This window comes from Anguilla anguilla, chromosome 16 (genome assembly GCF_013347855.1).
Source record: "Anguilla anguilla isolate fAngAng1 chromosome 16, fAngAng1.pri, whole genome shotgun sequence".
NCBI classification, from domain to species: Eukaryota; Metazoa; Chordata; class Actinopteri; order Anguilliformes; family Anguillidae; genus Anguilla; species Anguilla anguilla.
This window is the reverse complement of record NC_049216.1, coordinates 33,913,494-34,054,391: the sequence shown is the minus strand read 5'-3', so window position 1 is coordinate 34,054,391 and position 140,898 is coordinate 33,913,494. Positions and strand designations below refer to the sequence as shown.

Below are 140,898 nucleotides of genomic sequence, written 5' to 3'. Positions count from 1 at the left end.
TGCGGTAGGAGGATTCTGTTCGCGCGCGGCTACAGGTTAAAGCTCAGCCGTGTGATTTACGAGCAGAGTAATGGGATTTCTCTCCCGCAGTCTGTGCGGCCAGCTTACCCCCCCCCCCCCCCCGGTTACCTGTGCCTCACGCCAGGGATTTACCTGAGCAGCCCCCTCTGCTAACCGGTCGTCTTGGGAACAAAAAGCTCGGGGCAAGGCAGAGTCTGGTTTCATACACACAGTCAACACACACACATACACACATGCACACACACACAGACACACATGCACACACACACACACACACACACACACACACAGACACACATACACACTTGCACACACACACCTATAAACCTAAAAGAGCTGAGAATTCAACCTCCTTGCTGTAATCCAAAAAAAAAAGCAAAAAAATAAAAACTGTAAAAAAAAGTGTCACAATCCTGCCTACTCACCTCAGTAGGTTCTGCAAGCCCTCCTTGCTGGAGTTTCTTCTCAGGATGGCACTGGACATGTTTTTCCTTCTTCTGTTACTCGGCTTCCCCGTTTATCAGGAAAAAAAAGAGAGAGAGAGAGAAACAAAAGTACGTGCGTGTCACAAGTCGAGAGATTCACTCCCAAAAAATAATAAAGATGCCTTTCTCCCCCACGATCCCAGAGAGTGGTGTGATGTTACCAGGAGGGATCCGAGTCTTTGTATGATCCTCTCTCTCTCTCTCTCTCTCTCTCTCTCCCGCCCTCCCTCTGTCCCTCTCTCTCTCTCTCTCCTGCCCCCCCCCCCCCCCCCCCCCCCGCATGTGGTTCTCATTGAGCTCAGACTCCTGTGCTGCATGCGTCCCCTCCCACTCCTGCTCCAGCACAAAGCTGCCCTGGTCATGTGACTTTCCCAGGGGAAGCGTAAGAGGATACCGCTCCACTACCACCCTGACCACTCCCCCTTCCCCTTCACTCACCCCCCTAACTCCTCCCCCTCCCCTCTCACTCACACCTTAACTCCTCCCCCTCCCCTCTCACTCACACCTTAACCACTCCCCCTCCCCTCTCACTCACACCTTAACCACTCCCCCTTCCCTTTCACTCACTCACAAGCGCATAGACACGCACACACTCATGTACGCTCAAACTGATACATACACTCACCCCCCCCACACATACACTCACCTCCCACCCCCCACCACCCACACACACACACTCAGTCCCACCCCCCTCCACCCCACACACACCCAGTCCCACCCTCACCCCACACACACACTCACCCCCTGCCCCCCCCCCCACTCCCCCCTCCCCCCACACCCCACACACACACACTCTCTCTCTCTCACATCACAAAGGCAGGGATTAGCAGAAACAATAGGTAGCAGTGTCTGTTTTGCCACGAGCACAATGTGGCAGGGGAGGGGTTGGGGTGCGAGTTCCACAGCGACGGCTCGTTCTCTCTCTCGCTCTGCACGTAAATCTGCAGACTAAACCCGATGTGTCATATCACCCTCTCTCTTCCTCCAAGGGCGGGCCCGCTTCCAAACAGCTTCCTGCTCCGGAGCTGGCACACCTCCCGACTGGAGCAGTCCCAATTAATTACTACAGCGGATATAGGTTAAGTCATAAGGAATTTATCGCTGAATGTTTCTCGTTCTCCTCGCAGCTTTTTTTTAAACTTTTTTAAAAAAAAACTTTTTATCCCTCAGAAATCCCCCTGAGAAAATTCAGCTGATCAAACCTGCTTACTTGGAAAATTAGATTTTTTTTTTTTTGATTGAGGTTACAATTTCCTGCATAGTTGAAAAAACTCTTGGGATGGTTTATAATTGGCAAAATACTGAGTAAAAAGAACAACACACCTACATAATCAGACGACATCACCATTCATAAAAAATACATTTAATTTAACTGCCAGTCGCTAATTACTATGTGCAAGTTCATGGAAATTGATTGGGTCTAAACCAGACCAATGAAAACATTCCATCAAATTTTGTTTAGTCCCTTAAAAAAGTCCTTTTAATATTAATTAATGCATTAAAATGTAATGCATTTACAATGCATTTACATAATATTTAAATTACATTACAGTAACAATGCATTTACATTGCATCCATTTATACTGGATTTATACTGAAGCAATGCAGGTTACGTACCTTGCTCAAGGGTACAACGGCAGTGTCCTACCTGGGAACCTGCAACCTTTAGGTTACAAGTCCAGGTCCGGCGTGTGCAGTTTGATTGATGTTAACCTGACTGTGTGTGGGCCAGTTTTGATCTGTATTTAGTTGCAGGGGTGGAGTAGTGGAAGTTTTATTGGGCGTCATGTTTTCAGCCTATAGGGTGCTTCTCCTGTCCTCTGGAAATCACAGAGAAAACCCCCCCCCACCCCCCGGCCCCCGGCCCGCCCGTTTCGCCTCAACCACTCCCCCCTCCTCTGCCAAAACCCCTGAAGGACCCACAACTCACCACAACAGCGTTGCCATGGCGAAACGACAAACCATCCACTCTCGGAGATGAGGCCAGTTCTTCCGTAATTACATGTGGGACTGTGGCGCTGAACAAAGGGAGCACTCAGATCTCCCACGCGCTCCCGCGACCAGCGGCCCCGCCCCTCTGGGCTTGGCCAGGTCCGTCCCCCCCACCCCCAAAACCCCCCCCACTCCAAAAAAAAAACAAAAAAAGAGCAGCGAACATGCATAGCAACCCCAGACAAATGAGTTTTAAGGTCACCCCCATAATAACGCAGCTTTACCGGGGGAACGCAAAGCCCGGGGCACTCTGCTGGAGCAGGGGAGGAGGAGGTAAGAGCATCGGCAGCGGCAGGCTGGCTGGGGCGGCCATTTCACACGCCAGCACTGAGAGTCTTACAGCAGCGTTTCCCAACTGGTGTGGGAAAAAATGTTAATGTTCAAATTAATTTAAAAAACTTAAATGAACAAATCCCATTCACAAAAGCCAAAACAAATGTCGTTAAAATTCATATCGCTCGATTAAAACCCCAAAAGAGCATTTAGGCCTACGTGTTGGCGCGTCACATCAATGTCAGTGCGTCGCTCCCGGTTTTTTTCTGTCGGCGTTCTGTGTTCCGTTACAGAATTCTGTAAATTTGGAAAGTGTGCCGCGGAAAGAAGAAGGTTGGGAAACGCTGCCTTACAGGACTCATGGTGTCCAGGACCCAGCCTGGAAAAGACAAGGAGAGGCCAGACCCTACGTTACATGGCCAAGAGTGTGTGGACACCTGACGTCAAACATCTCACCAAAAATTATGGGCATTAATATGGAGCTGGTGCCCTGTGAAAGATTGTCCAGGACTGTCCAGGGTGTAGTCCTGCCTCTCGCCCAATGCATGCTGGGATAAGCTTAAGCACCCCCCGCGACCCTGCCCAGGATGAGCGGATATAGATAATGGATAGATAAATGGAATATGGAGTTTGGCCACCCTTTGCTGGTACAACAACCTCCACTCTTCCGGGAAAGCTTTTACTTGATGTTGGAGCATAGCTGCAGGGATTTGCTTCCATTCAGCCAGAAGAGCATTAGTGAGGTCGAGCACTGATTGGGCGATTAGGCCTGGCGTGCAGTTGGCTTTCCAGTTGATCCCAAAAATGCTGAATGGGGTTGAGTTCAGGGCTCTGTGCAGGCCAGTCAAGTTCTTCTCACACCAATTTCAACAAAACCATTTATATATGGACCTCGCTGTGTGCCCTGGGGACATTGTCATGCTGAAACAGGACACAGGCCTTCCCCAAACTGTTGCCACAAAAGTTGGAAGCACAAGAATCGTCCAAAATCTAATTGCATTAAGATTTCCCTTCACAGGCAACTAAGGGGCCAAGCCCAAACCATGAAAAGCAGCCCCAGACTAACGGGTGTCCAGATACTTCAGGCCATGCAGTGAACGTTACGTCCTGTACCACAGAAAGGCCACTGGGTCGCTCGGTTGCCTGTACCACACAGGAATTCCTCCCACACGCACATTTTTGGCCGAACGAGAGCAGAGGGAAAAGGGGGGATTTCTCTTGCAGCTGGCACACCCCCAACCCTTTGCAATGGGACCGGCGTCTACGGCGTCTTTAACGCAATGAATCATGTCATTTTTTCCACGCGTCAAAACTTTGAAAAATGATTTGTCCGTGTATGTTTTGGAACGCGGCGGAGAAATTGGCGATTATGCCGTTACACAATGACCTCTGTTTACCCACCGACAGTTAGTTAATTTGCATTTCAGCTAGTGTGACTGCCTGTCCCCCCACCCCCCAGCCCCCCCCCCCCACAAACTACTGTACAACAGTGGTAGATTTTACCACAGACAACTGCAGTGTAGTATAATGGGTAAGGAACTGGTCTTGCAACCTAAAGGTCACAGGTTGGATTCCTGGGACACTGCCGTTGTACCCTTGAGCAACGTACTTAACCTGCGTTGCTTCCGTGTATATCCAGCTGTATAAACGGATGCAATGTAAATGCTATGTAAAATGTTGTGTAAGGACTGTAGCTCTGTATAAGAGCGTCAGCTGAATGCCTGTAAATGTAATAATTCAGCTTGGGGATCCTTAGCACTATGGGAAAGCACCTATGCAGGTGCTCTGAGATTCCGCGCTGGCATCCCTACCCATAATCCTGTTCACAAGTCTCTATCACCTTATCTCCTGAAAGCTCTTCCTGCGCCTCGTTGCTTTGTGCTCGCCCCGGGAGAGAGAAGTCACCAGCTAAATGGCGGGCGAGGGAGGGAGCGGGCGAGGGAGCGAGGGAGCAGGCGAGGGACGGGCGAGTGAGCGAGGAAGCGAGCGAGGGAGGGAGGGAGCGGGTGAGGGAGGGAGCGGGCGAGCGAGCGAGGGAGCAGGCGAGGGAGGGAGGGAGTGGGTGAGGGAGGGAGCGGGCGAGCGAGCGAGGGAGCAGGCGAGGGAGGGAGGGAGTGGGTGAGTGAGCGAGCGAGGGAGCAGGCGGGCGAGCGAGCGAGGGAGCAGGCGGGCGAGCGAGAGAGGGAGTGGGCGGGCGAGCGAGGGAGGGAGCAGGCGAGGGACGGGCGGGCGAGCGAGCGAGGGAGGGAGCAGGCGAGGGACGGGCGGGCGAGCGAGCGAGGGAGGGAGCGAGGCACTGGGAGCCTCTCTGTCAGGCTGTGTGTGATATACGGTGCCTTTGAGCAGTTCTTCTGATATTTAATCCTGAGTGTGGCTGTCTGCCCGATCCCAGCAATTATCAGGAGGAGGAAGAGGAGAAGAGCTGACACAGCTTTTGTGTGTGATTTAGTCTGTGGGAAAAGTAATTTATTACACCCCCCCCACCATCACCCCCTCCCCTCATCAGCAAAATAAAGGTGTATTGTTTGGGAGGGGGAAGGTAAGAGGGAGGTTTAAATTACCCATTTAAAGAGGTGTGTGGTTTTAATATATATGCAGTGACTATGTAAAATTTACACACCCTTTCAAAACGTTGACCTTTTTTTGCATTACATCCTTAAATAAAAATGCATTGACTTAATGTATCCACTAAATATAAAAAAGATACTAGAACTGACTGCAAAATCTGATAACGCTTTACATTTACCATATGCCATAAAACATGCTGCCGGATCCTCACTGTGTGGAGTTTGCATGTTCTCCCTGTATTCCGTATTTCTGTGGGTTCCTTCCTGGTACTCCGGTTTCTTTTCACACAAAAATACATTAAAGGCAGCAAAAGACAATATTGTTTTCACTAAGATACTGGGCTCATAGCTCAGAGTTGGTCCCCGGGCGCTGCACTGTGGCTACTCCTGAGTAACTAGGATGGGTCAAATGCAGAGGACAAATTACCCCATCGGGATAAATACAATGCTTCGTATCTCATCTTAACCCTGAAGGTAAATTATGTTAATCTTCTAGTGATACATCACGGAGGCCCTCATCACTGCACGGAATACGGTCCAGAGTTATCCACCAATCACCTCTGGCTTTGTTCCATTCGTTGTTGCTGTCACAAACTGTGATTGGTGGAGAGCTCCCATCTCGCTATGGTTTAAAAAAAAAAAACGGACGATGCCAAACTCCCATCCCTGGTAATAGTCGTCCCAGCAAAATGCCATAGCTGGATGCCCCGCCCACTTCCAGTCTGCGTCAACCAATCAGCAGTCTGAACCGCTCGATGTATGCGGGACGCAGAATTGGTCTGCAGCTGCAGCTTTGGGCCAGCAGTGGTGATGCGCTAATGCTAACGATCTTGCAGCCATAAAACTCTTCTTCAGTAGCAATTAGACACCTGGATTACCCAGGGCAGAGGAGTCACTCCACGTTTACAACGTGGGGGGGGGGGGGTGTCGGTGGGGGGGCCGCTCCCTCAATCTGAATAATTACACAATGAGGTAATTACATTACCTAATTACACAGCTAATTACATAGCAGCTGGATACCAACAGGAAGACTCACAATGGCATTCATGGCACTAATTAGGTACGTAAGAGAGTGAAGAATGCATTCAGATACTGCTATACGTAGTGGGTTTATATAATGTATCATCCTTTATCCATTTTTGTTTGCATACAATCTATATTCAGTCCTTGCATATAGAAGTTTCCTTGTTGGTGCAGCTGGTCTGGCATGAGAGTTAGAAATACAGGTTAAAAAAATGAAACATTCTTTGGAGGGATACTGCTGCCATGCCTTTGATGTGTGATAATTAACCATATTATATTTTTCTATAAATCACCAGCAGTATAAGCGGGTGAAATTAACTATGTGCATTTCTCCAGAATTTAAAAAAAAAATGTATTTCTCCTTTATTTTACCCAGTTAGTCCCATTGAGACATCCATCTCTTTTTCAAGGAAGCCACAATCAATAGAAGCAAGAATAATGGTGCCATGTATTTACAATACTACTGACAAACTGTTAGAAAATATAACGAAGTTTGACATTAAATCACTTTTCCGTGTTCGAAATGCATCGCTGGTCCCTGGTGAAAAACACAGCTTGTCTCGAGCACCTTACAAGACAGAAAAAGTAGCAGGAAACATTAAGGCACCATCATTCAATTAACATAATCCTATAAATCAAACGCCACAAATATGAATCACATGCAGGAATTTCCATAACGCTCCCTGCTCGTGGCATGGAATAAATTAATTTGAGAACTGTGCGCACGCATAGACGTTATTCACGGACCCGTGGCTCCGCATTCTCTGAACATGTGTTTTGAATACACAGTACATGCAGTTAGCAAGTACAGGTTTTTCTCATTTCAGATTTGAAATGGACTCACACAAAGCACACATCGTCCAGGACAGCCCGATACCTGCAGCACAGTCTCCCCATTCAAAGCGCCGGGGCGACGTTCCAGAGCTGCATTCCCCGAAAACAGTGCTGCACAAGCAGACGGCCGTTTCCAGATTCCTTAATAACTTAATTAGCCCGGTAATTCACTTGGTCTCATCAATAGCAATAAAATCATGAATGACAGTGCTTGTGTCTGCCATATTTTACTGTGGCCTCGTTGTACGACAGCTGCCAAATTTCTCTACCCACAATCCACAAATACATTTTCAAACTTATACTGAAGACATTCAAATTTTTTTTAAATGATGTAAAGTTTTTAGTTTTAACTTTACATCAAAACAACTGCTGTGCAGCACTGTGGAGCTGTACTGTAGTGTAGGGATGTGCTGTACAGCTGTGCAGTAGAGCTGTGTGTAGAGCTGTGCTGTGGAGCTGTGCTGTAGAGCTGTGCTGTGGAGCTGTGCTGTAGAGCTGTGCTGTGGAGCTGTGTGTAGAGCTGTGCTGTGGAGCTGTGTGTAGAGCTGTGCTGTGCTGTATAGCTGTGCTGTGCTGTGCTGTCCCTCAGAAACACACTCTGTCCTCCCCAGCCTACCGCTCACTGGGCACAGCAATACAGCACAGAGTCCACAGGCCAACCGCAGCTGCAAACAAACAGCAGGAATCATACTGGTTTTAAAGTGTTTAGTGAATTTAGTGAAAAAAAAACTAATTGGGATTTCTAAATGAGGGAAACAGTGAACAAAAAAAAAAACACTTCAAATCCATATTTGTACCAGGACAGAGGGGGGGGGGGGGGGGGTCACTGTAAGGGGGGGAGGTTACTGTAAGGGGCAGTGTTTTACCCCCCCTGGTGTCTTTACCACAAGCCCTACATAAGGGCTACCTGAAGATCACTGCAGGTGAGACAGTGAACAGGTGATCAGCTCAGTCAGGGGTCTGAAACACACCTGAAGTCCACCTGAAACTGGAGACGGCATGAAGAGCCATCTCCAGCAGACCATGGACTCTGACCTCACGGCCACAGCCTTAAGGATTACTACATGTGTTTTCTTATTGCCCCCGTGGGACTGAATTTAAAAGAAGAATATATGTTTACGGAAAGTTCAAAACATTCGTTTTTTTAAAAAGGCCACAGTCTATTAATTATCCCCCAGACACCCCCGAGACACGCCCCGTCTGTGCTGAGGCGAGGCCTGTGTCGCCAGGTCCGAGGATTTAGGGTTTGACCTTCGACCCCAGAGTTTTAGGAGTCACGCTACATCGCTTTTAAAATCTCCGCACGGCCTGTAAATTCTCCCCCGGCCCCCCTACGGGGCGGCGTCCCTCCCCCCAGACGAGCGGCGTTTACTCGAGCGGGTCGGCTCTCCGGCCGCGGGGAACGAGCCGCGAGGTCCCGCCCGCAGGTGCGAGTCCGACCGACGGCGTCCTGCGTCTCCGCGCCCCGAGCGCGTCGTTCTGTAGCGCGACTGGTGCGCTTTCAGGTGTGTTTATCTGGTCCGTTTCACAGCGCTATCGCTTTCTGTAAGTGGACGATCGTTCGTGAGAAGCACGACGCTGTAACCAGCTCTGAGGCCTAGCGGTGGCTGGATGTTCGAAAATTAGGAATTTTCACGGTTCCAAAAAAGCATAAACAAATTTGACGGGGGATTTTTATAGATCTCCTCTCGAGAGAAAGAAGGAATTTTAAAAAAAGAAATGACTGTCTTCACATGAAAGTCTAAACATTATAATCAGTAGCTGACATGAAAATGAAGAAACGGGCGTGTAGAGACGTTCTGGTTTTGACAGTACATCACAGGATCAAAACTGCACATCGCCAGAGCCAAGCGTAAGTGCACACGCGCTCTAAATGGCTCAAATATATAACACACATTTATGAATCGCATAAATGCGTATTTAGGTTAAAACAGAGGCAGAGTCCTTGAGAAGCTGTGCGCTTCGTCCAGATGCAGCTGGAGCAGCTGGAGCAGCAGAGAGAGGTGGGGGGGGAGGGGGGGGGTGGCTGAGCTCGTACACGCAGTGATAAATTAAACAGCCCTGAATCACAGGGTTGCTTTCATGTTATATTACATACTTTTTCTCTGCCTCACGCACATGCACACACAAAAATGCACACGCACGCACGCGTACTCTGCCTCAGCCTGTGTGTTCAGTACACCCCAACACTACTATCTGCAGTACTACAGACTCTACCAGTCTGTGCGTTCAGTACAGCCCAACATAACTATCCGCAGTACCATAGGCTGTGCGTTCAGTACACCCCAACACCACTATCTGCAGTACCAGAGACTCATTACCAGCCTGTGTGTTCAGTATACCCCAACACCACTATCTGCAGCACCACAGACTCTACCACAGGCTGAGCGTTCAGTACATCCCAACACCACTATCTGCAGTACCACAGACTCATTACCAGCCTGTGTGTTCAGTATACCCCAACACCACTATCTGCAGCACCACAGACTCTACCACAGGCTGAGCGTTCAGTACACCCCAACACCACTATCTGCAGTACCATAGCCTGAGTGTTCAGTACACCCCAACACCACTATCTGCAGTTCCACAGCCTGTGTGTTCAATACACCCCAACACCACTATCTGCAGCACCACGGCCTGAGTGTTCAGTACACCCCAACACCACTATCTGCAGTACCACAGGCTGGGTGTTCAGTACACCCCAACACCACTATCTGCAGTACCAGAGACTCTACCACAGGCTGAGCGTTCAGTACACCCCAACACCACTATCTGCAGTACCACAGCCTGAGTGTTCAGTACACCCCAACACCACTATCTGCAGTATAGTACCACAGACTCTACCTCAGCCTGTGTGTTCAGTACACCCCAACACCACTATCTGAAGCACCACAGACTCTACCACAGGCTGAGCGTTCAGTACACCCCAACACCACTATCAGCAGCACCACGGCCTGAGTGTTCAGTACACCCAAACACCACTATCTGCAGCACCACGGCCTGAGTGTTCAGTACACCTGCAGAGCCGTGTATCACTGAGTCAGGGACACGTTTATGACAGAGCGACGCAGAGCCATCACGACGCTCTGTTCCGTACCGTTTCACAGCTGTGCACCTCCTTAGCCCCTTCAGCCTGCCGAAGTCTTTCTAAAGAAAGCGCAATAACTAAACTTAAGAGGTTATACATATATATCATCATGCATGTGGCTGTAACTACACACTCAGCCTCTGAATGATTTATCCGCGCAAAACTATGGTGTTCATTTTTATTACCTTCAGTATTTTGAAGAGATTTTATAGCAGAACGAAAGCAGATTCGGATATTCTTGGTCCACAGACTTCTATTCATTTTGAAATATGAAACTTTCATATTGACTATCAACGCTGCAGAATGATATCTTGAGGTAAGAAAATTAAAGAGCAGCAGTCATTTTGATGGTAAACTCATTTTACATCACAAGAAAGAACTTCAACATGGCTGAACTTCAAATGGTTTGTAAGCTTCCTGTGAGGGGGGTGAGGGGGGACAAAGCCTATAGGTGTTCCCTTTTTATCTGGAGAGAGTGTTTGGTTGAACTTGCCATGGAATGCACAGCTATCCATCTTTCACATGTCCAAAATAAACCCCCCGCCCCCACCCCCCGACCCTCAAATTTCCTGTGTCTGTGTGCACATCTCTGGAATAGTGATAAAACTGTATATTCAGTGTAAATCTGCCTTGGACATGTACACACACGCACACACGCACACTCACACACACGCACACTCACACGCGCACACGCACACACACACACACACACACACACACAGTTAAAGCCATCTGGTCAGTCTGCCTCCCTTAACCCACAGCACTAGGAACTCAACTGCAAGTTCGTAAGTGGGGGGCTTAGAATGAAAGTGGATTTTTTTTTTTTCCTGAAAGTCCCACTTAATCTGCAAACTGAACCTTATTTAATCACCGCACAAATGGAGCTCTTGTTGTTTTTTTGCTAAATGAATTCAATTATGCCATTACCCCCCAGTGACCAGGGTCCCGGCAGAGTGTTAAATCTGAGCTTAATGGGAGAAGGGTCCTTTCTGTCCAGCAGACGTCTAGCCAACAAGCCACACACGGTTTCACCCTGGGGGGGGGGGTTCCCCCCACCCCCCCGGTTTTTTCAGCTGGTTATGGTTCCCAGACGATCATTTGTTTGTCTCCGGCACCGTAGCACAGATCAGTCAGGACTCTTTCTGCCCCAGATTGGCAGGCCTCGTGATGCGTATTTGATGAGCGCTATAATACCTACGATGTCACACCTGGAATCTGAAACTGCCTCAATGATGTCACAACGACGAGTCCCAATACATCATTATCATCATAAATAGTCTCTGTGATCTTCATCGTTGTCATCATCCAGCTCTCTTCAAAGAGTACAGATGTGCAGACACCATTTGTGTGTCGGGAGAACTGTCAATGTCAGCTGGCTAATCGTCATCATCATCATCATCATCATCCTCATCTGCTTGTGCAGTGATTTAAATGAGTCAGACAGCCTGGAGTGTTTGTGTGTGTGTGTGTGTGTGTGTGGTGGATGCATCAGGGAAGAACGGTGTGTAATATAACAAGGCTATAGCTCATCCAGAGTAAATGACACCATTTGTTTAGGTCCTCCCCCTCGACCCCTTCCTCAATCTGTCTAGGCCTGCCCCCCCCCCTCCCTAATCTGCACCCTTCCCCCAGGACTTTATGGGGGCTCCTCTCCCCAAGTATCAGTCGGGAGGGAGAAACAGAGCCTCCTAAAAGCGGCCTGTTTTGCTAGGTGTATAAATAAATTTACGGTGTGTTTACAGACAGCGATGTCTGCCGTACCGCTCCCACATACGCAGGAGAAACCACTTCCCACACAGGAATGTGGTTGTTTTTGTTCTTGGTGTAGGGGCCATAGAGTGAACCACAGACTGATGGTCATTGGTGGAGAGCGCATCACAGACTGATGGTCATTGGTGCAGAGCGCACCACAGACCGATGGTCATTGGTGGAGAGCGCACCACAGACCGATGGTCATTGGTGGAGAGCGCACCACAGACTGATGGTCATTGGTGGAGAGCGCACCACAGACTGATGGTCATTGGTGGAGAGCGCACCACAGACTGATGGTCATTGGTGGAGAGCGCACCACAGGCTGATGGTCATTGGTGGAGAGAGCACCACAGACTGATGGTCATTGGTGGAGAGGCCATATTAGAGAGAACCACAAGTGGCAGCCAGAGGCATGGTAGGTACATGAAAACTCAAAACGACAGCGAGAGAAAGTAAAGGTATAATGAAAGCATACGAGGGACCCACCACGCACGCACTTTGAAGGCAGGACTTCGTTTTATGAGCTTGCCGCGGTGTTGGGTTTTACGGCTCCTCTCCCAATGTGTACAGCACGTAGGCGACAGTAAACGCACACATAGAAGGTCAATTGTAATCTGCTGATTTAACAACATGCTGCAAAGCTCATGTATGACTCCTTCTCCCTGCACACACACACACACACACACGCACACACACGCGCACACACACGCGCACACACACACACACACACACACACACACACACACACACACACACACACACACACACACACACACGCTCACACACACACACATACACACACACACACACACACACACACACAGGCATGCGCGCGCGCACACACACACACACACACACACACCGCAGCTATGGAGCAGGAATTCCAGGAGCACAGAGCCGTTAGCCCCTGTGTGCGCATAGTGAATACCGTGGTGTGGCTTTACAGCGGTCCCTGAAAGAGGAGCTCCCGTCTCTCACAGGAGATAATGTGTGAACACTGACAGGACGATCACCGCTCTGAATGCGCAGGCGCAAACGAGATAAAAATATATTAATCATCATCGTCATAATGTTTAGCACACCTGCTACAACATTACAGCATTCAGGAGCACCACCAGGCACTTCGGACCCCATGGAAAGATCTCACGTTGGAGTCCCACCACCACAGGCCACCCCATCCCTGCACAAATACAGGACAGGATTTTTTGAAGGCCCAACACTCAGGGCCCTGGAATCACAATGTACTAACTCCCCTCTCCCTCTCCCACTCCCACTCTCACTCTCTCAATTACAGTATCCCCAAATTCATTATTAATTCACTGCCACTTCTGGAGTCTTATTTTGCTTCTGTTCATGTCATGAGAAAAGTGTTATTTTATTTCTCTTTTGTACAAAGAAAAAGGGATCTACCGTACGCCTTCGGGCAGGAAGCCGTGTGTGTGATAAGAACCTGCTGCGGTACACACAAATGTATCTTTCATGGCCAAAAACAAGGGAACACGAGAGGAAGTGTCAGAAAGCATCTGTCCCACCTCCAGCACAGCAGCTGATTTCGGAATATCCGGGAATACGGCGGGCCCGAGTAAATTCCTAAATTCCAGACTCCCAGAATTCCAAACAGGCGAGATTAATTTACAGTAGGATCTGGAAACTTTGATGGCGGCAAATAACTTCCTCGGTGGAAATAAACACAGCACGTTTGCAAATGTAACATTGCCAAACACAGGATCCACAGACGGAATGTTCCCCCCCCCCCCCAAACACCCTCCCCCTTTGTGTCTCCGTGTCTGTTATCAAAATGACCTTGGAGTGAATGTTCACATTACAGCAGACATGCAGCTCTGCAGAGAGGGGGTTAGTCATCTATCTCTCTCAGTACAGAGACACTACACTCCCAACCACATGAGTCACACACAACTGTAGATAGCACAAAACAGATTGGGGAAATATTACCAGGGAATGTGTATGTGTGCGTGTACAGTATGTGTATGTGTGTGTGTCTTTGTGTGTGTGTGTATGTGTGTATATTTCTGCATTTGTGTGTGTATATTTAAGCATTTGAGTGTTTATCTGCTTGTGCGAGATTGCGTGTCGCTGTTTATTTGTGTGTGTGTGTGTGTGTGTGTACAGTATGTGTATGTGTGTATATTTCCGCATTTGTGTGTGTATATTTACGCATTTGAGTGTTTATCTGCTTGAGCGAGACTGCATGTGGCTGTTTATTTGTGTGTGTGTGTGTGTGTACAGTATGTGTATGTGTGTATATTTTTGCATTTGTGTGTGTATATTTACGCGTTTGAGTGTTTATCTGCTTGAGCGAGATTGCGTGTGGCTGTTTATTTGTGTGTGTGTGTGTTTTAAACCAGAGATGGAGAATAAAGAATCACACTTTGTTCAGTGTGGTTGAGCTCCTCGCACAGAGCAGTATCATACAGGAGCAGTTAAAACGGTAGAAGCTATCCCAGAAAGCAACAGACACTGAGGCTGCTCTCAGATCCTTTAAAGTACTTTCCTCGCTTCCTTAACCTTTATTTCCTTTTTTTAATTCCTCCTGAAACAGGAAGGTAAAGAGGAGAGAAGAGCAGGAAACACCCAGCCCCAGAGATAAATTACTTACCTGCTCACATCTCACATACGCCACGGTACTCAGGTTTGTGCCTGAAGAGCCATAGGGAGGCTAGTTTCCCCATCTCTCCTCCATTTCAGCAATGCGATGGCATTTCATTAATCTGAAAGCTGAAACTAATACATTCACCACAAACCGAAGAGCACAAAGGACCATGCAACTTCGATACGCAAAATGACATATAAATATGTAAAATTATCCCTATGTGGTTTCAACAAACATGGTTTAGAACAGGGGTGTGCAATCTTACCTCCTTAGAGAGCTGCAGGGTCTTCTGGAATTTTGGTTTCACCTTAAAATCAGAAACCAGTTCACACCCAATAATCCAGGTGTGGTGGATTAACAAAGTAATCTTAAATCATATTTTACAACCAGCACAGGAAATGCCACTGCAATACGTAGAGTATACTTCAAAAGTTGCAGTATATTTCAGTTATTACTTCCATATTTCCCGGTTCTAGGTTCTTGTAAGCTCACTGACAGACTGCAGAACCTTGTTAATGTGCCTGTTCCCAAACCTCAGCTCAGGTACCCATAGCCAGACTTAGGTTCCATGTGGTCCCATCTCAAGCACACCTGATTCGGCTAATCAAGGGCTTCTTTAGATGTAGCAGGTGTGCTTCAGGTGGAACACTCCAAATACCTGGAATCTGGCTGGGGGCACCTGAGTAGAGGATGTGGAACCACAGCACATTAAGGATGATGAAATCCAATGACAGCACACAGGAATACTTCATTCTGGTTCTTTAGGCCAGCAAGTACTGCTGGTGTTCATCCTTCCCCTCTAATCAGGACTGATTAAAATCTGGGACAGCAGGTATGTTAAATCTCTGGCCAATCAGTGGCATTAATTGGTCAATTAGCTATCAGGCAGAAAAGAAAAGCAGCAGCACTACGGGCCTCCAGGGTTTTGAGTATCTGCTCTTGGGGCATATTTTCAGCACTACTGTAGATTGAGGTGCCCCCCGGAGCACAAAGCTGCTACAGTCTGCCACACAAGGGGTCCTCTGTGGCGGACGCGGGTACAGTACGCGTTCCTGACTGTCCCGCGCGTTTCGTGGAGGGGTGCGAGCCCGCAACCGCGAGCACATGCCGAAACTGTTAGGAGAACGAGAACTCTAATCTGTCATCGCCCCCGACGCCGGGACCCCATTTATCTCAGGATCTCCCCACCACCCCCCCCCCCCCCCCCCCCCCCCCCCCCCACACCCCCGTCCCGTCTCAGATGCGCCCGTTCCCCGCCGCGGTCTGGCATCCAAACCCGAAAATCGCAGAAAATCAGTTAACCCCCGAGTAGGAAAGCCAGATCGGGTTTCTTCTGTCCCGACACAACCCCCACACCCCCACACCCCCACACCCCCACCCCCACACCCCCAATACCCCACACCCAGACATCTGAAACAAATCTTCCCTTCGCTGAATCCTTGCTCTCAGACAACCTCTGGCCCTGCTGCGCCCCCCGTCCCCTGCCCCGTCCCCCCACCCATCCACGTCACCCCCCCAACCTGGCCATGGTCGTTCGGCAGCAGCTGTTAGATTTGGTTTGTTCCGGTACATGCTATGAGCGCAGGCTATGAGCATGATCAGGGGGCTGCATTGCTGTACACTTATCACTGACTAATCCCTGCTGTTCCAAAGGCTGCAATGAAGACTGAATTGGAACTCTTCATGACTAATCCCTGCTGTTCCAAAGATTGCAATGAAGACTGAACTGGAACTCTTCATGAGGCCAGTTCCCAGCCCCAAAGAAGGGTTTCTTATTATTATAAAAATATTCTTGCCAAGTTGAGCGGGTGAAAAATTAATGTTCAAGCAAACAGCCCCCTTTATAGAACAAGGCACACTTGTTCGGTTGTCCTTATTTGTTTAATATATAATTAAATGTATAAACTCTTCCTCTTCTTCTTCTCAGAATCTCTCCATTTTGAGACACAGTCCAGATTTGTCTGTGATTTCCATCCCCTGAGCCCTGACTGTAGTGTGTCTCCGACACAGTCTGTGTTTTATTTGGCTCTAGGGTCAGACAGTCAGTGACAGGGTTTGAGCGGGGTGTGTGTGTGTGTGAGTGTGTGTGTGTGTGTGTGTGAGTGTGTGTGTGTGTGTGTTCCAGCACAGTCTTGGTTAAATGGGTTCTTTTCACAGTCTCACAGCCCTTTCTGACGTGTGCGCGTGTGTGTGTGTGTGTGTGTGTGTGCTGGCAGACATTACACATGTTTAAACCCAAAACCAGTGCCTGTAACAACATTTACCCAAAGTGACAGTGATTCTATTTCTAATTCCATATCTTGAAAAATCTGGTTTTTGGAAGGTATGCCGGCAAGTCTACTTTATGTTTTGTCTACGTTTTGTCCGTCTACGATCAGACCTATACGCATTAACTCTTTCAGTGAGCAGCCTGCACCTTTGCTTTCCCCACATTATTGTAAATGAACACCATAATAAAAGCTTTTAAATGCAAGCATAGTGTTGAACAAGGTTACAAGGTAATAGCAAACCAAGTGAACCAAATCCGCAGGCCAGCATTCAGCCAATGGGGAAGGCCGCGCCAAAGCCAACAGGTTTCACATTAGTGTCTTGGTGCTAGCGTAGCATAGGCTGCCTCTTTTGTCCGAGCTGTCAGCGCCATCTAAACGCAAAGCCCTCGCAGGTTAGCAGCGCCTCATTCAAAGCCGCCATCTGGGGCCAGACAAGGGAGTCACGACAGCGGGACAGAGGAGGTGGAGAATGCAGCGCAGCGCAGAAAAGCAAACAGCGCAGGTATCCAAAAACAGCGAAACCACCTCGCCCCTGCCCCTTCGAATACAAGGCATCCCGTCATTAAAAAGGAGTGAAGCAGCGCGGCAGGAAGGGATGGCGGTGTTACAGGAAGTGTCGTACAAACGGGCGCGGAGAACAAAACACGAGGGAAACGTCGCTCTCTGTCGCCGCACACGAGACCTCCTGTGACCCCCTGCCCCCCCCCCCCCCCACCCCACCCCACCCCCGCGGGCGTGTCTGTTTCCAGGCGGCGAAGGTCACCCAGGAGAGGGGGCGGGACCGTCGGTCCAATTCCCACCACATCAGAAACCCCAGGAGACCGAAGAGGAATGGGGTCTGGCCTCCTGCTCAGCCACACATACACACACACACACACCCAGGCATGCACACACACACACACACACACACACACACACACAGGAATGCACACACATGCACAAATATTCCCTCTCGCACATGTGTTTTAGGGGTCACGCCCCTTAGCATAAACCCAGACAATGCATTTACAGCCTTCAAATATTTGCTTTGTGACATCAGCTGTTTTTTTTTCCTCTCCATTTTTAACTTTTTTTTTTTGGAATGGGGTGGGTAGAGGGGGAGAGGCAGCCACCTGTGACCCATGTTCCAAGGCCAGGACCAAAGCGAAGGAACAATTACGGGCATATTCGGGGATAACTCGCGCCTTGCGGGACCAGCTAAAGCTAAACGGCAAACATGGCGTCCCGGAGCTGCAAGGGTTTAGGGCTGGTGTTGAAAAGAAGACTGGAACTGCCCCGCCAGTGTACACTGTGTTGAAAAAATGGGGGAATAATCTTACTACACGCCAGTGTTTCTATTTCTGTACTTCTTATCCTGAATTGAGCATCATGGTTAATGTGGTTAATAGTGAGTTTTCCTGAGGGCAGTAATAATAATAAATATAATAACGATGATAATCTATTTATGTGGGGCTTTTCATTCAACATGCTTTCCACAATAAAACAATAATATTTAAAAAAAAAGATTAGGTGTAGGTGTACAGACTTTATTCCATTTTCACGTGCATTGTATCCATTTCACCTTTCCTAATACATTAACTTCTGTACTGATACACTGGACTGTTCTATTAGGACTACCGCACCACAGTCCAATTTTTTTCCCCCAAATTATTTATTTTTTTATTTTGCTCTAGATGGACAATGAACTGTTTGTACTCGACTTTAATGATCAAAATCAACTCGAAACGGAAATGAACTCGATCACGTAGCAGAACGGCTCAGCTCACGTGCCAAGGTGCTGCACGGTCACTGCACCTGAACAGCGTTGCAGCGAGACGCGCTTTCCGTGCACAACTTACGGTATCAATCAGGTCCGAACACATGGAACGTTTTACTCCGCACCACGGCAATACAGGAAAGGTGCTTTTTATGAGATTCTGATGCCGGAGCCAAATTCAGCAGCGCAACGCGCTCGCGTCTAACAATAAACCCGCTCAGGTTTGTCACGCACACCGGTCCTGGCGCAGTGGTTCGGCCTGTAAAAGCAGCAGATGTCTTTTACTGCTTGTAACGGTGGCCAGGACGACAGGAAACCGTTAAAAAAAAATTTCAAAATAAAAAATAAAATTTACGATGCAACCTGGTTTAACGGATGTGTTCAGGTACTTATTAAAACAAAGTGAATAATATGGTTACAAACTCAAAATGGTACAATCTTCAGACAAAGAGCAACTGGATTGCAGTTGATTAGACGCCATCGCTCTCATTGGTTTGCTTTGCAATCGTGAATTTAACCATGATTTTAAAAGAAACTGGTCAGCGAGATGGTGCATAATTTGGTATCATCAGAACGGTGGGCTGACGGAATGGAAGATAAAATAATGGCAGTCGCGTGACGAATTTAGTTATTACCATTTAAAATTACACTACCATCTGTGTGTGCGATATAAAAGCCAAAATTCAGAAATACCTCTTCCAGTTACTTTGAAACGCAGGAAAGCTCTGTTGCAATATTCTGGTTTTACAGCCATACCAGAATGAATTCCAAGGCTGCTGGGGACCCTCGTGTACGGTGACTTAAACCCGTTATAAAAATAGTTATTTGTCTGGAGTTTTTAAAAATATTTTTTATTTCAATTTTTTATGTCATTTTTTTAATGGTCCATACAGGTTGTGAGCGCGTTGACGGACATTGTAAACACTTACAGAAGTTCCTGACGACCTGCCAGCTTCGTATAGGGATAGTCGGGGGTTTGTGGTCTAAACCATGAAAATGCGCAACTCCGAAGTTGCATCTCCTGCATAGGACTGAGAGAAACCCTGCACAAGGCTGCCCCCTACTGATTCAGATGAGACATGACGAATTAAAACTTTCTTTAACACGGCGCCAGCGTCCAGTTTGATTATTATGTGTTCAGAAGGAAAAACTGGATTCCTTATTGTTTTTAAATATGTCTGCAGTTTTCCACACTTTACAGCTTTCACAAGAACCAAACATGACTTTTTTATGACTCTTTTTTATCACTGGGGTCAAAAAAGATATGGTTTCAAAGGCTGCTGTTATGGAATGAATTTAAAATCATATGCTTCCACATTCCACTTTTTCACATCAGTTAAAAAGAAACACTTGTACATGGGTCTCGTGTAATTCCGAGGTTAACTTCATACTTAAAGGAAACTGGCAATTCCAAATCAGAGATAATGTCTACTGTAAGACCGAGGAACGCATGACACAAGCGCATGTGTTTTCTCTTGGTATTCTATAGATCAGCGAGGGAGTGGTTCTGTCCCAGTCACACAGTTATGCTTCACTGAGCACCTTTAGGAGATAGCGTTTCGTCACCAACGGCCAGGAGGTAACGGAGTTTTGGAGCAAAGGCAAATATGGAGTAAGAAACAGAAGCAGACCTGGGTCACAGGCAAAGATTAAAATAGATGAAATAATGATCAGCGAACAGTGGCGATAGTATTACGTTGCCTGAAGACGTCAGCACCTTGAATATGCGTGCGTAAGACATGGGCCTATTTATCAAGACACAGTAAAGACGGAGAGGGGTTGGGGGGGGGGGGGGCTGCGACCCCTCCCAAAATAGGCGGAGGCAGCTGCTCGCTCCTAAAGTTCCATTCAGGTCACACATTTCCACTTCAGAAATGTGACAAATACTCCCTCCCCCCCCCTTCGCATAAGCACAGGTGTTCATATGTAGCAGGCCAGCGGTCCTGGACTACGGGCGTCTGGGGTACCCTCAGCGCGTGCCTGCTTTCATTCCGACTTTAATCGCAATTCCTGAAGCGTAAAGAGCCGTGACAGAGCGGAAGTGAAGTATAACGGTTAGGGAATTAGGGTTGTAACGGAAAGGTTGCAGATTTGATTCCCAACTAGGACGCCACCGTTATACCCTTAAGGACAAAGGTGCTTAACACGCATTGCTTCAGTATATAACCAGCTGTATAAATGGATACTACTTTTTTATTTTTAATACCTACTGTTGTGTAAGCTGCTATGGATAAGCATGTCTGCTAAATTCTAGCAATGCAAAAACTATTGGGTGTTTTAAATTATAAATTAAATTATACACTTTAAATTTAAATTCAATTCAATTATACACATGTCTAATGAGGGATCACATCTCAGACAACTAATCCTTTCTATAATATAATTTTCTATAATATTTTGTGCCAGGTCATTCTTTCTGAAGAAGTAACATTTTATATAAACTGCTAGATTGAAAGTCAATAAAGTGGTGGACATCTGGAGTGTGTACTATAGGGCCAGGGCTGCAATTTTCACCAGAATGGTTTCCTACGCCTGTACGTACCACCCTCAAAGCTTAAATTAATAACAAAACAATACCTAAAGTAATAAAATATCACCATCGCATTAAATGAAAAACCTAATGCACTGACGTTGGCAGTGAAATCAGCGCATCCCCGTGGTGGTAGTCACAGAGAAAGCCGTTCCACACAGAGGGAGAGAGTCAGTGCTACACTGTGCTTTTCCGTGGGAACTGACACTCCCTAAGGCTGGAGACAGGCTCAGTCTAAGTGTGAATTTCCACACAGAGGGAGAGAGTCAGTGCTACGCTGTGCTTTTCCGTGGGAACTGACACTCCCTAAGGCTGGAGACAGGCTCAGTCTAAGTGTGAATTTCCACACAGAGGGAGAGAGTCAGTGCTACACTGTGCTTTTCCGTGGGAACTGACACTCCCTAAGGCCGGAGACAGGCTCAGTCTAAGTGTGAATTTCCACACAGAGGGAGAGAGTCAGTGCTACACCGTGCTTTTCCGTGGGAACTGACACTCCCTAAGGCTGGAGACAGGCTCAGTCTAAGTGTGAATTTCTCCGGTCGACCTTCTCAGGACCCGGTATGTCCCCCGCCCCAGACAGGGGATAAAGCGTCCCAAAGCTTAGCAGGAAGAGGCTTTTAAAAAGCGCTTCTGGGCTGTTAAAACCACGACAGTGACCTCACAGGCTGTGGAAGGGCCCAGGGGTGGGATACGGTGTAACTCTGAGGAATGTTCTCTGCTTTATGTCCACAGGATTAAAAAACAAAATAAAAAAATTAATTAATTAATTAATTAAAAAACAGGCTCTACTTGAAGCATTATTTCTGTGAAGCTGTGGTTGTGTTTGAAACTGTGTTTTGAGAAGATGTGGTTCTGTTTGAAACAGTGTTTCTGAGAAGCTTGGGCTCTGTTTGAAACAGTGTTTCTGAGAAGCTCGGTCTCTGTTTGAAACTGTTTATGTGAAGCTGGGGTTCTATTTAAACAGTGTTTCTGTGACGCTGGGGTTCTGTTTGAAACAGTGTTTCTGTGACGCTGGGGTTCTGTTTGAAACAGTGTTTCTGTGAAGCTGTGGTTCTATTTAAACAGTGTTTCTGTGAAGCTGGGGTTCTGTTTGAAACAGTATTTCTGTGAAGCTGTGGTTCTATTTAAACAGTGTTTCGGTGAAGCTGTGGTTCTATTTAAACAGTGTTTCTGTGAAGCTGTGGTTCTATTTAAACAGTGTTTTTGTGAAGCTGAGGCACCTGGCAGACTTTAAAAGCAAGGCCAGAGGGTGGTCTACTTGCTGACCTGGTTACCAGGGTTACCAGGGGTGAAAGGGGGTCAGGGGGGTGATGCCTGTTCCTCTCTTGTTATATTTGGCTTTACGTTGGTGGCGCAGAGAGAATCCGTCAGAGGTTTGCTCTCTAAGCAGCCCTGTGTGACTCATACGCTCTAATTTAAACATGTGCAGACAAGCTCGAGACCACAAGAAATTCTGAACCAAAAACAGTATGTGACTCAACACTGGAATTCTACTTCATTTTCCTCACATGGCATAAAAACATTTTTTTTTCATCTTTTTTTTTGTTGTTGTTTTGTTTTCTATTTTAGTTCTTCTAATAGAGTAATTTTTTAATTTGAAATAAGCCTGGAATGGCATTAAGTCACGCCATTCCTAACATAATAACGTAATGTGTGTTTCAGCACACAAGCAGTGAATCATGGCACAAGGGTCAACAGTACCAGATGTAACAAACAGCCTTCTAAATGCACATTTATTTACGCTTGTCGAATGGACTCCTGCGCATTGTGAGAATGGATGTGGGCAAAGTTGTTGCTGTCAACACTAAACTCTAAAGGTTGGGTGAAAGGTGAAAGGTCCACCCCCCCCCCCCTCCTCCCCTCCCCTCAGAGCCCCCACTGAAGGGGAGGGGAGGGGAGAGAGAGGGGAAAAGGCTCTAATTTGTTTTAAGTGTTTGTGCATAATTAGTATGATTAGACTCGCTGTAAAAGTGCTGGAATGCTGGAGACAGGCTTCAGGGCTGGCAAGCTTCAGTGCAGACAGAAACCCTACATGACATAACGCCTGACCCCAGAGAGCGAGGGGGGGGCAGGGGCGAGCGAGGGGGGGCCGGCAGGGGTGAGCGAGGTGGGGGGGGGGGGCAAGGGATGGAGCAAGCTTGCAGAAATACACATGGAGGAGCTGCAGATATACTTAGAAACTCATCTCCTTGCAGGCCTACATTTGAGACTTTGGGAGTAACTTAAGACCTGCGCTCAAGGGCAGGGGGGCAGTCGATTGGGGCCTATGGGGTGGGGGTGGGGGTGGGGATGGGTGGGGCAGGGGGGGCACTGGAATGGAGGCGCTCACGGACATATAAGGACCGCTGAAGGGTGTTTGCAGACATCGGCTTAGTCGGGGGGGAACAGCTCTCCAAACTCCGACAAATCAAAACCTCCTAATTAACGAACCAGTGAGAAGCTATCTGCTTTACCTGGACTTAAACAAATAAACAAACATCGATAAAGAGAACCACTTCTGTGTCCTGTGTCCTGTGTGTGTGTGTGTGTGTGTGAGTGTGTGTGTGTGAGTGTGTGTGTGTGTTTGTGTGTGCGTGCGTGTGAGCACGGCTTGCAGTATGTTTTTCTTTTGGCAAGGTTTTTTGCTACACTAGGGTTTCACCGTTTCCTTGGAAAACATCCTGGTTATGACCCCCCATCACCCCTGCCCCCTCCCAGCACCTCAGAGTATCAACTGACCCCCCCTCCCACCTTCTCCAGTACCACTGTGGCACCTGAGACCCCACCTGCTCCTTCTTTACCTACAGGCCTGCTGTCCTCCTGCCCTTTGCTACTTTTTCAGAGATTTTATATAGGATTATAACTTTCTTTAATCTATCTATAAACCATAATTTTTCCCTTTTATAGTAAATTGTATTTTGTACAGTTATGTGACAGTCACTTTATAAGAATCTCACATTTTCAACATAATTGAATTTCAGATCTCAGGTAATCTCAGGTACATGGAATATGGAAATTGCAGGGCAGTACCCCTTTTCTTCTGATAGTGTGGCTCAGTAGTGTGTGTTAACGTAAGTAGCTAATGCATCAGTAAAACCCGAAGTATGTCGATGATACTAGAGCCCCACATAATTGGTCACAGTGTCATCTGTGTAGGAAGGCATTCAGACAGCTGAGCGTCTCGTTGCGAGACAGTGACCCCCTCTGGTGAGTCGGGAAGCTGCGGCCTGCCAGCAGAGGCTGCACAGCGTGAACTGGTGAAACAGTATCCTTTAAGTACGCAAGATTGTTTTTGAATTATCTGGGTTGCTGGCGTTTGCATCCCAAGAAGCTTTTATCACCCACTGTATCGTATCACCTAGCACACGTCATTACGAGTGACAGGAGTGCATTAGGGGTCATAACAAATGTCCTAATGTGTGCCGCGAAAATTTCAAAATGGCCGTTACAAAATGATCACAGCATGTATTATAACAGTGTCATGGCATCTGACTTCTGTAATGCTCTGCTATAACTGCTCATAACATGCATTATGCCATCCTTATGACGACGCAATGAAGGCCTTATGATATATAGTTCAAGTAAAGTTTTTCCAAATACACACACGATGCACTGAGAGAACTCGAATGCAGTTTGTTCTCTAGCAACCCTCACTTTGTACATAGGAGGAGAAAGGTGGGTCTGACTCTAATAAATGCATCCTCAAAGCCAGCCCTCCTGATTGGCTGGTGCTGCAGGTACACAGAACGAGACAGAAAGAGAAAGAGAGAAGCTGAATATGAGGAAAACAGACCTGGGTGGTTCAGGGGAAGTCACCTGGGTTGCGTAGTGACGTCACATGGGCCATGCCTTCTGTCATTTTACCGTTCCCCTTCTTAAAACCCAAGACATGCAGCATGCAGGGCACCTTGAGAAACTGTCAGGCATCAACAATATGGAGGCATGTCACAAAGTGCTGAATTCACATCACGTAGAACAGAATGCTTATTTTGTGTTCCAATGATTTATTTACACAGGCTAAGTTGGATGAGACGCATTTATTGTCTGCATTTCGTTGTTTAGTGTTAAGAAAAAGAAAAAAAAAGCGTGTTGTGTTTTGTGACTGGAATAGAGGTGTAACTGCAGAGGAGGGGGACCCCTATAATCACACAATGGCCACAGACGTCCAGCTCTGCCTGCTCCACTCAGATACCCCACCTGAATGCATGAGGCTATCTGGAAACTGCGCACCATGTGTAACTAAGTCAGAGCCAGAATGGAGGGCGCTGCGAGGCTAGGCTAACAGAGGGCTGTTCGATAAGCGAACAGCAATCTAATCGCTTTACCCCCCATTTTAAGCCTCGGACTCAAACATCTTCTTCCTGCCGCCCATGCCGGCCTTGTCCTCGATGCTCTTGCGCCAGTCGCCGACTGCTTCCTTCTCCTGCGAAGACGGAGAGGTGGGGAGAGAGAGACAGAACAGGTGAGGACAGCAAACCTTAGATCCTAACGCAAAGTGTCAAAGCTTGAAACGGACTTACTTCAGTGTGAAAGATAAGTTAATTACAGTAAGTTACTAACTGAATGAGATGTTTTGACCATGTAATTCCTTACTTCTCTTTTACTGTTTAACATTATAGATTGATGTTAAGTCTTTGCTTTTCATGTGGTTGCACAAGCAGTGATGTACACATAGTTCTGTGTAGAACAGACAATAAAGATGCATCTATCTTTTTATTATCCAAGAGTAAGAAAAGTGCATGACGCAGAAACTGAAAAAAGGCGGACTGATATCATCTCATGATCTTCCCTGTCATCTCTCTGTTTGGAAATGACTTTTTTTTAAAAGGTTTTTTATTAGTAATTCAGTCAGCACTGTGGGTCCAGTGCTTCAATACCTCCCTTGGTTCCTGAAGGGTTCCTCGAGTCAGGGGCTAAATCTGGACAGAGGGAGAACGCTTCCTTGCATGGAGTCGGTCCTGCGGCAGTTATATTCTGCCTGTTGATGGCTTCCCACGCGCGTCAGTCACCATAGAGTAGTGACACAAGCAGGGTTAATGCTATGTGTTGCTCACACCCCATAGAGCAGCCAGGCATTTGCACCTGCTGGTCTCAGAACCCTGGCTGCAGTGATGTCATAAGTGGCACGTGCTTCCGTTGCTTCCTCCTGGATGGAGCTATTTGTGCAGTACTGCACACTCTCCAGCAGAGGGCACCCACCTCCTCCTTGACCTCCTTCTTCACTTGCTTCAGGTTGGCTCTCAGGTCCATGTTGACCTTGTGCTTGGAGCCCAGCAGGGCCTGGAGCATGGCGTCGGCAGACATGCGCACCTTCTTCAGGACCGGCTTCTGGAACTTTCCTTTCAGGTCAACCACTTTGATCTTAAGTTCATCTATCTGAGCAAGGGACAGAGAAAGAGCGAGGAAGAGGGATAGACAGATCGAGCATGAGAGAGACAGAGAGAGAGAGAAAGAGATTGAAAGCAAGCACAGGTGAGAGGCAGAGAGAGAGATAAACACAACTGGGCATGAATAAGCAACCCAGAAACATAATTGATGGGGGATAAAGACAACAGGAAGAGTGAGGAACAGGAAGTGTAGGTAAAAAAAGAGATTTGTTACCTCTTTGTTAGTTTTGGTCACTTTGCTCTCAGCGTCATATCTCTCCTCATCTACCTTGTCGATGGACTGATGAAGCTTTTTGCACAGTTCCTGAGGAAGGGGGAATACGGTTACAAGGAAATCTTAATTTCTTGCAGTACAAAAAAAATTATTTTTACGTCCACAAAAAAAAAATATCCCCAGAAAGCAACCTATGAGTCCTATGAGCAGCCCACTGTCAGCGAACAGCACTGTCAGTTTGCAAATCAGTACAATACGACCACAATGTGCTAGCAGATTGGTACACCAGTAGTGTGCTAGCAGATTGGTATGACAGCAGTGTGCTAGCCGCTAGCAGACAGCTGTGTGCTAGCAGATAGCAGTGTGCTAGCAGATTGGTACACCAGTAGTGTGCTAGCAGATTGGTATGACAGCAGTGTGCTAGCCGCTAGCAGACAGCTGTGTGCTAGCAGATAGCAGTGTGCTAGCAGATTGGTACAACAGTAGTGTGCTAGCAGATGGGTAGGACAGCTGTGGGCTAGGAGATCATTCAGCTGAGTCAGTCAAGGGCCAGCTGCCAATATTATGATAAAATAGGTGGTGGACGGTCCTGTAGGACTTGTAGATGGACATGTAGCCCACTGTATTTGGCGATTTTGCAAAAAACATTTGCAGATGGGCTGCTGGGCAATGTTTAATTAAGCCTAAGTCAGTAGATGCAAATCTCAAACCACTGTATAATATAGCATTTCTGCGATATTGCACTGGATATAGATAAAGTGCAATATCACAGAAATTATCAGGACCTTTATCAGCTCTGGGAAAGTGATCGATAGAACACATGGGGACTTACCTGTGCCTTGAGTAGCAGGCTGTGCAGGGGATGCACCTTGAGGAGGTAGGGGGTAGGGATTGCTTGAGGATGTTTTTTTTTTTTTTTTTTTTGGGGGGGGGGGGGGGGGGGGGGGGGTCTTACCTGTAGCTCCTGCATGCCGTCAGGCATGGACAGGGGGGCGCAATTCTCCTCCATGTACTTCTGCTTCTCCGCCTCTATCTCTGCCGCTTCTGCCACCAGCATGCTGGCAGCTATCTGAAGCATCAGGCTCTGCAGGCACAACCAGGCAGGGAGTCAGAGTGTGTGTGTGTGTGTGTGTGTGTATGTGCGTGTGTGTGTTTGAGAAAGAGAGTGTGTGTGTGTGTGAGAGAGAGAGAGAGTGTGTATGCGCTTGTGTGTGTGTATGTGCGTGTGAGTGTTTGGGAAAGAGAGTGTGTGTGAGAGGGAGAGAGAGAGTGAGTGTTTGCGCATGTGTGTGTGTGTGTTTGTGTTTGAGAAAGAGAGAGAGAGATTGTTTGTGCGTGTGTGAAAGAGGGAGAGAGAGCCTGTGTATGTTTGTGTGAGTATGAGTGTGTGTGAAAGAGACCGTGTGTGTGTACACATTTGTTACATTACATTACAGGCATTTAGCAGGTGCTCTTATCCAGAACGACTTGCATCCATCTATACAGCTGGATATATACTGTAGCAATCCAGGGTAAGGACCTTGCTCAGGGGTACAACGGCAGTGTCCTAACTGGGAATCGAACCTGTGACATTTAGGTCGCAAGACCTGTTCCTTACCCATTATACTACACTGCCGCACGTGTGTGAGGAAGAGAGCATATATCTGTGTGCGTTCATGCGTGTGGGAGAAAGTGAGAGGGTGTTTATGTGTGAGTGTTTGTGAGATAGACAGAGATAGCCTGTGTGTGCGTGTGAGTGAGTGAGTGTGTGAGAGAGAGAGAACGTGTCTTTTGTGTGTGTGTGTGTGAGAGCATGTGTGTGAGCGTGTGAGCAAGTACAGATTCATCTCAGATTCCTATCTTTCATCGACTCCAGAGTTTCAGTCCAGAATGTTCTCTGGCTATGAATGAGTCTGGGAGAAGGGACAGGTGGCAACCAATATCCTTTACCTTCAGATGGTGCCTGCGGCTCGATGTCATCTTCTTCCTGTTAGATGACAGATGACAGGGATTTATTTACAAAGGAAATTAATCTCATGAATTCACACAACAGAAACAAGGGAAAGGGCTGAAAATTGATTAATGGCACTAATTTCCTTTAAAAAACAGCTTAACAAATACCTTTTACAAAGAATTCTTTTTTTAAAAAAGAAAAGGTTTTTATACATTCAAGAGAATACAGAGTGCTTATCGGCAGTATCTCGGAAAGCCGGGAACGTGAGAAAATAAACGTGTGAATAGAATACTCACTCAGACATCTTGGCCACTTGTTTCTCACCCTGTGAAGTGAAACCAGAGTGAGTGAGTGAGTGAAGTTTAAATTTGTGTATACAGTTCAGCTAATCCCATGAACTGGGGCAGTATAAAGATTTGTTCACTTTTTGAATAAGGGCTAAAATATTGAAATGTGCAATGAAATAAAATATTTTTAAATTTATCCTTCATGTTTCACAAGTAGTCTCATTGAGCTCATATATCTCTTTTGCTAGAGATGCCTGCAAAAGAAATAACACATGTATAACAACTTTAAATAGACAGATATGATTCAAGCGCATGTTAACATTCAGCAGTCAAACATCACACAAGCATATAACTGAAGCAAGTAAGTACATACAATATTAAGAAAGCCCATTTACAATACTTCAAATTTTTCTACAGGGACAAGGGATTCTAATTTCAAAGTTTTTTGCTATTTATTCCAGCTGTGGAACTGAAACCCTGTTTTTCCCTGCTCAGTGTGTTTACATGTGCTATATCTGAAGTCCTAAGTCCTGACTTACTGGATTTAAAAGTAATTAAACACGAGAGATAATGGAGAAGTTTCTTAAGTAGAGGCTCATAGATAAACAAAATGGAAGGCAGCTCCCTTCTCTTCAGTAAAAAGCACCATCATACTTATTCATACAAAACACAACATTGAGTACGAACTGCATCCCTTGTGATAAAATGCAATGCACAATGATGCCCTGCATCAAGTGGCTTTAAAGTGGGAGGGTGCAGTGTGCAGATTACAAAATGACTCCATAATCAAGTACAGATAAGACAAGTTGATTGTACAATGGTTTTCCTGAAACATGCTTTATTTCTGTGCAAGAATCAGATTTTAGCTTTTAGGTTTCGAGACAGATGTTCCACGTGAGTCTTAAAGGACAATCTACAATCCGACCAAATCCCTAAATATTTATTTTTAAGATTTAAGATTCTAAATTTGGGCACCCTGAAGTGTATGAATGCAGAAGTTAGAAGTATTCCCCAATAGAATTATTGAAAAATGAAAAGAATTTTGTCTTATCCAAGTTAAGAACAAGCTTGTGATTAATGAGAGCCAGCTGAAAAGGATCAAAGGCAGACTCAGTTATTAGCAGCCTGATTACGCTAGGAGCCTGTGCCACATAAGAGCGTATCATCTGCGTGTGAGTGTGACATCACAATGTGGTGTTAAGAATGCCATGTTATTTACAGAAAGTGTGAACAGATGTGGACCAGGAATTGACCCTTGAGGGACGCCTTTAATATTTTCAAGAGTTTGAGTTCTCCCCAAGAGGTACGCGTAAAACCAATTTGCGAAAGTTCAATGAGTCTTGAGCAGAGTAACTTTTTCCATAAAATACTATGGTCAACGGCATCAAATGCTTTTTATGAGGTCAATAAAGAGTGCCGCACAATGGTATTTATTATCCAAAGAGCTCACAATATAATTTATCTGCTGTTGTTATTGTGCTGAGAGCTGGCCTAAAACCTGACTGTTGTGGTTGTAAAATGTATTAAATCTCTAAATAGGCCCATGCCTGAGTGTTAGCTAATGACTGACTTTGCCCAAACAGGAAATGGTTTTGACCTCTAGAATCACCACCTTTATATATGGGAACAACCTGAGCAGCATTCCATAAGTTTGGGATTCTACCTGGAGAAAAAAAAGTTTGATTGAAAATGTAAGCAAATGGCGTAGAATTTATGTGAGTACCGAGACACAAAAGGCAAGGATCAAGATAGACTTCTCCCTCTGGCTTTCTTGTATTTATGCTAGCCAGTGCGTTGTAAACTTCACTAAAACTCACGGGTCTAAAGGAAAATGTTCTGGGACATAAGGAAGCAGGGGGAAATCGTGAGGATACAGGATCTGGCAGAGTCTTTTGGTGTTTGGGGAGAAGCAGAGCTTCTCTAAATTTAGGCCCGTTGGATGTGGGGGGCAGCTGTCTTACGGCGAGCCTGACTCCTGGAGCTCATAAACACCCAAACACCTGACAGGTGGTTGATGCCCTGCCTGCCAGAGACACATATTTCAGCAATAAGTAATTATTGAAAGATTCCATTGTAGTATTTATTTATTGGTTTATTTGTAAGTGAACCAGCACAGGAAACATTGACAATTGCAGATATGCTGTCCGATATACTGTGCATGCTTTTATAGCCAAAAATTATTTTCAGCACCAGTGCCTTGGTTGATAAAGATGGTCCACGCAGTCAATAAAATTAACACATTGTCATACATGAAATTGTAAAACAGCTGTGATGTTTCTGCTCATTAGTTTCAATGTACGGCATGGCAACATAAAACGCTCTCTAGTCCAAACGGTTACCTAATGAGATTATACATGTACAGGGTCATGGCCTCGGGGGGGGGGGGCTCATTTCGGGTTTGAACCCCCCTGCCCTCTTGACCTTCCCCCGGAAATGCCTGTCATACGTGTAGCATGTGCAGTAGTTGATCGCAAACAGCCCTAAAACCTAAGACCACCCACTCCACTCACCCCCCATCCCTCACCCAGAATAAAAGCAAACAGAAGATTATACGAAAACCAGTCAACAATCATTCTGCCTGAAATTTGTTGGTTCAGAATATGGACCCTCTGCCACCCTGTGTGCGCACTCCTAAAATGAATTCATATCCTTATATTTGTATATAAGCATAACATCATCAGAAGAAGGGACACGACTGAATAGTGAAATTCTGAAGTATTGACTTACAGCCAAACAATTTGTTTGGTTGTAACTCAATACAAAAACAAGACTGTTTTTAGCCCGGCAACATCTACACCACTGTTTCTCCATTGTTATCGCTGTAAAACAAATGTACCTTTTCAATATGTAATAATATTTAACTAAATTCATGTTTCAAGTTCATCCCATATCACACACACAACAGCACCCACACACACACACTCACACACAAAATGGCAATTCCATATCATAAGGTACAAATGAAAGTTGTATCCAAATGGAACCGTTCACCATGCAGACATGGACCCTGGAGACACCATCACACCATCTCTCTCTCTCGTACACTTTCTACAGCTCCAAGGTCCAAGGGAGAGCCCCACCTCTCTACCCCGCCAGGCCTGGCCAGTCCGCGGTCTTAACCCGCAGCTTTTCGGCCAGAGTTGGCCGCTTTTTGGCCACAAGGTCACAATGATGCGACCCCTAGCTACAGTAGCTTCGGTTTGAATGTCCTCACGCGGCAGTTAACTGGTCGGCGAAACGGTTGTTCGGCGACGAGGCATTTCGACACGCATCACCCCTGGAAACCGGCTGCGGGACGTCCTGTCCAGAGGGGCGACCCAAACCCCTGGATGGCGGCGACGCTGCTGGTTTTAAATGTGGTGCACGGGCACGAATCGGCAGAAGGGGTCTCACCTCTTAGCCGAAAAGAAGAGCAGGACTTTTGAGGAAGGAAGGATGGATGGATGGATGGATGGATGGATAGATAGATAGATGGATGGGCCCGTCTGGCACACAAACAGACACAAGCCCCTTCTGAAAGTGTACTGTATATATACGACATTCTGAGAATCCCTCCCTGTCTTCTCATTATGGAAACAATTTCCCCCTTTGACCAATGAACTGACCAGCTCCTTAAATATCCACTCCCCCCCCAACACCTCCAGCTGTCTCCTCGATCTCCCTTTGCTTCAGGAAGTGCTCAGAAATCTGGCCTCTAAACGTTCATTCATAAAAAGCATCAAAGTCAAGCTACTATTGTCATGTATTTCTCCTTCTACTTATTTTTTTATATAATGGAAGCAGTGCTCATACAATACTCCCACTTGTTCAAGGGATTAGAATACGCTAAAATCACAGGAATTAAAAAATGTTAAATATATTAGTCTTCAACTCTTTAGATGTGCCAGCTGAAAGACTCCTTGTGGCGTTTGAAACAGATGGTATAGATTAAGAAATGATATCCTGTGTGTGATTTATCTTAGATAAAAGTACAACCTGCCACGCCAGCATTCCCTTGGATATAATGGCCTTTTAGCACCACCTTGTGGTTTGCAAATAGAAAGACCAGAGATCAGTGTCCATCTGCATGGTCACCTGTAAAATCTTTTACTTCAAATTAAAGCATGCATAAATGAACCAAATTATTATTTTTTTTTTAAATTGATTTTTCAGCCAAGTCTCACCCCTTCTAATGCTGCAGGACCGACTTCAGCTCTTTCTGCCCCCTCGTCTCCATGGCGATGCAAGAACGATCACCGTGTCCATGTGGAGATTGTCAGGAAGTGCACTGCTAACCTGCGGACTACGGCAGGCATTTCCATTCCTTCTTCACAGGGTCCTGTTTCTGTTTACAAATATTTGTTTGCTGGCCTAATGGTCTGATTTACTAAGACATTTAGCATATTATGCAAAATCTTTTGACTTCAGGGAACTTAATGTGCTATAGTCACAAGTACTTAATAATATTAAATGGACATGCTCAGTAAAACTGAGTTAGGTTAACAAGAGTTAAGTTTAGTCAGCTTAATCAGTTGAAGTCACGTATAAGTTAACACTGCGTGAAAGCACGGCCCATAATTTTAAGTAAATCCGACAATTTATTTTCTGAGTGTAAACAGTCTTATTTATTTCTCTAACACAGCAGCATTTGCACTTTGCCCATTGAGAACAGCAGAACACCAAGGGGGTCCATTTTCACCTCGAAATCAACAAGAAGTGATAGAGCTATGAACCCTGATGTGGTAGTTACAAAATGTCCAATAAAATTAAACTAACCCCAAGGTATTGTACTGTGTGCCTATACATTGATCACATACATATTTTAAATATTTCAACACAAGATATTTTAACCAATGAAATTTGAAAACATCCTGCTGATCACTGAGAATGTTCAATAAAAATATTACAAACCAGAATGTACAATCACATTAAATACTTTTTTTGTTGTTGTTGTTTATAATCTGAAATAACCTTTTGACACCTGAAAAATTAATTAAAGTTTTTAAATAATTATTTGACCCTGGTGTGGACAGCGCTATTGAAAAGGCTATCATTTAGAATAGAGCTGACTGACTGAGAGCAGCAAGTTGCGATTGCAAAGATTTGAGATTTTGAGATTCCTTTTTAAATTATTCATTTAGTAACAGTGAAGCCTTGAAAACATCGGCCTTGATTTGTATTTCTGAGTAACATTTACCTGGTAACATTTTTCAGTACAGAAGACTTTTTCCACAAAAAAAAACAAATGTCTGTACTTTGACTTCAAAATTCAATAATTTAAAAAAGATAATCATGTGCACATAAGAGTATGAATGAAGAGAGAGTCCAAATACAGTGTCATTCGGCCAGCATGGCAATTTCAAGATGGCAGCTATGAATCCAGCATCAGAAGGAATCTAAGCCTCTCCTCCCTCAAACATCTTCTTCCTGCCGCCCATGCCGGCCTTTTCCTCAATGTTCTTACGCCAGTCACCAACTGCTTCCTTATCCTGTATGAAAAACAGGCAGGGTACAGACACAGGTGAAGTACAGACACAGGTGAGATACAGACATAGGTGAAGTACAGACACAGGTGAGATACAGACACAGGTGAGATACAGACACAGGTGAGATACAGACATAGGTGAGGTACAGGCACAGGTGAGGTACAGGCACAGGTGAGGTACAGACACAGGTGAGATACAGACATAGGTGAAGTACAGGGACAGGGGAGGCACAGGTATGAGGGCCACAGGCACAAGTGAGGTACAGGACAAAGTAAGGCACAGACACAGGTGAGGTGAAAGCACAGAAGAGATACAGGTGCTGGCATAGGTGAGGTACAGACACAGGTGAGGCACAGGCACTGGTGAGGTACAGGCACAGGTTAAATACATGCACAGGTAAGCCAAAGGCACAGGTAAGGCACAGGTGAGGTTGCAGGTTTCACACAGAAGAGTGATGAGCCTGGAACAGCTAGCAGATCACATGCTTCCTCACTAACACTGAAGTTCTAGTTCTAGTACAGCAGAGCACTGCATTAGGTCTTCAGTAAACTTCTGAGCAGGCGGGAAAAAAGCAACTACAGTCTTAATAGATCATGGCTGTAGGCAGGAATGTAGTTCATGCAAAGCATGGCCATAATGGAATGCAATCAGGTTAATCAGTCACAATAACAGAAACTGAAGGATTTTTCTGCACATCTCAACATCATGTTGTTTGAACTATAACTCACTGTTTCAGAAGTTTGCATTCACTACTGTCATAAAATAAGTACTACAAAGGATTCACTTTCAGCAATTAAATAAATATAGAGGTCCAGGCTTGAATCTAGCTTGTGGGGTGTAGTGACGTCACTGTCAAACTTTTTATTTAGAGAAGTCATGTATTGCAATACTACACTATTACCAGAAGGGGTATTTCCTACATGTTAGCTAATAGCAATGCAATGTACACGAAGGACAATGGTTGGTATTTTTTTTAAAATTGATTTTTCAGCCAGGTCTCACCCCTTCTAATGCTGCAGGACCGACTTCAGCTCTTTCTGCCCCCTCGTCGCCATGGCGATGCAAGAAGGACAGGTCACCGTGTCCATGTGGAGATTGTCAGGAAATGCACTGCTAACCTGCGGACTATGGCAGGCATTTCCATTTCTTCTTCACAGGGTGGTAAGTATTAGTGATCAGTAGATAGAGAGGGGTCAGTAGGGGGCGCTACCAGCAACATTATCTCAGTGAGGTATAAACTACACTCAAAACAATGAAAAAGTGCCACTGTCCATATTAAATTTTTACTAAATTTTTTTGGTTGTCTGCTTTAGTTCTATCTTCTGTAATTACATTTACATTTACTGGAATTGTTCGTCATTACAAGCTTAATTTAATTAAAAGCAAAGCTGACCAACTATGTGCATCTCAACAATGCACTCAATCGCACATGCGTTACGTATGCAAAAGTTCATTTTTTTTCGATTTACTTTCAAATTTATTCAAGCTTCCTGGTTTTACTTGATTTTCTGTAATACAATTTACTGTAATTGTTCAAGTCATTACTAACTTGAAAGCAAACCTGACCAATTAAGTGCATTCAGTGATATGCACAGCTGCACGTGCGTGATGTTGGGCAGCCATTTTAAGACACAGGATGGGGCTCTTCAACTTGTGAAGCCCTCACGTCCTGTTTCTGTTTACAAATATTTGTTTGCTGGCCTAATGGCCCGATTTACTAAGACATTTAGCATATTATGCAAAATCTTTTGGCTTCAGGGACCTTAATGTGCTATAGTCACAAGTACTCAATAATATTAAATGGATATGCTCGATAAAACTGAGTTAGGTTAACAAGAGTTAAGTTTAGTCAGCTTAATCAGTTGAAGTCTCGTATAAGTTAACACTGCGTGCAACCACGGCCCATAATTTTAAGTAAATCCGACAATTTATTTTCTGAGTGTAAACAGTCTTATTTATTTCTCTAACACAGCAGCATTTGTACTTTGCCCATTGAGAACAGCAGAACACCAAGGGGGTCCATTTTCACCTCAAAATCAACAAGAAGTGATAGAGCTAGGAACCCTGATGTGGTAGTTACAAAATGCCCAATAAAATGAAACTAAACCCAAGGTATTGCACTGTGTGCCTATACATTGATTACATACATATTTTAAATATTTCAACACAAGATATTTTAACCGATGAAATTTGAAAACATCCTGCTGATCACTGAGAATGTTCAATAAAAATATTACAAACCAGAATGTACAATCACATGAAATACTTTTTTTTTTTTATATATATAATCTGAAATAACCTTTTGATGCCTGAAAGATTTATTAAAGTTTTTAAATAATTATTTGACCCTGGTGTGGACAGCGCTATTGAAAAGGCTACCATTTAGAATAGAGCTGACTGACTGAGGGCAGCAAGCTGGGATTGCAAAGAGTTGAGATTTTGAGATTCCTTTTTAAATTATTTATTTAGTAACAGTGAAGCCTTGAAAACATCAGCCTTGATTTCTATTTCTGAGTAACATTTACCTGGTAACATTTTTCAGTACAGAAAAATAAAACAAATCTCTGTACTTTGACTTCAAAATTCAATAATTTAAAAAAGATAATCATGTGCACATAAGAGTATGAATGAAGAGAGAGTCCAAATACAGTGTCATTCGGCTGGCATGAGCATTTCAAGACTATGAATCCAGCATCAGAATGAATCTAACCCTCTCCTCCCTCAAACATCTTCTTCCTGCCGCCCATGCCAGCCTTGTCCTCAATGTTCTTACGCCAATCACCAACTGCTTCCTTATCCTGTATGAAAAGCAGGGAGGGTACAGGGACAGGTGAAGTACAGACACAGGTGAGATACAGACATAGGTGAAGTACAGGGACAGGGGAGGCACAGGTATGAGGGCCACAGGCACAAGTGAGGTACAGGCAAAGGTAAGGCACAGACACAGGTGAAGTGAAAGCACAGATGAGATACAGGTGAGGTACAGGCACAGGTGAGCCAGAGGCACAGGTGAAGCCCAGAAGAGGTAAAGGCATAGGTGAGGTACAGACACAGGTGAGGCACAGGCACTGGTGAGGTACAGGCACAGGTTAAATACATGCACAGGTAAGCCAAAGGCACAGGTAAGGCACAAGTGAGGCACAGGTACAGGCACAGGTGAGGTTGCAGGTTTCACACAGAAGAGTGATGAGCCTGGAACAGCTAGCAGATCACATGCTTTCACACTAACACTCAAGTTCTTGTTCTAGTACAGCAGAGCACTGCATTAGGACTTCAGTAAACTTCTGAGCAGGCGGAAAAAAGCAACTACAGTCTTAATAGATCATGGCTGTAGGCAGGAATGTAGTTCATGCAAAGCATGGCCATAATGGAATGTAATCAGGTTAATCAGTCACAATAACAGAAACTGAAGGATTTTTCTGCACATCTCAACCTCATGTTGTTTGAACTATAACTCCCTGTTTCAGAAGTTTGCATTCACTACTGTCATAAAATAAGTACTACAAAGGATTCAGTTTCAGCAATTAAATAAATATAGAGGTCCAGGCTTGAATCTAGCTTGTAGGGTGTAGTGACGTCACTGTCAAACATTTTATTTAGAGAAGTTATGTATTGCAGTACTATAGTATTACCAGAAGGGGGCACCAATTTCCTACATGTTAGCTAATAGCAATGCAATGTACATGAAGGACAATGGTTGGACAGACGGCCCAGTGGGGAGAGCCAATAAGGAAGTGCTGCTCAATCGCCAGCAGAGGGCACCCACCTCCTCTTTCACTTCCTTCTTCACTTGCTTCAGGTTGGCTCTCAGGTCCATGTTGACCTTGTGCTTGGAGCCCAGCAGGGCCTTGAGCATGGCGTCGGCAGACATGCGCACCCTCCTCAGGGCCGGCTTCTTGAACTTGCCCTTCAGGTCTTGCACTTTGATCTTCAGGTCTTCAATCTGGGGGGGGGGGGGGGGAAAGGGAGAACAGACCTGGGCATCAATGACATGGGCGAGAGGGAAAAGGGAAAGTTCTGTTACGCATGACGAAGGGGCGACATAGCTCAGGAGGTAAGACCGATTGTCTGGCAGTCGGAGGGTTGCCGGTTCAAACCCCGCCCTGGGCATGTCGAAGTGTCCTTGAGCAAGACACCTAACCCCTAACCCCTAACCCCTAACTGCTCTGGCAAATGAGGCATCAATTGTAAAGCGCTTTGGATAAAAGCGCTATATAAATGCAGTCCATTTACCATTTACCATTTACGAAGAGCTACATTGTGTTAATGTCATTTTAACGTCACATTATGAAACTTGAAATAATGGGGAATAAGAAAGCAAACAGGTGGGTGAAGGGTAAACATACCTCCTTGTCGGTCTTGGTCACCTTGTTTTCTAAGTCGTATCTCTCCTCTTCAAGGTTATCGATTTTCCCGTGCAGTTTCTTGCACAGTTCCTGGGGTGACGTTTGCATAAACCAAGACAAGAAATAGGTCAGGGAGCACATTAAGTGCTTTAGCAACTTTTACACGATAATGCATTCACTTTCACACAATAACACATCCACTTTTGCATGATAATGCATTCACTTTTACACGATAACACATACATTTTTACACAATAAAACATTCCCTCTGATCTTCTGTATTATAGAAAGGACAATGATAGTGAAATCTGGACTAGAGGAAATGTGTGTGCATGTGTGTATGTGTGTGCGCGTACATGCATGTAGGTGTGTGTATATGTTTGTGTGTGTGCGTGTGTGTGCGACTGTATGATTGTGTGTGTGTGTGTGCATGTTTGTGTCTGTATGTGTGCGGTTGTGTGCATGTGAAGGGTGTGTGTGTGTGTGTGCGCGTGCATGCATGCATGCAAGGGTGTGTATATATTTCTGTGTGTGTGTGTGTGTGTGTGTGTGTGTGTGCATGCGAGTCTGCAGGGATGACACATTAATGTCTGGCTCAGTCCACAAATGTCTTGTAACGATAACATCTTAGAATGTATCAGGTAGGGGTTAATACTCCAGGGTTATGTATGTAAATCATATGCTTTTGAATTGCACATTAAGCAGAGAGATTGGAACACACTTCAGCTTCCTGCCTTCTGTTACAAACATCTAGTCCTTCTCTTTTTCCGTACAGAGAATTCTCCCCAATAGATTTTTTACTCAATTTGAGTTTTTAAAAAAATAAAAAATTTTACCTGCAAATCCTGCATAGATGAAGGCATGGACAGAGGGACGCAGTGCTCCTCCATGTACCTCTTTCTGTCCTCTACCTGTTGAGCCGCCTCCGCTTGCAGCAAACCTTTAGCAATGGAGAGCATCAAGCTCTGCAGCAAAGAACCCAGCACACACATTAGCGTCATCAGCGTCAGCCACGCTAGCCCAGGGCACGAGTGATTGAAGCAGGTGTACAGGTAAGTCTGAAACCAAACTGCAATGCTGCACACTCGCTAAAAGGCATTCGCCTTCAATATGAATTAAGTGCATTATAACGAAAGCCTTCATCTTTGAGTCGCTTTCACGTTTTTCATGTTGTTTAGTCTGCGTCTCACGTGTTACATAACATTACATTACATTACAGGCATTTAGCAGACGCTCTTATCCAGAGCGACTTACACAACTTTTACATAGCATTTTTACATTGTATCCATTTATACAGCTGGATATATACTGAAGCAATTCTGCTTAAGTACCTTGCTCAAGGGTACAACGGCAGTGTCCTACTCGGGAATCGAACCTGCAACCTTTCAGTTACAAGCCCAGTTCCTTGCCCACTGTGCTACACTCCGTCCATGTGTGTGTCGTTAAAAAGGGAAAAGACGCAGTTCTTTACCTTCAGGTTATGCTTTCGACTCGAGGACATTTTCTTCCTGTTGGTTTAAAGGGGGGGGGGGGGTGGGAGGGGGGTGAATAGACAGAAGATTAGAGAGACATTCACCGTTGACAGAAAACTCACGGTTATATTGAGACAGAAAACTGCACATAAAGTTATGCTGGAAGTACTTACTCCGACATCTTGGCGGTTCCTGGCTATCACAACCTGTGGGAAAGTTTCATTTTTAAAAACGGAGCCCATGTACAATGCACTCATTACAATAAAAGGTCATTATGGTAAAATACAGCAAAATAGGTCTGTTTTAGCAGTTCAACGGAAGAGTTGATGTTTTTCTACAGTAACAGCAACAGCAGTTCTAGTAGTATTAGTAACAGAGTTATACAGTAGCAATGGTACTATTACAGGAGATATGTAGTAGTAATGGTAGTAGTAATAGTACAGTTGTGTATTAGTAATGGTAGTAGTAATAGTAGAGATATGTAGTAGTAATGGTAGTAGTAATAGTAGAGTTGTGTAGTAGTAATGGTAGTTGTAATAGTAGAGTTGTGTAGTAGTAATGGTAGTAGTGTTAATGGCCTTATTGTAGTAGTAATGGTAGAGATTTTTAAAAACTGATTTAATCAACATGACAGAATAACATTTGCAGTAAAGACACAAAACATTATTATTTACAAACCGAACACAGGACACAAGTATCAGGATTGCTGAGAAAATGTCAGTGAACAGAGACTGTCTTAAACACATAAATGCGTACCGCATGTAGGGGTAATTAGTATAAACTGGGGAACTAGCTAGAACATTCTAGGTTCAAGCCTCAGTTTTTGCATCCATGACCACCGTATGATAGTTAACCCGAATTGTTTCATAAGAACTACATACAGAATAGTGCTAATATACCACAAAATGGCAGAAATACTCTTAAAAAGACAGTTGCTACAGGCGTCTCCCTTTAAAATAAGTGGCATGAATAACCAGTTATAACTCTGAAAGGAGACTACGTTTGTTCCTTCTGAATATTGCCATATCAGGTTTCCAATGGAGTGTCTTTTTGTTTTTTGTTTTTTTGTTTGTGTTAATTAAAAACTTTGTTTTACACAAATACATACACAATACATACAGTATAACACATAGTCAAAAATAAGTCAAACAAGTATTATGGCAAAAAACAGTCAAAAACAGTACAGATACACAAAAATATTCACAATCAAATACATACAATGCAGTAAAAAACAATATAGTATATAGCAATATAGCAAGTATTCTGGCAAAACACACGCACACATGCATGTACTTCCTGAATCAATTAGCACTGCATTAAATGTATGAACTTTTACCAAATGAATTGTCTGGTCTTGTTTTTGTTTACCATTTTAATATGAAGTCAATGTATCATTGGCATCCTGCATAAACCTTGTACCTCCATTTTTGACTTTTTTTATTTTATTTTTTTTTAAACACAAAGTTCTCAACTGACTCTGATAACATCATAAAATCACATAAATCAGCCATGAACCCATCAGCTTTCATACAGAAAAAATGCTTTCAATCAAATAGGCACCACACTCATAAATCATAAATATGTTTATCTCATTAGAAATACTATACTCAACATACATTAACTGGACTTGAGAGAGGAATACTCTTTTTTTTTTCCTTTTTAAATCTTTGCTGTCCAGCTCGGGGGCTGAGTATGTATCAGATTCCCAGCCCAATCTGGAATGTGCAACTGTCTGAAATCGCAGCCGCGTTCCTGCCGTAGCGCCTTAACCGAATGCACCACTCAGCAGCCGCGGAACACTCTCCATTCATGAGGTCAGCAAAATGCCTCCGCAGACACTTCTAATAAAATGTGTTTATACTTTCTATTTGCATAGTTTGGGGTGGCAATGACGTCCATTCCAATCTTGTGGGTGACTGCACATCATTCCTCTGTTATGTTCCCATTAAAAAGTGTGTATATATATATATATATATATATATATATACATATACATACATATATACACTTTTTAAAAACTGTTATATGACAAAACTAATTCTGACTAACAATTAGCTCTCTACAGGTCCTCATTTTGTAATTTAATTTATTCCATCTAGAATGGTTGAAACAGCTTGCACAGGGCATCCCATAAGCCTTTGCTTTGGTTTGCGAGTTCAGAAGTTGCAAGATAAGCATCGAAACGCAGCATTGACAGCCTAGAGCAGGGGTGTCCAACCCTGGTCCTGGGGAGCCGCAGGGTCTGCTGGTTTTTGTTTTCACCTTAAATACAACGATCACTTAGACAAAAGAAACCAGGTGAGGTGAGTTAACTGTGTAATCAACTGCTTTAATTGATCAATTAAGTGCCGAGTAAAAACAAAAGCAGACCCTGCAGCTCTCCAGGACCTGGGTTGGCCACCCTGGCCTAGAGGATGAGAGATTGGAGCTTTTGGTGGCTTTTTTTTTTTTTTTTTTTTTTTTTTTTGGAAGAGAGAAATTTAGATTCAGGCCCGAATCCCTTTCTCGATCTTCCAAAAAAATAAAATAAATAAAAATAAAAAATCTAACTGAATCAAGTCATCCCACTAATTTTGGGACTTCACCCAAACATTTTAAAATCGTGCAAATTCACAGTATTACATTCACAGCATTACCAGCGTCAACTGAAGCCCCTGGAGACAGCCTCCAAGCACCATCAGCCCAACAGCCAGATGGTAGACGCAGAGATGAACAGAGAGAGAGAGAGAGAGAGAGAGATAGAGAGGGGAGTGCTTTTTTTTGGTGCGGAAGAGAGAGCGAGGATAAAAAAGGGAGAGAGAGAGCCAAAAGAAAGGGAAGCGACGAGGCAAAGCAAAAATCTCACCTGTGAGAAAAAAGAAAGGAGAATCTCACCTGTGAGAAAAAAAGAAAGGAGAATCTCACCTGTGAGAAAAAAAGAAAGGAGAATCTCACCTGTGAGAAAAAAGGAGAGTCGGATGAACCGAACGGACAGCAGGAGGAAGATCCCAACGGACGGGAGGACTGCTCCGGCCCTGGCGGCTGAAAATATATATCGCTGGCATGCCCTGGCAGGGATGGATATCACTCTCATTATGGTAGCAACTGAAAAGATGAGAACTATTGCCAGGCTCCTGAAATATCTGCTCAACCAGCTCCCCAGCTCACGCCATTATAAATAGCACCTTAACGATGATGATGATCTTTTAAACGTGTTCTAATGGCTTTGTTTTAAAAATAAATTTTAAAAAAACCCACGATGGGCGTTTTGGGGTTATAGTTGAGTTACTGAGTTATGAGATTATTAATGCTGGGTCATGGGCTGGGGAAACTGCACTCCTAGAGTACTCTGTCCTGCAGATAACCTGCAGAGTTAAAGATAAATAACTGGAGACACACACCCCCCCCCACACACAAACACACACACACACGCCCGTGCACACGCCTGCACCTGCAGACACAGTCACAGTCACAGGCACAGACAGACACAGTCACAGACACAGACACAGACACAGACACAGACACAGACACAGACACAGACACAGTCACAGACAGGCACAGTCACAGTCACAGACACAGACAGACACAGTCACAGTCACAGACACAGACACAGACACAGACACAGACACAGACACAGACAGCATTGCATTAGCTGTGTGAATTGTTACCTTTCTTCCCCACAAATGAATAGTCTGACCTTGAAGTGTTTTGTGTTTATGTGAATATGAACTCGATACATCATTGGCCTCATGCATAAACCTTGTATCTCCTTGTTTTCTTTTTTTTTTCTTTTCACACACGGAAAGGTCTCATTTCATAACTCAACAACTAACAAAGTTGGTTCAAAACCCCAAATTATACGCCCATTCTGTGGTTTTTAAATGAAGTATAAAGGCCGATTGTTTCTGTATGCTGAGCGTGTCTGTCTGTTGTTAGCATAAACATAACTTTAGTTCCAGTGAAGGCAGTGAGGATCATAATCTAGCTAATCAGTTTGGGCCAGCTGTTTGCTTTATAAGTAATTTGTAAATAGCAAAAAATGGAAATAAGGATTGTGCAGTTACAGTTAAAATGGTCCTTTAACATTTCGGTTAATAAAGAAACTCCATTTTAGCCTTGTGGTGAACAGGAAAATGAACCGTTCTCATTTGTGTTAGTGTTAATCAGTTTAACCTTCAGGGTCCAAGTTGAACTATGCGGTTGTTCCCTGCACTTGGACTGGTACTTCTCTCTAGGATTTTCGTCACACTTGTTCCTGGTTATGGTTATACACTGTGTTGTACGTCGCTCTGGATAAGAGCGTCTGCCAAATGCCTGTAATGTAATGTAATGTAATGTAATGAACCGTGGTACTGTTTATTTTAGTCAGCATCTGCATCATAATTATTGAGAATGTGTTTCTGCATTTGGAAGACTGTTATTAATAAAAACCTGTTACTCTGAAGAAAGATATCCAGAAAACATGAGATTCACTGGGGTGACTGTGATTTACGAGGATATACACACCACATTACGATTAATCTGAAATGCCCCCAGAACTATGTGATAAATACATTTGACAGTAATTTATGTACAACATAAAACATTATTGCCACTTTCAATATCTGAAAGTATCAATAAATAAATTTTTGGCCATATATTGTAAAGTATTGCAGTACACTACAGTTTAACTTAATCATGTAACCAGACCAATATACAAGATGAATATATTAAATTTCCAAAATGACCAATTTTTTGTATTATTTTATGGGTGCTATCTTTGTATTTACAGTTTTTCTTTTCCACAACAGACAATTGTATTTTATAAACTCAAAAGAATCCAAACAGCACAGTAAAATGGCCAGTGTTAATTCAACTCTAACAGTGTACACATGGTCCAGGTCTGGGCCAGAGCAAGATCATGTGTACTCTGTAAGAGTTGATTTATCACTGCACATTTTGTGGGACCATTGTATAGAACAGTATAGTTCTATAAAAAATATAAGTATAGAAGTCTATTAATGATTAATGGGATAAGGCAGAACAGTTGGTCCATTATAAGCTATAAACATTAAATGATAATATAATAATAATTCATAATGTTATACTGTGATAAGCTTTTAGCTCAAACTTCCAAGGCAAACAACAAATAAACTTTATATAAATTAACAATTAGATAACTACGTTGAGTTATGGGTTTGATTCTCAAGCGCACTCCTGCTGTACAGTTAAGTAAGAAACTCCAACAGAATTCTGTCAGCAAAATGTCAGTGACAGGATTGCATGTGAAAGCCTGTAAACTGTTAGACTCGCTCTGGATGAGTAATGTAATGTAATCCGTGTTGACAGAGTCCGTTTTTTGATGACTCGGCAAATTGCGCATCGGGGAGAGAGGCTATCGGACGCGTTAAGCAGGGAAGGAACCACCATTTCGAGATCCTTCCATTGTGGACACACAACAATGTAATAAAATAAAATAAAGCAATAACAATAAACGGCTTCAATGGGTGCACTTATGTAAAGTATCTTCTTTGGAAGGGTTGTCTTATTCACAGCTAAAGTGCAATGAAAGGGCTCTGGAGCTAATCCTGAATTATAATGTATTAATTTCAATAAATTAAAAATAAATAATACAAAGGATTTTTTAAAAACTAACACGTTTCACCCTGACGAAGGGCGCTCATGGTAGAAACTCGTCGTTTTTTTTTTTTACATTAATTCCTGTTCTAATGGGCAATTAATTTCCGTACATTAAACGTTTATTACCTTTATATTGGATTGAGGTAACGCCGCATGTAAGCCTAATCTTGACTAAATTTATTGGATTAACTGACATACAATTTCAATACATCTAAACAAATACATAAAAATACAGGCCATATTTCTTAGAATATAGGTACGTGTCTGGGCAAATTGTTTGCTTCTGTAAAACAAAATGATTGACCAAAATTAATCTCTCCCGGAGTATGGGGATATTTTCCACCTTTTCCAGCTTTTTAAATTGTGTATTTTTGGCTACTGGTTTCCGAGAAATTTTTATTGCAATGTTTTTTAGATTGCTCCTTGCTGGTGCACAGAATCCCCTAAGTGTTCTCGGCAGAAGACCGGCAGCTAAAAATATAGTGAACATAAATCCAACTCCTGACATATAATCCCACCTTGCAAAGTAATTAAAACCGGACGCTTTTTCAACGGCACATTTCCAGCGCTCGAGAAATATGCAACCGGCTCATAGCAGAAGCGAAGAAGGTTCGAGTCTTTCCTTGTGCACGCGAGGAATCCGGACGGGATTGCGCTCAGTGGGTTGCATGTTACGGATTGGTTGGTAACTGGCAAATGGCGCGATTTAACCGGTTGGATGGCAGCTGGAACCATGTGAAATTGATGTTGGCTGTATTACCCCTGGCGGGCCATTTGCGTTAAAAATGCAAACACTCTTAGCGAGGAATTAATTTAAAAAAATAATAAATTAGAAAGGTGATATGGAATGTATGAAGATGCGGAATCACTGAAGGTATGTGATGAAGTGATTGACTTCCATCGACTTGCATCTATTGACGTGTCATCTCGTTATTATATGCACACTGTTTGTGATACTTGCAGAACCTTGAGAAAATTATTTCATTTTTAATTTTTAAAGGTTAGTACTTTGTTAGTACCAATGTGCAGTATAATACCTTGGTTTATACAACACATTGGATGAAAAGTTGCGCAATTATTTTCTGAAAAAATGCCCCTGTGTCGTTAGTAATTTTTTGTGTGGTAATTACAATACCCGGATGATTTGACTGGCTGAAACTTTACCACCTACCTGTAATTTCTACAAATAGGCTATTCAGCGCTGGCAGTGCTCCGTACATCGCTTCTCGGTTTTGGTCGCCAGACTGAAGCATCGAATTCTGAAAGACAAGAGCAAGTGTACATGCATGTCATTCCATCCAAATGAAACGACCAAACGGCGCTTACTGGGTAACACAGTTACATAATAAATGTAGGTATTTCCTTTCAGCCATTTCAGAAATTATATTATCACAGCTGTTTTCTTGTGCTTTCCTTGCCTTTTTATTTGAAAATAAATGCAATTTAGTTTTAACTTATGAAAGATACTCAAATTTTTATCCTGAAGATGATTATTTATTTAGTTAATTAACAATAGGATGTATCAAACATTGACTATCCATGCACCTTGAATTTAAACAACTGCAAACAGAAGCGTCTAATCTAAACGAGTCCGAAAGGAATCTTACCCAGACTTGAAGGCGTTTCCATTTGTAAGCACAATATTGCATTACATTATTCACTTAGCAGCCTCTCTTATGCATTGGGATTTACAAAAAGGAAGACTGTCAGTTAAAATATACGACAAGGAAAATGTACCACTTACCCGCAAAGTTATCAAACGTTCAAGTGAGAACCTCAATGCACTGCTGAATCACACCACTGTTTTTAAAAATTGCAAAAAAAGTTTAACAACACTTATTGCGTAGTTGATTTTGAAATCGGTTTATTCTTTCCTGGAATTTACCAAGCAAGAATGGCATTAACACCACCGTGTGCTTTTCTGTTGTTCCATCCAGTACATTCAGAAAACGTTTTGAATCCCAGCATAACGCGTTCATAAATATGATAAGGGAAGAATTCGCCACAAAAAAAAAATTAAAATATAATATTTTACTTCAAATTAAGACATGTATTAATAAAATAATCCATTTAAAATGTAAAAAATAATTTTGGAAACTCAATATCAAAAATTTTCAGCCAAGTCTCAAGCATTTTAATGCCGCAGGACGGACTTCGGCTCTTTTGCCCCCTCGTCTCCACGGTAATGTAGGAAGGAAAGGTCATCATGCCCACGTGGAGATTTTCAGGAAATGAACTACTACCTGCGAACTACGACAGGTATTTCCGTTTATCCTTCACAAAGTGGTGTTTCTGTATAAACTACACAAACAATAAACACATGCACTTTTGAAAAAAATATTTTTTTAAAACACATGCACTCAATAATATTGGATTCCACCACTGCCCATAATTTTATAAAGTTAACACACACTCTTTTTTTCTTTTCGAGGGTCCACTTATTTGACTCTGGTGTGGACAGCACTATTGAAAAACCTACCATCCAGAACAGAACTGACTGGCCAAGAGTACCAAGCTGGAATTACAAATTACAAAATATGAGATTTTGAGATTCCTTTAAGTTATTTATTTATTAACAGTGAAGCCTTGCAAAAGTCAGCCTTGAATTGTATTTCGGAGTAACATTTTCCTGGTAAATTTTTTCAGTACAGAGGACTTCATCCCCAAAAACTAATCTGTGTCAACAATGCAGCAATTAAAAAAAAGATAATCATGTACACATAAGAGTATGAATGAAGAGAGAGTCCAAATACAGTATTATTCGGCTAACATGAGCATTTCAAGATGGCAGCTATGAACCCAGCATCAGAATGAATCTAAGCCTCTCCCTCAAACATCTTCTTCCTGCCGCCCATGCCAGCCTTGTCCTCAATGTTCTTACGCCAGTCACCAACTGCTTCCTTATCCTGTATGAAAATCAGGCAGGGTACAGACACAGGTGAAGTACAGACACAGGTGAGATACAGGCACAGGTGAGGTACAGGCAAAGGTAAGGCACAGACACAAGTGAGGTGAAAGCACAGATGAGATACAGGTGAGGTACAGGCAAAGGCACAGACAAAGGTGACGTACAGGCACAGGTGAGACGCAGGCTCAGGTGAGGTACAGACACGGGTGAGATACAGTCACTAGCAAAGGCGAGATGTAGGTAAAGCACAGTCACAGGTGAGGTGTAGGCACAGGTCAGGTACTGGTACAGGCACAGGTGAGGATGCAGGTTTCACACACAAGAGTGATGAGCCTGGAACAGCTAGCAGATCACATGCTTTCACACTAACACTCAGGTTCTAGTTCTAGTACAGCAGAGCACTGCATTAGGTCTTCAGTAAACTTCTGAGCAGGCGGAAAAAAGCAACTACAGTCTTATTTGGTCATGTCTGTAGGCAGGAATGTAGTTCATGCAAAGCATGGCCATAATGGAATGCAATCAGGTTACTCAGTCACAATAACAGAAACTGAAGGATTTTTCTGCACATCTCAACATCATGTTGTTTGAAATATAACTCACTGTTTCATAAGTTTTCATTCACTACTGCCATCAAATAAGTATTACAGAGGCTTCAGTTTCAGCAATTAAATAAATATAGGAGTCCAGGCTTGAATCTAGCTTGTGTGGTGTAGTGACGTCATTGTCAAACTTCTTATTTAGAGAAGTCATGTATTGCAGTACTACACTATTTTCAGAAGGGGGCACCAATTTCCTACGTTAGCTAATGCAGCAACGCAATGTTCATGAAGGACAATGGTTCTAGAACAGAACCTTAACAGAAAAGCCGCAAAGTAGTCCCAAACAGTTTCTTTTTAAAAAAACAAATTTTAGGCACAGAAGTATATTGGCCAACTTTAACTCCCTGTTTCAGAAATGTGCATTTAGTGTTACTGAAAAAACAAAATATTCTACAAAAGCTTCAGTTTCAGCAATTAAATAAAGGACTCTAGGCTTCATCATTGCTGCACAGTTCTGAGAAGTTATCTGTTGCAGTATTGCATTATTTCCAGAAGGGGGCACCAATTCCTACATGTTAGCTAATAGCAATGCATTGCACACAAAGGACAATGGATGGATGGGTAGATGGCCTAGTATGGAGAAGCAATAAAAAAGTGCTGTTCAATCACCAGCAGAGGGCACCCACCTCCTCTTTCACTTCCTTCTTCACTTGCTTCAGGTTGGCTCTCAGGTCCATGTTGACCTTGTGCTTGGAACCCAGCAGGGCCTGGAGCATGGCGTCGGCAGACATGCGCACCTTCCTCAGGGCCGGCTTCTGGAACTTGCCCTTCAGATCAATCACTTTAAACTTCATGTCCTCAATCTGGTCAGAGGGGGCGAGAGAGAAAAAGAGTGAGTGTATGTGTGTGTGTGCACGTGTATGTGTGTATGTGAGAGAGTGAGAGAGAGTATGTGTGTGTGTGTGTGTGTGTGTGTGTGTGCGCATGTGTAAGGGCGAGAGAGAGAGAAAGAGAGAGAGGTTGCAGGTTTGATTCCCTGGTGGGGCACTGCCACTGAACTCATCAGCAAGGTACATAACCTGAATTCCCGCTGTACAACTGGATTGAAAATGAAATAGCCGTGTAAGTCACTCTTGCTAAGAGCGAAGGCTCAAAAGCTAAAGGCTAAATGCCTCAAATGTAAATGTTAGTCATCACTGAGTCAGCAAGTTATGCGGACACAGAGGGGGTGCGATGGCACAGGTAAAGGAGGATACAGGTGGGAGGGGCTCTCTGGGGGAGGGGCTCTACAGGAGGAGGGGCTCTCTGGGGGGAGGGGCTTAACTGGGAGGAGGGGCTTACAGGTGGGAGGGGCTTAATTGGGAGGAGGGGCTGTACAGCGGGAGGGCAGCACAACCTCTTTAGCGCATTTGTCCACTTTGCTTTGCATGTCGTATCTTTCATCGTCCACCCTCTCGATACTCTGATTGAACTTCCTACACAAGTCCTGCGAAGGGAGAATTATGAGACCAGTGATAAATCAGTCAGTAAAGCCACACAGGGCATTTACATTCATGGTGTTCAGCAAGTTTTTTTTTTTCTTCTTCTTTAAACATATGTAGCCCCACCCCACCCCCCCACCCCCCACCCCCCACCTCACCACCTCCCAACAACACAGCACCAACCACAAACCTCCATACCCCTTTTACAGTACAGACCAACCCCCTCCCGAACATCAACCCAAAACCAACCCCACCCCCCAAAAAGTCACCTGTAAACACGCCCCCCCCCCCGCCCCCCACCCCACCCCTCCCCCAACAGCACACCAGTAACACGGAGGATTTGATTGGCTGACAACGTGCCTGAAGTTCCTGCATTGATTCAGGTAAGGTCAGTGGGGGGCAGTGTTCCTCCATGTACTTCAGCCTGGCCTCCTGGATCTCCAGTTCCTCGGCCTGGAGCAAGCCCTTAGCGATGGACAGCATCAAGCTCTGGGACACACGGACGAACGGACAGACAGACAGGAAAAAGGGGGCTCATCACTCAGGGTCTAACCACCGAAACACTCATATTTCACACAGCCTTTCAATGAAAACAAAAATGCAGGATTTGCAAGGATTTTGTTTTCCGTTGCAGAGTTTCTGAGCAGGTTCTGTTTTTATGAGCAGGTTCTGTTTTTATGAGCAGGTTCAGTATTTATGAGCAGGACTGAGAAATACGGCTCCTTTAGCCGAGCAGTCATTCGATGTTTAAACCCATTATTTTACATTTCTGCTTCACTCTTCAGAGTCCGATGATCCTCAAAAGTGGAATAAATGTACACACCGATAAACTTATCAAATTATGCAGCATTTTGAGCAGACAGATGTTGCAAGACGTGACGTTTAATGCTAGTGAGTTAGGAAGGTATGACAGAAGGAAGAATTTTTTGGCAGGGGTGGGGGAACGGGGAGGGAGGGGGGGGGGTGTATATTAGCTTTCAAGAACAATAGCAAGTTTGGGCACTTTCCAGTATGGATATAATTTCAGGCCAAGCCAACATCCTCAGCAGAATCCATGATAATGAAGCCAAATGTAGACTTTTATATGAGGAGAAATATTCTGGGGTTTTTTTTGTTTTTATGTCATCAAGCACACACATTATCAGAGAGTAAAGGTATGTGTTTCTGGGTAAATGAGAGGGACGGGGAAGAGATCTTTACCTTCAGCTGATGCCTCCGACTCGTGGACATCTTTTTCCTGCGGGGTTGTGAAGGAAAGGAAATCTGGTAAAAAAGCTTACTTAGGCCTTTACGTCTGAGAAATGAAGGTGTAACCTCACAAATGAGTGATTAGAATGTTCATAATTGAACATTCTAATTCTGATATAAAAATCACCACTGGTAATTGAAAGCAAGGGAGTTGCAAGCATTCTAATGCCGATGTAACAATCACTCCTGGTAACCGAAAGCAACAGAGTTCCAAAACGCTGACTTAAAACGAAACAATTAAAAATTCCAATGGACCTATTCTTCAAAGGGTTAACGGCAACGAACGGTTCGTGAATTCTATTGTTGCATCACATGTAGACGTTACCCCAGAGCTGCCATCTTTGAACGGGTGTCTCACAGCAACATCATAGCAAACGATAGCACAAGTGCAGATATCACAATGGCTAATAAAAACAGACCCTTCTCCATGAAAGCACAGCAAACAAGTTCCAGGGCTCCATATCCTCCTGAATTTGTATCATGATCTCAGTCGCCAGCTTCAACACTGAAAACAATGCAGACTGAGGACTTACTCCGACATCTTGGCTCTCTTTTCCTGTCACACCCTGCAAAAAGAAACATTGGTCACATAAATATAACCGGAGCATGCACTGTAATGCGCGCTTCTATTGATTTCACTAATAAAGGTGATCGTTCGGTAAGCCCTGAATAACAATTAAACAATCAATCAATCAACCAGCCAACTAATCTATCTTTTATACGGCAGCATTTGTACAGGGAGCTCAAAAATGTTTGGGACAAAGACATTTTTTTTTTTGTTCTTCATCTGGCTCTGTACGCCACAATCTTTTGTAAGATTTGTAATCAAACAATTCACATGTGTTTAAGCTGCAGATTCTCAGCTTTTATATATTTTGGTTTCACAATGTAGAAATTACAAGATGTTTTATACATAGTGCCCCCAATATATTTGTATTATACTTCATAAAGGGGACAGGTGTTTAACAAGCTACAACTGTAACATTTAAGTAGTGATTTAAAGACCAAAATGGTCTCCACTTCCCCATAAGATGTGGGGAAGGCCATTCTAAAGTGTTGAGTGTCAGGTTGTTAATATACTGACCGAAGAATTATAGTGCGTTTAGGATATTTAAAGAGCCATATTCAGAGGCTCTGCATACATTTTTGGAGATCAACATCTTTTCTAAATTCGGACAGGATGCAGGGAGGGCAGCTGTCGTCCTGGATCAACTGTGCGATAGACTCGACTCTGTCTGAGTCACTCAGCACCGAGCGCGAGAAAACGGCCATGCTCTCTGTAGAAGCATCCTCCACATATCTGAGTCTCGGGCTTCATAGAGCAGAAGTGTAGTATAGCAGGGGCGGCGGTGTAGTATAATGGGAACGGAGCTGGTCTTGTACCCTAAAGGTCACAGGTTTGATTCCCGGTTAGGACATTGCTGTTGTACCCTTTGAGCAACGTACTTAACCTGAATTGCTTCAGTACACATCCAGCTGTGTAAATGGATGCAATGTAAATGCTATGTTAAAAAAAAAAGTTGTTTAAGTCGCTCTGGATAAGAGTGTCTGCTAAATGACATGGAGAAACTTCACCTCTACTGATTCACATCTGAGCACTGAGAACTGAGCACCAAACACTGAACACTAAGCACTGAGCACTAAGCACTAAGCACTGAGCACTGAGCACTAAGCACTAAGCACTGAGCACTGAGCACTGAGCACTAAGCACTGAGCACCGAGCGCTGAGCACCGAGCACCAAGCGCTGAGCACTGAGCACCAAGCGCTGAGCACAAAGCACTGAGCACAAGGCACAGAATACCAAGCACTGAGCACTATGCACTAAGCACTGAGCACCAAGCACTGAGCACAAAGCACTGAGCACAAGGCACAGAATACCAAGCACTGAGCACTAAGCACTAAGCACTGAGCACCAAACACTGAGCACTGAGCACCAAACACTGAGCACTGAGCACTGAGCACAAAGCACTGAGCACTGAGCACAAGGCACAGAATACCAAGCACTGAGCACTATGCAATGAGCACTAAGCACTGAGCACCAAACACTGAGCACTGAGCACTGAGCACAAAGCACTGAGCACTGAGCACAAGGCACAGAATACCAAGCACTGAGCACTATGCAATGAGCACTAAGCACTGAGCACCAAGCACTGAGCACTGAGCACTATGCACTGAGCACCAAGCACTAAGCACTGAGCACCAAGCACTGAGCACCAAGCACCAAGCACTGAGCACAAAGCACAGAATTCCAAGCGCTGAGCACCAAACACCAATCACTGAGCACTGAGCACCAAGCGCTGAGCGCAGAGCCATTATTTCAGCATCTGCGCAGTTAATATAATCCCCAGCGGCTGATCGATTCAGCCTCTACACTCAGCCTCTCCAGAGCTTTTTATGCTGACGGTCAGATGTCAACCATTGCAATTCCACTGGGTGCATTAAAAAACATATTCGGTTATTTGGTGTTACAAATTACAGCAGCTACTCGTTTTCAAAAATGGAACGGGAGCATGAATCACGTAGCACACAACGGTAACTGCATCTGCAAACTATATTTAGATATCTGATATAATTGATAGGAAAATTTTTTTTTTTTTTCTCATAAATGCTTTGTTCCATGAAATTTTTTTCCTTGGAAGTTTTCTTTGCCTTGAACAACACCTGCACATGACACCATGGAAACTAATCTTTGTGGAACCTTCCAACATAAAAAAAAAAAACTGCCATTAAACCCTGGCACCACTGGTTTTCACTCTGAATCAGTTTCACATTTAAAAAAAAAAAACAAAACATTTAAATAAACAACAAAATTACACGCAGTGAACTCTCTCACAAATTCCCACTTCATAGACGACATGAAAAAACACAAATGTGAACATGTGAACAGGTATTCTGATCTTGAAATAATAACCGCAGGTAAAACAGAGACCTCACCTGCCTCAGGTACACAGGGCAGGGTAAACACAGTCTAGGAAAACTGCACAGCATTATGGGATAACAGCATCTGTTGACCCTTAGAGATCGCGAGGGACAGCTTTGCATAGGATGAGCTAACAGTAAAAGTTATCTCGAAGAATGACACATGAGCAGTTCGTATGTCAAGCGATCTGCTGTAACCCTGTCCATACCAGCAATATTTCTCTATAACAGGCTGTACAGCTAGTGGTATCTCTCTAAAACAGGCTGCTATCTTACAGCTCTGCACTGAAGTTCATGTTTATGCGATCCCTACTGGACACGCAAATTAAAGTCGACAGCAGCTGAAGATTCTCTAAACTATGGAACTATTTGTTTCCTGTTTACCCACAAAATTCTAGTGCTTTTCATTGTTTTAGATTTTTCAATATTTCTAAAGTGCATTGTTTATCTATTTTGCCATTTAGACGGAAGCTCCTGCTGTGGAAAAACATAATCCACGGTGAATTTCCGGTCGTTGCTTCAAAAAGCGATGCGTTGCCTTGCTCACGTTGCACGGAGAGAATACGCACGAACAGAGTCTCTGCGATTCCCTCCCTGACAGGTTTCCTGTCTTCCCATTATAGTTCAGCACTCGGTCACGCATATATCTTCTTCTGCCTGCTAGAAATTTCCACAGCTGTCGTGCGAAGCACAAGACAGACACCTCTCTGTTTTTCAGCCTTGGATACAGTACAAGGCTTATCGTACCAGCGAGCAGCTCCCGCCATTTCAAGGTAACTGCGTGGTTCTAATTCCTTGTCCCCTGGCTGACCTCCACACTCCCTCCCGACAAATTCACTGAAAACGGTTTTATGTGACAGGCGTACGACTTCAAAATGTGTTGCACAGCAAATGAAAGTTAAGGAATAACATTATTATCTCGCATAGGAAAATCAAGTATCAAGGTCTTCAATTTCGACATCCGTGAGGAAATGGGGCTATACAGAGATCTCGGAATACTATGAATAAGATACTTTATCCTGAAGTAGTTTGAAATCCATCAAGTCCCTGCTTGAAATGGCCCATATAGCTCTGTAATGGACGCCTGCTCTTCCACATTCGACAGGCGAGTTCCTGTGCGTGCGTCATCACATTCGACAACCTGGCCGGACTGGAAAATTTCGCCCAATGGAAAATAGTACGTACAGGAGCCATTGCAGAATGCAAATACATTCAAAGGATGATGCCGCAAAAATGCCGGCGTGAAAAGGTATCAAATATGGCATTTATTTTTAATATAAAAAAACGTTAGGGATTACAGCTGTAAAGATTTTATCAAAATAATGTCACGCAGGTAGAGCCTTTGACAGATAAATTTCCATTCGCTGCAGAGGAAATCATAGCAACAGGCCTACTCTACTGACAATGGCATCACATTCACAAAACGTTACACGACTGTTATTGAACACAGCAACTTCTCCTCTCCTGTCACCAACAGGGCAGGTGCTCCCAGACATTGGTAATATTTTTTTAGCCAGTCTAATGCCCTGTGTAGCATTTATTTATTATGCATTTATTTTGTAATTGTGGCGACAAAATCACGGCAACAAAAACAGATGCAGGCTCAGCAGACCACAACGCCCAGGTGTGTGTGTGTGTGTGTGAGAACGAGACGGACGGACGGACGAACGGACGGACGGACAGACGAGATTCTCACCTGGGAGAGTCAAAGTAACGAGGGGGGCTTCACAAACTGCCGCTACCCCGAGACAGAAAGAGGGTTTTAACGGTATTCTGTGATGGGTCAGCAAAAGTCAGCCATCCTCCTTATGGGGCGAGACCCCATCTCAGACCAATGGGGAAAGGGTCTCGCTGAAACTCGAACCCCGTCTCAGCTCCCGAAATATATATAAATAACTCCCCTCCTTCAAGACCGTTATTCATTTTTCACCATTTATTTAACCGTTGGCCTGAACTCAGCTGATTTACAGCAGGAACTTGACTCCCCCTTACATAAGCCCCTCCCCCCCCAGCCTCAACATGAGAACACACCCATGCACTTCAACCCCTCCCCCCCCAAACCCAACCCCCACCCCCCACCCCCTCGCCTCAACATGAGAACACACCCATGCACTTCAACCCCCCCCCAACACCCAACCCCCACCCCCCACCCCCTCGCCTCAACATGAGAACACACCCATGCACTTCCACCCCTCCCCCCCCACACCCAACCCCCACCCCCCACCCCCTCGCCTCAACATGAGAACACACCCATGCACTTCAACCCCCCCCCCCCCCCACCTCAACATGAGAACACAGCCATGCACTTCAACCCCCCCCCCCCCCCCCCCAACCCCCACCCCCCCCACCCCCCCCCCCCCCCCTTAACTGTAGGAGATGTCTGTGATTAATGTGCTTCACACTTGTTTTTTCACAGCTTACCGTCCAGGCGTAAAAAACAAGAGTCCTTTTCAATCCTGCAGTGGATGTTTCTGTTGAAAAAAAAAAAAAAGAGTACAATAATCATAAACAAATTTTTTTAAATGGGACAACTGTTGCAACTATTTTCAAATACAGCTCATATTTACAGATTCTTTTCTTTTTTTAATTGATCAATTTACATGATCATTTATAACACGGTAATCCTTCAATGGACAATTTCTCACAGCCGATGTCTTTGTATGGTATAAATTGCATGATGTACCTATAAAAAAAAATTGTCATTTATGAGTCCTTAAACTACAGGATTAAAACTTGCTCAAACAACAGATGTGTTCAGTGCGATGTATAAGGATGTAATTGAAGATCACCTGACTTGGCCTTTCACACATGGGTGATGGACAGGGCAGGCAGGACGGACTCTGGAATCCAAACATTATCATTCCACAGCAGAACTGACCTGAGGAGGAGTGCTCCATTCCTGACCTTTGACCTCAGGGGGGCATGAGCACTTTCTGTTTGTCACATCCAACTATTCTTGCTATGAAAATAGTTATGACCGTTATAGTTGTTAAAATCATTTTGCTGTTAAACCTAAATGCACAGAACAGACTGCTTTCTGTTTTGTATGCACCAAAATTATGGAATTCCTAACAACAGTACACAAGACTCCTTGAGTACTTTAACATCTCATCTTAAGACTGTTTTTGTCTTAGTACCTTATTTTGTTTATTTTTATTCCATCTAATTTGCCTCACATTTTATCTTCAATATACTTTTTTTTATCCCCCTTTTATTTTACATACACACCCTTAGATTGCTCAGTTTATTTTACTATAATGAGCTGTGAAGTATTTTGTGATGATGTTTCCCATGTACAAAAGGTAAATCAAAGAAATAAACGTGCTCACTCAAGTGTATTAACTGATGATTGGGTACTAAATCCCACAAACAATAAATTATAGTTTTATTGCATTAATGCATGAAGGCTCATCATGCTAAAATAAATGAATATTTTGACGTAGCACACTGACAAAGGCTTAGGCCAAAAGGTTTGTGCATGCTGTGCCTTCATACATTAATGCAATAAAACTATAGTTTATAATATTCTAGAATGCTGTCTGTCTGTTTCTCTCTTTCATCTATGTATAAAATGTACCATACAGAACTTATTATTGCAGTTATAAAAGTAATAAATAATATTGCTATTTACCCTAACCCAATCCATGTCCATGCTGCATAATCCATTAATAAAAGCTTTATAAGATCCAATCCATGTGCATACTGCATAATCTCTTAATAAAGGCATTATATATCACAATTCAGGAGCATTCTGCATAATCTATTGATAAAAGCATTATGAAGTCCAATTCATATATTAACTGCATGATCTCTTAATAAAAGCTTCATAAACCCCATGATTTTCAACATGCAGGAACACTGGGTCTGAATTAAATAATAGGTACATACAGCACATATAGTTACAGGTTTGAGAGAAACCACACCATTTGGTTTTAAGACATTTCCGTTAGATGGTTTATTTACACAAGTCAATTTTGGCACTGTAAGTTTCACTGACTTGATAAGCGGTGATGTAGTTTATACAGTCTATGTACAGAGCACATGAACGCTGCAGCAACACATTTCAGGCTTATCTGAGGAAACCTGCAGACGCACAACATTTTTACACTCGCGTAAAACCAGCCAGAAAGAAAACGCTTATGCGCAAACAAAAAAAGGAGATCGTATTTTAAATTAAGACAACGAGTGAGAGTCCCATTTTCAAAGCACCGTTTGACTGTTAAGAAGAGATTTGAGTAAAGTGGTCTACGGCGCAGTAATAAAAAATTAGTTTTAAGACTCCGTCTCAAACATTTTCTTCCGGCCGCCCATCCCAGCCTTGTCCTCCAGTTTCTTACGCCAGTCGCCAACGTCGCGTAGCTCCTTGTCCTAAAAGGAGAGCGTCGTTGTAAGCAGCAGACAAGACAAGAAAGTCAAACTCGTATTTCTTCAGTTTACAACAAAAAGGTCAACAATGGGATGTCCACAGAGGATATGAAAATGATTGGTCGGAATAAAATAAATATTTTCTTGGCTTGAAAAAAAAAAAGACAGATTATGTGAAAGAAGTAAGAAGATGCAGTAAACCTAGGCAGGTGAGTCTTAAAATCTCACGTGTTCTGTTGGTCAATTATATTTCCCACAACATGCTATGATGTCACTGCCACAGTGACATCATGGCATGCCGTGCCATTTTGTATCGCAGTGCTGCACAGTCACCAGCAGAGGGCACCCACCTCCTCCTTGACCTCCTTCTTCACTTGCTTCAGGTTGGCTCTCAGGTCCATGGTGACCTTGTGCTTGGAGCCCAGCAGGGCCTGGAGCATGGCGTCCGCAGACATGCGCACCTTCTTCAGGGGGGGCCTTTTAAACTTGCCCTTCAGGTCAATGATTTTAAAGTTCAGCTCTGACACCTTCGGAGAAAGAGGAACAGGACAACAGGGTGTCACTGGGGGGGGGGGGGGGGGAGAAGGGGTGGGGTAGGAGACAGCAAACCCTCAGTTCATGTGTACTTTGCGTCCTCTCCGGTTCTCAGCTACAGGTTGGTAACAGAACCTTCTAGCAGCGCTGTAAAGTCAACCAACTACAAGTCCAAGTTGAGTCTCAAGTTTCCAGATCCCAAGTCCAAGTTCAGTCCCAAGTCTCAAGCACTGAAGGCCAAGACCGTGAACAATCCAAGTCACCAAACCCAACCAGTACAAGTCCCATTCCAAGTTCTCTCTACGCTTCTCATATTAATGTCCCGAAGCTACCAACAGGAAAAAGCACCACATTTTACAGCTATTACAAAATTGACAAAAATCCCTCTTTTATTTATTGAGGCAGTTTGAACAGCCAGCCCTATGGATCTATGGACTATGGATCGGTCTCTGTCAGTTTGTTCATTCACTGGTCACACTCTAGTATTCTGTGTCTACAAGAGCTACAAGGAGTATTATTAGACCGCCACCCAATACTAAACTATAGTACAGAATGTTTGCCGTCTCAGTTTTGCACCAGGTCAATGCCCTTATTCTTTAGAAGAATCATCAAACTTGAAAGTTCTGGCTTTGATGACAGACAGATGGAACTCTGTATGCCTTCAAGAACACATGGCTGAGGATCCAGTATCTGGGGTCAGAGGTCAGTGTTGCCCACCCAGGTCAAAAAGGATCTTGGGTAATGTAGGCAACCATGACCCCCCCCCCAATCCAGGAAGAAGACTATCCTGCCAGAGAGAACTGGAAGGAATGCAAGCAGCTGACAGATGGGAAATACTCCACCTCCCTGACGACCAAGTTGACCTTGCACTCAAGGTCGTATCGCTCTTCATCCACCACATCGACTTTCTCGTGGAGCTCCCTGCAGAGTTCCTGAAAAGAGACATTCATAACTGGAAAAACCCCTTATAAACACTATACTACAGTTCATAATTATGCATTTTGAGCATGGCATCCTTTTACAGGGCAACTGACACATTTTATGATTATGATGTCTTATACTGAATAATCTGTTGATGAAAGTCCCTTCCAAAAAAAATACAAATAAAATAACACGTATGTACATACTGGAATGTTCTTTCCCAGTACTATACACTATGCATATAATAAAAGCAGACAAACTCTCTAGATTTAGAAAACAAAGTATACCTGCAGAAACTAAATCACCCCACTTCAGCCAAATGTCAGCCAAATATCAAGACACTGCAGCACTTGACAATATATGTGCAAGTATACACATTTTTGACACTTTTAGTTAAAAATAAATATAAAGGAGAGAGAAATGAGAAACACCTTCATTGGTCCATCTGTTACCTTTAATTATTCTACAGTCACAGGAAATGATTTGATTGGTTAATGTTACCTTTAATTCTTCTATAGTCCCAGGAAATGATTTGATTGGTTCATTGGTTACCTGTAATTCCTCCAAAGATGTGGGGAGGACCAGGGGAGGGCAATTTTCTTCCATGTATTTGGCTCTCATCTCAGCCTTCTCGACCACCTCTGCCGCCAGCAGGTCCATGGCTACCTGCAGCATCGCGCTCTGTGGGCCCGTGTATAAACGGTTAATGTTAAAAGACACCGGTTATCCTTTTCCAGAGAGCCTTTCAAACTCTTAGCAGTGAAGGCTTTAAAAGATATTTCATTCTAAAATTTGTGTTCATTCAAAATCTGCAAAAATTGAATTTTAGTATATATATTTTTTTATATGCATTAACCCCTATTAGTATGACTAGGTGTTCCTCGTAGATGCTGAAAACATCACAATTCATGCAATTATGTTTTCTCCACATTAAACTTAAACTTAATCCTCCCATATAATACCAGGACACCACCACTTAGCTTCATTCCACAGCTAACATCCAAAATGGCTTCCTACTGCCAACATCCAAAATGGACTCCTTCTACAGCTAACATCTGAAATGGATTACTCAATTCAGTTTGACTAAATATCCATTTGTGTTGGTGTGTACCACTTTTACACAGTAGGGTTTTTCACACTGAAAGTCATTTCAAGATTCAGATGCACGCTGAATTTTTAGAATGATTTCAGTTGGTTTTTAGAATGCACCACGCAAGTCTTTGGGTCTTATTGATTGTCTTACAAACTTGATTCGTATTTTACATCTGAAATGATCATACTGTTAATGGGGGTATGTTTCAATTGTATTATGCTTTTTTTAATGGGTCATACTGTTTTAATTGAGGGAAGGGATTATTGATGTGACTGTATTATGTAAGTGTGTATGTACAGTATGTGCATATGTAAGCAGGTGTACGTGAGTCTGGATGTATACGGGTATATGTGTATATGTACGTATATTTAAATGTGTGTTTTCACGTGGACCCCAGGGAGAGTAGTTGTTGCCGTGGTAACTAATAACGGGGATCCAAATGAACAATAAACTGCTGCGGGTTCTCTGGCCGTAAGCTACAGCAGACGGAGGACAGGCGGCAGGTGCGTTTACCTTCATGCTGTGTTTGCGGCTCGAAGACATCCTTTTGCTACAGAGAAAGGGACAAATCAGCATTTATATTATTATTATTATTATTATTATTATTATTATTATTATTATTATTTATAAAAATGAAAGAGGCATGTAGGTGCATATTAGCCAGAACTGGGTCAAATGCGTATTTGTTTGGCAATCAAATATTTTTCTGTGCTCTGTTGATCTTGCCTGGTGTAATTGAGCCTGCCAATATGACCCGAAGGCGGGGTTTGCTCTTTTTTGAGAGTATTTCATTGGTTCCAATAAACCAGACAAGATCAGTAAAGCATAGGAAAGTATTTGAATCCAAAACAAATACGTATTTGACCCAGGTCTGATATTAGCAATACAAAATATGAGCAGTGAACTGACCTACTGAGTCTGCAGGGGTGCATAAATAAAACTATGGCTAAAAGGAGCCTCTAAAGCTGCACTTTGTTTAAGTACCCAGATAAACTTCTCTCAGTCATCCCTTCCAGCTAAAGAATCTGCACATACAATGCACTGAATTTCTTTTTTTCCCCCCCAATGGCTATGAAACAACTGTAATTATGCATTCGATCACAGCTAACAATAAAGCATTCAGGTCAGGCTGAAACCAGACCCCGAGTGTTGGAGTAGTCTATCCACTGAATATGGTAATCCACATCTTGGAATGAGTGACAACCATTTGCAATTTTTACGCCGTAAAAATAAAAACAGAGCAAATACTTACTCAGCCATCTTTCCCGTTTATTTCACACACTGTAATGAAAAAAAGAGAGAGAATTCAGTGGATTTTAACGATGCAGTAATCAGGGATAATTTAACTTCATTTTAAAAACACAAAATGATTCCACATCCCTATCCACAATAACACCACGTACACTCCTGCCCAGTCCACTACCACCATCGACAACACCACAGTTACATGGCGAACATGTCACTGAGGAGTTGGTATACCTGCAGGTGACATGGTGGAGACAAACTAGTAGCCCTACTCATAATGTATGAATACGTTAAAGAACTAAGCACAATCAGACTGTGAAGAAATGAAAACAATTTTAATTTACAGCGTGGAGAACTTGTAGACTCAAATTGAAAGAGCCAGTATTTAATTGAGCACTACAAGGGGACACAGCTCTCAATTAATTAACAGCATAAAGTTTTATAGCAAGCAACAGCGTGGTCCCTGATGACTAGTGTCACTGAGCATCACTGATGGCCAGCTCACCCCATCTCTCTCTCTGAGGATATCTTAGCCACCGTCTTGGGCCACTGCGAGCAGAATAATTTGAGGCGAACGAAACACTTCTAAATTTGGTCAGGATGAGGCGCGCAAGAAATGCTCTGACAGTTGCTGCATTATAATAGGCCGGCCCCCGTGAGGTTGCTAAAGCCTGACTAACCCCCCCCAAAGGTCTTGGAACGTTGTTAAAGTGGCCAAGACGTGACTCCACAGCTCAGGAATAGCCATGGCTCAGAGACGCGAGCGCTTAAAACCGTTACCATGACGCTGCCCCTCTGGGACTCTAATGTCTAATGTCCGACATCTGCTCCTTTAAATAAGACTGAGCCTTCGCTCATTAGGTTACGACTACAGATGTTCCATAACAAAAACACAAACCACTGCAGCCATGTAATCTTACGACTGGCCCATTCCTGTAAAGATCTTCACTGATTTCTGAGCTTGATTATTTCTTTTTCTTTTTTTTTTTGGGGGGGGGGGGGGGGGGGGGGGGTTAACTCCTAATGACACGTCTCCCATAGCTAGGACCATAGACTAGGATTTCAACATTTCTGTTGAAGCTGGAAGGCCGTTGGGCTCAGCTGAACTCTGAAGAGAATCCACAAGCGTTCTGTGCATGTGAACTGAATTAATATTTTCTGCGGCATCAGCATGTTCTCCTGTCAGTTGGCTGAGAGGTCCAGACGTGGGGGGGGGGGGCAAACAAATGGGGAATAATCTGCTCTCAAATTACCCCAGAAATCCATTAACTGGGGTACCCCCCAGAGGAGCAGATAACACAGCTCATCCACAGCACCCAGCAGACAGTCGAAGTTGGATACTGGCTCTCAGACAGATTTCGGAGTGACAGCGTTCACATTCAAATGCTGGTGTTGACAGCAAGGAAAAAGCTTGGCGGTTAACTTTCTGATTTACAGCTCGCTTGCGGGCATTCGGTTTCAGCGTGTCCCAGCGGTTAGTACGTCAACCTTGGACTACAATATACAACCGATCTCCAGAATAAATACACATATTCTTTTAATGCGTCTTTTTGTCCTGTTTACAACACATTTCTCAGGGTTTTGCCAATGTCTAAATAAATCATAGGGACAATGTGAGCACAAAATTACTCTTTAACTTGGCACAGCCTTTTGGTTTATAATTACAAATAAGTGAAGGGAACATCATTTCACAATAACAAAAAATACATATTTGTTTCATAATATATTCATATTCATAATTATTCTGCATATTATGGCCAGTGATCTTTACTTATCAGGTTATTTCAGAGATTACAGTCAAAGTCAAAGGCAACACTACTGTAGATTTAAGACACGCAACTTATTTTATGTCAGTTTACTTTGTTTTATTGATTATTTCGTATCTTTCAAAAGGCCCACAACCTGCAATTCAATTACAGTCAGTCTGGATTCCTAATTAATTTTTACTACACTCTTATTATTTTGGAAAGGACATTCTCTTTGACAGCAAATTACATGCACATACTGGGAGGAAATAAAATAATTAAAATAAAAATAGAGAACTAATTTTTACAGTACAGTCCCACTCAAATTTTCACAAATAGAACAAATATGGCCAACGGCCTCAGTTCAGCACTAAACTTCATACAACACTTGATGAAGGCCACATTACCATCACAGTCTATATTATCATTATAAATACTATTAGCATTACAAATACTATCAGCATTACAACTGCTATGGGGTGCAATGAACTCTCCCAGTAAAACATCAGCAAAGATGAATCCTTACCAACACACTCAAAACCCCACAATGCAACTGAATCCTGTGCATTTTACAAACACACTTTTTTTTTTTTTTAGAGGGCCAGTTGACCAAGGATTCTAGTGATGCTCCTCCCGTTACGGTCAGTCAGAGAGGCTGAGCAGATATCGGCCAGAGCTGTGGAAAGCGACGTTTCTCACCTTTAAGAGGAAGAGGAGGAGGAGGAGGAGGAGGAGGAGGGGAGCGACAGGATCGATGCAGGGGAAGGGCAGACACTGCCGATTCGATGGTCGGCGCTAACGCTAAGGAGGTATTTATTGCATTCGGCGCGACGCGGCCGCAAATCCCCACCGCCTCTATATGGAAGAGGATTACCGCCCGGACCAACTGCGCACCAAGGTCATGAAATACGGTACCGTCCTTCTCGCCCAGGCCTCCATTATAAATAACGCGTCCTTCAAGATCGGCATTCTTATTATCTACGCAGGCATTTACTTATTCATTCAGCCGGCCAAGATGTCCGCCTCCTCCTTTTGAAATGCGTTTGCTGGCAGACCACGTGACGCGGCTCGCAGTCAACAGCCTGCAATCCGAACAGCAGCTGACTCTCGATCTGTATGTGAATCCAGAGGTGCGGCCGGGTTGGGGGGGGGGGGGGTTTGATCCCCCGCCAGGGTACTTTCAACACTGTGATCCCATCTCTATCTGTGACCCTCTCTGTACTGTGATCCCATCTCTATCTGTAACCCTCTCTGCACTGCGATCCCATCTCTATCTGTAACCCTCTCTGTACTGTGATCCCATCTCTATCTGTAACCCTCTCTGTACTGTGATCCCATCTCTATCTGTGACCCTCTCTGTGCTGTGATCCCATCTCTATCTGTAACCCTCTCTGCACTGTGATCCCATCTCTATCTGTAACGCTCTCTGCACTGTGATCCCATCTCTATCTGTAACCCTCTCTGTGCTGTGATCCCATCTCTATCTGTAACCCTCTCTGTACTGTGATCCCATCTCTATCTGTAACCCTCTCTGCACTGTGATCCCATCTCTATCTGTGACCCTCTCTGCACTGTGATCCCATCTCTATCTGTGACCCTCTCTGTACTGTGATCCCATCTCTATCTGTAACCCTCTCTGTACTTTGATCCTACCTCTACCTGTAGTCCGCTCTACTTCCCCCCCATCTGAATAAAGTAAGTACAGAAGGAGGAGGATGGGAATCTATTCTTCATCCAAAAATGCTTTTGTTTCAGGGGCCCAGCTTAGATATGATAATCGAGCAGTACTGAGTTTTGCCAGCTAATTTGCAGTGTTTGATAAAATGATTTTGCCGCACTGCTTTAAACTGTGTTTGCTTCACCCCCAAATGATCTCTCTCGGTAATACGCAAGCACTCACTGCAGTTTCTGAAAGGTGGTGAACAGCAACGGTCTCCGGGTCCAGATTTCACTTGCTCATCTCATCGCAGAGGGAAATAATTCTGTTTAAAAAAAAAATAAAAAAAATAAAAAAATTTTTAAACTTACATTCAGATAAAATGATGATAAAATGACAAAACTTTTATGTCAAAGTTAAAACTTATACATGGAGTAATTAACTCCCCATAGACTAGTTCTCAGCATAACTTTGTTCATTTCTAGGAATCTGTGCTCACACTGACAGTTCCTTGAATTCAGAGAATTCAATCGTTTCAGAAAAGTGCTGGAAAGTGGAAATGTGCTCAAAATACGAATATTTCAAAAGGCTGTAAGGCATGTCCTGTCAAATGCCGCAGTTGTATGTTTTTAGGACCTATTACTAATAAATTAATTGTTCAAAATAATTGAAAGTTAAGATAGTTAAATAAAACCCAGATCACACCAAATTGGCTAGCACATGCATTAAGGTGTGTGCAAAACATTTAATCCTCAGCAGTACTGCTGGAATGTGCCTAAAGAGTGCATTGCCCGTGTGCGAGCCAATCCACTGCATTCAAGAATTTAACAGAATTTCCTTCAGCAGTATTAAAGTAGCATCCATTGTTAAAGATGTGACTTACTTTAGACGCAGAGTTGGATTCTGCATCCCTGTCCTTTCACCCCACGTTTTCATGGAGACCCCCAAGGCAGGCATCACCGTCTTCAGGAAGAGCATGATGGGTAAACCTGTAAACAGAACCTACCACCTCTTCTGTGTGTCCCAGGAACCACCCTGCCTTTTTCTCTGTATAAAATTACCCTCCCAAATGACTTCTAATCTGAAAAACTCATTTGAAGCTCACGTTAAGGGACTTCCTTAAATGGAAAATTCAGAATGTCAAAACCTGCAGAATAACTATATGCAACACATACAACATGCAATGTAGGTGCAACACACAGACAGATATGCATATAATTAAATATATACACAGACTGAGATATGCATAAAAGCATAGATATCCATGCATAAACTGATAGGTAAGCAGAAACAGTTTAAAAAAACACAACACGGTACCTTAAACTGTTGTAGGTAGGGAGGTAAGATGGGGAGAGACCATGCTAGCTCAACATTAGCTAAAGATCTTACATTACGACATGGCCTGAGGCCTTCAGGTTTTTCATTTGGAATTTAATTCATTTAATCAAGTAGGTAAAATGAGAACATGGTTCTCTTTTGCAGTGATGACCTGGGGGATCGAAGTGGGAGGGGAATGCACAGGATAATTCATCCAATCAGACAACAGGATGTGATTAGGTTGGCACTGGGCAGCCAATCAGATAGCAGTGGGTGATTAAACGGGCAATGGGCAGCCACTCAGATAACATGGGGTGATTAGGTGGGCACTGGGCAGCCAATCACATAGCAGTGGGTGATTAAATGGGCAATGGGCAGCCAATCAGATAACAGGGGGTGATTAGGTGGGCCCTGGGCAGCCAATCACATAGCAGTGGGTGATTAAACGGGCAATGGGCAAGCCAATCAGATAACATGGGGTGATTAGGTGGGCACTGGGCAGCCAATCAGATAACAGGTGGCACTCGGCAGATGTAGAGAGCCAGTTTACCCCTTTGCTTTCAAAAAGAGCTGTGGGATCTTTAATGACCAGGGTGAGTCAGGACCCCGGATTAAACGTCACATCCAAAGAGCAGCGTCTTGCACAGGATAATATTTCCATTTGGTTTCTATTATAAATAAATAAATCAATAAAACATAAGTATCCTTCAAATCATTTATTTACACATGCTGCAAATTACATGAAATATACTTCTCAGCAAAATATATTTCCCCACTTGAGTGAAACCATTTTTAAAGCGGCAGGCAAACGCAACAGGTTTCAAATCAAAGGTTGAAAAAAATGGGCAGAGGCGGGAAAAGATGAAAAACCTAAAATGGCTACAGATACTATACCAGCCTCTGCGCCTGTCCCAACCTCAACACACCAAACAACCGAGCATCGCCAATTTGTGTAAATAACCCAGGAGAATGTTCATTAAGACTAAAAAGGCCCAAAATCGGGTAAAAGCGCGAATCGACCAAACCGAGCGCAACTCAGGAAAGCGCCAAGCAGCCAAGGTAGCAGAAGCCACTACTGAGCCGCCTCTGTCTCGAACATCTTCTTCCTGCCGTCCATGCCGGCCTTGTCCTCCACGTTCTTACGCCAGTCGCCAACGTCGCGCATTTCCTTGTCCTGCAAGCAGACAGTGAACAGATGGCGAGAAGGAACTGTAAGTACGTAAGTTTCCAGAACGAACTAAAAAAAAAAAAACTGTTTGAAATCACACAAATCGTGGCTAATATTGTAAACTACGGACATTTCATGTATAATAGGTGTTTTACAGCTGTTCTGTGATATGTGAAAATCAAGTAACCTGTGTTAAGCAGAAATTTCCTGCATTAAGACAAATTTCACGAACATTGGTTGGGAATTAAGCAAATTATAGTAGATTTGAATCTGAAGTTCTAAAGACATGTCCATTTGCTTAGACATGGACCTTCCCTGCACCAATAAGGCGGCCCTGCGGGCGTATCGTGGCAACATACAACAGCAGCCAATGAGACATCTCGGTTTTCATAACCATGTGCGATTCTGTGTCGCAGTACTCCCCAGTCACCAGCAGAAGGCACCCACCTCCTCCTTGACCTCCTTCTTCACTTGCTTCAGGTTGGCTCTCAGGTCCATGTTGACCTTGTGCTTGGAGCCCAGCAGGGCCTTGAGCATGGCGTCGGCAGACATGCGCACCCTCCTCAGGGCCGGCTTCTTGAACTTGCCCTTCAGATCGATCACTTTAAACTTCATGTCCTCGATCTGGCCGGCAGGAAAAAGAGGAGGGACACAGGAATATCACTGACCTAGCCCAGTAAGTGAGGAATCCTAAAAAACTGCTCCCGTGAGCCTAACAGAAGCCAAACAGGAAGTTAAGGAACCGGGGAGGGCCCTTACCTCTTTGGCACACTTGTTCATTTTCGTTTCCAGGTCGTATCGCTCCTCATCGATCGTATCGATCTGGTGGTGGAGTTTCTTGCAGTATTCCTGAAGAGGAAGGTTTTTGGGGGGGACACAGGTGTTTGTTAGACACATGGTCAGGTGATGGTACACAGGACTGAGTCCTTATTTTCACTGGTACGTGTGAAATTTCGCTGCCCACAGGACGTCCTGGAGCCCAGAGGAATGAAAACGAAGCACCTAATAAAACGAGTGGATGATTCCCTCCCTCCTTTATCTACTTTTTTAAATGCACCACTCCTTTATTACTTCTCTATTTTTCTTCTTGATGTTATTCTTCTTTGGTTGATACGTCTGTGATAAATGCTTCATAAGTCAATTTCCCTAAAGTTCAAGTTTGTTTGCTGCTTTAAAAATGTTGATCCTGCAAAAAATTAATTAAAAAAATAATAATAATAATAATAATAATAATAAATAAATTTGAATGGAGCGACTGCGTACCTGTAATTCCTGTGTGCTGTGAGGCAGAGAGAGCGGGGGACAGTTCTCTGCCATGTACCTCACCCTCTCCTCCTCCTGCTCCCTCTCCTCCACCTCCAACAGACCCTTCGCAATCGAGAGCATCAAGCTCTGGGGGAACAGGGCGAAAACGTTTGAGTGAACCATCATCATCATCATCATCATCATAACCTTAATCAAGGCTAATGTAATAAAGAGAACATTGGCATGGCTGCACTACATTCCAAATCATTTCAGCCTTTTGTTTTTTGTCTTTGCGCATTAATAGTCGCTCAGACACGTCCTCCCGCAGATTTGGATTCTACTACTGGGACAGATTTGCAGTGTTGACATCGTGAATAAGCTCTCCTGCACCTGTCTTTACCTTCAGATTGTGCTTACGACTCGTTGACATCTTCTTCCTGTTTGGGTCACAGATAGACAGGCGATTTCATTGGGTTATCACAGTTCAATAGGTTTGTTTTAAGTCACATACTGTCCAAAAGATGAAATACTGAAATTATCCTCATCTGTGCATATTCTAGATGGTGCATTGTTTACCAAGGTAACATTATGGATTGTTTTTTTAAAAGGGAAACCCTTTTCATCGTCTCATACATCGTGTCATAAATCTCATATTGTTTTTTCACAGGAACACTTCTAATAAGAAAAGTAAGAACAATCTAAGAAAACTTCTGTGAATGAGGCCCAGTTACTTTTAGACATAAATAGGTACACAAGAGGTTGGAAATGTTATTTTCTAAATGTTAGTCTTTTGGATAAATGCTGCATTAATTCACACCAATAAGGGAACACATAACAAAATGCCCCCCAGCCTAATTACTAGCCAGTATTGTAGCAATAGCAGTTACTACATCGACAGCGAACAATGCAAGCAGTGTACTTACTCCGACATCTTGGCAGTCCGTTTGTTTCACACCCTAAGGAGAGAGACGAGCAGTGCGCATTTACTTCACTTCTGCAATAAACCTTTCAGCTCCATTTATAAAAGAAGCTGCCATGCATTAAGACCGATATTTAGCGCTGGTAAAACAGGGCCCCCGATTGGCTATTTACAAAACATTCCATTTTGCAATCGGGTATTCTCACATTTACGGGCTGTCATTAGCGGAGTCCACATGGAAATGCACTTGAGACTAATTGTACCGTAGAGGGGAAATATTATCCACAGCTCGGGCAATTTAGCTAAAGCGCAAAGGCGTCGTGTCTAAATTTAGTCAGGATGCTCTGTGCCAGTTGCCAGTCGGGTATCACAGTTATGATAGGCTTGCCTCCCGGGAGATTGGCAAAAAAAAAAAAAAACGGATGCCGCAAAGGACAGTGCCCAGCCCACTTTCTTGAACTTTCTTGAGCTGTCCAAGACCACGCCACATCTCTGGAACAACTTGCGCGTCACTTTCCCAATACAAAATCTGCGCGTGAGCATAGACTTCCTGCTTTCTCTAGATTCACACTCACATTGCATACTTTTTGCGATACAGCCACATACTCAATAAAACTGAACTGAGCTGAAGCCAAAAGGAAATGACTAATGAAGGGAATCCCAGAAACCACCTGAATAAATGTTAAGCAAATGTAGAACTGAGCAGAAGCAGATAAAACCTCCAGATCTTAGCGATGAAGCTCGTACATCACTCCAGTTATCGAAAAGGAAAACATCATTAGTTACATCACCACGTAATGAAATATTGGGTTTCATCCATATCCCCTTTGGGATTAACGCTCCCTTGAGGTTACTGCTCTGCTGCTTCCAGCCAGCCGGGAATATCAGTCTCTACCCAAAACATCAGTCACAGAATAAGCCGTAATGATTAATGAAATAACGCTAATGACGGCTTTCATGACCACACAGCGCTTTACAGAGAACGAGAGGAGCGGAGAACCTCATCACAGGTTTAATAACAGGAAACGTTTCCACAACCTAAAATATGATGTTAAATTAACTGAGTGGTAGATTTAATTCGGGTCGCTTTAAAAAATAAAAATTAAAAAATTAAAAACATGTTCAATAATGACAGTAATGTCCCATTCAGGAAAAAGGTTCATTGTGAGAATTGACGCCTCTTGTGTACAGTGGCGTTAACGCGGGGTAACCTGCACTGATCACTTCTCGGCCCCGAAAATACCAGCGGCATACATGCCTGCACAAAACCATCTTCCCTCCCAGCCTCTCTCTCCTCCTGCCTCCTCCTGCCTCCCCCCCCCCCCCCCCCCCCAACAAGTTCAGGAGATTTCAGGTGAGCTCTCAGCTTGAAAATAACATTGATAACCATTACATGTAACTCAAAGATGAACACAGGCACATTGCTTTTGAGACAAGGAAATCCATCCAAGTCATGCCATACCATCATATTGTAAATTACACTAAGACACCTCGATCATGTAAAGTAACTACAGACCCACAAGCACAAGATATACGTTCCTCATTTACATCACATGCATACTTTCGACTTTTGTCTCAATTTAACTAGCATTAGATTTTTCAAATCGAACCTTCATTTACATTCAAATGTTAATATTTACATTTTATTAACCAGCAATATTATAGCAAAAATTATTGAAATCAGACTGGTCATGACAGATAACACTTCAGACATGATCTGTGGATCAGACTCTCTAGCTTCCTTGTCCCTTAAAACAGTGACTCCACACGTTGCTTATCTTCAGCACCAGAAACTCAGTTGGTCACAATGCCAGCCACACACATGCATCAGTTTAACCATGGTGACAGGCCCCCTTTTCCAGGTGTCTTAAACCGTAAAATCCCCCCAGCGAGGCAGAAACAGAACAGACAGTGGGGCTACAGAAAGAGGGAGCAGCTACACAGAGAGCAGCTAGAGAGAGAGAGCAGCTAGAGAGAGAACAGGTAAAGAGAGAGCAGCTAGAGAGAGAACAGGTAAAGAGAGAGCAGCTAGAGAGAGAACAGGTAAAGAGAGAACAGCTAGAGAGAGAGCAGGTAGAGAGATATCAGCAGCAGAGAGATCAGCTGAAGAGCAGCTACAGAGAGAGCAGTGAGAGAGAATAGAGCTACAGAGAGAACACCTAGAGAGAGAGAGATAGCAGCCACAAAGAGAGAGCAGCCACAAAGAGAACAGCTACAGAAAGAGGGGCTACAGAGCTACTGGGAGAGCAGTGAGAGGGAGAGCAGCAACAGAGAGAGCAGTGACAGAGAACAGCTACGGAGCTCCGGGGAGCGCATCGCATCTCACCTGTAAGAGAAGCTGTAGATCAGGGGACTGAGGGCTGGGGCGGGATGGCTGGTCAGTGAGTCGACAGGATTGTTTGGTTTATATTGCGGTCTCAGAGGAACGTGGAAGTGCAGTAATGCTGTTTATGGGAGTGGGCTCTTCTCCAGGCCAATGGACTGGGGGAACACCCGAAACCCTATCTACAGCCCCCTGCCCCCTCCCCAAATCACCCCCCCATCCCAGCTCATTCCATTATAAATAACCCCCTCCAATAAGATTATTCTTACCCTATTAATTCGGTAGACAGCACCCTTTTTAGCCAGAGGTGGTGAAGGTCCCTCTTGTTCTGACAGTGGGGGGGGGGGGGGGGGTCAGCAGAGGGTAGATTAAGACTGGACAGATAATAAGAGGGTGACAGGGAGAGAGAAAGAGTGAAGTGAAAGAGAGGGAGGGAAATTTAGACAATGGAGAGATACAGCAGGGATACAGCAGAAGGGAGGTAGGGGAGACAAGCGGACAGAGTTTGAAGTGTCAGGTGGTCTAATTTGGTCCATTTCCACTCACTCGGAAACATCTGAAAAACCCAGGGCAGAGGCGGCAGCGCTGCGGGGGGAATCTCAGGGCGACGCCCCAGCCTCACGCCCCAAGGGAAGGGAGGAGGAAACCATTTTTAGAAGAGCTCCACTTTGGGCAGCACTGGCCCCAACACAGCGTAACCACAGCAACATCCCATGAAGAGCCTGGGGGGGGGGGGGGGGGGAGGGGAGAGACAAAAAAAAAAAAAAATTTTTAGACAATCTGAGCTCAGGTCAAGTTCTCGGACAAGTACTGAAAAGGAAAGAAAGTGCTCTGCCAATAGGGAGCCAGGTTGACGTCCATCCTCTTACAGCCAATCACAGCTGGGCTCAGAACCCACCAGGGGTATGGAAGATGAGGAAGTGAGCGGGCCCTATTTTCAGTCCGTCGCAAAATGGCTTCATCCACAGCACTGAAAATGTCGCTCTGCTGCCCTGCCATGGTCAGCCTCTCGGGTACGATAGCGAGGGAGTGTCCTGGCAAACGGGGGGGGGGGGGGGGGGGGGAGGAGGAGGAGGCGTACCTAGGTTCCAGCGAGCTTCAACCAGAGCCGATGCACGCCAAAAATCACCGGGACACTAATTCAGCAGGTCTGATAACAACGGAGTGAAAGTGAAATCATAACTGGGCAATGAGTTTAATGAACATTCAAATGCGAGTAGTAAAATACTCACCAGGAGAGATGTTTTCCAGGTGCAGAGTTCGGCCACCTCCGCATCCAAGGTCAACGGACTCTGGCTGTGAAGCTCCAGAGTATTTATTTTCACTTTTTGGCACCATCGCACCGGAATTGTGACATCACATCCTGTTCTAGTACAATTAAGGATGTACATCATATCCTGTTCTAGTACAATTAAGGACCTCCTTTTTGTATGTGTGGGAGATGAGAGCAGGTGTTTAAACGGAGTATTGATTTTGGTCAGATTTTGGGCAAAGTTGCGCCATTTTGAAAGGCCAAATACTTCAGTTACTTCATTTTTATTTTGCTAGTCTCAGTGTCTTGTTGATATACTTGACATATATAGATACATAGTTTTCTACCGGACTTAATTTAATTAAAATAAATTCCACACAACCAGTCACAGACAACTGTATTAATGAGCCAGATACGAGCCAAAATTATGCACCATCTCAACATGATCATTTTAATATTTGCAAATCCATATACAAATACATATGACTTTAAACACATGGCACAAGGGAGAGAGGAAAAAAAAAAAAAAAAAAACATTGCATACTTTGCGATACGCTTTCCAATTCATTCAAAATATTGTGGGGTCAACAAGAGATCGCCTGAGAGTCAAAAATTCTGGAACAACAACCTGCCAAACAAGAAAATATTCAGTTTTAAAATTCAAATGTACATCAACTACAGCTGCCACTTAATAAAAGATCTAAAAAATAGTCATTGTTACGCACTAGTCGGGTAAATATTACGAGAGTGAGATTTGAGAAACGTCTGATTCTGTATTACGAATGGCTGGCACAGATCACCACTACACTCAGCACTGATAACACACTGTATCCCACCCGACCTGTGGGATACAAAGCTGGACAACACACAAACCATGTCAAATCGCAAATGACTTCTGCCACGATGTGTTCGATGTGTTCAATGTACAGGGCTGGTTTTCGGCCTACAACTACAATAAAACTCCATTATTCAAAGAGTCCAATAAGAGTATACAGAGTATATGTGAGTTTCACGGCACAATCACGCAGGAATATTTCAAACAAGGTGCACAGTTACAGCGTCAAGCCACGGAGCTTGTCGGCTGTAAACCAGAAACAAAACCATAAAGTAATAATTGAAACAAAAAAATAAAAAATAAAAAAAATATTACAAATACTAAGTTCACAATTTCATCACCAGAGTGCGTTCTGTGTGTGGCCCAAGCCTTGTATCTATGTGCGTCATAGTAGCATTATGACATCACAACAACAAGGAACTAACAGCTGAACGTTGCCATGCAACCGATGGAAGCCTGGCTTTGGAATTCTTCAGCTCACCAAGATTCTTCCAGCAAACTGCAGGGTCCTCCTGACGCAAGCAGGTGCAGCCTGCAAGTGCATTTTTACATAATCAGTGCAATATTCTCCCCCTGTCACAACTGAAATCCCAACTGGACCCTACTAATCTTCTACCGATATGTCTCTCACACAGACACCTGTGCACAGAAAAGCAGAATCAAACGGCCACCTTTTCCAAAAGCACCAAAGCGTTGTTTTTTGTTGCACTTGTTCCCCCCCCCCCCAAATGGCATTTAAAAATAAAAATAATAATAGGTCCGGGACAACAGTTTCCTCACAGAGGACATTACCCTTTTCAAGTTCCTTTTGGCTGAGACAGCAGGAAGGAGCTGAAGGAGGAGATGAGCGTTTCTGAGATAGTGGACTGATCAACCAGCAGAAGACCTGCAGACTCATTTCCTTCACTAAGACGCGAGCTGTGATGGTGTTAGCGCCGTGCTAAAATATCCCAGTTCATCACGCCTCACAGGCTGCAAGGCTAAAACACAAACTCAGACCAGCAGACCGTTTTGGCAGAACGTAATTTCAGAAACACTTTTAAATGTTACGGTCAGATTCAGATTCCACACCCTCTGGAAGATCCTCTCCCCGCCAGTCACACCATCCCAAACGCCCTTCGCTCCAACAGATCGGCTTCGGTGCCGCATCTCATCCAAGAGTCAAGAGTGAGAAAACGTGAACCGTTCCAGTTTTTAAAATACTCCTCTCTCCTCCTGGTCTATCCCCAAGCAGATGTGGTCTGGGGGGGGGGCTGAGGGAGGGGTAGAGGGGTTGGCTGAGGTCTAGTCAAACATTTTCAAAATGACAGCTTTTAAATCGCTTTGTTCTTGATCTGTGCTGGAGTCCAGCCTCCCTGTGGATGCAGATCAACGCGAAAGCAACAGAGACCAGTTTGAGCTCCGGGCCAGTGATGTGGGCGCAGTGCGAACGCCACTCATAACCCAACGCAGAACCGGGTCCACTCTGCAGAACCGGGTCCACTCTGCAGAACCGGGTCCACTCTGCAGAACCGGGTCCACTCTGCAGAACCGGGTCCACTCCGCAGAACCGGGTCCACTCCTCGCACGACCAGAACCCTCGGAACCCGACGCAGAACCCGCTCCACTCCTCGCACGACCAGAAGGCTCAGAACCCAACACAGAACCGGGTCCACTCCTCGCACGGCCAGCCCTCCGGCCGTGACTCAATGACATCATCGGATCACCTGAGATCTCCCCGGAAACGCCGCTGAAAGCAAGGGCGCTGAACTTCAGTGGTTACGGAAAGGGGAGGACAACTCCGTGGAGCCATAGGGGCACGAAGGTCCCAAAAACCAATGGTGGCAAAAGGAGGCGTACCTGCCCGTTAGTGAACCACACGAAAAAAAATGAGGAAAACTTCCCACATTGAGCAGCTGAGCTGAGAGTCCTGCTTTCGTTTTTTTTCAACCAGTTAATTTAAACGGGATGGCATTAAACTGGAAAGACACAAAACCTGCAGCTGTGATTGGATTCAGTCCACCAGCTGAAAGGTTAATTCAGGTTTAACTCCAGTCCTGGAGGGCCGCAGCGTATGCAGGTTTAACTCCAGTCCTGGAGGGCCGCAGTACCTGCAGGTTTAACTCCAGTCCTGGAGGGCCGCACTGTCTGCAGGTTTAACTCCAGTCCTGGAGGGCTGCAGTGTCTGCAGGTTTAATTCCAGTCCTGGAGGGCTGCAGTGTCTGCAGGTTTAACTCCAGTCCTGGAGGGCTGCAGTGCCTGCAGGTTTAACTCCAGTCCTGGAGGGCCGCAGTGCCTGCAGGTTTAACTCCAGTCCTGGAGGGCCGCAGTGCCTGCAGGTTTAACTCCAGTCCTGGAGGGCCGCAGTGCCTGCAGGTTTAACTCCAGTCCTGGAGGGCCGCAGTGCCTGCAGGTTTAACTCCAGTCCTGGAGGGCCGCAGTGCCTGCAGGTTTAACTCCAGTCCTGGAGGGCCGCAGTGTCTGCAGGTTTAACTCCAGTCCTGGAGGGCTGCAGTGTCTGCAGGTTTAACTCCAGTCCTGGAGGGCTGCAGTGTCTGCAGGTTTAACTCCAGTCCTGGAGGGCTGCAGCATCTGCAGGTTTAACTCCAGTCCTGGAGGGCTGCAGTGACTGCAGGTTTAACTCCAGTCCTGGAGGGCCGCAGTGACTGCAGGTTTAACTCCAGTCCTGGAGGGCCGCAGTGACTGCAGGTTTAACTCCAGTCCTGGAGGGCCGCAGCGTCTGCAGGTTTAACTCCAGTCCTGGAGGGCCGCAGTGTCTGCAGGTTTAACTCCAGTCCTGGAGGGCCGCAGTGTCTGCAGATTTAACTCCAGTCCTGGAGGGCCGCAGTGCCTGCAGGTTTAACTCCAGTCCTGGAGGGCCGTAGTGTCTGCAGGTTTAACTCCAGTCCTGGAGGGCCGCAGTGCCTGCAGGTTTAACTCCAGTCCTGGAGGGGGCGCAGTGCCTGCAGGTTTAACTCCAGTCCTGGAGGGCCGCAGTGTCTGCAGGTTTAACTCCAGTCCTGGAGGGGGCGCTGTGCCTGCAGGTTTAGCTCCAGTCCTGGAGGTTTCCAGCAGCCAATTTCTGCCCTGAAGACCAAGTGTTTGCAGTGGACAGTAACAAGCAGACACCGCTGCACCGAAACACACTGAGAACAGAAATCAGCCACCACAGCCCTCCAGGACCGGAGACAAACCTGCAAGCATGTACTCGACAAGAACTTAAAAAAAAAAAACAAAATAAAAATACAGCAAGCCTCCAGTTTTTCCTGGTGGAAAAAAAAAACTAAAATGAGAGCACTGCACACCGTGGGCCCAGGGGGCTACAGTAAGGGGGAGAGGTGGGGGTTTGTGTAAGGACTAGGTCCAGGCCACCCTGCGGGAGATGGCCACCTTGAAGCACTCGGGGTCCACGTCGGCGCCGGGCCGCAGCGCCCTCTCCAGGCCGACCAGCACGTCCTGGTGGCCCTCCTCGATGTTGAGCGGGTAGCGGGAGCGCAGCAGCTCGTAGGCCGCCAGCAGCCGCATGTTCTGCCGCACCATCAGGTACTGGATGACGCAGGTGGGCGCCAGCGAGTGGCCGTCGCGGCAGTGCACCAGCACGCGCTTCCGCTTGCCCGCCGACGCGTCGATGCACTCGTTGATGTCCTGGAAGCAGCGCTGCCCGGAGTCCGACAGGTCGCCGATGTCCACCTTCAGGCGGGACCAGGTGTGGCGGGCGCCGCGCGAGCAGGTGCAGGGGATCAGCCGCAGGCCGCTCTCGCCCGGCAGGCTGCTCATGTCCACGATGCTGTCGATGTTGTTGCGGCACAGCGTGCGCCCGCTGTACGCCGCGTTCAGGTTGCCCACGTAGATGTAGTCCGTCACCTTGGAGATGAAGGGCTCCGCGTAGTGGAAGTGCTCGGCCTGCGGCGCCGGCTTGGCGTCCGGAGGCTCCTCCCCCTTGGCGGAGGCCCCGCCCCCGGCCCCGCCCCGGCGGGTGTACTTGCGCAGCTTCTTGGAGCCGGAGCGGGACGGCGGGTTGGAGTCGGACTCGGAGCTGCTGTTCCAGGGGGGCGAGAAGAGGGCGAAGCGGCTGGAGGAGCGGCTCTTGGTGAGGGGCTCCACGGGGCTGGGGAGGCCCCCCGAGCTGGAGGCGGGGGTGGAGCCGACGGAGGCGCAGAAGAGGGAGGCGCGCTCCAGGGACCCGGTGCTGCTGGCTGCCCCGGCGCTGTGGGCCTGCTCCATCTACACACAGGCACAGGTATGAATACAGGCATATTCACATGCACACAGGTATGAACATATGCACGCACACACACACACACACACAGATACAGGTATAAACATGAGGATATATACACACACACACACACACAGGCACAGGTATAAACATGAGGATACACACACACACACACACACACACACACACACAGGCACAGGTATGAATACAGGCATATTCACATGCACACAGGTATGAACATATGCACGCACACACACACACACACACAGATACAGATATAAACATGAGGATATATACACACACACACACACACAGGCACAGGTATAAACATGAGGATACACACACACACACACACACACACACACACACACACACACACACACACACAGGCACAGGTATGAATATAGGCATATTCACATGCACACAGGTATGAACACATGCACGTGCGCGAGCGCACACACACACACAGGTATAAACATGAGGATACACACACACACACACACACACACACACACACACAGGTATAAACATGAGGATACACACACACACACACACACACACACATGCACAGAGGTATGAACACAGGCATATACACATGCACACACGCACTTTCAAAATTGAATTTTGACTCAGACTAAACTTAATTTGTGTCTGTCACACTGGCCCAATAAAATTTATTTTGGTATTATTTTTTATTATTATTTTTTTATTTTTTAAATAAATATTATTAATATTTATTTATTATTTTTTAAAAGTTTATTTGGTTTTAAAAACTAAAACTGTGGTGTTAGTTTGTCCTGCATTTACACCACTTAAAAAACCACGGAACACCCCAATCGATGACACCCAGGCTGGAGTCCCCAGGGGAGCACGGGCGACCCACCTGAGCTTTCAGGTTGTTCTTCCACTCCTGCGTCTCCAGGGCTTTGAAGCGGCCGTTGCTGTCGGAGGAGATGGACAGGCAGAGGGGCCGGTGCATCCGGGGGGGGAGCTGGGGGGTCAGCGCCATGGCGACCCGCCGGGCTTCCAGCTGCTCGTTCCTACTCATCATCAGGTCTGGACAGGAACCTGCAAAGGGCCCCAAAACATCATGAGCACCCAGTGTTAAGGCAGCCTTACAGGGGCTTCAAAACACCTTGAGGCCCCATGTTAAAGCAGCCTTACAGGGGACCCAAAACACCATGAGGCCCCATGTTAAAGCAGCCTTACAGGGGACCCATGTTACTGGTGTCTTACAGGGGCCACAAAACACCTTGAGAGCCCTGTGTTAATGGTGCCTTACAAGGGACTAAAAACACCTTGAAGCCCCATGATAATGGAGCCTTACAGGGGCCACAAAACACCTTGAGGTCCCATGTTAACGGAGCCTTACATGACCCAGAAACAACATCAAAAGGAGCCTGACACAGGTTCACTTAATCAGCTCCTGTCTGAGCAGCGACACAAATGACGGTCCTCAAGGGTGGAAAAACAGCAGCGATCAGGCCGCCCAATTAAGCGCACGAGCGCCACTCAACACCGCCAACGCGAGGAGCGCAACAAAAGAGCGGGAGATTCATTAGCAGCTAGCTGCAAATTTTATGCTGAGCCTTCCTTCTCCTGGCCATCGCTCTTGAAGTACTTAAACAACCCTGAGGCAATAACTATAACAGGTTATGGTTAGACAGAAAGGGTACAAGGACCGGCGGTCTTGACAAAAGTGGGGCTCCAAATGTACTCGGTCCGGAGCCGGATCGGTTAGGGCCTTCGACGATGTTTACCTTCGTTTAACTGTGTCTGTTCATTGTCTTCTGTACAGGGTTCCATGTCAGCACACAGCTGTATGTTCAACACAGAGCACAAGGTAAACCAACATGGCACAACAGCGTTTTAAAAAAAATAAATATTCATAATCACAATCTTATCAACATTCACGTCTTACGCACAACATATTTTTTCCTATTATTTTTGCCCTGCTGCAGGGGTGGGTAAGGAAGGTGATCAGTTTCTGGGTTTCGTGCCGACTTCTGTTTCCACGTAGTAAATTAGCCCAAAGAATGTAGTAAATGATACGTTAGCTGAAGACTGTTACTGTGTCCCAACATTAAATATCTTATGCTGGTCTAACTGTACACAATAAGTGTGTTCAGCTAATTAGCCATTTTTCCAGTGTCATTGGTGACACCGGCCCAACAGGAACGAATTGGCCGCCCCTGTCCTACTGTTTTACACGTTTTGTGATATAAATACGGCTCAACTAAACCTGCATACTTAACACACCACAATCAGGGTTAGGGCAGGCGTTACCCACAATACCCGCGACACTGGAGCACCAAAACGCACTCCGGCTGCCTAAGGACAGCTGGCATCCATTTTGTTTTGTTCTGTGTCTGGGAGTGACTTTTCTTAAGACTTAAGATTTTGTTTTGTAGCTGTGTTATTGAGAGCAAACATTCACATCTGCCATTTCAATTGCTGACCCCTTGCTTTTCTCTTTGAATTTTGGATTCTTTTCCATGAAGCTTCTAAATGAATAGTTCTCGCCTCCAGTTTCAATATGCATTTCACAATTAATTCATGCCTTCCATTAATCAGTATCCTGCAAGATCAATCAATCAAATTTTATTTGTATAGCGTATTCTACAGCAGTTGTCACAATACGATTTACAGACAACCCTGGCCTAAACCCCCACAGGAGCAAGCCTAAGGCGACAGTGGCAAGGAAAAACTCCCTGTGGCAGATGGGAAGAAACCTTGGAAGGAACCAGGCTCAAGGGGGAAACCCATCCTCCTCTGGTCACTGTCATAGCTACTGCTTGTATTTTTTCCATAGACTGCGTTGTTGCCGTTCTCGTTGTTAGTGTTAATCGGTTTAACCTTCAGGGTCCAAGTTGAACTATGCGGTTGTTCCCTGCACTTGGACCGGTACTTCTCTCTAGGGGTTTCGTCATACTTGTTCCTGGTTATGGTTATACACTTTGTTGTACGTCGCTCTGGATAAGAGCGTCTGCCAAATGCCTGTAATGTAATGTAATGGTCGGCTCAGGGTGCCGAGTGGTGACCAACATGTCAGTCAGTTTCAAGTCAGATAAAGTCAATGGATCAACAGAACAGTGAATTTTTAAAGCTTCCTTATTAGCTCATAATTAACACTTCTTATGACTTAACGCAAGAAAACAAAATTACTTTGGGTCCCTTTGGCTTTTTAACCAAGTTACATGCAATACAACTCCACTGTTTAGACCTATAGCCTCAGTTAACACATTCCAGAAGAAGAAAAAAAGTTGGATTATCTGAATATTGCTCTCAGTAAGCAGAATAACATATGGTGAGATGCTGGCAAATCTGCAACATCACAAGCAATGACGTCGCATAACAGACTATGAGGGTTCGCAGCTCGCGCAACATAACAAGGGCCATATTGCATACAGTCCGGTTAAACATTAACATCAAAGACTCCGTGGAGCCAAAAGGCTAAATAGAGATTAACCAGACAAAAAGAAAAATATCAATGTTTGCAGGGGAGTTACTGTTAGGACAGATAAGATAGTGTGTCCATATGTAAACTGGATTATTTTTCTATGTCCGTAAACATTAGCGCCACCTGCTCTGTAAAATCTGCTCACGTTGCCCCAGTTCCAATCGCGCGGAGCCCTTTCTTGTTTCTGATACTTTAAATTGAACTTTTTTTCCACAGAGCCTGGAGGCCCGGTTATAGCTCTGACAAAAAAAAAAGAGTTAAATTCACCGGAGGGAGGGAAAAACATCTTACCTGCAGCACATTCTGAAGGAAACGCCGATCGTAAATAATCGTGAAACTTGAAGGTGCCTTGAAGATGTTTTCCAATCATTCCTTTAAGAAAGCAAAACAGAAAAATAACAATAACAAACTACCATTCACAACAATCGGGGTCAACATTTACGGTTTAATGTGCATTAAACATGCAGTCGATACAGTATCTTGCAATGCAAACTCCAGGCCGAAGGTAAAAGTTTGCAATTTAGTAAATAAGCAGTTACACGCGGTGGTGCACATAACATTTTCCAACAGAACGTCAAATGAACACAAACACATCTCACAAAAAAAATCACAATTACCTGTCCTGTCGTTCTTCATGGGACTCAACTTCTTATCCAACGTATGTGCTATAGAATATTTCTCCATTTTCCCACGGATTCCATTTTCTGCCCATCTAGGAAGAAAGGAGGGGGGGTGGCAGTTCCCGTGTAATTAATAAATGCATTTCCATATCCCATACGTAGCTTTTAATACGTACAAATCACTGAAGATTTCATATTCGTCAGAGAGGTTTGCGGCATATGCACAGTCACAAATGTAAAACAACGTAACAAAAAATGGGACACCCACGCAATTTTGCAAGCAGAGGAAAAACGAACAGATTTGTGTTCAATGGAATTTCAGTCCGATTCATCACGCTTAGCTGAACAGCTACTAAAACACAGCGCTTTATAAAACACTGACGGCACTTGTATGAAACATGCAGAAAACATTTTCCATACAAATGCAGGAAGTAAAGGCTATTACTCATCACATGAACGTGAAATGCATTTTTTCCCCATCACTGCGGATCTTTCTATAAGTATAGCATCCCCTAGCCACTGAGACTGCAGCGTTTGTCCGTTTAATACTGTGCGCCCATATTACCCTTCACAATTAAAAGCGCTTTTGTAGCATGGAAGTTATCTTAAACAAGTAATCACCATAAAGTACTAATGGCTGAAAATAGCATTTTTAAAACAAACCCGTTCTCCATTCACTCGCGCTATGCAGCACCCAGCTGAGAGAAGCTCACGTGGACAATCATATTACCTCAGTAGCGCGACAAGAAGCGGGAGCTGGTAAATGTAGTCTTAAGGGTCTGAAGATTGCGCGAAGCTGTCTCGAGTCTGTGCTTGTAGTCTTCCGCATGCTATGAGTTTTAAAGTTCTGTCAAAAGGTCAGTCTGTTTTCACTTCTAATATTTGCAACATATCTTTGTCAATAACCCTTCCCAAGTTCGAATGATTGATAACTTGCAACATAATGCAAGCACGCTAAATACATGCGTCAGTGCATGTTAATTTCATTATCATCATCATTATTATTATTGTTATATTGTTTATTATTTTATATTTTATTTAGTAGCTGTAGTAATATTGCATAATATTGTATCTCACATACAACACAGCTAAATTATTCCTCAACCCTAGATCAGTTTGGCTCACCTTTGGGTATTTGTGAATAATCGCGGGCCGTGTTCCGCGTTGTCTCATGCTTCATCAGTCCATTTGGCGTCCCAGGTAGGCTACACCGCTCGCTCTTTTGGGAACTGAGGAACTGCCGAGGGCAACCCCGGTATTTGCCTGGTCAACGGCGTGCTCCAACTGGACAGCCTCAACAGGTAGCCTATCTTGGTAATATGTGCACATTCTGATGTCACGACTAAACACGTCCCTACAAGGATCTGAATGTCCTTTAACAAAACCTCAGCAACATCAAATGATGTCAGCAACTGCCAGGACATCATTTGATGTTAATCAAATACACTGATGAGGAATGACGGGAAGTGTGGGGCGGGGCGGCAAGGGTAGTGTGAATCGTGACTGCAACGCGAGGTCACCGGCAGCAGGCTTCTCGTGAGAGACCTGGCGCGTGTGGGTGACGCCGTTGAAAGGATCAAAGCGGTTAGCTGTTTTGACAGCCAGCGAGCAGGGCCTGCTGCTCGGAAAAATCAATTTACTGCACACCGGTGACATGGCAACCAGCGGCGCCTCGTGGGTTTCAAAGAGAGGAGACTGCAAACCGACCTTTAAACTGCCCCCCCCCATTTTCAAATGGTGCCGAGTTACAGGGGCAAAAGATAAAGGGGAAGAAAATAAAAACTGTTCTCTCAGTGAATTTAAACTTATCGTAAAGGAGCTGGAAACAGATTCGGTTTGAAATTGCAAACGTTTAAGCTGTAATTTGATTGCTTTTTGCACTTGATTGTATTTTTGCACATTCTGCGTGTCCTTGTTCTTTTTGTATGCTTTTGAGTTGTATCATCAGAAACTAAATATGTTGCCCTTCATGTCCAGGTCTGTCTTGTAAAAGAGATTTACCTCAATGGGACTAACCCGGTAAAATAAGAAATTAAATATTTATAAAATTTTTCCAAGCAATAAATAATTTAAAAACAACCAATCAAATTTTACTATCTGTAAAGCCATGCCTATTAGCACCGTTTAATGAAAATTTTAAAACATATTGTAACTCATTCCAGGTGCGAGGAGCACAAAATTGAAAAGCGATTTTGCCTAATTGTGTTTTAGCATGTGGAATTTGAAGTCTGACCCAGTCTTGAGTTCTTGTATGATGGCCACCAGTATTCCATTCTAGCCTTCTCAGTGCAATGCACGCGCTGTTGATTCTGAATTCAGCCACCGGTTCTTCCGTCCGCTACTACTGCTGCGATAGAGAACAGCGTTAATTACAATGAATGAGACACGGAAACCATTGTCCAACAACTTCGCAAATAAGCCGAGCCATGACAGCACATTTTGCTGGTTGGATTTTGTTCCCGAATTTGGAAAATCTCATTATAATAATATATTATCAGCATTGGAAAATAGTGGTGAACATGGTGAAATATCTGCAAACAAGTTTCAGCGAATCACGGAGAGAAAACCTGCAGCGTACAGTTCAAAATTATAACCTCAGAAATTGGCAAAATCTTATAAAAGAAGTTGATTCATGACGATGACATGTTTTTAAAAAGTTAAGTCGTTTAGTCCTACCCCACACTCAATAACTGTATTAAACAAAATATCAACAAAACAAACATATTTCTAAATGAGACTGCATAGTACGAGCAAGGAAAACACCATTCAGTCTGGTCTGGTAGGTACGTACACATGATACTAAAGATTTTGGTTAATTGAAAAATGTTAATAAACCAATGTTGTAACCTTTCTTCAAGCTGCTGAACACAACCGTAAACTTGCCTCAACCCTCAGACTTACCGTTTTCCTAACCCTAACCCTAGTTTGAGCCCTAAACGCTAATTGAAGCCATTGGTACCTTTGAAAGCATCAGAAAACCCATTTAAAATTGATGGAAAATAAGGTATATATCATGGATACATTCATACAAATGGAAAATAATATGTTTGAGGTCATTTAAAAAACAAAAATATTTTCCCTAAAAAAATATGCATTTATTTCACATATTGTATGGTCATAGGTACACATGCTACTATAGAGACAATTTATGTTCATTCAAAATCATCAACAAACCCATGTCCTTACCTTTCTTCAAGCTGCTGAACACAACCGTAAACTTGCCTCAATCCTCAGACTTACCGTTTTCCTAACCCTAACCCTAGTTTGAGCCCTAAATCCTGATTGAAGCCATTGGTACCTTTGAAAACATCAGAAAACCTATTTAAAATTGATGGAAAACAAGGTATATATCATGGATGCATTCATACAAATGAAAAATAATATGTTTGAGGTCATTTAAAAAACAAAAATATTTTCCCTAAAAAAATATGCATTTATTTCACATATTGTATGGTCATAGGTACACATGCTACTATAGAGACAATTTTTTGTTCATTCAAAATCATCAACAAACCCATGTCCTTATCTTTCTTCAAGCTGCTGAACACAACCGTAAACTTGCCTCAACCCTCAGACTTACCGTTTTCCTAACCCTAACCCTAGTTTGAGCCCTAAACGCTAATTGAAGCCATTGGTACCTTTGAAAGCATCAGAAAACCCATTTAAAATTGATGGAAAATAAGGTATATATCATGGATACATTCATACAAATGCAAAATAATATGTTTGAGGTCATTTAAAAAACAAAAATATTTTCCCTAAAAAAATATGCATTTATTTCACATATTGTATGGTCATAGGTACACATGCTACTATAGAGACAATTTTTTGTTCATTCAAAATCAGCAACAAACCCATGTCCTTACCTTTCTTCAAGCTGCTGAACACAACCGTAAACTTGCCTCAACCCTCAGACTTACAGTTTTCCTAACCCTAACCCTAGTTTGAGCCCGAAACCCTAATTGAAGCCATTGGTACCTTTGAAAACATCAGAAAACCCATTTAAAATTGATGGAAAACAAGGTATATATCATGGATACATTCATACAAATGCAAAATAATATGTTTGAGGTCATTTAAAAAACAAAAATATTTTCCCTAAAAAATATGCATTTATTTCACATATTGTATGGTCATAGGGACACATGCTACTATAGAGACAATTTTTTGTTCATTCAAAATCATCAACAAACACATGTCCTTATCTTTCTTCAAGCTGCTGAACACAACCGTAAACTTGCCTCAATCCTCAGACTTACCGTTTTCCTAACCCTAACCCTAGTTTGAGCCCTAAATCCTAATTGAAGCCATTGGTACCTTTGAAAACATCAGAAAACCCATTTAAAATTGATGGAAAACAAGGTATATATCATGGATGCATTCATACAAATGCAAAATAATATGTTTGAGGTCATTTAAAAAACAAAAATATTTTCCCTTAAAAAAATATGCATTTATTTCACATATTGTATGGTCATAGGTACACATGCTACTATAGAGACAATTTTTGTTCATTCAAAATCATCAACAAACCCATGTCCTTACCTTTCGTCAAGCTGCTGAACACAACCGTAAACTTGCCTCAACCCTCAGACTTACCGTTTTCCTAACCCTAACCCTAGTTTGAGCCCGAAACCCTAATTGAAGCCATTGGTACCTTTGAAAACATCAGAAAACCCATTTAAAATTGATGGAAAACAAGGTATATATCATGGATACATTCATACAAATGCAAAATAATATGTTTGAGGTCATTTAAAAAACAAAAATATTTTCCCTAAAAAATATGCATTTATTTCACATATTGTATAGTCATAGGTACACATGCTACTATAGAGACAATTTTTTGTTCATTCAAAATCATCAACAAACCCATGTCCTTATCTTTCTTCAAGCTGCTGAACACAACCGTAAACTTGCCTCAATCCTCAGACTTACCGTTTTCCTAACCCTAACCCTAGTTTGAGCCCTAAATCCTAATTGAAGCCATTGGTACCTTTGAAAGCATCAGAAAACCTATTTGAAATTGATGGAAAAAAAGGTATATATCATGGATACATTCATACAAATGCAAAATAATATGTTTGAGGTCATTTAAAAAACAAAAATATTTTCCCTAAAAAATATGCATTTATTTCACATATTGTATGGTCATAGGTACACATGCTACTATAGAGACAATTTTTTGTTCATTCAAAATCATCAACAAACCCATGTCCTTACCTTTCTTCAAGGTGCTGAACACAACCGTAAACTTGCCTCAACCCTCAGACTTACCGTTTTCCTAACCCTAACCCTAGTTTGAGCCCTAAACGCTAATTGAAGCCATTGGTACCTTTGAAAGCATCAGAAAACCCATTTAAAATTGATGGAAAATAAGGTATATATCATGGATACATTCATACAAATGGAAAATAATATGTTTGAGGTCATTTAAAAAACAAAAATATTTTCCCTAAAAAAATATGCATTTATTTCACATATTGTATGGTCATAGGTACACATGCTACTATAGAGACAATTTATGTTCATTCAAAATCATCAACAAACCCATGTCCTTACCTTTCTTCAAGCTGCTGAACACAACCGTAAACTTGCCTCAATCCTCAGACTTACCGTTTTCCTAACCCTAACCCTAGTTTGAGCCCTAAATCCTAATTGAAGCCATTGGTACCTTTGAAAACATCAGAAAACCTATTTAAAATTGATGGAAAACAAGGTATATATCATGGATGCATTCATACAAATGCAAAATAATATGTTTGAGGTCATTTAAAAAACAAAAATATTTTCCCTAAAAAAATATGCATTTATTTCACATATTGTATGGTCATAGGTACACATGCTACTATAGAGACAATTTTTTGTTCATTCAAAATCATCAACAAACCCATGTCCTTACCTTTCTTCAAGCTGCTGAACACAACCGTAAACTTGCCTCAACCCTCAGACTTACCGTTTTCCTAACCCTAACCCTAGTTTGAGCCCTAAACCCTAATTGAAGCCATTGGTACCTTTGAAAGCATCAGAAAACCTATTTAAAATTGATGGAAAACAAGGTATATATCATGGATACATTCATACAAATGGAAAATAATATGTTTGAGGTCATTTAAAAAACAAAAATATTTTCCCTAAAAAATATGCATTTATTTCACATATTGTATGGTCATAGGTACACATGCTACTATAGAGACAATTTTTTGTTCATTCAAAATCATCAACAAACCCATGTCCTTATCTTTCTTCAAGCTGCTGAACACAACCGTAAACTTGCCTCAATCCTCAGACTTACCGTTTTCCTAACCCTAACCCTAGTTTGAGCCCTAAATCCTAATTGAAGCCATTGGTACCTTTGAAAGCATCAGAAAACCTATTTAAAATTGATGGAAAACAAGGTATATATCATGGATACATTCATACAAATGAAAAATAATATGTTTGAGGTCATTTAAAAAACAAAAATATTTTCCCTAAAAAATATGCATTTATTTCACATATTGTATGGTCATAGGTACACAAGCTACTAGAGACAATTTTTTGTTCATTCAAAATCATCAACAAACCCATGTCCTTACCTTTCTTCAAGCTGCTGAACACAACCGTAAACTTGCCTCAACCCTCAGACTTACCGTTTTCCTAACCCTAACCCTAGTTTGAGCCCTAAACGCTAATTGAAGCCATTGGTACCTTTGAAAGCATCAGAAAACCCATTTAAAATTGATGGAAAACAAGGTATATATCATGGATACATTCATACAAATGAAAAATAATATGTTTGAGGTCATTTAAAAAACAGAAATATTTTCCCTAAAAAATATGCATTTATTTCACATATTGTATGGCCATAGGTACACATGCTACTATAGAGACAATTTTTTGTTCATTCAAAATCATCAACAAACCCATGTCCTTACCTTTCTTCAAGCAGCTGAACACACCCGTAAACTTGCCTCAACCCTCAGACTTACCGTTTTCCTAACCCTAACCCTAGTTTGAGCCCTAAACCCTAATTGAAGCCATTGGTACCTTTGAAAGCATCAGAAAACCTATTTAAAATTGATGGAAAACAAGGTATATATCATGGATACATTCATACAAATGCAAAATAATATGTTTGAGGTCATTTAAAAAACAGAAATATTTTCCCTAAAAAATATGCATTTATTTCACATATTGTATGGCCATAGGTACACATGCTACTATAGAGACAATTTTTTGTTCATTCAAAATCATCAACAAACCCATGTCCTTACCTTTCTTCAAGCTGCTGAACACAACCGTAAACTTGCCTCAATCCTCAGACTTACCGTTTTCCTAACCCTAATCCTAGTTTGAGCCCTAAATCCTAATTGAAGCCATTGGTACCTTTGAAAACATCAGAAAACCCATTTAAAATTGATGGAAAACAAGGTATATATCATGGATACATTCATAAAAATGCAAAATAATATGTTTGAGGTCATTTAAAAAACAAAAATATTTTCCCTAAAAAATATGCATTTATTTCACATATTGTATGGTCATAGGTACACATGCTACTATAGAGACAATTTTTTGTTCATTCAAAATCATCAACAAATCCATGTCCTTATCTTTCTTCAAGCTGCTGAACACAACCGTAAACTTGCCTCAACCCTCAGACTTACCGTTTTCCTAACCCTAACCCTAGTTTGAGCCCTAAACCCTAATTGAAGCCATTGGTACCTTTGAAAACATCAGAAAACCCATTTAAAATTGATGGAAAACAAGGTATATATCATGGATACATTCATACAAATGCAAAATAATATGTTTGAGGTCATTTAAAAAACAAAAATATTTTCCCTAAAAAATATGCATTTATTTCACATATTGTATGGTCATAGGTACACAAGCTACTAGAGACAATTTTTTGTTCATTCAAAATCATCAACAAACCCATGTCCTTACCTTTCTTCAAGCTGCTGAACACAACCGTAAACTTGCCTCAACCCTCAGACTTACCGTTTTCCTAACCCTAACCCTAGTTTGAGCCCTAAACGCTAATTGAAGCCATTGGTACCTTTGAAAGCATCAGAAAACCCATTTAAAATTGATGGAAAACAAGGTATATATCATGGATACATTCATACAAATGAAAAATAATATGTTTGAGGTCATTTAAAAAACAGAAATATTTTCCCTAAAAAATATGCATTTATTTCACATATTGTATGGCCATAGGTACACATGCTACTATAGAGACAATTTTTTGTTCATTCAAAATCATCAACAAACCCATGTCCTTACCTTTCTTCAAGCTGCTGAACACAACCGTAAACTTGCCTCAATCCTCAGACTTACCGTTTTCCTAACCCTAATCCTAGTTTGAGCCCTAAATCCTAATTGAAGCCATTGGTACCTTTGAAAACATCAGAAAACCCATTTAAAATTGATGGAAAACAAGGTATATATCATGGATACATTCATAAAAATGCAAAATAATATGTTTGAGGTCATTTAAAAAACAAAAATATTTTCCCTAAAAAATATGCATTTATTTCACATATTGTATGGTCATAGGTACACATGCTACTATAGAGACAATTTTTTGTTCATTCAAAATCATCAACAAATCCATGTCCTTATCTTTCTTCAAGCTGCTGAACACAACCGTAAACTTGCCTCAACCCTCAGACTTACCGTTTTCCTAACCCTAACCCTAGTTTGAGCCCTAAACCCTAATTGAAGCCATTGGTACCTTTGAAAACATCAGAAAACCCATTTAAAATTGATGGAAAACAAGGTATATATCATGGATACATTCATACAAATGCAAAATAATATGTTTGAGGTCATTTAAAAAACAAAAATATTTTCCCTAAAAAATATGCATTTATTTCACATATTGTATGGTCATAGGTACACATGCTACTATAGAGACAATTTTTTGTTCATTCAAAATCATCAACAAACCCATGTCCTTATCTTTCTTCAAGCTGCTGAACACAACCGTAAACTTGCCTCAATCCTCAGACTTACCGTTTTCCTAACCCTAACCCTAGTTTGAGCCCTAAACCCTAATTGAAGCCATTGGTACCTTTGAAAGCATCAGAAAACCTATTTAAAATTGATGGAAAACAAGGTATATATCATGGATACATTCATACAAATGAAAAATAATATGTTTGAGGTCATTTAAAAAACAGAAATATTTTCCCTAAAAAATATGCATTTATTTCACATATTGTATGGCCATAGGTACACATGCTACTAGAGACAATTTTTGGTTCCTTCAAAATCATCAACAAACCCATGTCCTTACCTTTCTTCAAGCTGCTGAACGCAACCGTAAACTTGCCTCAACCCTCAGACTTACCGTTTTCCTAACCCTAACCCTAGTTTGAGCCCTAAACCCTAATTGAAGCCATTGGTACCTTTGAAAACATCAGAAAACCTATTTAATATTGATGGAAAACAAGGTATATATCATGGATACATTCATACAAATGCAAAATAATATGTTTGAGGTCATTTAAAACACAAAAATGTTTTCCTTAAAAAAATATGCATTTATTACACATTTTGTATAGTCATAGGTACACATGCTACTAGAGAAAATTTTTGGTTCATTCAAAATCATTAACATACCCATGTCGTTAACTTTCTTCAAGCTGCTGAACACAACCGTAAACTTCCCTCAACCCTCAGACTTACCATTTTCCTAACCCTAACCCTCACCGTAACCCTAGCTGAACCCTAGTTTGAGCCCTAAACCCTAATTGGAGCCATTTGTACCATTGAAAGCATCATGTGTACAAAGCGTTTGAGCTCAGAAGGTTTTGCTGATGAGCGGGATGTGGATGGGGGGGGTTTGAGCTCAGAAGGTTTTGTCGATGAGCGGGATGTGGACGCAGCGTTTGAGAGCTCAGAAGGTTTTGTTTATGAGCGGGATGTGGACGGGGAGCGTTTGAGCTCAGAAGGTTTTGCTGATGAGCTGGATGTGGACGCAGCGTTTGAGAGCTCAGAAGGTTTTGTTGATGAGCGGGATGTGGATGGGGCGTCTGAGCTCAGAAGGTTTTGTTGATGAGCTGGATGTGGACGCAGCGTCTGAGCTCAGAAGGTTTTGTTTATGAGCGGGATGTGGATGGGGGGGGTTTGAGCTCAGAAGGTTTTGTCGATGAGCGGGATGTGGACGCAGCGTTTGAGAGCTCAGAAGGTTTTGTTTATGAGCGGGATGTGGACGGGGAGCGTTTGAGCTCAGAAGGTTTTGCTGATGAGCTGGATGTGGACGCAGCGTTTGAGAGCTCAGAAGGTTTTGTTGATGAGCGGTATGTGGATGGAGCGTCTGAGCTGCAGGCTGGAGTCCACCTGCTCGGCGGACAGCAGGGTGTGCCACTGAGCCACGGGTCGGCGTGGGTTCGAGAGCATGTCCGCCCAGTGGCGCAGCTGGTTCCCCGTCGCCCCGCACCCCAGCAGCACCTTCCCCATGGCGTCGTTGCGGCTCATCTTGTCGTGGTCCCACACGGCCACCACCAGCTGGACCCGCTGCGAGGGCAGGAGATCAGCGGTGAGGTCAGCGCCACAGGCCCCACGTTACCGTCGTGCTTCAGAAGGATGGGGAAATGAGGCTTCACAAAGCCCGTTTTGGGCGGAGCCACAATAATATTAATCACTGACTCTCTCTGACCTCTTTAGATGGGCTCATAAAATGCCATTTAGTGTAGTAACTGGTTGCCTGAAAATACATTAAAATGCATGCAGATTGCAGGATAGCAAATTAACACCTATTTTTAACAATTATTCAGGATGAAATTCTGTCTTTCTTTGATTTGCAAGTTTTGGTCAGTGATACATTTTTGTTGAAAATTCTCAGGGGTCTGCAAGAGTTTTTTTTTTTTATGTATCTGCATCGAAAGACTTCAAGAATCTCAAATAAATATTCAAGCCAGGCCTGATTACTTCAGCTCAGTCCCATTTGTGTGCGGGACTTGTGAAACACTGCCATCATCCTCATCATCATCATAATCACCATGAATCACAGCACTACAGTCCCACTTGCCTGAATCTGGTCAAATGACACGTCGAAGGAAAACATTTCGTTGAAGTAGGGATTCAGCGTTTTCTTCTTCACTGACGTCTTCTTCTTCTTCCACTTCTTCCTTCCCAGGATCAGCTGCACTTTCACATAGGGATCTACAAAGGAGATGAGGGTAAAACAACGTTTACCTTATCGGACCTGTGTTTTTTAGTTGTTCCAATGGCCTTTGGTATGCACTTATTGTACGGTGCTTTGGATAAAAGCGTCTGCCACACAAATGTTATGTAATGTACAAGGGACTTCAGACCAATCGTATATTTGTGGTCAACCAGCGATTAACAACCTTGAGAATCTGTTCAGTGCCCAAGTGAAGATAACAGTCAGGAGGTTACGTGGATTCCGGTTCACATGCTGGTAGTGAGGCAGAAACGTTGATACAACGTACACCTTATACACAAATGTAGTCACTACATGTAGTTTTGGACCTCAGTGTGGCCAGCACAGTCTGTACATGCCACGCCACATAGTTTTCCAGCATCTGGAATCCTGCAGAAGGGATGCCACCACTTCTACAAGAACATCAAACGAACAGAACCCAACTCATGGTTTGCTGACAGGAGAGGTTCGCACCATCTCAGGTTTCTCTCCAGAAACACCCACGCACAGATACATCCCCGCCTCACACACTACTGCTTGTGAAACATCAGCCAGCTCAGCAGTCTTGGTCACAGAAGCTCCTGCCCAACACGGCAGGAGAATCTACCTGTTCTCTGTCTTCCACTCACCTGCCATGCCCCCCAGGTCCATCTTCTTCAGGTTCCTGGCCTCCAGGATCCCCACGCGCAGTTTCTTCGCTGCGGGGACGTAGCGCAGGGAAAAGCAGATTTCTCCAAAGCTCTCCTGTGTAGAGAGACCGTGGATTACAGTATAGGGACGAGAGAATGGTGACATCACCGAAAGAACAGAATGGAGCTTCACCATTACATTACATTACATTACATTAGAGGCATTTAGCAGACGCTCTTATCCAGAGCGACTTACACAACTTTTTACATAGCATTTTACATTGTATCCATTTATACAGCTGGATATATACTGAAGTAATGCAGGTTAAGTACCTTGCTCAAGGGTACAACGGCAGTGTCCTTACCCGGGAATCGAACCTGCGACCTTTCGGTTACAAGCCCAGTTCCTTACCCACTGTGCCACACTCCGTCCACCAGTCACTGAACATGCAGGTACAGAGCTGTCCTGAGACTTTTGGGGGCCCCAAGGCAAAAAGGGCCCCTCCAAAACATTTGGCACCTTCTGATTCTTCTGCTGTCAAAGGAAGGTGAGAAGACAGGGCCCTAGGAGAGAAGGCGGGGCTCTGGGCGAGAAGGCGGGGCCCTAGGGGAGAAGGCGGGGCCCTGGGCGAGAAGGCGGGGCCCTGGGCGAGAAGGTGGGGCCCTGGGCACAGAGCCTGATCACAGGGACAGCTCTGCATTTGTAACAACCGATAGCACAACGGTGACAGTGATTGGTGGATAGTTTTGACCATAACGAATGAGCGAGTTCTCGGTGAAACTGAGCAACCACACATGCTAGCATACAGCCTCTTGAACTAGCATAGCACAGATGCTGCCCCAACACAAACACAACTGGACACAGTAATTTGGAATAAAAATGTTACAAACTGGGGAAAAACAAAAAAGCTGTGAAATAATACAAGAATACAAGGGCAGACAGGTGAAGGGGCGGAGCTACACTGCAGCGGCCTACCGCCGCTCCAGTCCCGCCAATCAGGACCTGGCCTGCCGCTTGCCGTTACCTCGATGTCGGACGCCTCGCTCAAATCCCCCCACTCCTCGATCACGTGATTCCAGTCGACCGCGCCCAGCTGCAGCCGCAGCTCGCCGATGATGTCGTGCTTGGTGAACCTGTTGAAGTCGAACACCTGCAGCACCAGGGTGGACCGGCTGAGCTCCGACTGAGCAATCTGCACACGGGACGCAACCCCCCCCCCCAGGCAAAAACAGCAGCATCAGTTACCTCACAAAGACACAACCCACCCCCCAACGAAGAAACAGCAGCATCAGCGACTTCACAAAATGACCCCTTTCCTCATAAAACATGAAATGGTAAAATAATTACACCACTTTTGCCCTGGAGCAGGGATTTCAAAACTCAAGTCCTGGAGGGCCCCAGCTTCTGCAGGTTTAACTCCAGTCCTGGAGGGCTGCAGTGTCTGCAGGTTTAACTCCAGTCCTGGAGGGCTGCAGTGTCTGCAGGTTTAACTCCAGTCCAGCAGGGGGCACTATACACTGCAAGTGTAACTCCAATCGCACAGGGAATCCTGAGCTAATCAATAACTTGAGCACCTCGGTACTGGAATCACTCCAAAAACCAGCCGACACTGCGGCCCTCCGGGACTGGAGCTTAACACCCCTTGTCCGTACCGGAGATGAACAGCCTGAACGCCACACCTTGAATGTGAAATGCTCGTTGAAGGCTGGGTTCAGTGTGCTCCTGAACACTTTGGTCTCGAAGGTCTTGGTGTTGTTGGGCAGGATGCAGAGTCTGACATAAGGGTCTAACGTGCCCTCCTGGGCCACCGCCTTTAACCCGGCCGCTTCCATCACCCCCACCGTGACCTATCAGGAAGAGAGCCCGCTGTCAGCCACTGGACAGCTGACGAGCCCAGCCAATCAGATTAGACCATGGAACAGGGTACACGGACAGCGACCAAATACGCACACTGGAGAATGGCAAATTCCACCCATATACATGCAACATGCAATAAAATAATGACATGCTACCAAAAGGGATCAGGGACAGAAAAGCAATAAAATGCTTAGAGATGAAATAAAGGAAGAGTTGGTAAAAATCCCAGAGAGGTTTTTCCACAAAGGAACTGTATAGTTCACAGTACATCAGTACATATTAGAGGTCCAAAAGCATGTTGATTAACCTTTATTTATATAGGGTACACTGACTGAGCACACTTGCTTTTACAGAAACACCCTGTTAACAATGCCCCCCCACCCCACCCAAATTACCCAAACCTGCATGTATTTGGATTGCAGGAGGAAACCGGAGTGCCCAGAAGAACCCCCACAGGGACATGGAAGCTCCACACAGAAAGGCCCCGGCCGGGGTCGAACCCCTGACCTTACTACCGTGCACCACTGTGACACCCGTGCTGGCACACAGCCGATTGGCTGTGCCGCCGTGATGTCACAGAGCCCACCTCTGAGCTGTGTGGACTGTACTCCAGTGAGTAGAGCAGCCTTCCTTTGGGCTCGTCAGAGGAGTCCTCCACCTCAGGCTGGACCTGCCGATCAGAAGGCACCATCAAACGCCATACCGGCCAATCGCAGAGAGCTCCACAGGCACGCCGACCAATTACATCGTCGATACGGCTCTGAACCGAGGAAGACTGCCAGTAATTCTGTGGCTTTCCTTATGTGCGCATTCTGAGAGCACCTTGTACAGGCCTATAGGCATTCGCCTGTATGGAAATGAGCAGTCCCTAGAGTAAGGCTCTCCCAAACCAGTGGACACAGTTCAGCTGTTCATCCACAGTGAAAGTAGGGAAAGGGCAGGGCGCTATATCACACCTGACACCGCCGATAGCAGAAACCCCCTCAGGTTGGCGGAGTGCCAGTAACCCTACCAGCTCGGTGCCAGAGGAGCCGTTCACATCAATCAAGCTCATCGCCCGGTCCACATTCTTCTTCTTCTGTTTCCTCTTCTTCTTGTCCTTGCAGCAGCACTTCACGCAGATGCACACGACGCAGGCCAGGAACAGCAGGAGGGTCAGAGCCAAGATGGCGTAAATGGCCCACAGCGGCACTGCCAGGAAACACAGAACACAGGCCAAGAAAACAGTAGGAAGATCAGAGCCAAGATGGCGTAAATGGCCCACAGTGGCACTGCCAGAAAAATAAAGATAAGGTTAGCCCTGCATTAGCCAAAGCCATGCAGCGCTAACTGCAATATCTGCCGCAGAGCTGCAGTTACACAGCATTAGCCACAAAATCTGCAAATTTGTAAAAACAGCGTTTGCTGCCATACCCGCAGCCATGCAAAATTTACTGCAATATCTGCAGATGCATAGCATTAGCCGCAATACATGCAGCTTTGCAGTGTTAACCGCAGTACCTGCAGCCGCGCAGCACAAGCCGCATTACCTGCAGCAGAGCTGCAGCCGCGCAGCGTTAGCTGGTCGTGGAGCAAATTCTAAACGTGAGGCAAGAGCGCAGCCAAGTGGACTCAGGGGAGAGAAACCTGTCAAGGAGTGTAAACTGAGAGGTCAGTAATGTGCCGTCGGTGCGGAATCAGATACGCAACGAGGAACAGGTGCAGCTGCACGGCTCCGCGGGGCCTGGGGGGGGGAGGGGGAGGGGGGGTCATGTGACACCCGCAGACAGACACTCACGGGGGATCCTGTTGAGCAGCTGCGTCAGAAAGCCTGGGGGGGCAGTGGTCGTGCTGTTAAAAGCGGGGGTGGGGGTAGCGGTGGACCCGGCCCGAGGGTCTGAATGTTGGGAGGCTGTGTGAGGCATGATTTATGGGCTGAGGCCGAGAAACCTGGAATTAGACGGACACAAACACCACACAATAAATTATATATAATTCATCATTTAGAACACAAAATATGAAAATATGAATATGAAGAGACTAAAAATAATTAATGAATACATATAGCAAAAAGTTATGATTGAAAATACAAATATGTAAATTAATGAATAATACAATAATAATTTATTTATCTTCATAATCATAGCCATAAAGAATCAGAATTCATAATTATGAGGAAAGATAGCATTAGTCTGTTTTTTTTAGTCTGACTGACAGTTGTGCCAATTAAAACAATAATGAAAGAATTATAATGGCATCCTTTCCGCATTATCAGGTGAGACCAGTATCACAGCAATTATAGTATCCAATAGTACCCTCTGCTGGTCGGAGTCAGTAATGCACATTTGGCAGTAGTCCTGGTGTGGGCAGATTATATAAATAATTTCCTTGGGGAAACACACAGATGTGTATACTTTTATATAAATATTTCCTTAAAGAAACACACCACCTTGACTACAACTGTCTTAAAGTTCCAAGATTTTGGTGGCAAAACAGATTGAAAGTAATTACTGTCTGTACTAACTGTTGTGCTAACATTAGATTTATTTGGCAGACACTTTTATCCACAGCGACGTACAATAAGTGCATACCAAAGGTCATTGGAACAGCTGCAAAACACAGGTCCGATAAGGTACAATACTCATTTTGTAACAGTTATTCATAGCCATGAACACAAAGTCCAGTTCACACAGTAAACATTACTCTCTGACCTAATCTATCCCAAGTCAAACTAGGAGGCATGAGACACCCAAAATGCTAAAGTGGAATAAGCAGTACAGCTAGGGGATGAGAAAAGTTAGAAGCGTTGGTCGTTTCCTACCTTCCTTCCCCAGGACTGAAGAGTTTCACCTGTCTGCTCCAGGTAAACCCTGAGCTCTGGAGAATAGGCAGAATGGCCCAGGGACGCATCTCATCTCCAGTCCCCCGCAGGCACGCTGTACGCAAGACGAGCAGGAGCCGCTGCATGGCGCTATATCTACAGAAATGGCACTGATGTTAAAAAGACCCTCGATATATATTTTAAAAAATTATAATAATCAAGTCTTATGAATCATGAAGTAGACATCACAGACAAGGAAAACAAACTGAAAAAAATGGTATCTTCAGTTCTATATTTCTTAGCTGATATAAGCATACTCATCCCGAGCAAACACAGAATGTAAACACGAAGGTTTGCTCAAGAACGGCAAGGAAAACGAGTTCAGGGGCTGCCGTGTGTGCAAAGACTTCCCCCACTGTTTACTCCTCCACAGAAGAGCAGCCTTCCCTCCTCACGGCGACAACAGCAGCGGCTAAAATAATGCCGCTCAGAGCCAGACGTTCTGAGGTACAGTAGAGATCCCCAAATGGAATGGTATGACATGACACAGTGTCAACTGATGTCTGCACTACACAAAGTGATATTTCTAATACATTGCAATGGAAATGTCTATTCTTTCTGTACATTACAGAGGACTACTTAGAGAAAATCATTAGTAGTGTGTGTGTGTGTGTGTGAGGAGGGGGTCTCAGACAAAACAAAAAAATCCTGACCACAGGAAGTGAATCAACACATTCAGATGTTCAGACTTGCAGATCTCATCAGATTATGATTTTATTAGATCCCCATTGGCTGATCCCCAAGGCACCAACTGTTCTTCCTGGAATCCACTTACATACAACAAAAACTTTTATACAAACATGATAGACAAAATCATTTAAGCAAAAACAATAAAAAAGCAAGGACTCAACTCAATTTCTGCAATATTTACTTTGACTCCATACAAACAAGTAACAGAGATTCAATCCCTTGATCTTTAATAATTTGAACAGGACAAGACCATTTTTAAAAGTTAACAAAAATTGTTTCTTAAAGGCATGATTTGGATTAGAATTGACCTTTCCCCCCAGGAGTGAATTACTTCGGAACAGTCCATTGCTGTCGCATAACAATGATTAGAAATAACTTCTATAGAGAACATTCCTCTTGATCTGAGTCGGCTCCTCTTCCTACTTTCCTCCACTAGGTGGCAGTACATGTTTTGATTTGACCCTTCTCAAGGAGGAAGAAGCTGTTCGCGAAACTGAAAGGTCCTTACATGGCTAGCACAAGAAAATAAAATGTTACTGGATAATCTTAATCTAACGAGCTAACTTTGCTCCATATATCAAGAGCAAATTGCACTTTCTTATGGCGATCACTGGTTTGACGGTTTGCTTTTAAGGTTGTGTAGCGAATTTATAACTAGTTAGGGGAACGTCAACAGAAGTGCTCTTAGCCAGACAGCAAAATATCCTTATTCGCCACATTTCAAAAGACATAATTGAATCGATTAAATTGCGATAGCATTTGGAACGTACAGGCTACAAGCAATAATGAGTGCATTGTTCATTACAAAATAATCAGCTAGACAGAATTTTTTTCACTTGATAGATCGGACGATACTTCTTCCCTGATTGGCAGCGTTTCCTAACTTCTGTGCCGATAACAAACGTCTCCGATGGATGCGAACATCGTTTTGAACACAAGGGTGAAACAGGTAAATTCACTTCATGTGAATGCATGTATCATTTGCAAAATAGAGCCCCGGAGTTTACACAAGGATTGCATTAAGTTATTGCAATAAATACTGAACTGGAAGGTCACAGTCTTTTCATTCATCTTTTTTTTGTTGGCAATTACCAGAGCTGGGTCAATCCATTCGTTTTCAATCCAGGAAATCAATTAAATTCCTTAATGTTCTACGGGAATTTTCCAGTTTATTAACTGAATTTAAATTAACTCGCTTTAATGAAACTTGGTTCATTATAAAGTTTGATGGTGCAACAGTGGCTCCTAAGATTGAATAGTTACCGGTGCTTTTGAGAGGTCAACATAATAGTGTTTCTCCCTACAGAAAGACTCCTCGCGGGCAGTGGTTATTGCAGTCACTGCCAGCTCTGTCTTTGACCTGGAGGAAGAGGAGGGGCCTGGAAGGGATTCCGCAGCCAATGAGAATGAGCCTTTTAAAATGGGTGCAGCGTTCGCCTTTATTAAGGTACTGTAAAAGGTGCAGTGTGTCCGTGATGGAGCCAGGTTTGGTTTCGACAGGCCACCAGTTTAGGCCAGGGATATTCAAATCTGGCCCCCGATGCCAGTAGTACAGCGGTTTTTAGTTTCTACCCGATAATTTGATCGATTAATGCCACTGATTGGTCAGACATTTAACTTGTCTAATGTCCCAGGTTTAAATCAGCTCTGATTGGAGGGGAAGAATGAAATCCACTACTGGCCTCGAGTACTACTGGCCTCGAGGGTCAGATTTGAATATATCTAATTTACGACCAATTCAATTTCAGTGCAGGTACTACACTGAAGTTCAATTAATTATTTACTACAAGTTTTTCCCCAGTTAACTGAATTTAAATGAATTGCTGACCACCAAATATCTTAAGTAGGATCGCACTGATGATACGATCCATCATGTGGTATAGGTCACTGACAGAATTACATCACTTCCCCTTCCATGTGGTGGAATTTAGGATGCAAAACTTTTTTTCTGGGTTCTGTTGTGGTTCACCTTGAACACTGTGTTCACTCTAAACTGATTGCACAGTTAAAAAAAAAAAACTTCAGGATCCCTTTTCTCCCATCTGGGGGGGGGGGGGGGGGGGGGGGGGGGGGGGGATTAGGGTTTCTGCGGTGTAACCAGACACTTTGAAGCTTTGAGCGGCCGTTTGAAATGCTATGAACATCAGGGCTGAAGAACCCGCGGTTTGCAGCAGTCAGGAAAACTGCCTTCTAAGGATCCGATACAGGCTGAACCACACGCAGCCCACGTTTCTTCATCAGTGTCTTTAGTAGAAGTATAAAAGAAAATGAAAATCTAAACCTTGGCTGGGTTCCTCCATCAAGAGGTGAACCCAGTCATATTGACAAGGCTCAGGCGCAGCCCAAAATGTCCCCGGCCTGGGCAACAGACTGATAGGGGGGATCAGTGTAGCATGTCACAGCCAGCATGAGCGGGGATTTCAGCCCAATTTCTCTCTCTCTTCTCTGAAGGCAGTACAGAGAGTCAATGAGAAGCTGCTGGAGAGGGACGCGAAGGAAACGCTGCTGTTTGACGTGATGCTCGTGTCCAAAAGCGGCAGCTCCAACAGCCGCTCCAGGACAAAGGGCAGTACAGTGCATTATGGTAAGAGGAGTTTGTGGAATGACGGAGGGCAGTGCAGTGCATTATGGTACCAGTAGTTTTTGGAATGATGGAGTGCAGTGCATTATGGTACCAGTAGTTTGTGGAATGACGGAGCGCAGTGCATTATGGTACCAGTAGTTTGTGGAATGACGGAGCGCAGTGCATTATGGTACCAGTAGTTTGTGGAATGACGGAGCGCAGTGCAGTGCAGTGCATTATGGTACCAGTAGTTTGTGGAATGACGGAGTGCAGTGCATTATGGTACCAGTAATTTGTGGAATGACGGAGTGCAGTGCATTATGGTACCAGTAGTTTGTGGAATGCGCTCGCAAATGCCATTGGTTTGATGGAGCCTCAGAGACGCATGCTATTTAAGCACCATTCATTTTCTTTCAAGCTTTTCCCTTCTTTCGTCTCTTCAGTTCCTTACAAAATGTCCCACGCCGTTCTCTCCCAAAAGGTCTCGAGATTGGCCGATTCTGCTTCTGCGGACCGGAGGAGGATTTCACAGAACCCCTGCGCTCGAACCATGTCAAGCTGTTCCTGTCGACGGCCCGGGATGACGTCAGCAAGGCCTGGGAAAGGGGTATTTATGCTACACTCACAACAGTGACACCTTCCACAATTCAATGAATGTTCTGAACATTGTGTAATGCATCCCAGTCCAATACTGTGGAATTTGTACATTCAGCGTTTCCCCCAGGAAATGCTTTGGGGTAGGTGCTGATGGGGGGGGCGGGTTGTTTGGGAGGTTCTGTAGGAGAAGTGGAGGTTAAGCTGTCCAGGGGTGGTGGGGGGGGGGGGGACACCTACTGTCAAAAGCAAGTGCTTTTTGTATGGGTGGTAAAAGAGAGGCATGCTAGTGTGCATAAAGGAGGTACCTTTTATTATTTATAAGCATAATATAGCTAACCCAACATCAGTGCATTTCACAGCATATTCCAAACTGCTTTCAAACCCTGAGATTCTGGCACGTACCACCCACCCCTTCAAAATGCACCTGCTGTTGAAAAGTGGAGCGGTTACCTAATCTGTCACAATTCACAGGCATAGCCAGCAGCAACAGCACAGCCACTGTTCTTATTACCTCCTTATCTCACCTGAGCGACAACCTGCATATGTATCATCTACATACAGTCTTTTAAAGGAATAAGAAATGGGGGTGGACTAGGGTTGGGCTGTTTTGGGGTGTGGGGGGGGGCCCTTATTTGCAGACTGAGCTGTCTGTATTTCATCCTCCTTGGAATGGCAATGAATACCTCCAGGGCCTTCTCATAATGTGTGTGTATATATAAGTTTATAATATAAAGTTAGTATTTTAGATTGGTAGCTACAATATCAGTTAGTTGCAAAAGCATTTAGCTAAAATGGTGGTGTGGATGCTCGTCTTGCCCGGAAGATTGCATCAAAGGCTGCTGTATTTCAGGAACTGGGGTTGTGCAAAACTTTAAGAAACTTACTTTAATACCAATTTTTGGCCCGTTGTTTAATATGACTTACTTGGAAGACTGACATGGTCAAAGTGCCATCAACTGTGTTATTCATTTAAGTCTGTTTTTGTTATATATTAGCAAGGTTATTCCATTATATTGAAGAGTCCCCCCCCCCCCCCCCCCCTTTGTTTGAGTCCAAATAATTTTAACTGATGTGTCTACAATATCATTTTAACAAAAACACGGCAGTGGAAAATGTTCGGGTGGTCATCATTACGTTATCTTCAAAACTTTCTGTCTTTAACATTGTAATCACACGTGTGATCGTATGCTGCAGGAACTACATGCACTGCTATGCTAGCTACTGGCTTCTAATGCAATAATTAGGCTAGCGGTTGCTAACAAAATTAAGTGTTTTTAAAAAGACAGCAGGTCCTTGTTGCATCATAAATTTAAACGGGAACCAATTTTGGGTTTTTAAATCTTTTGCAGGAAAATGAGCACCTATTTCTGCGCTATTGCGCGCGCGTATGCATGTTAAACCTGCGGTTCTGTTTCGCGTTCAGGTGTCCCGGCGGCGCTGCTGTACCCGCAGAGTGTCCCGGACTCCACCGGCCCGCTCCGGGTTCTGTTCATGGGGGATGTTCTGGGCCTGACTGACGAGACGGCGCCGGTTCTGGAAGAACTGGGGTTCAGCAAGACCCAGCTGCAGCACATCACAGCTGTAAAGGTAACCCAGTATGACCATCCCCACCTCAGCGCTAGGCTAACTGCAGCACATCACAGCTGTAAAGGTAACCCAGTATGACCATCCCCACCTCAGCGCTAGGCTAACTGCATTACCCAGCTGCAGCACATCACAGCTGTAAAGGTAACCCCCATATGAGCTTTCCCTCCTCGGTGCTAGGCTAACTGCATTACCCAGCTGCAGCACATCACAGCTGTAAAGGTAACCCAGTATGACCTTTCCCTGCTCAGCGCTAGGCTAACTGCATTACCCAGCTGCAGCACATCACAGCTATAAAGGTAACCCCCATATGAGCTTTCCGTCCTCAGTGCTAGGCTAACTGCATTACCCAGCTGCAGCACATCACAGCTGTAAAGGTAACCCTGTATGAGCTGTCCCTGCTCAGCGCTAGGCTAACTGCATTACCCAGCTGCAGCACATCACAGCTGTAAAGGTAACCCAGTATGAGCTGTCCCTGCTCAGTGCTAGGCTAACTGCAGCACATCACAGCTGTAAAGGTAACCCTGTATGAGCGCTCCCTCCTCAGCGCTAGGCTAACTGGGGCATGTTCTGTTCTCCATTTGTAAGCCCCTTTGCTTTCCCCCTCTCTCTGAATAAAGAGTAAAAAAATACATCGTGCAAGAGGACTGTCCTGTAAATGTAATCAGCCCAACGAGATGGTTTTAGAACATTTTCAGGAGAAATTTAAATATAAAAATTAAATTTAAATGAAATTTAAAATAAATATGTAACCTGTGAATTTACCCACAGTTTCAGAACGTTGTTACTTTTGAAAACTTGGTGCACGCTCCTGTTTTAGTTTTTTTTCCTCCCCCCACCCCCCACAAAGGGCGCCATGAGGGAGTTTGCGAGGTGCGTGGGGGAAATGAGGAGACGATTCCGGCTGGAGAGGAGCCCGATCCGCACCTGCCTGGTGGTGGCGTGGAGCCCCAGCGAGGCCTGCGCCCGCGCCCTGAAGACGCTCCGCGGCTGGGGCCTGGAGGTGGATGAGGCCTTCAACCTGGCGGGGGCCCCCCGGGGCCCCATCCTGGCCCAAGTGCGCCCCCACGTCCTGTACGACCACGGACTGCCGAACCCGCACGGCGTTCCCCCGGAATTCCGACGGTGACGTCCGTCAGACGGAATGGGGGGGGGGGGGGGGTCGCGTCTTATCGGGGTCTCTCTCTTTATTCCGGAAGGTTCCACTGACGGGATTCCGAGGTCATCGCTTCTTCTAAACCGCTTTTCTTTTAATGTGCCGAGTTCAAAAAAATTCATACTAATTATATCAGTGCCGCTACGCGTACGCAGTATGTCAGTCTGTAAACCAGTTGCTTGCTTGTAACTGTCCTGCAGGGTGCTTCGATTGCCAGATAAATATATTCTTTACCAGATCGGACAGCCAGCATTACAGGTGAACGAGGGTACCCCTCCTCGCTTAACGCAAAACCAGCATCCGAATCGCCTTCATGCATTTCTCCACGTGGACTTTGACTCCGTGGCTAGTAAGGAACTGGGGGGATGTAAGGGAATGCGTGTTGGCCAATACCTGTGCGGAGATCAAAGCTTGTTGCAGAAAGAGGGTGTTGAATGCTGGGAAGCCAGATGTTTCACGGCCACTTTGTAAAGGTTTGATAAGGTTGTCCTGGCTTCGTTCAGCAGACAGAGTAAACCTGTCAGCAGATCAAGCTGCTTAAAAAAGGTTGCTTGCCGTGTGACCAGAACTGTTGGTATAGTGTCACATGCATTTTGTTACTTTTGCATGCATTTCTTTTTTTTTTTTTTTAATTGTTTGATTTGACTGACACTTAATTTTTGGTGGTTTGTATATTTGTTCAGAATCATCTGTATCTTCAGCAACTGTTGCCAAATCCAATGCTTGGAAAAAATGTGCCAATTCAGCAACTCATGATGCCTGAGTCACGGATGGATGTGTTGTCATTACAATGCACCTTTTCTACTGAGTCACAAGATCCCCGTGCTGCCTTTCACAGAGCAGTGTAACCGGCTTAATTATTCTGAGAAACTGACCTGAATCACCATCAAAAAAACAAAACAAAAAAAAAAAAACAACAGTTTGACATACTAAAGTGGGGATACTCAACTCTGTGCCTCAAGGCCTACGGTACTGCTGGTTTACTTTTATACCTCATAGTTAATTGAGGCCTACAGTGCTGCTGATTTACTTTTATACTTCATAATTGATTGATTGATTAATGCCACTGATTGTTCAGAGATTTAACTCCGCTGGTGTCCTTTAAGAGGTTCAGCAGGTCAAACACAAACTACAAAGGCTTTGATGGAAGGGGCAGTGCCATGGGCGGCAGTGTAGTATACTGGGTACGGAGTTGGTCATCACAGGTTCGATTCCTGGCTGGCATTGTACCCTTGAGCAAGGTATTTAACCTGCATTGCTTCAGTATCTATCCAGCTGTATAAATGGATGCAATGAAAAAAAAAATTGTGTAAGTTGCTCTGGATAAGAGTGTCTGCTAAATGCCTGTAATGTAATGCACTCACTGTCTGTTTCAGGGAGTAATGCCTTATTTATTCGCTCGCTGAATGCAGAGGAGTAGGTTCTGTGAAGTGAAGATTCAAATAGCAAGTAAAAAGTTAAAAAAAAGAGGAAACCAGTTTTTAAATTAACCCACACCCTGTTATAAACCACAATAACCGTGCAGTCGCATTGATTTAGATCTCACACATTTCTTAACATTTTAGTCTACAAATACACATCAACAGAATGAACGCAACAACAGCAGGTTTGGAGGGTTTTTTTTTTTTTTTTCATTCTGACTCTGCACCAAAGACACAAATGCTGAAGTGACGGAAGCATTATTCTTGCAATTGACGTTTCACAATCTTTGATGTGGCTTTGCCATTTCCCCCACACACTCGTGCGAACAGGAAGAAACATTGAGAAATGTTCTGCTCTTGTGATCGAAGCACACGCTGGAGAAGCAAGTTTGTTCCGCCTTAGTTTGAATGACTAGTTCAATTTTTTTATTTTTTTTATTTTTAAAATACACAAAGATATTTTCAAACCGGCCTGTTTCCGATAAGTAAAATCAGTTAAGTGTTGTTAAAGAAATGTTCTGAATTATGCGATTTACAATCAACTAATTTAGAAGATGCTCTCATCCAGAGCTAATTGCCCAGCTTACATTCTGTACATACAACCCATTCATACAAACTGCACTACAAGTCCAGCTCTCTAACCATTATGCTACACTGCCACTTTGTGCCTCATTTACTGTATGACTACATAAATGTGCCTACATTACTGTTTAGACTTGATCTTTTACCACACACTTATATTTCAGTCATTCTTGAACAGGATGGTATGTCACTGCATGGTTTCAATGTTTAACACTATATTCTTGCTTGAACTTTGATATTACCTCACTGGTAATATCCATGAAGTAATATGAAGGATATGATACAATTATGTTCGATAGTATGTACTCAAATATAGCGTATAACACTGAGTAATATTTTTAAAAACGACAAGAACAGAGAAGGAAAATCTTAGGAAGATGCATGTTCATATTATGAAATAAAAAACATGGGGACAGAATAGGTTAGTGACTTTCGAGAGTCAGTAATTAGTAATAATGCAAGTCGTGGGTTAAAAATATATGTGGTTCACATCCAACGGTATATTTGTGACTGCTGCCGCATCCACTTTAACGAATCGGTACCGCAATGAAGCAATTCATCCTAAAAAACCGCCACCTCCCACTTCGTCTCATTTGAGCTCACCACTGGAAACATATGACATTTAGGAGTTAGATTCACCTAAACATACATCGAAACCGCCGCATTGAATGTATATCCACGTACCAGAACTCTCTCTTATAAGTTTCCTCCCATGCCAACCGGAACTCATTCAGATCCAGGAAAAAACGTATACATCCGCTACTGCATTGTCATCATCACATGACTTGTTTGCACACCAACTTATCACCTGACCAAACTGTCTGCTATTTATCAGCTGTGGAGTTGCTGGGTCATTGTTTAGTGATCATTAACGTTAGGTGAAATTCACAAAAGCTTTTTGTACTGGTAGTTATCACTTACCACCACAGTAAAATGAAGTTTTTGTATTTATTCTTGTTTGCCGCCTTAACTTGGACCTCCGACGCTCTCGTCCGGTAAGTCAACTGGCAGAATTACATGATTAGACTGGCTATACTAGTGTTTCTGCATGACCATATGTTTGTCAAACGTTTATTCAGTTACCCATAATAATTCTGCGTTTGATAGCGATATATACAGCCACATTCACTACATACTAAGCTAGATGAGTAATTGCTAGTTAGAGAATAATATCTAGCTAATAACGAGCTAGTTAGACTAATATCTGCTAACAGTCATTGCACGACTACGATACGTTCTCACGTGATATCTAGTTAACATTCATGTTGAATACAGTGTAAGTTACAGCAGAAAAGACGGTTTTGCAATTGCGATCCAGCAAGCTAGTGTTGACATGTCGACTGATTTGTTTATTTATTCTGATTTTTTTTTTTTTTGGCTTGCTACGCAGGTTTTTCCACAGCCTGGAAAAACGTTAGTTAGCGTTATTACCTTACGGCTGCTAAAGGTGGTGAAGTTAAAAGTAGGCTGGTACATTGCAGTTTGCAGTGTAACGTCAATCTTAAACGATAAAGACGGGAAAAGTCGTATTGCTGCGATCTACATAAACTGGCTAGTATTTAGACAACTAATTGTAGTAGGCTAGCTATAAAACCTACAATAACTTTCTAGCCTATTAATGGTAACCTTTAGCAGCCATACAACAAGGCTTGCTAGTCAGCAGCCTGGTGTGGTTGACTAACCGTGTTATGCTGGCAGCTAAATGACCTACGCGTTAATTATCTGGCTAGCCTAAAAAAATCCACCCTTTTTAGTATGCAATAATGTAGCTAATGAGGATTACTGGGTATCTAGTATAGTAGTGTGCCCATGCAGTCCATAAACTTGTTAACGGAGTGCCAAAACAAGGCCGTGCCTTCTCTGCAATAAGATCACAACAATTGCGCAACAATAGTAACAATAATAATGTTACAAACCATCCGTCGAAATGCATAATGCATAGGGCTTGCACTTGTATTTAAGAAAACTGTGGGTAGCAAGACATTACAACGTTATTAGTTTTCTCACCAATCGGCGGGATCCGCACGCTGTTTACGCCTCTTTGTGAAACCTTAGATCAAGAAATCTCTACCGCTACAAATTGGCTTCTGAAACAATCCTTGAAATTCCCTGCCGCTTCTGAACATGCCACTCTTTCATTTTGCCGCACTCGGGTTTCCCGCCTCAGCAAACCAATTAACCTGATTATTTTCAGCCTTTCTAATTGGTTGAGCGAGTAAACCGGCTAGTGGAATAAATGGACTGGACCGCATGAAACGCGTGAATGGGTCGCCATTGCTTTCCGAGAATCTGTCCGTAAAATTCAAGCACAACTTAGCCGATGCATTAAAATTGCTTTAACATTGTGAAAGTAGTTCCGGCTCAGCATAACCACATGGATATTACAAGAGGGTTTATCATCGTAGAAGAAAAAACGCCTGGGACTGTGTAGTCGGATAAAGTGACCGCAGTTGGTCGTCTCCTTTGCTTATGGAATGGAAAGAATGGGGAATAAGGAGTGGACGCACTTTTAGACTGCAGTTTTAACCACAGATAAACCGTTTGCATGATATGGGAAAAGGTGTGTGTGTTGTGCCCAAGACCGACTTTTGAGATCCACTGGACTGGTCCCTTGTCCAGAGGTGTGAAGCTCAGCTACTGAGGAGTAATTCGTAAATTGGGCCAGTGGGGTATATGAGAAATTGCGTAAAAAAACCTGTAGATACAGGTTTCTCCTTATCGTTCCAGTGACAAACAAGTTTGATGCAATCAGTCGGCGGCGCCTCGCCCCGAATTTGGCTGACAGACCGTTCACATTGTGTTATCTTGAATTAATTTGTGGTGATCTTATTGCAAAGAAGGCACGGCCTTGTTTTGGCACTCCGTTAACAGGTTTATGGACTGCATGGGCACACTACTGTACTAGACACCCAGTAATCCTCATTAGCTACATTATTGCATACTAAAAAGGGTGTAATTTTTAGGCTAGCCAGATCATTAACGCGTAGGCCATTTAGCTGCCAGCATAACACGGTTAGCCAACCACACCAGGCAGGTTGTGATGCAGGTCTCCACCTGGGGGCTGGAACCTGTGAGGGCTAACGGCTAGCTGTTTACCTGCGTGCCCGTGTCCCCGCAGGATACCTCTGAAGAAGTTCCGCACCGTCAGGCGGACCCTGTCAGACTCCGGGAAGTGGACGGAGGAGCTGCTGGCCGGCCAGGATGAGCTCAAGTACAACCTGGGCTTCCCCTCCAGCAACGGGCCCACTCCAGAGACCCTGAAGAACTATCTTGATGTGAGACACGCGCGCAGACACACACGTATATACACACACATGCACACACGTGTATATATACACACACACACACACACACGTATATTCACACACACAAATGCATTATATATATATATACACACACACACACACATACATCTGTACACACACATACGCGGTCCTTCCCCTGAATTGCACTGTATAGATTTCATAACTATTCAGTGTGTACCTGTAGCATTCACAGGGCTGTGACCCAGAAAGCAGAAAGTATCCCAGAAACTGTATTCAACTATAAATATTATTGAAAATCTCTCTAACCTCAGCATGAAAACGTCTGAAAAGGGTTAGAAAGCAAAGTGGGGTGTTTATGTGGGTATTGCGAAGTGGAACCCCATTGAAAGTGCTCTCAGCAGGACCGGTTTCTTGATTTTGTTTTGTCGGAGCTGTCGCCTTCCCTGGAGTTTTTATCTGGGGAATAGTGCAGCCACAGGTGCTTTTAAACTCCACCCGCTTATCTCAGTGCCTTGTAGTTGTCAGGAAAAACCTTCTCCCAGCCAGAGTTCAGGGAGGTGATTGGCTGGGGAGGACCATTGCAGCCAATCAGAGTGCTGTAGAAGAGTTGTCTTGTGACAGGTGATTCACTGCTGGGTACAGTGTGTGCTCTGCATTGTTCTGATCACCTGACTCCATACAGGCTGCACTACACTGTTAAAGAGGGCTAAACTGTTTGTTTATTTCCCCCTGTTTAGATACTGAATTACCGACCCGCCCCACTGGCAAGCTTTCAACATTCTGCTAGGCTCACAAAGCAAAACTAAGTGTCCCTAAACTTGCATTTTTGAATGTCACTGAAGTGAAGGAAGTGGTGTGTGTGTGTGTGTGCACGTGTGTCCTCTGACTAATGGTTAAGTCACATGAATGGTGACGGGGGATTTTTTTAGTCTATGCTGCCAAATTTCATGGGGAAGCATTTAGTCAAACATGGCAACCCGTTGAGCAGATTCACTGATCTCTAGCCCACTGTGAGCCCACTCTGAGCCACCCGTGTAGCCCATCCACATGCTGCACGGATCAGCACACCTGCGCAGAATCCGTGTAGCGCTGATCCAGAAAGACCCACGTAACCCGTGTACTTCTATTTCAGGTCTGTAGAGCGGGGTGAAGGCTAACCGCGGTCTGACCGTGGTTGTGTTTGTGTGTCTCTCTGCAGGCCCAGTACTACGGAGAGATCAGCCTGGGCACTCCACCCCAGCTCTTCACCGTGGTGTTCGACACGGGATCGTCCAACCTGTGGGTTCCGTCTATCCACTGCTCCCTCATGGACATCGCCTGCTGTGAGTCTGTTACTCTCCTCACATAATCACTGACATCTGCTCTGTTACTCTCCTCTCATAATCACTGACATCTGCTCTGTTACTCTCCTCTCATAATCGCTGACATCGCCTGCTGTGAGTCCCTTACTGTCCTCTCATAATCACTGACTTCACTGCTGTCTGTTACTCTGCTCTCATAATCAGACGACTGCTGTCTGTTACTCTCCTCATAATCACTGACATCGCCTGCTGTGAGTCTGTTACTCTTCCCTCATAATCACTGATCTCCCTGCTGTCTGTTACTCACCTCTTATAATCACTGACATAGACATGCTAGTCTAGTTTCAGCTGTTTAAATTTTGTAATGATATTCTGCCTGACTTTGCTTAAGACAAAAAAAGCAAACCGTGTATGCTCTTATCATAGTGGTGACACTTTATTTTATTTATTTATTTTTTTTTTCATGCTTTTGAATATTCCTGTAATGTCAATATCATGTGAAAAATGTGTTTTTTTTTTTTTATTTTTTTTTTTTTTTTTTTTTTTTTTGCAGTGCTTCACCACAAATACAACTCTGCCAAGTCCAGCACATACGTGAAGAACGGGACCGCCTTCGCCATTCAGTACGGCTCCGGCAGCCTGTCTGGGTACCTCAGCCAGGACACATGCACGGTATTACTATTTTTAAAAATATCATAACCGTTTGTTAACAACCTGACAAATGTAACAGTTTGTATTGCACTTAATATCTAGATGTATGGCACAGATCCATGATGTAATTGCATTGCATACAGTTATGCTTGGGCCATAACCTCAAATTTAGGCTGTTTAAACAATGAAAACTCGACTCACCTCAGCCCGCATCGACGATGTGTGATGCACGGCAGCCATTTTGTGCCAGAACGCCTGGCACCCTGCATGTGCGCGACAGGACAGGTCTTTAGCAACAGTGCCTCCTCTCGATGCACGGCGGCCATTTTGTGCCAGAACGCTTGGCACCGTGAATGTGCGCGACTGGACAGGTCTTTAGCAACAGCGTCTCCTCTCGATGCACGGTGGCCATTTTGTGCCAGAACGCTTGGCACCGTGAATGTGCGCGACTGGACAGGTCTTTAGCAACAGCGTCTCCTCTCGATGCACGGCGGCCATTTTGTGCCAGAACGCCTGGCACCCTGCATGTGCGCGACAGGACAGGTCTTTAGCAACAGTGCCTCCTCTCGATGTACGGCGGCCATTTTGTGCCAGAACGCTTGGCACCGTGCATGTGCGCGACTGGACAGGTCTTTAGCAACGGTGCCTCCTCTCGATGCACGGTGGCCATTTTGTGCCAGAACGCTTGGCACCGTGCATGTGCGCGACTGGACGGGTCTTTATTGGCGGTGTCTCCTCTCGGCACAGATCGGGGGCCTCGCCGTGGAGAAGCAGGTGTTCGGGGAGGCCATCAAGCAGCCGGGCGTGGCCTTCATCGCCGCCAAATTCGACGGGATCCTGGGCATGGCGTACCCCCGCATCTCCGTGGACGGAGTCACGCCCGTCTTCGACAACATGATGAGCCAGAAGAAGGTGGAGAAGAACATCTTCTCCTTCTACCTGAACAGGTGAGCGGCACGGGTCCGTTAAAGTGCATTCAGATTAGTTTTGTTATCATTTTTATTTAAGGGTCTGCCCACGCAACAGCTTCCCCCACCCTTTAAAATCAAGCATGAAATTAGGCTCTAGCGTCAGCCTGATCAAGAAGGATTTCAGTCAGCAGAAAGAGTCTGAGCACAAGCGCCCCTCCCCACCAGTCAGGTGCCTCCCAGTCTACCCGCACAACCTGCACCTGAGCCCGTCCTCCTCCAGCTCACCTGTCTCAGAGGAGAGCTCTTCCTCTGTGCTCCCCCAGGTGGAAAGAGGAGGGCTGTGGTGATGGAACACAGAATGTAAACATAATTAAGGAATTTAATTGACATTGGGTGAAGGGCGGTGGGGGGGAGGGTAAAACTGCTTAAAGGAGAGGGGGGGTAAAATGAATTAAAGGAGGGGGGTAAAACTACTTAAAGGAGGGGGGTGAGGGGGTGTAAAGGAGAGGAGGGGGGTGAGTGTAATTGTGCTGATGGTAAGCTTGTGTGTGACTGTTTCTCTGCCACAGGAACCCACAGACCCAGCCCGGTGGGGAGCTGCTGCTGGGCGGAACCGACCCTCAGTTCTACACCGGAAACTTTGACTACCTCAACGTCACCCGCAAGGCCTACTGGCAGATCCACATGGACGGGTGAGAGCACAGACAGCGCCCTCTGCAGGCACGGGGTGCCACTGCTGCGGAGGACATTCGCTTGCATTTCAGGGTTTTTTTTTCCAGCTCTGCTTACCCAAAGCATCCTGCGGCTAAAACGAGGCTATCAGAATTGTGCAGAGTCATAGCACACAGATAACGCCTCAGACGAATATCAGTTTATCATCCGGACAGGAAAAAGTGGCCCCCTCAAAATGGAGCCAGATGCAGTCTGCCTCGGCCAAATCAACGTGATACTGGCATTTTGGCTGACATTTACAGCCTTGTAGAGGATCCAGCACAACCAGGCTCGCTGTTACTCGACACCAGAGAGGATTTTTGTTGTCGTTGTTAAATTTCCACTGCAATTAATCCAAACAGAACACACATCAAAATAGTTTGAATAGTGAAATTTTCGCCTGAAAAGTGCCACCACAGCAAACACTAACATAAAAACAATATATACAGTATTTTATAAGGACTATTTTGTCTTACCAAGTCTGGGTGTGTGTTTCAGAGTGCTACACAGGGTCCTTTTGATGTTGTGAGGGTTTTTGCAGAGGTTTTTTTTTTTTTTGTGAACTTTGGTGCCTGACACCGCCCCTGTGTTCTGATTGGTCAGGATGGGCATCAAGAATTCGCTGTCGCTGTGCAAGGACGGCTGCGAGGCCATCGTGGACACCGGCACCTCCCTGATCACCGGGCCGTCGGCTGAGGTCAAGGCCCTGCAGAAGGCCATCGGAGCGATCCCCCTCATCCAGGGAGAGGTACCCCACAGCCGGGCTTACAGCCTGGGCTTTAAAGAGCCTTTAACTGCTGCTTCACTTACACACACACACGCATGTCATCTTCAGCTTCTCTTACCAAACAGCCATCAGTATTATTATTAGTATTATCATTATTATTATTGTTCACTTGTGATGTCACATCCAGTGAGTTTGGACTTATGCGTTCTGTTTGAAGGTACGGAACGGCTTTGTGTCAGTGTTGTGCATTTGCTTTAGTGAGCAGCTATTTAAAACAGAGGAAAAGATAAGAGATCAAACAGGAACTGTCTGGGTCTTTAGTACCGCACACGCCTGGATTAAACGAGACCAGAGTAATGGATGACGTCTGGTGAAGGAGCATCTGTGAGCAGTAGTCTTACAGTCATGTGACCTGTGCTCTCTCGGCTGTGTTCCAGTACATGGTTGACTGTAAGAAGGTCCCCACCCTGCCCACCATAACCTTCACCCTGGGGGGGAAGCCCTACACTCTGACCGGAGAGCAGTACATTCTCAAGGTGAGTCCTCCCTGCCACGGCTGTCCAGGTCACATGACTTCAGACAGAGAATTGATTGGTTGTAAATGAAACTGAAATCTGATCAGAAATAAAAACCAGACACTTTTAGTAATTGATGGTGGGAGGAATTTGTTTTCATAAACAGTCATTTCATTCATAACTCAAATCGTGTTTTGTTTGAGGTGAGGTCAGAATAAACTTAAAAAAGCAAGCCAGGTCTGCAGTCAACCTACATTTATTTATTTTTTCTTCATTTTGACTAAGAAATAAAGGGTAATTCATTTTTTTCCATTGTTGGCTGTATTTGAATGTCCTGTAGATGGCAGTATTTCCTCACCTGCACGTTGAGCTTTTATAATCTGATAAACTGATGTGAGAACTTTTATCAGTTTTTACTCTGTAAGAAATACTGTTTTTTTTCTCTGAACAAGAAATTAAGCTGTAGCTCTCGCTCACTGACACACTCATTCATCCGTGAGCGAAGGCTTGTGCCTTGAAAACAGAACAGCCAAGCCTGCGTTTGGCAAAAACGGGTCAAGATTACCCAAAAAAAAAACCTGATTACTGCTTTCTGCTGCGTACGCAAATGGAAAACCACGGCCTAATTTCTCCCTCCGGTCCGCCTCTAGGAGTCCCAGGCTGGCCAGACCATCTGCCTCAGCGGGTTCATGGGCCTGGACATTCCCGCCCCTGCTGGGCCCCTGTGGATTCTGGGAGATGTATTCATTGGCCAGTACTACACCGTGTTTGACCGTGAGAACGACAGGGTGGGCTTTGCCAAGTCCAAGTAGGTACAGGTTTGGCGTCACCTTGACAATCGCCACTCAGGAGGAAGGGTTGGGGGGTTGGGGGGGTGGGAGGGGGGGGGTGTTGGAAGACTACTAAGGAGTCCGCACGAGTAAGATTTCCGTTGCTTTTAAGTGAAAACGAAGTAGCAATGCGTCAGTGTGGAGTTTGAATGCACTGCTTCAATAACTACAATTTTTTTTAAAGCAAAGTGATCAAAGTAAATAATGTAAGCGAAGGAGGGCTTAAAGAGAACCAGGAGCGCAAACTGGCAGATTCTTAATCAAATTTATTACTGGTTTTAAGAGACATTTGTGTGGTTTATATTTTTGTTTTCTTTTTTCTTTTTCTTTTAAACAGGTACAGATATGTTAAATCAGCTGCCAGTTCTTTAGCTTTTTTTTTCCTTGGTAAATGTACCCTTGTCATTTTAATATTGTATGCTGAAATAAATCGGATGCCACCAAAATAAAGCTGTTTTACCAGGTCTCAATTTGTGTAGTTTGTTCATTTTCTGCCATTTTGTAGAAATATGGAAGAAAGAGGTTTTCTGACTGATGTTTCGGCTGTTCTGGAAAAGATGAGAATTTCGACAAGCTGATCCGATAACGCAGTAAAAACTGTTGAAACGGGCTGTCTGGGTAGTGTAGAGGTAGAAGCACTTGCCTACCACCGCAGAGAACTGGGTTAAATCCCCGGCAGCGGTACTTCCGTCTTGGTCAGACGTTCCTACGAACACAATTGGCAGTGTTTGCGAGTGGGAATCCTGATGGGAATCCTTAGCGATTCCTCCACAACTCAGGTGAAAAGAAGCGGCTGGCGACTCCGCATGTATCGAACGAGGCATGTGGTAATCTACACCCTCCCCAGACCGACAGAGGATAGCGCATCGACCAAGACTGTGATACACGGGGAATTGGTATAACGACCAATTTAGGGAGAGCATGGGAGAAAATGGCAACAAAAAAAAACTGATGATGGTAAATGGACTGCATTTATATAGCGCTTTTATCCAAAGCACTTTACAATTGATGCCTCTCATTCGCCAGAGCAGTTAGGGGTTAGGGGTTAGGTGTCTTGCTCAAGGACACTTCGACATGCCCAGGGTGGGGTCTGAACCGGCAACCCTCCGACTGCCAGACAATCGGTCTTACCTCCTGAGCTATGTCGCCCCCTATGAAACCATCATAGCAGGGCTTTGACTGCTCAGCTTATTTTATCATACAGGAATCGTCATTTATCTTTAACAACCTCCATTTTAAAAGTTAACAAATACTTGCTAAAGCAATCATGCTGCAGCTTCCAACTCCAATGTATTTCCTGATGTAGGCGGTCATAAAACCAGTAATAAAACGTAAAAAGGAGTGTAACGAGCCAGCCTGGAAATCTTCAACACTAATGTATTGTGTACTCAATGGCCAATTTATTCGGTACAACCATCTAGTACTAAGGAGTAGGACCACTTTTGCCTTCAGAACAGCCTGAATTCTTCACAGCTTGGGTTCAAGAAGGTCCTGGAAACGTTCCTTAGAGATTTTGGTCCATGCTGCCTCGATAGCATCGCACAGTTCCTGCAGATTTTTCAGCCACACGTTCATTAAATTATATTACATTACAGGCATTTAGCAGACGCTCTTATCCAGTGCGACTTACACAACTTGGAATACACTGTATCCATTTATACAGCTGGATATATACTGAAGCAATTCCGGTTAAGTACCTTGCTCAAGGGCACAACGGCAGTGTCCTTACCCGGGAATCGAACCTTTCGGTTACAAGCCCAGTTCCTTACCCACTGTGCTACACTCCGTCCCATACTGTGAACCTCCCGTTCCACCTTATTCCAAAGGCGCTCTATTGGACTGAGATCTAGGGACCCTGCAGGCCACTGGAGTGAGCTGCAGTCACTGTCCCATTCATGGAACCAGCTTGAGATGATTGTGACATGTCAGATGATCCTGCTGGAATTATCCACTTGAAGAAGGGTAGACAGTGGTGTACATGGTCAGCAACAACGCTTAGGTATGACATTCAAATGGTGCTCAATTGATATTAAGGGCCTAGTATATGCCCGAAAAAAAAACATTCCCCTCACCATTACACCACCAGCCTGCACCTTGAACACAAGGCAGGATGGATTCATGCCATTTATGCAAAATTCTTACCCAACGAGATTCAATTTTCCAGTCTTCCAGTTGTCCGGTTTTGGTGATTGTTACACATTGTAACGTCAGCTTCCTGTTCTTAGCCGACAGGAGTGGCGTCCAATGTGGTCTTCTGCTGCTGTAGCCCATCTTCTTCAATGACACACCACTGTAAAGAGCTGTTATTTGAACACCTGTGCCTTTTCCGTTAGCTCGAACAAGTCTACCCATCCTCCTCTGGCCTCTCATTAACAAGGTGTTTTTGGCTACAGGACTGTCGCTCACTGATGGGAATGTGTGTGTTGGCGATGACAAAAATCTCTTATCAGCTACACTGCATTATAATCCATTGATTTTGTAATGTGAACATCTTCAATGTGCCAAACTAATGATCGTGCGTTTCATTATTTTACTGACATTTTGTCCAGGTGCAAATACAACCCCATAACCAAACATTCCTGGACTTTGCCGGGTTAATATTAACTACTCATCTTTAGTGTTTTGCATTTATGGTTATTGTGCATGAAGTGTGGTCAAAGTCTAGCAGTTAGCATCAGCCTGTCCCTATTTATAGCCAGAGATCTGTGGTGAATATAGTGAGTAAACAGTGAAGATGGTGTCTTTCTCTCAGTCCTTTCTGCTTTAGAATGAACGAAAATTAACTTTGTCATGAGTTATTGAGTAAAATGGTCTTTCAACATTGTTTTCTCAAATCAAACTTTTAATATTCCCTATCTTGTGGATTGTCCCTTTGGACATACAGTGTTGGATTTATTATGGTACAAAATGTGCCAAATATGATTTGAGTACACATTTTCTGTTATAGAAATTTAAACATGGGAATTCACCTCTAGTAAAATATATACAAAGTAAATATGATTATTTACAAAAATTCTGCTAAATTACATGTAGCGTTGTACTGAACCTCCTTGTTTCCATAATTTCTGCTTTAATGTAAATGTCTTCTGTCTCTGACATGATGTCACAGACAGAAAAATAAGTTACAAATTAGACATGAACTGAACGTAATGATCAGGAAGTATAATTCAAAAATACACAAGATGAGGGAGTAAAGGTCAATTTTCCCTCAGTCTGGTAATCAGGGCTATTTATATGCTTTACTGCTTGACTGGAGAAGTGTCAGGGGGTTTTTCCTCTTAAAATGTGAAGGCTGTAAAAACACATACAGGGACTCAGAGAGTGAAGATGTAAAGACACACATAGTGGCTCAGAGAGCAAAGATGTAAAGCTGTAAAGACACACACAGGGACTCAGAGAGTAAAGATGTAAAGATACACATAGGCTCAGAGAGTAAAGATGTAAAGACACATAGTGGCTCAGAGAGCGAAGATGTAAAGCTGTAAAGATACACACAGTGGCTCAGAGAGTAAAGATGTAAAGCTGTAAAGATACACACAGTGGCTCAGAGAGTAAAGATGTAAAGCTGTAAAGATACACACAGTGGCTCAGAGAGCAAAGATGTAAAGCTGTAAAGACACACACAGGGAATCAGAGAGTAAAGATGTACAGCTGTAAAGACACACACAGGGAATCAGAGAGTAAAGATGTACAGCAGTAAAGACACACACAGGGACTCAGAGAGTAAAGATGTAAAGACACACACAGGAACTCAGAGAGTAAAGATGTACAGCTGTAAAGACACACAGGGAATCAGAGAGTAAAGATGCACAGCTGTAAAGACACACACAGGGACTCAGAGAGTGAAGATGTAATGCTGTAAAGATACACACGGGCTCAGAGAGTAAAGCTGTAAAGACACACAGGGAATCAGAGAGTAAAGATGCACAGCTGTAAAGACACACACAGGGAATCAGAGTAAAGATGTACAGCTGTAAAGACACACACAGGGGTCAGAGTGTCAGTGTTGGGAGAAGACCCTGAGCCTGCGACTTTTACCCTCACTGGACACTGAGGCCGTTACAGGTCCGAGTCCTCTCCTTCGCCACGAGACTCCGCCCCTCCGCTCATATCCAGCGCGGTCTGCAGCGCAGACGGCGTGCCGGGGGGCGAGACGTCCTCCTCTCCGTCCGCCGAGCCCTCCTCATCCTCCTCTTCCTCTTCCTCGTCGGCGTCGCGCTCCCCGCTGTCGGGGATGATGCGCACCTCCTCTTTGGCGTTGGGGTCGATGTCCTCCTTGAACCAGACGGACTTGTAGCCCTCCTCGTTCCTCCGCTCCTTGGTGAGGATGGGCTTGACCCCCTTCTCGCTGTCGGCCCTGTCGGACCCCGCCAGGCTGGCGCCGTCGGGCAGGAAGTCCTCCTGCAGCGCCGAGGCCGCCGCCGCGGCCCGGGCCGCCGGCGACGTCTCCCTGGCCCCGCCCCCGACGCCGAGCCCCGCCCCGTCCAGCGCCAGGTCCGCTTTGGTCGGGAGGTCAGAGGTCACGCTGCCGGTGTCCCCGTCGTTCTGGAAGCCGCTGTTGGTGTACTGCACCCCCTCCTTCATCTTGCCAGAGCCGCGAGCGAGCTGCGCGCAACGGAGCGAACCATTACAGACACGGCCGGGGGGGTGGACAGGTTAGCATCCCGCCTACAGCAGGGCGATCGGTTACATGGTACAGACCTCTCTCAACACCACACCTAGGTCAAATATGCATTTGAAATACTTTAAACTTTTTAGCTGTCTGTAAAATTCTTGAAAGCATTTTTCAGCAGAATGTGGCTCCTGACCTAAACTCTACAATCACGCAGGTCACATTTCTTTGGATGATTTCTTTGCAAAATGGCATAATAAGTAATCTACACAAATACTACTGGTGTCTGAACGGTTAACTTATCGCAAGTACAGCGTTTGACCTGGGATTCATAACGTAATTTAAAAACCTTTCTGTTCATTTGTGAAGCTCGAAACGCGTGCGGCCTCTCTCCCGCAGGAAGCTCGCGTTCGCGCGCGGGAACGAAGCGGGCTCGCGAGGGCGGGGCCTCACCGTGCTCCGGAACAGGCTGGCCTCGGTCAGCTTCCTCCAGGCCGTGTCGCCCTTCCTGATGCGCACGAGCAGCAGGCCGATGATGGCCAGGCAGAGCGCCACCAGCACGGCCAGGCTGGCGCCCAGGGCGACCATGTCCGCCTCGTGGTACTGCCCCGGCAGGACGGGGGGCAGCCCCGTCTCTGCTGCTGTTTAGGGCAGCGGGCAGACGGAAGATTAAAAAAAAAAAAAAAAAAAGAACATACAGGCATCCCAGATTGGGCTCTTCAAGAGCCGCAGAGAGCAAAAACAAATACACAGTCATACAATTACATACAATCAACAGGAGGATGCCAGCGATTTATTTTTATCAATTTTTTGTTTTTGATTTAGCACGGGCTGGACTTTGATTTTATGGGGTGCGATTTTGGGTGGTGCAGTATTTTTTAAGAACAAGCCAAGCAGGCAGGCAAGCGGGAAGCAGAGATAAGATGTGTCACACCGAGCGCTCAAGAAGTTTCTTTCAAAAAAAAGGAAGAAAACAAGCTCAATTGGATGACTTGCAGTATAAACTACAGCTCAGGCAAAACAGAAAGATGTTGAAGGAGTGGAGAGTGCAGTGGCTTTAGCAGAAGCATTTAGCCTGTATCCAGAGCGACTTACACAACTTTTACATAGCATTTTAGCATCCATTTATACATATATGGATATATACTGAAGCAATGCAAATTAAGTACCTTACTCAAGGGTACAACGCCAGTGTCCAACTCGGGAATCGAATCTGTGACCTTCAGGTTACAAGACAAGCTCCTTATCCATTATACTACACTGCCACCCTGCAACTCAATCAAATCTCAACAATCTCAAATGCCCCTCCCTGGACCTAAATCGGTGAGGTATGAGGCCTCCACCATAGAGACATGCCATGCATTCATCCCAAATCGGTGAGGTATGAGGCCTCCACCATAGAGACATGCCATGCATTCATCCCAAATCGGTGAGGTATGAGGCCTCCACCATAGAGACATGCCATGCATTCATCTGGCCCACAAACCCCCGGGGTCCGGTCCGGTCCGGTCGTCACCCAGGACCCGTGCGGTTCCTCCCGTACGGGCCACACCTGTGACGGCGGACGCAGGCCTACCTGTGTGAGCCGTGCTGGGACCTGCAGTGCCCTCCTGGGTCTCAGTTGTCATGGGAACGCTGGAGTTGGGGGTAGGCGCGCTTGCTGTAACACCTGTGGTTACATTGGCCACACCAGTAGTTGGCATGTCAGTAGTTGGCATGTCGGTAGTTGGCATGGCAGTGGTTGACATGGCAGTGGTGGCTCCTGAAAGAACAGCGGTTAAACCTGCTTTCAGCTGGATTTGGTCCAGCCAGGAACACCTTCAGCCCTTCTCAAAGTCCTAACATCACGCACGTAAGTCTGATACGATCGGGGACACACCCAGCCGGCGTTAGCTGGTTGACTGGGTGCCCGCCAGTCCACCGGTTGAGCCGTGCGTGAAGCGTCCTCCTCTGACTGGCGTCTGTGTGAACCGCGCAGTGCGACGGGAAGAGGCGGCTGACATCACACGCTTCAGCGGAGAGCACACGCTTTACTGCGCTCTCCCAAACTGATAGCGTTGATAAATGTGATCAAGAATTCCAAACTGTATAACAATAGAATGCAGGAGATGTGCTTTCATAATACTGTAACATAACATAATATCGAGAACAAGCCATTCAGCTTGTCAACAATAGTCAATGTTTTCAATAGTCAAGATTCCAAACTATTAGCTGGGCCTCCCAGTTTTGTATCATCTGCAAATTTGACTACTGTACTTTCTATGTCCCTGTCAAGGTCATTGATATAAATGAGGAACAGCAGTGGTCCCAGCACCGATCCTTGTGGGACACCACTTCCCACAGTTCCCTGCTTAGATAATATCCCCCCTACTACTCTTTGTGCTCTACACCCTGTAGTAAGTTCCGAATCCTCTCTGAAATACCTCTTACTACTGTACCTTATCAATGCCTTTTGGAAATCTAAGCATATAATATCATAAGCCTTGTTATAATCAAGCGCTTGGTAGCTTTTGTCAGGCATGACTTCCCCTTGCAAACCCCATGCTAGCTATCCCTAAGGATGCTGTTATTTTCAAGAAACACCTCTAACTTGTCTCTAATGATAGATTCCAGTATTTTACACGTGACTTAATTGGCTTAATTGGCTAAATAAATGTTCTCTCCCTCTCCACCTTCGCTAATGTGTGGTGAGCGTTCTGGCGCAAATTGGCTGCCGTGCAACACCCAGGTGGGTGCTACACATTGGTGGTGGGTGAGGTGAGTTCCCCTTCACTGTAAAGCACTTTGAGCATATGGAAAAGTGCTATATAAATGTAATTATTAATAATAATAATAATAATAATAATAATGATGCAAGTTAACCTGACAGTTAACCTGTCCCCTTTCTTATATATTGGTATTGTATTACCTTGCTTCCAGTCTTCAGGTATTTCTCCAGTTATTCAAGACTGTCTAAAATACTTGCCAGTTTAAAGATGATCTCACCTAACTCCTTGAGTACCCTTGGGTATATGCCATCAGGGCCTGCTGCCTTATTTTTCTTTAGTTTATGTAATTTATCCAGTATTTCTACAGCCTCTATCTCAATAGCTGCTAAAACATTCTGAGTACTGAGTATGTCTTCCAGTCTAATAGCAACCTCTTTTCTAGCAAAACTCGACAACGTAACTATTTAAGGCATCAGCAACATCTTTATCCTTCTTCATTCCTGCTGCATCTGACATCCTGCTTTACTGTCCTTTTCCGACTACAGTATTGAAAGGAACGTTTAAGATAACTTTTTGCATCATGGGCAATTTGCCTTTCAAAGAGCTTCTCAGCTTCCTGTAGTTATTTTTTAACCTTAGCACACATATTACAATATTCAGCCTTATTACTCTCAGTGATGTCACTTTTATATATATCTTATACAGTTTATTTTATTATTTATATATATCTTTATCAGTTTATTATGATTAAGCAGCGTGTGCACAGAGCTCGGGGGCAGTAATGTGCAGGTGGCAGTGTAGTAAAATGGGTCAGGTCACAGGTTCAATTCCTGGGTAGGACACTGCCGTTGTACCCTTGAGCAAGGTACTTAACCCGCACTGCTTCAGTGTATATCCAGCTGTATAAATGGATGCAATGTAAAATGTTATGTAAAAAGTTGTGTAAGTCTGTCTGGATAGCAGCATCTGCTGAAAGCCTGTGATGTAATGTGATGTCCTGGTAATCTCACCTGGGAGTACCTGGATGGAGACCGTGGTCATGCCCGACTCCCCGTTGGAGGTGTCCACTGCCTGTACCTGCAGAGAAGCACAGCGATGCTCAGCGACCTAGCGCTCAGGATGACTACACACCTCAGTCTTCAGTCACACACATCCTGCAATGGTACAGCACCAACAGATCTGTGATTTTAAAAGCTCCAAAAGGAACTCCTGAACGCTTAAATTACAAAACCACAACCATATAGCTGTATATTTGGTGAAATATATTTTGGTGAAAAATTTTGTTATTGGCAGGCAAAGGGTGATGGTACTACCAATACACATTTGAGGCAGGCCTGTTAAACAGAAGCCAGCTATGTGAGTGCAACGCAGCTGCAAAGCAAGCCTTGCAGTGACAGCCAGGCAGCTTCAAGCAGGCGCGTGTTAAACGGGAGGAACCCACTCACTCGTATGGAAACCGTTCCTGGAGACACCTCCGTCTTCAGAAGGACGAACCCCTCGTCCGTCACGGTGAAATCGCTGCCGTCCTCGACGGTGTAGCGCACGTCGGGGTTTACGCCCTGCGCACCCACACGCACACACGCACACACACACACACACACACACACACACACACAGACACAGACACAGACACACACACACAGACACAGAGACAGACACACAGACACACACAGACACAGACAGAGACACACACAGACACACACACGAGTCAAATTCATTCTTTGTTCCACATGTTCCCGTTATCCTCCGATGATAAACCCGTTAAAAACGTGCCTCCTCCGGCTGGCTATGTCCCAAACGCAGGGGGTTGGACTGGCCTCACTGTGGCCCACTCTTCCATCCCACAACCAAAACACCAGACTGAAATAATGAAGCCTGACTTCAAAGACCAGGGATTAGCATGTTCCAATAGCTCACCCAGGAGCCATAGCACTGGGCCGACATGAAGACCCTTCACCCACAACGGCCTTTCCCAGAGGACACACTTCAACTGCATATTAAAACATACGTCTTTTATACCTTTATCTATACCACCGTCCATCATTGGTCTCTTCTCCTTCCCGTCGAGCGCATTCGTTCAGCTTAAGTGACCCCACGTGAGGGCATGCACATGCATGTGTGTATGTGTGTGTGTGTGTGTGTGTGTTGCCAGGGGAAGCAGGTGTTTGGAGATGCCGTAACTCTTAGAGGTCCCCGGAGAGGCCCAAAGCCATCCAGCGGGTAATAATAGCCCAGGAAGTGCGAGCTGAGGATTGGAAGAGTGGGGGGGGGTGGGGTGGGGCGGGAGGGGGGGGGACTTGCGGTTTTTACACCTTCAGAAAAGTGCCATTTCCGCAGCTTGTCTCTGCATGATGCGCATTACTGACTGAAGCCCGCGTTCATCTGGGCTCCCGACTCTCCTCACTGACTGACACCAGACGATCGTCCCTACCAAGACTGGAAACTCCTCTTTTGGAATTCATACAGTGAGCCCCATAATGTTTGGGACAAAGACTTTTTTAAAAATTTTATTTATTTATTTGGGCTCTGTACTCCACAACTTTAGAGTTCTTAATAATAATTTTTCTTGATGTTCCACACAGTCGATTTTGGTTAGCCTATGTCTATGGTCTGTTTTTTCTTATTTCTCAGCCTCATAATGGTTTCTTGGCTTTAATTGGTACATCTCTGGCCCTCACTCATGTTGACTAACAGCAGTAACATTACATTCATTTGGCAGACGCTTTTATCCAAAGCGAGGTACAATAAGTGCATAATAACATAATAACAGAATCAAAAGCCTAGGATGACGTCAAGATACTGAAAGCTCTCTTAAAACTGCACTAAGGAAGCAATTGAACACACATGGCTAATCAGAAACACCTGTAAATCCATTATCCCAAACATTATGGTGCCCTGAAATGGGGGGAATATGTTTTAAAAAGTGTTGTAATTTCTACATGGGGAAACAAAAATGTATAAAAATTCTCTTTAGGAACAGCTGCGAATCTGCACATTAACCACACATGAGTTGTTGATCAAATATCTAAAATTGTGGAGTACAGAGCCAAACAGACAAAAAAATATCTTTGCCCCAAACATTTATGGAGTTCACAGTAAATATCGCATCCAGACCTGCAGACCACCACAGCCCGTCCGGATGATCTTACGTCAATGAAATCAGCGTCTCTGGCCCGAACCCGGAGAGGCTTGTCTAGGGACTTGTCTTCCAGGACCAAGCTGTTGGGGCCCAAGTCACTGGATATGAAGCCTTCGTACTGTTGCTTGTCGAACTGCGGAGGGTTTCGGCTCCTTATCACCACATCGAAGGTCACCGTAGTGGTGGAAAACTGGTCGCTGTTCAGGAACTGCAAGGCCTGCAAACACACACACACACACACACACACACACACAAATGTACAAGTATGAGAAGGTACAATTTTTAAAGTTTTCCTCCATGAGAAATTGTTTCAAACCACATCCTAGGTCCAGTCACTTTCTTTTTTTGCGCTGGGCAGAACTTCAACACTGTATTCCAGGGGCCGCCCAACCCTGTTCCTGGAGATCTACCATCCCGTAGGTTTTCACTCGGACCGAAACAAAGCCACACCTCATTCAACTGTTAGAGAGCTCACTGAGCAACTAAGTAGTAGATCAGATATGCCAAATTCTGGCTGAGATGAAAACATACAGGACTGTAGATCTCCAGGAACAGGGTTGGGCAGCGCTGCTCCATTCCAACAGAACAGGAGAGCAAGAGGGATCCCGGAGGCTCACAAGGGAAGCTCCGCCTCTTTATAGTGAGTATACTAGGGTACTCACAAGAGCACTAGTTAGGGTACTCACTAGGGCACTCACTACAGCACTCACTAGGGCACTGCCAAGGGTACTCACTAGGGCACTGCCAAGGGTACTCACTAGGGCACTCACTAGGGCACTGCCAAGGGTACTCACTAGGGCACTGACAAGGGTACTCACAAGCGTAAAAATTCGGGAAGTCACTAGGGCACTGACAAGGGTACTCAAGTTTACTCATTAGGGCACTCACTACGGCACTCATTAGGGTACTCAGTAAAGTACGCATTAGTTAGGGTACTCATTCGTTTGTGCATACTCCCGACCCAGCAGCTGGCTGTATGTGTGTGCATTGGCTACGTGGATAAAAGCACAAAACAGATCAAAGTTTCTTCACCAAAACAGTCAGGACTACGGGACCAGCAACATCGGCAGCCTTCAGCATGGTTATGCCTCCGGTGTTTTCGTCCAGGTTAAATATGCCCGCTTCATTTCCTAGGAAACGGACGCAAGAGCGACTCAGTGAGTCCAAATATGGACCGCAAGAAAATTCCGAACACGTACTTGGTAAATGGTAAATGGACTGCATTTATATAGTGCTTTTATCCAAAGCGATTTACAATTGATGCCTCTCATTCGCCAGAGCAGTTAGGGGTTAGGCGTCTTGCTCAAGGACACTTCGACATGCCCAGGGCGGGGTTTGAACCAGCAACCCTCCGACTGCCAGACAATTCGGTCTTACCTCCTGAGCTATGTCGCCCCCCGTACTTACATGCAGAGTGAAATTTAAACCGTAAGGGCTGGATTTACGAAGACCTTTAGGGTGTGCAGAACCATTTAACACATGCAAAAACCAGTAACGTGACCACTGATTGGTCGTGGTATTTGTTTTGCACCACTCGTTGGCTGTATTATGAGTTTTGCATGTGCTGAAAGTTTTTTGCACATATTAAGGGTCTTAGTAAATCATGCCCCTAGTGTTTAAACAGGGAATAAGATATAAATTAAGGAGGAAAGAAATCCAGCTGATTTACCTCCCATAATTCGATAAATAATCTGTTCATTTCTGCCCCGATCCCCATCAATGGCAAACACTGGGCCTGGTTCCAGCGGCAAGACTCCCTCCTGTAGTTCAGACATAGTAACACGCCTTACATCTTAACCTACAGTACATTTCTACCTGAATGCAACCTCAATGCACTGCAAAGTGGTTTATAGTGCTCAAAAATGTAACATCCAAAGACAAGACAGAAAAAGCACCTCACTCAACACCCCCAAGGAACAACAACTTCCGAAAAAAAAAAAAAAAAAAGGTCTGCTCAAAAATATTGTTATGGTATTTTAAAAGTACACAAAATATAAAAAAGAATGCAGTGACCATTATCAGTGCATCTATGCCATACTGTAAGTATCCAGTGCATGCACTTGCACTAAAATCTATGCATATTAATGGTGGGGGTTTGAGTTTTCTCTGTGTGACTGATGGCAATTCAGGACAGCGGGGGGGTGGGGGAGGGGGAGGGCGTTTCCATGACGCACCGTTTTCTCTGTCAGGTTGACCCTGCCCCTGTACCCGGACCCCAGGCAGATCTTGCTGCTGCCGATGGTCGTCTCCGCGCAGGGCTGAAACCATGGCGGACGGTTGTCCACGTCCGTAATACTGATGGACACGGTTGCCGTGGCGGAGAAGGAGGCTACGCCGGTCGGCGGCGGAGTGCGGGTGTCCTATGGGTGTGATGTCACAATGGCACAAGTGTGATGTCACAACTGCACTGAGCACGGAATGCGATTTGCAGCCGGACACTGGCTACATATCGGCTATGTTATGGCGGCATGCACCTTGTGTCATCATGCGTGTTGAATACATATTCATACATAAAAATGTAAATTATATCATGTAACTTAGGAGAAACGTAAGATTTGCGGAGCACAGGGGCACCTGTGCTCTATCCATAGCAGTGTGATTTGATCTATTATGCTCGAGACAGAACACAAGTACACAGTTTGGAACACAGCCCTGATTAGGGTTGCCTCATTAGCCAGGGAGTCCCGGGACGTCCCATGCTCCTGACTGGTCCTGTCGTTTGCGATCACCTCTGTCTCATATTTCCCAGTGCCCCGCAGATGTTCCCAAGTTACATTATACAATGAACATATTACATATGAATATGTATTGAACATACATTATGACATAAGATGTGACAGCACTGATTTAATATAACTACCCAGCGCTAGCTCTAGTGGCGTTTGGTTATGTTAAATGCATGTTTTTGTGATGCAAGTCGTTTTTGCCAAACAGCATTTGCAGAATACCATAACAGTCATTGTAAATGATATGCATGTATGGACAGTCTAAAATAAGCTATCAAATTCTAGTTCCTACATGTTACAGTGCACTGCAAATAATAGTAATCTGCTGAATAACCCCATTTTTGTACTGAAATAACAGAACATCGTTTCTGCAAACGGGCGGCAAGCCTACTTACCACGGCAATTAATTTGAACGATACACTCCGGACAACGTCATAGTCGGCGATTTTCTTCACAACTATGACGGGGGTGTTCACAGCCTGTATCGTGAAGTACTCATTCTGTGGACACAAGAGGGACGGAGTGTAGCACAGTGGGTAAGGAACTGGGCTTGTAACCGAAAGGTCGCAGGTTCGATTCCCGGGTAAGGACACTGCCGTTGTACCCTTGAGCAAGGTACTTAACCGGAATTGCTTCAGTATATATCCAGCTGTATAAATGGATACAATGTAAAAAATGCTATGTAAAAGTTGTGTAAGTCGCTCTGGATAAGAGCGTCTGCTAAATGCCTGTAATGTAAAGCAGGTTAGCACTGTGCTAGCCCAGTGCTGGTAAGGCCAGCCCAGTACAGGCTTAAGCAGGTTAGCACGGTGCTAGCCCAGTGGTAATGTAATGTAATGTAACGAGAGTTTGCATAGAGTGGCCATTTCAACAGGGCGCTAAGCAGTCCTCCCCCTAAGTGTCCCTAAGACAGGGCCTAAGCGTTATTTAAATACAGGGATTTAATTGCGGCTATTTGTCGTGTCGTTCCCAGTCGAGGCAGGTGGAGGTCTTACCTCAGGATCCATGTAATAATAGAGCAGGTCCCCCTCCACATCTGTGGCCTCAACCATGTCCACAGTAGCACCCACTGGAGCCAGCTGAACAAGACAGACAGTCAAATCAACAACGACAAACATTCTTATTTTCAGCCACCTCAAGCTGTTGCATGTGAACAGCCTTTTCCAGATTTTTTTGAAAAAAAAAAATGGTAGTTTGGAAATAGGTGTATAAACACTGAAGACAGAGGGATTGAGGCTAGCCTTTTAAAGAAGGGGTTGAAAGCAGGTTTGCTTAAAGCAGAAGTCGTCCGGAACATAAGCAGTGAAAAGTCACCCGTTATAGAAATCAGCACACGGCTAATTGTACCCATTACTTATTTTAGGAAGTGAAACATCCGCAGGTCTAGATGAATGTTTCATCATATGAGCTTATAGACTGGCCTCAACCGGGGTTTCAACGCGGAAACAGCGTTTAGAATACACAAACACAGATCATAAAAACAAATGACTAACAAATTAGGACTGCAGCACAGGGACAAGGACTGGAAAAAATAGAAGAACATAAAAGAAAATTTTGTAGCTGATTAACCAGTAAACATACGGGACTTAGTCGAGTGGGTGATCCAATATTGAGAAATTGGAAAACTAGATTTTAAAAATGACACATTTATGGAAACCTTTTCAATGCTAATGGAGACTAATATTGGTGAAGTAGTGATAACTAGGTCGAGTGTGTGGCCTTGAACATGGGTGTGACCACATGTAGCACATAATGTGTTTGCAAATCTCTGGGACAGAAAGAGTAGCCAAAAATAACAGCGACTCAGGATTTTCTGTTTGTTTTTTTTATTTATTATTTTCATTATTTTCAGTTTCCTCTGAAGGATATACTTTTTGCAGTGCTGTGCTTGCACGATTTTAAATGTGCTAGACAGCTGGCTGATTCATCATGAGTATCTGCGATCACAGTTTTTATTTATTTATTTATATTTTAATAATTGTACTAATTCTTAATTCTGGGTTACAGCATACAGGGATCTCATGGTTTCTCATGGTTAGTTTGTTATCTCTGGAAATTGGCCACCATTTTCTTTCTCTGCCAGGTTCAGAAACGTAGCCCTTATGAAGACAAGGGCCATGTCCGAATCACACTTGCCTACTACTGAGTATACAAGTCATATATAAGTTGTATACGACTTGTATACTCCATAGTAGGCAAGTGCACCGATGCAGACGTGGCCAAGGTTTCGAGCAAGAGAAAATGCAGCCTAAAACAGGATTGGGAGGTCAGTTCCTTAGGTTGCCATTACTATTTTAACAACGTTGCATATACACCATCTCTAACCTTGGGGTGTAGTTATCCTGATATATACCACAGTCGCTCACATACCCTCACAAGGGTGCGTCTGTGTGCTTGTGCATTTTGAGTCTGCTAAATGAGGACACTGTAACACACAGAGACTCACCTCTGGGGTGCTCAGGGCGTATTGGCTCTGTGCAAACACTGGAGCGACGTCGTTCACATTCTTGACGATGATGATCACCTGTAAGGCCTAAAAGAAAAAAAAACAGGGAGGAGACAGTAGAGGCCAAATCACATTTTCCCACAAAACAATGCAATTATCCTGAATATTTACTGCTTCTTAGTAATAGAAATTATTATTCAATTTTAACTGAGAAAAATTAAAATATGCCATGGGGTCCGTCACATAATATAATATAATATAATATAATATAATATAATATAATATAATGGGTTGAATTCCAAAAGAAATTACCCTTGATTTTCAAATGAACACTAAGCAGCTGGTGAGCCAGTGATCTACTTCAGTTAGTATCACATTAATATAATGTGATGATAACAATATTGTCCGACGTTTTCTTTTGAAATCCATTTTAAATTAACCAATATCACAACAACATGAATCATAAAAACAATTCATTCTTTTTAAAGGAAAAGCCCAGTTATACATACAAGAGTTCTTTGGTCGGGATGGGTACACTGAATTGTAATTCCAATATCAGTTGGCGGTGTCTAGTAAAAGAAGGAAAGAGTATACCATAAATATAAATACGTGATGTATTTAATGATCATCAACAAGTGGAGAAGAAAATTGAAACAACTTTGGTGTCTCAGTAAATTTCTGCGAAAATCACAGAAAAAAAACTTACATTACATTACATTCATTTGGCAGACGCTTTTATCCAAAGCGACATACAAAAGTGCATTTTCATGATCGTAGACAACTGCTGAACACGGGTTCAGTAAGGTACAATTACTTATTTTGTACAGCTATTTCTAGCCGAGAACAATGAACACTATCCTGGTCTAACATCGGCATTTATATTTTCAATATAAAATACAGTACTCCCACAAAGAAAACACAGATATTTTTAAGACCAGGCTTGAGTTTTCAAGACCAGGCTTGATACAGTGTTGGATACAATCTGTTCTGCAGGTAAATCAGAGCACCATGTTTAATTTAGTCAGGAAAATGGCGAGAATAGTCGGGCAGAATGGCTTTTCTCATCACTATGTCATGTCATGTCTTGTTCATACTCACGACTGTGTGCAATCAAATAGCCTCAATAATGTAAAAAAAAAATTTTAAAAAACCTGTGGCATTTCAGGGGCTACTGTGCTGTACAGCTTCTGAACTAAACGAAATGGGACACGCCAGTGTATATGCAACTAACGGGGTGTGGTCCCCAAACCGGATTCTACCACCCAAGCTCAATTTGCAGACTGTTTATGTGACACATTCACATTCAGCATGAGCGTCCTCTGAAAATGACTTTTTTTTTTTTTTCCTCTTTACCAATCATGGCTGGTTCTTGGCTACAGAACGAAACAGTGTGAAATGGATTAATAGATGCGTGAGGAAGGCTCATTCGGTTAAAGTACCGTGCTGTGTGCTTAAACCGAACCGGTGGTCTTGGATTAATCCAGTGAGACCCAGACATTTGGCCCATGTATTTTCAAGCTTATGTTGTGTGTACACTAGGCTATTCTGAGTAACAGCTGAAAATGTTTCACTCCAAATTTGTTGCTAAAATATAGCACAGGGCCTAAGGAACTGGGAAATGTACTTCTAAACTGAATGGCAAAAACGGTGTCTCTAGAATGCCTGAAAGGAAGTGTTGTGTTTTCGCAAAACACTGTCTCTCACAGACATGCGCCAGTACTGAGTTGGGACAGTAAATAAAAATCTGCACAAATCACAGAAAATCTGTCCAATCCTAAAGCAGAAAAAAAACTGAAATGTCACATTACTAGAAATTCACTGATATAGGAAGACTATCAAACCCAGTGTAGTGTAATGGGTAAGGAGCTGGTCTTGTAACCTAAAGGTCAAAGGTTTGATTCCCAGGTTGGCCACTGCCATGTACCCTTGAGCAAGGTACTTGATTAATTGTCCAGCTGTATAAATGGATGCAATGTAAATGTAAAAAGTCGATCTGGATAAGAGTGTCCGCTAAATACTGTACTGTAATGTAATGTAATCAAATCTGCCGATAGCCACACCTCATAGTCCAACGGTGTGTTCACCACGACAGCAGCCTCCTCCAGTCTGAAGAAGTTCCCAGGATTCACCTGCAGCTCAAACGTCACCCCCGCTTCCGCAGTTATGCTTAAAACGGGAGTGCCGGCTGGTTGGTTCTCTTCCACATTAGCTACGGGTGGTGCTGAACAAACTAGAGAGAGCAGAAAAGAATAAAAGACATCAAAGTTTAAAAAAAGCTTCTTGCACTGAGTAAACTTCTTTTTGTAACTAACATGTAACGTGTCTAAAGCAATTTGCTGGCAAGTACTGTACAGTATATTTACCCGCAAAAAACAGTTTCAAGGAATGGAAAAAAAATGTTTTTTGTTAAATTATATTCTGCACTTGAGAATAAAACGTTTTGTTTTCTTAAGTTTTTGTCTTAAGTTTTATTTTCAAATGCAGAATCTCATTTCACAAAAGTGCTTTCGCACTCCTTGAGACTTCTTGGACATTTGTGCAGTTTTATGTGCCACAGACGTTTTTAATTATCGCAATCTTTTGAGACGGTAACACAGAGGGGCCACTTTAAATCGACTGCCAACATGTAGAGGTCAGTTGCACAGAATTCAGGTGCGGCATATCACCGTTCAGGCATGTGGCTGGGTGCCGTGTGCATATATGTGACGAGCGGCCACCTATCGGAGTTAAATCATGGTCTAGATATGCCCCTGTAGGTGAGACACACGAGGGGGGAATTTCACCAAGCAGGGTTACCGAGTTAGCTGGATAACTGCACTGAGTAAAACCCGGGACCCTCCCAAAATCTGGCTCACTGACTGAAATAAAAACAGCCGTTTCTGGTTTTATACAGCACAGTTATCCAGCTAACTCAGTAAACCTGCTTCATGAAATATACCCCCACCATTCCACTTTCTGCACACGATACTCTGCAGTGGCTCTGGATACACACACACACAGACAGACACAGACAGACACACACACACACACACACACACACCAGTTCTAGATCCTCAGTGCAGCTAACTGACGGTAAAATACGATTTTTTAAAAGGACTAATAAATAATAAATAAAAACTTACTCTGAGCGCGACAGTCCCTGAGTAGAAGGAAGAGCAGGTAAAAGCAGAGGAGGGTGCGGCCAGAACGTCTCCAGCACCCGAGATCCATGGCCTCCGGTTCTGATCCAAATCGCACCAAACACGACAGAAAACGCCACAGCCGTGAACCACCCCGGCGCTGCTTCTCCAGGTAGAACTCAAAGGTGAGGTACACCTGGTGGTGCTTCTCCAGGTAGAACACAATGGTGAGGTACCTAACGCTTCTTCACCAGGTAGAACACAGAGCCTGTTTTCTGTTTGAGGGGAAGGTCTGATTTGACAGCTTATCGCGTTTTATTGCCCAGAGGGCTTCTGGACTTTCACCTCCAATAAAAGCACATGCCCGCTGACACGCCATCCCGCGATGGTCCCCGCTAGACCGTTAGGAGAGGAACGGAAGAGCTTCATAAGCCTTACCTCAACAACCTTTACCTGAAATAGCATTCAAAATCTGAGGCTGCTGGGTGGCTGCTAAGGCTCTGTTCCAGTGTGTGGATGGGCCCCATGGTCTGGTATCTGTTAAGGCTCTGTTCCAGTGTGTGGATGGGCCCCATGGTCTGGTATCTGTTAAGGCTCTGTTCCAGTGTGTGGATGGGCCCCATGGTCTGGTATATGTTAGGGCTCTGTTCCAGTGTGTGGATGGGCCCCATGGTCTGGTATCTGTTAAGGCTCTGTTCCAGTGTGTGGATGGGCCCCATGGTCTGGTATCTGTTAAGGCTCTGTTCCAGTGTGTGGATGGGCCCCATGGTCTGGTATGTTTTTTTTTTCTTTGGTTAGTTATGAATAATATAACTTTTTAAAAATCCTTTTCATTGCATAGGACCGTTAAACAGGGCTAACAGTGGTGAGGCAAAGCCAAAATGTCGTACTATGCAAAAGCCCAGCATTACTCACCCGGTTTACGGGCTTTATTTAATGCTACAGGAATACACCTGGCGGAACGACGCGCTAATATTTACACGTGATGCTGCACGGGTAAAAGGTGAGCAAAGCAAAAAAAAAAAAAAAAAAAAAAAAATTTTTTAATTTAAAAAAGACAGAGTTGGGACAGGAACGTGCAAGAAAAGCAGTGAGCAGCACGGGGCAGAAGAGGGCAGTGTGGAGTCACTGAGCCACTACGTGATACCACCAAACAGGAAGTCAGTTTAACCACGGGATCTGTAACTGATGGGAGCTGCATGAGGAACACTGTCAAAGATTAACCGTCAAAGTGATTAAATTAAGTTCTGGGATGGGGAAAAATCTGGGTCTAGCAGGGGCCTGGCTGACTGATCAAACGATTGATTTAAATTCTTTGTTCATCAGTTAAAATACAGGGGGCCCCAAAATTATTTAAAAAAAAAAAATAAATGAAATAAAAATCAGCAAAATTAAAACACAAAGCCAAAGGCTTATTTCCATTGCGGCCAAATCTTATGATGTTACCCAACTGGTTTACTGGGCAAATCTTATGTTATCCAACTGGTTTACTTTCAGTCAGGCAAAAAAAAGAAATCCCATGATGCAGTGCTCAGATTACCCAATCACGTGTTTACCTAAAACCCGAAGGAATGCCCATGATCACAGCCAGTAAACAGGGAGGCCATTGTTTTGTTCTGTTTTGTCGGATTTGGTTGAGTTCCGACTCGGGACGAGCCCAGGGGTCGGTGCTCCCGTTTCTGGAACCCCTCCAGCACCCAGTCGTCCGCACTCACTAACACTCGTGATCAATACGAACCCTTTAATTCCCGGTTTTGAATGGAGCAAAAGCCAGCAGACCGTGACGTTTCTGAGGACCACTGTCCCATGTCTGTGTGTGCATCTACGTTCATTTTATGATTGCAAAGCACACAAATTTCCTTTTTCATATTGTGTGAAAAATGATTACACACTATTAATACGCATAATTATCACTTTATTATCATCTTGCATCTGTTCACCCGGAAGGCTGACACTGTGCCCTGCCAAATTGAAACAGTCACATGTCAGCGAAGAGCATCAGTACTGCTATTCTTACAACAGGTTAGTAATGAACTCTGCTATTCTTACAACAGGTAAGTAAATAACCCTACTATTCTTACAACAGGTGAGTAATGAACTCTGCTACTCTTACAACAGGTGAGTAATGAACCCTGCTATTCTTACAACAGGTAAGTAAATAACCCTACTATTCTTACAACAGGTGAGTAATGAACTCTGCTACTCTTACAACAGGTGAGTAATGAACCCTGCTATTCTTACAACAGGTAAGTAAATAACCCTACTATTCTTACAACAGGTGAGTAATGAACTCTGCTATTCTTACAACAGGTGAGTAATGAATCCTGCTATTCTTACAACAGGTGAGTAATGAACCCTGCTATTCTTACAACAGGTGAGTAAAGAACACCGCTATTATTCTTACAACAGGTGAGTAATGAACCCTATTATTCTTACAACAGGTGAGTAATGAACCCTACTATTAGCACAGTAGGTGAGAGAGGAAGCATTGTCACACCACAGCAGGAGCTTCAAGCTCTTCAGCATCCTAGTTCGAGAGCTCACTGTACTGTACTAACATCCACACAGGAAGGCTCAGGAAGACGTAGATAAAGATGTACAGTAGATCTAGATATATTTTTTAAGTGCTCCTCTTTTGGGAAGATTTTTCTTTTCTCATGAAAGTCTAAATCAGGACTGACATTTCAGTGAATCCGATCTGCATTAGACAAACTGTTTTAGACAAACAACTTTCTGCTGTTGACGCTGCTGTCGTCACAATAAAATGACAGTAATGACAGAAATGCAATGGCTCGCTGTTTGTGGGATTTATTAACGGTATTCATATAATGGCATCATTAAGAGCGGGTGCCATTGCTGAATGACGAATCTGTCCCATTGAGGGCGTTCGAACCCGACGCATCTGAAGTGAGCCACATTCGAGCATAATCAGGGAATAAAGAGGGTCATCTTCCGCACCGGGACGAGCCTGCCTACGCAATAACACATCTCTGCAGAATTCAAAATGTGTTCAATAAAGTCTTATGGGGGAGGCACTGGATAATATCATAAACAAACCCATATGGAGTCACATTATCCCAAGATTATTCCACAGCACCAACAACACCACCACCCTAACCAACATACATAACACAGCACCGCCACCCTAACCTGCAAACATACCACACCATCACCCTACCCTCCAAACATACCACACCACCACCCTAACCTCCATACATACCACAGCACCACAAACACATACACCACCACCACCCTAACCTCCAAACATACCACACCACCACCCTAACCTCCATACACACCACACCACCACCCTAACCTCCATACATACCACAAACACCACCAACACATACACCACCACTCTAACACCCACATTACATTATCCGTAGCAACACAACTCTTTACAGTACTTCCATTTATACATATACTCATATACACTGATGCAATGCAGGGTAAAGCACCTCACCCAAGGGATACAACGGCAGTGCCCTAGCTGAGACCTGAACCCAAGGCCAGCTCCTTACCCATTATACTACACTGCCGGAGGTGCTCTGAGCGTAGTTTCTCTCAAGGGCAAAGTCTTGGTTTTGAGGTTTTTCAGCCCAAAGCAAACAGAGCTGTAGCCATAGGAGTCCGAGTTACTGTGTAATGCGGATTAGAGCAGGGGGGAAGGAAGGGTCGGGTTTCCATGGCGATTAGGGAATATAACGATCTGGGGATTCTGGGCGTCGTCTGTCCCAGAGCCCGGTGGAGACAAATATTAATATTTTTTCTTAAACCCAAAACAGCAACTGGACAACCACCATGAATTCCGTTTAACCCCCTTTTGTAAAATGGCTTAACTTCGGATGTGAAACACTTGGCAAGACGTAATCGATCGATGCCAGAAAACGGAAGGAGGGGGAGGGGGAGGGGAACGGGGACGGGGACGGGGGTGGCAGAGAGACACTGAAAACTATTTGTCAAAAAATGAACTGACTGGGAAATGAAAAAGCTTCAGGAAACGCACGGTGGGCTTTGCGGTCGATACACTGTAGCCTGATGCAAGCGGCCATTTGTGGTCGATAGTATTACATATATTATATATAATATAAGAGCATCAAAAATCCAGCTGAAAGAACAAAATGTAGAGGGGAAATGTCAGTCATTTTGACAGCTTGATCATTGGAGTAAAACTAGTGCTAGAGTCCAAACCTGAATACAAATATTTCAGCGATTTATGTTTTTATTCAGTCTTTTTTTTTTTTTCCTCAAGGTGAACCTTT

At 44.2% G+C, this 140,898-nt stretch overlaps 11 protein-coding genes and 1 long non-coding RNA gene across 22 annotated transcripts in view; 2 read left to right on the top strand and 10 right to left on the bottom strand.

The window, feature by feature from the left end:
- Positions 1-696, bottom strand: part of lsp1a (lymphocyte specific protein 1 a) — a 46,056-nt gene extending 45,360 nt beyond the window's left edge. Inside the window, exon 1 of one of the 2 annotated variants that reach the window (XM_035396264.1) lies at positions 447-696. In XM_035396264.1, the coding sequence (XP_035252155.1) occupies positions 447-505 (59 nt within the window). In that variant the 5' untranslated portion in view covers positions 506-696. The remainder of the gene's footprint in view (positions 1-446) is intronic. The other variant, XM_035396265.1, reaches the window with a different exon arrangement.
- Positions 697-25,141: 24,445 nt separating this feature from the next.
- On the bottom strand, positions 25,142-27,866 carry LOC118215485 (troponin I, fast skeletal muscle-like). The gene is made up of 4 exons (XM_035396346.1): positions 27,738-27,866; positions 26,783-26,872; positions 26,381-26,557; positions 25,142-25,604 (listed from the first exon to the last, which is right to left on the bottom strand). The coding sequence occupies exons 1-4, from the start codon at positions 27,858-27,860 to the stop codon at positions 25,515-25,517; spliced, it is 480 nt and encodes a 159-aa protein (XP_035252237.1). The 5' UTR covers positions 27,861-27,866; the 3' UTR covers positions 25,142-25,514.
- Positions 27,867-28,711: 845 nt separating this feature from the next.
- On the bottom strand, positions 28,712-32,494 carry LOC118215486. The gene is made up of 3 exons (XR_004762829.1): positions 32,396-32,494; positions 29,012-29,040; positions 28,712-28,748 (listed from the first exon to the last, which is right to left on the bottom strand). It is a non-coding gene; the product is annotated as an uncharacterized LOC118215486 (long non-coding RNA).
- A 1,735-nt stretch (positions 32,495-34,229) lies between these two features.
- LOC118215777 (troponin I, fast skeletal muscle-like) lies at positions 34,230-43,296 on the bottom strand. Of its 4 annotated transcripts, none has more exons than XM_035396771.1 (7): positions 43,220-43,296; positions 40,459-40,491; positions 40,285-40,321; positions 39,650-39,778; positions 38,814-38,903; positions 38,234-38,410; positions 34,230-34,470 (listed from the first exon to the last, which is right to left on the bottom strand). In XM_035396771.1, exons 2-7 carry the CDS (start codon positions 40,464-40,466, stop codon positions 34,378-34,380), a joined length of 534 nt encoding a protein of 177 aa, XP_035252662.1. In that variant the 5' UTR covers positions 40,467-40,491; positions 43,220-43,296; the 3' UTR covers positions 34,230-34,377. The 4 variants fall into 4 exon arrangements, with proteins under 4 accessions (XP_035252662.1, XP_035252661.1, XP_035252663.1 ...); XM_035396770.1 differs by lacking the exon at positions 34,230-34,470 and adding an exon at positions 36,913-37,265; XM_035396772.1 differs by lacking the exon at positions 34,230-34,470 and adding an exon at positions 36,913-37,265 and having other exon boundaries at positions 43,190-43,257.
- A 5,136-nt stretch (positions 43,297-48,432) lies between these two features.
- LOC118215779 (troponin I, fast skeletal muscle-like) lies at positions 48,433-56,749 on the bottom strand. Its single transcript, XM_035396774.1, has 7 exons — positions 56,676-56,749; positions 52,593-52,625; positions 52,012-52,048; positions 51,172-51,300; positions 50,727-50,816; positions 50,017-50,193; positions 48,433-48,789 (listed from the first exon to the last, which is right to left on the bottom strand). The coding sequence occupies exons 2-7, from the start codon at positions 52,598-52,600 to the stop codon at positions 48,700-48,702; spliced, it is 531 nt and encodes a 176-aa protein (XP_035252665.1). The 5' UTR covers positions 52,601-52,625; positions 56,676-56,749; the 3' UTR covers positions 48,433-48,699.
- A 2,155-nt stretch (positions 56,750-58,904) lies between these two features.
- LOC118215776 (troponin I, fast skeletal muscle-like) lies at positions 58,905-65,861 on the bottom strand. Its single transcript, XM_035396769.1, has 7 exons — positions 65,582-65,861; positions 63,145-63,173; positions 62,406-62,442; positions 61,352-61,480; positions 60,721-60,810; positions 59,695-59,871; positions 58,905-59,347 (listed from the first exon to the last, which is right to left on the bottom strand). Exons 2-7 carry the CDS (start codon positions 63,150-63,152, stop codon positions 59,252-59,254), a joined length of 537 nt encoding a protein of 178 aa, XP_035252660.1. The 5' UTR covers positions 63,153-63,173; positions 65,582-65,861; the 3' UTR covers positions 58,905-59,251.
- A 2,696-nt stretch (positions 65,862-68,557) lies between these two features.
- LOC118215775 (troponin I, fast skeletal muscle-like) lies at positions 68,558-73,579 on the bottom strand. Its single transcript, XM_035396768.1, has 7 exons — positions 73,515-73,579; positions 71,193-71,225; positions 70,670-70,706; positions 70,288-70,416; positions 69,784-69,873; positions 69,472-69,648; positions 68,558-69,030 (listed from the first exon to the last, which is right to left on the bottom strand). The coding sequence occupies exons 2-7, from the start codon at positions 71,198-71,200 to the stop codon at positions 68,929-68,931; spliced, it is 543 nt and encodes a 180-aa protein (XP_035252659.1). The 5' UTR covers positions 71,201-71,225; positions 73,515-73,579; the 3' UTR covers positions 68,558-68,928.
- A 4,959-nt stretch (positions 73,580-78,538) lies between these two features.
- On the bottom strand, positions 78,539-85,506 carry LOC118214951. 4 transcript variants are annotated; one of them, XM_035395261.1, is made up of 6 exons: positions 85,002-85,506; positions 83,874-83,968; positions 83,548-83,628; positions 81,557-81,614; positions 80,680-80,864; positions 78,539-79,801 (listed from the first exon to the last, which is right to left on the bottom strand). In XM_035395261.1, exons 4-6 carry the CDS (start codon positions 81,600-81,602, stop codon positions 78,935-78,937), a joined length of 1,098 nt encoding a protein of 365 aa, XP_035251152.1. In that variant the 5' UTR covers positions 81,603-81,614; positions 83,548-83,628; positions 83,874-83,968; positions 85,002-85,506; the 3' UTR covers positions 78,539-78,934. The 4 variants fall into 4 exon arrangements, with proteins under 4 accessions (XP_035251152.1, XP_035251150.1, XP_035251151.1 ...); XM_035395259.1 differs by lacking the exon at positions 85,002-85,506 and adding an exon at positions 84,540-84,600; XM_035395260.1 differs by lacking the exon at positions 85,002-85,506 and adding an exon at positions 84,498-84,579.
- Positions 85,507-93,598: 8,092 nt separating this feature from the next.
- syt8 (synaptotagmin VIII) lies at positions 93,599-105,720 on the bottom strand. 4 transcript variants are annotated; one of them, XM_035395823.1, is made up of 11 exons: positions 105,632-105,720; positions 100,322-100,477; positions 99,299-99,450; positions 98,534-98,712; positions 98,108-98,191; positions 97,344-97,511; positions 96,689-96,856; positions 95,664-95,778; positions 94,900-95,033; positions 94,173-94,385; positions 93,599-94,028 (listed from the first exon to the last, which is right to left on the bottom strand). In XM_035395823.1, the coding sequence occupies exons 3-11, from the start codon at positions 99,423-99,425 to the stop codon at positions 94,002-94,004; spliced, it is 1,215 nt and encodes a 404-aa protein (XP_035251714.1). In that variant the 5' UTR covers positions 99,426-99,450; positions 100,322-100,477; positions 105,632-105,720; the 3' UTR covers positions 93,599-94,001. The 4 variants fall into 4 exon arrangements, with proteins under 4 accessions (XP_035251714.1, XP_035251715.1, XP_035251713.1 ...); XM_035395824.1 differs by having other exon boundaries at positions 93,599-93,888; XM_035395822.1 differs by lacking the exon at positions 93,599-94,028 and having other exon boundaries at positions 94,054-94,385.
- LOC118215249 (cytosolic 5'-nucleotidase 1A) lies at positions 101,522-107,888 on the top strand. Its single transcript, XM_035395827.1, has 7 exons — positions 101,522-101,571; positions 101,915-102,020; positions 102,378-102,518; positions 103,523-103,655; positions 104,116-104,241; positions 105,655-105,818; positions 106,666-107,888. The coding sequence occupies exons 2-7, from the start codon at positions 101,982-101,984 to the stop codon at positions 106,942-106,944; spliced, it is 882 nt and encodes a 293-aa protein (XP_035251718.1). The 5' UTR covers positions 101,522-101,571; positions 101,915-101,981; the 3' UTR covers positions 106,945-107,888.
- Positions 107,889-109,764: 1,876 nt separating this feature from the next.
- On the top strand, positions 109,765-118,356 carry ctsd (cathepsin D). Its single transcript, XM_035395826.1, has 9 exons — positions 109,765-109,969; positions 112,093-112,249; positions 113,439-113,562; positions 114,095-114,213; positions 114,940-115,139; positions 115,673-115,795; positions 116,418-116,562; positions 116,979-117,077; positions 117,707-118,356. Exons 1-9 carry the CDS (start codon positions 109,908-109,910, stop codon positions 117,866-117,868), a joined length of 1,191 nt encoding a protein of 396 aa, XP_035251717.1. The 5' UTR covers positions 109,765-109,907; the 3' UTR covers positions 117,869-118,356.
- A 2,462-nt stretch (positions 118,357-120,818) lies between these two features.
- LOC118214762 (cadherin-related family member 5-like) lies at positions 120,819-137,100 on the bottom strand. The gene is made up of 14 exons (XM_035394959.1): positions 136,640-137,100; positions 135,578-135,747; positions 134,027-134,086; positions 133,518-133,604; positions 132,067-132,150; positions 131,467-131,571; positions 130,520-130,705; positions 130,015-130,105; positions 129,378-129,475; positions 128,356-128,562; positions 126,652-126,765; positions 126,217-126,283; positions 122,952-123,139; positions 120,819-122,491 (listed from the first exon to the last, which is right to left on the bottom strand). The coding sequence occupies exons 1-14, from the start codon at positions 136,725-136,727 to the stop codon at positions 121,946-121,948; spliced, it is 2,091 nt and encodes a 696-aa protein (XP_035250850.1). The 5' UTR covers positions 136,728-137,100; the 3' UTR covers positions 120,819-121,945.
- Positions 137,101-140,898: the final 3,798 nt, after the last annotated feature.

Bases quoted from the DNA above. Each gene is read 5' to 3' on its own strand.
- LOC118215776 (XM_035396769.1), bottom strand. The intron at 61,481-62,405 runs GTAAACGCACCT...ACGGGCCCACAG, and splicing joins GCCGCAAACACAGCATGAAG to AGCGCGATGCTGCAGGTAGC. The intron at 60,811-61,351 runs GTAACCAATGAA...GTCTCTTTTCAG, and splicing joins CATCTTTGGAGGAATTACAG to GAACTCTGCAGGGAGCTCCA.
- LOC118215779 (XM_035396774.1), bottom strand. The intron at 50,817-51,171 runs GCACGTTGTCAG...CTCCCTTCGCAG, and splicing joins AATCAATGCAGGAACTTCAG to GACTTGTGTAGGAAGTTCAA. The intron at 48,790-50,016 runs GTGGGTGCCCTC...ATTTTCATACAG, and splicing joins AGAAGGAAGTGAAAGAGGAG to GATAAGGAAGCAGTTGGTGA.
- LOC118214762 (XM_035394959.1), bottom strand. From the start codon at position 136,727: ATGGATCTCGGGTGCTGGAGACGTTCTGGCCGCACCCTCCTCTGCTTT. The intron at 134,087-135,577 runs GTGTGGCTATCG...TTCTTTTACTAG, and splicing joins ACACACCGTTGGACTATGAG to ACACCGCCAACTGATATTGG. The intron at 123,140-126,216 runs GTGAGATTACCA...TGCCCTAAACAG, and splicing joins CTCCATCCAGGTACTCCCAG to CAGCAGAGACGGGGCTGCCC.
- LOC118215249 (XM_035395827.1), top strand. From the start codon at position 101,982: ATGGATGCGAACATCGTTTTGAACACAAGGGTGAAACAG. The intron at 103,656-104,115 runs GTAAGAGGAGTT...CTCTCCCAAAAG, and splicing joins GGGCAGTACAGTGCATTATG to GTCTCGAGATTGGCCGATTC. The intron at 105,819-106,665 runs GTAACCCAGTAT...CCCCCCACAAAG, and splicing joins AGCACATCACAGCTGTAAAG to GGCGCCATGAGGGAGTTTGC.
- LOC118215777 (XM_035396771.1), bottom strand. The intron at 39,779-40,284 runs GTAAAGAACTGC...TCTTTGCTGCAG, and splicing joins GTCGAAAGCATAACCTGAAG to AGCTTGATGCTCTCCATTGC. The intron at 38,411-38,813 runs GTATGTTTACCC...CCCCCCCCCCAG, and splicing joins TGACCAAGACCGACAAGGAG to ATTGAAGACCTGAAGATCAA.
- LOC118215775 (XM_035396768.1), bottom strand. The intron at 69,874-70,287 runs GTACGCAGTCGC...CTTCCTCTTCAG, and splicing joins ACAGCACACAGGAATTACAG to GAATACTGCAAGAAACTCCA. The intron at 69,031-69,471 runs GTGGGTGCCTTC...GTCTGCTTGCAG, and splicing joins AGAAGGAGGTCAAGGAGGAG to GACAAGGAAATGCGCGACGT.
- LOC118214951 (XM_035395261.1), bottom strand. From the start codon at position 81,602: ATGGAACCCTGTACAGAAGACAATGAACAGACACAGTTAAACGAAG. The intron at 80,865-81,556 runs GTAAACATCGTC...GGCCCTTTGCAG, and splicing joins ACAGACACAGTTAAACGAAG to GTTCCTGTCCAGACCTGATG. The intron at 79,802-80,679 runs GTGGGTCGCCCG...GCCTGTGTGTAG, and splicing joins AGAACAACCTGAAAGCTCAG to ATGGAGCAGGCCCACAGCGC.
- syt8 (XM_035395823.1), bottom strand. From the start codon at position 99,425: ATGCCTCACACAGCCTCCCAACATTCAGACCCTCGGGCCGGGTCCACC. The intron at 98,192-98,533 runs GTAGGGTTACTG...TCTGATCGGCAG, and splicing joins GCTCCTCTGGCACCGAGCTG to GTCCAGCCTGAGGTGGAGGA. The intron at 94,386-94,899 runs GCAAGTGGGACT...CTGCCCTCGCAG, and splicing joins TGTCATTTGACCAGATTCAG to CGGGTCCAGCTGGTGGTGGC.
- ctsd (XM_035395826.1), top strand. From the start codon at position 109,908: ATGAAGTTTTTGTATTTATTCTTGTTTGCCGCCTTAACTTGGACCTCC. The intron at 109,970-112,092 runs GTAAGTCAACTG...GTGTCCCCGCAG, and splicing joins ACCTCCGACGCTCTCGTCCG to GATACCTCTGAAGAAGTTCC. The intron at 113,563-114,094 runs GTGAGTCTGTTA...TTTTTTTTGCAG, and splicing joins CCTCATGGACATCGCCTGCT to TGCTTCACCACAAATACAAC.
- LOC118215485 (XM_035396346.1), bottom strand. From the start codon at position 27,860: ATGCTTCAGATAGCTGCCAGCATGCTGGTGGCAGAAGCGGCAGAGATA. The intron at 26,558-26,782 runs GTAACAAATCTC...TCCCTTGCTCAG, and splicing joins TGACCAAAACTAACAAAGAG to ATAGATGAACTTAAGATCAA. The intron at 25,605-26,380 runs GTGGGTGCCCTC...CCGTCTTCGCAG, and splicing joins AGAAGGAGGTCAAGGAGGAG to GAGAAGGAAGCAGTCGGCGA.